This window comes from Salmo salar, chromosome 01, assembly GCF_965601325.2.
Source record: "Salmo salar chromosome 01, fSalSal1, whole genome shotgun sequence".
Classification (NCBI taxonomy): Eukaryota; Metazoa; Chordata; class Actinopteri; order Salmoniformes; family Salmonidae; genus Salmo; species Salmo salar.
In genome coordinates, this window is record NC_138291.1 from 25,162,693 (window position 1) to 25,298,196 (window position 135,504).

Below are 135,504 nucleotides of genomic sequence, written 5' to 3' on the forward strand. Positions count from 1 at the left end.
AACATATTTTTGTATTCCTTTCAAGGTTGTGCCTGTGATTATTTTATAGTTGAACTCTTGAGTTAACCGTGCTATCTGGTGTCCCCATGATATGTTTTCCACTAGAGGGCTCTATACAGTACCACTCTACAACTCTCTACTTCTTTTCACCAACAGATGTCAATATAATTCTTTTCTCAATATAGATATGCAGCATTTCAATATATTCAAAGAGTGAATAATTAACAAAGTGTCAGTATATATAGCTAGGCTGTGTTTATTTTTATTTTTTTATGTGCCTATTCGCAGAAGACATGGCTCCCTGAAGCTGCTAATAACTTAAGAAGCGAACAATTCAAACATTTTACAATTTCTTCAGGGGCCTCAACTCTACTACAGGCTGGTGCCATTTTTCTGAAGAGAGTTTTGGTATTTTTCCAAGGGTATCTTGCAAAATAATCTTCAGTTCACCCCTTTTTCTTGGCAAGCAGGTCTACCTGACTGAGCCACATTGAATGCACTTGAGCATCCTCCAACAACCGTCCCATGGAACCTCAATTACCTGGCTTGCACTCTCCATCCAGGGCTTGACCACTCAGACTTGTGAGACCCTTAGAATAATATGACAATGGGTGGATGTGATTATGCTGATCCGCAGGGCACCAGTCTATGGCCCACGACATGAACAGGCAAAAGTGGTGAGGGAGAAGCACCTTTCTCAAACCCAACAGTAATATGCGTTGCCGGCCATGTCAACAAGGCATCATGTTACATTGTCCAGAAATATTCAATATCTCTTTTCCATAAAATATGTTTTTACATTTTCAAATTAGTGTTTATTAGGAAGCCAGATAAAGCGTTTTTTATCAAAAGCAATCAGTTTTGAATGTGAAAACACAGAATCCTACTCATTAGCCCATGTGCTTAATTACGTCACTTTTGTTTTGAGACAACTTCACCATGGGCTTTGAAAGGGGCATCTGGCTCATGCCGGGAGGCAGCCTGGTTCCAAATGCAATCAACTTTCAACCGTTGCAAAACACGCCTACCTGGGCAGCCGGATCAAAACAAACAGAATCCCCTCAATTATAGTGTATGTTCCCGCTCATTGGATCCCATTCCAATTGGCACTTTGACTTCCCTGTGGCTCAGTTGGTAGAGCATGGTGTTTGCAATGCCAGCATGGTGTGTGCAACGCCAGGATTGTGGGTTCGATTCCCACAGGGGGCCAGTACAAAAAAAAAAAAAAATGAAATTTATGTATTCACTACTGTAAGTCGCTCTGGATAAGAGCATCTGCTAAATGACAAAAATGTAAAATGGTAAAAGCTGCATTAAGTGTCTTTTTGGGTGACCCCACCAAATTCACATAAAAATGTGTATTATAAATATATTATCATTGAAAACGAGTCTAAGAAGCGGTAGATCTATCCTATGTGTACTATTTCTATGCTTCCCGTCTGTTACTTTTAGTTTTGTACGTCAGCTGCAAACAGATGAAAATACACAATTTTTGATTATTGAACATATATTTCACCTTGGTTTAGATGGTACAATGATTCTCTACACTTGTTGCTTGTTTTGTCACATAACCTGATATTAGGCGAACTATTAGAATTTCTGTATATTCTACCAGGAAATGGTAGAATGATTTCTGTATATATCTAGACAGCTGTGAAATATATTTTTTAATAACCAAAAATATTGTATTATCAGCTGTTTGACGCTGGTGTACAAAATTGAAAGTAAACTAAACTTATGCACGGGAAGCATAGACATAGCACAAATAGAACAGTTCTACTGCTTCTTAGTCTTGCATTCAATGAGAATGGCAGATCTATAAATAATTTTTTGGTCGGGTCGCCCAAAAAGTTACATATTGCAACTTTAAATGCAAGATAAAGATGGCTCAGTGCGCTCCAAGTACCCTGCTTGGGATACTATACTGAACAAAAATAAAATCGCAACATGTGATGTGTTGGTCCCATGTTTCATGAGCTGAAATAAAAGATCCCAGAAATGTTCCATACTGTCATAAAAATAGTTGTACTCATCCTTAAAAATGTCGTACTGGAGAGAAGAGGACCAAAACGCAGCAGGTATGTGCAGGCTCATCTTGACTTTTATTAACTATCAAAATGAATGCCAAAATAACAAACCATGAGAACGAACCAACAACCAACAACCAACAACCAACAACCAACAACCAACAACCAACAACCAACAACCAACAACCAACAACCAACAACCAACAACCAACAACCAACAACCAACAACCAACAACCAACAACCAGTCTGGCAAAGCATAGGCTCAACACAGAACAATTCCCCCACAAACCCCAGTGACAAACAACTCCTACATATGTGACTCCCAATCAGGAACAACGATTCCCAGCTGTTCCTGATCAGGAGTCACAAGACACACACCAGACTGCCACGTCCTGACCCCCAAACTACTACACCAGCTCCATCTGCTGGTCAGGACGTGACACATACGTACCAATTGCTTATTTCTCTCAAATTGTATGCTCAAATTAGTTTACATCCCTCTTAGTGAGCATTTCTCCTTTGCCAAGACAATCCATCCATCTGACAGGTGTGGCATATCAAGAAGCTGATTAAACAGCATGATCATTACACAGGTGCACCTTGTGCTGGGGACAATAAAAGACCACAAAAAATGTTGCAGTTTTGTCAGAACACAATGCAACAGTTGTCTCAGGTTTTGAGGGAGTGTGCAATTGGCATGCTGACTGAAGAATTGTCCACCAGAGTTGTTGCCAGAAAATTGAATGTTAATTTCTCTACCATAAGCCATCTCCAATGTCGTTTTAGAGAATTTGACAGGATGTCCAACCAGCCACACAACCGCAGACCTCGTGTAACCACGCCAGCCCAGGACCTCCACATTCGGCTTCTTCACCTGCGGGATCGTCTGTGACCGACCACCCGGACAGCAGAAATGTATATGAACTGTAACTCAGTACAGTCGTTGAAATTGTTGAATGTTGCGTTTATATTTGTGTTCAGTATATTTAAGGTGTTCTATGGGGCTCTTGTACACAAGTCTACTGTCGTTTTTTCCAAATTAGACACCCTCAACCTCAATGAGAAACATTTTATTGGGAAAACTGACGAGGCGTTCATTAAACAGATTATTTCGTGCGTTATACATTCGGTAAGTGATCCATTGTCTTCCAATAGACGCATTCATTTGTTCATGTCATTGACATGGTATACTGCAAATGCGCCATTGAGATTTATATTTATTAATATTATGCACTTCTTTTTCTTACTTCTAGTTTACAATATTGCGAGTGAATTAATGTATTTTACAGCGTGGTGGTGAAATATAAAATGAATGAACCATTGTAATACAAAAAACAAATATAATAGTGTCTAGTATCTGGGCTAGAGTAGACTATAATAAAACGAAGAACGGTGCGAATCAACGTCCTAGAATAAACACGTCAAGTAATTGGACATCCACATTGGTGTCTGATCCAATCCACTGTCATTATATCTGACCACACTTACCCACGCAGCCATCTGTCAGAAAGTGTTAGCCATTTTAATAAATGTAAAGCAATGTGTTCGTGGGATCGCTGCACAGATCTATATACAGTGGGGGGAAAAAGTATTTGATCCCCTGCTGATTTTGTACGTTTGCCCACTGACAAAGAAATGATCAGTCTATAATTTTAATGGTAGGTTTATTTGAACAGTGAGAGACAGAATAACAACAAAAATATCCAGAAAAACGCATGTCAAAAATGTTAGAAATTGATTTGCATTTTAATGAGGGAAATAAGTATTTGACCCCCTCTCAATCAGAAAGATTTCTGGCTCACAGGTGTCTTTTATACAGGTAACGAGCTGAGATTAGGAGCACACTCTTAAAGGGAGTGCTCCTAACCTCAGCTTGTTACTTGTAAAAAAGACACCTGTCCACAGAAGCAATCAATCAATCAGATTCCAAACTCTCCACCATGGCCAAGACCAAAGAGCTCTCCAAGGATGTCAGGGACAAGATTGTAGACCTACACAAGGCTGGAATGGGCTACAAGACCATCGCCAAGCAGCTTGGTGAGAAGGTGACAATATTTGGTGCGATTATTCGCAAATGGAAGAAACACAAAAGAACTGTCAATCTCCCTCGGCCTGGGGCTCCATGCAAGATCTCACCTCGTGGGGTTGCAATGATCATGAGAACGGTGAGGAATCAGCCCAGAACTACACGGGAGGATCTTGTCAATGATCTCAAGGCAGCTGGGACCATAGTCACCAAGAAAACAATTGGTAACACACTACGCCGTGGAGGACTGAAATCCTACAGCGCCCGCAAGGTCCCCCTGCTCAAGAATTCATATACATGCCCGTCTGAATGATTCAAAGGACAACTGGTGAAAGTGTGATCAGATGAGACCAAAATGGAGCTCTTTGGCATCAACTCAACTTGCTGTGTTTGGAGGAGGAGGAGGAATGCTGCCTATGAACCCAAGAACACCATCTCCACCGTCAAACATGGAGGTGGAAACATTATGCTTTGGGGGTGTTTTTCTGCTAAGGGGACAGGACAACTTCACCGCATCAAAGGGACGATGGACGGGGCCATGTACCGTCAAATCTTGGGTGAGAACATCCTTCCCTCAGCCAGGGCATTGAAAATGGGTCGTGGATGGGTATTCCAGCATGACAATGACCCAAAACACAAGGCCAAGGCAACAAAGGAGTGGCTCAAGAAGAAGCACATTAAGGTCCTGGAGTGGCCTAGCCAGTCTCCAGACCTTAATCCCATAGAAAATCTGTGGAGGGAGCTGAAGGTTCGAGTTGCCAAACGTCAGCCTCGAAACCTTAATGACTTGGAGAAGATCTGCAAAGAGGAGTGGGACAAAATCCCTCCTGAGATGTGTGGTGGCCAACTACAAGAAACGTCTGACCTCTGTGATTGCGAACAAGGGATTTGCAACCAAGTACTGTCATGTTTTGCAGAGGGGTCAAATACTTATTTGTCACGGGTGTCGTAAGGAGAGGACCAAAACGCAGCGGGAATACGTACACTCATCTTCTTTATTACGGACAAAGAAGGAAAAACCCAAAACAAACACGTATACAAAACACAACGACGAATAACAGGCCGGTAAGGCACAAAGCTATACACAGCACAATCTCCCACAAAGAAAACCCATGAAAACAAACTCCTAATTATAGGACCCTCAATCAGAGGCAACAATAACCAGCTGCCTCCAATTGAAGGTCCAACCCCAATTAACTAAACAAAGAACTACAATAGACTAGATAGAACATAGAAAAATACTAACATAGAACATAGACTAACAAACCCCGGACCACATAAACCAAACACCCCTCTACCCAAATACATAGCCCAAACCACATGAAACAAACACCCCCTGCCACGTCCCGACCAAACTATAATAACAAATAACCCCTATTACTGGTCAGGACGTGACATTATTTCCCTCATTAAAATGCAAATCATTTTATAACATTTTTTCTGGATTTCTTTGTTGTTATTCTGTCTCTCACTGTTCAAATAAACCTACCATTAAAATTATAGACTGATCATTTCTTTGTAAGTGGGCAAACGTACAAAATCAGCAGGGGATCAAATACTTTTTCCCCCACTGTATATTTGAGTTCTTGAAATTATAAAGAACCTTGGTAACAGTGAAATGTAGGCCTACAATATGTCACACATCACTTACAGGTAATATAAACTATTCAGACCCCTTGATTTTTACCACATTATGTCATGTTACAGCCATATTCAAAAATGTATTAAATTCAATCAACACACAATACCCCGTAATGACAAAGTGAAAACAGGTTTTTAGAAATGTTAGCAAATGTATTAAAAAAACTAAACAGAAATATCTTGTTTACATAAGTATTCAGCATTGAAGGTCTCCAAGAACACAGTGGCCTCATTCATTTTTAAATGTAAGAAGTTTGGAACCACCAAGACTCTTCCTAGAGTTGGCTGCCCGGCCAAACAGAGCAATCGGGGTAGAAAGGAATTGATCAGGGAGGTCACCAAGAACCTGATGGTTACTCTGACGATCTCTCCAGCACTCCACCAATCAGGTCTCTATGGTAGAGTGCCCAGACAGAAGCCACTTCTCAGTGAAAGGCACAAGACAGCTCTCTTGGAGTTTGCCAAAGGCACCTAAAGGAATCTCAGACCATGATAAACAAGATTATCTGGTCTGATGAAACCAAGATTGAACTCTTTGGCCTGAATGCCAAGCATCACGTCTGGCTGAAATCTGGCACCATCCCTACAGTGAAGCATGGTGGTGGTGGCATCATGTTGTGGGGATGTTTTTCAGTGGCAGGGACTGGGAGACTAGTCAGGATTGAGGGAAAGATGAACGGAGCAAAGTACAGAGATATCCTTGATGAAAACCTGCTCCAGAGCGCTCAGGACTTCAGACTGGGGAGAAGATTCACTTTCCAACAGGACAACGACCATAAGCACACAGCCAAGATAACGCAGGAGTGGCTTCGGGACAAGTCTCTGAATGTCCTTGAGTGGCCCAGTCAGAGCCCGGACTTGAACAAAATCTCTAGAGACCTGAAAATAGCTGTGCAGCGACGCTCCCCATCCAACCTGACAGAGCTTGAGGATCTATAAAGAAGAATGGGATAAACTCCCCAAATACAGGTGTGCCAAGCTTGTAGTGTCATACCCAAGAATATTGTAATTGCTGCTTCAACAAAGACTGAGTAAAGAGTCTGAATACTTACTTAAATGTGATATTTCTGTTTTTTTTATTTTGTTTAAATGAGCAAAAATTTATAAAAACCTGTTTTTGCATTGTCATAATGGGGTATTGTGTAGATTGATGGGGGAAAAAACGGTTTAATCAAATTTAGAGTAAGGCTGTAAAGTAACAAAATGTGGAAAAAGTCAAGGGGTCTGAATACTTTCTGAATGCACTGTATGTAAAATCATTACACCTGCATGATTGTCCACAGGTTTTCAGCTACAGAAGTTGAAAGACTTGTTTGCAATGTGTTGTCAGACCAATTACAAGGAAATTATGCATTCTAAAAATACCTCTCAGTGGAATTGTTTCGCACTAGCCTGTTGTACAGGGACAGGCATTCTAAAATGAATCCTCCCCTTTGGACGTTTTCCACACAAGCCTATATTATTACCTGGATGCGTGAGCTTGTTCACCTTGAAAATATACAAAGCTAGTCAAAATCGGAATATTTGAGAATATAGCTAAAGCTCAGGTGGGGGTATTAGGTCATGTACTTTCACCCTGGCAGCCATCCAGCCATGAACCTCCTGCAGTTAACCCCTTTGTTGTTTTCCAGAGGATTATGTGTCAGTGATACAAGAGGCTACTTTAATGTAGCAGCCTACATTGACTGGCAGAATTCAAGATACAGCAAGTATTACCTTTTAAAATGAGATAATTACATCGATTTGACATTCAGCAGGTCTACCAAGTAAAATGTCTGTTGGCTGGTGGTTCACTCATTACTTTTGGCCTCTTAGGCCTGATTTTCCATTTTCCTAGCCTACAATCCATAAAGAAACTGTTATGATTGTACTTTACATGCATTTCCTTAGCTCACACCATGTTCATCCTCCAATCCCTCTCCAGTCCTGTCAGGGATGGGAAGCACTAGATCCTGACTTCCTACCTTTGTTGTTGTTACAGGACGTCCTGAAGCTTAGGCAGGGTCCACTCATCTTACCCAGAGGGCTTCACACTGACAAGCCACGGAGGACAATCGCAACAAGTGGAGCCCCAAAGTGTTTCTCCCCCAGCCCCCTCCTCCCCCGGTCAACCTCCCGCAAGCTCTGTCCTCCCCTCTAGCCACATTTTCCCTTAGCCTCCCAACCCCCTCTCCCCCAAAAAACAGAGGCAAGCTCAAGAGGTCCATCGGAGTAGCTGGACTGTCAAATATCTGGTCATAGCAGCTACACCAAAGACAACAAGGTTTGGAACAGTCACAATGTCTAATTTTACAGGTCAGTGAAATGGAGGTTGTATAAATGTTGTATTAGAGTACAGGTTTGACCAGCTTAATGTTTGCTATACTCCTGTTTTCTGTTGATTCCAGTTGTCTGGCTTCTTTTCTCCAGGCCCAATAAGGAGAAGGCCATGGCTCCCCAGACAGCAGGGCCCAGTAAGTTGGCCCAGTACTGTACACTGCAGCACTCCTTCCTTATGGACGTCTCTGATGTGAGAGAGATGGAGGGAGGCCTCCTCAACCGGCTCAATGACTTCCACTCCATAAAATTGCAGGCTTTTGGTAAGATGACCATGGACAACCCTGTGAATACTGAGACCCAGTTACTCAGTGAAAATGTGGCCATTTGTTTTACATTATACCATAGTGCAATGGTTACATAGGAAGTTCTGTATTTTATACAGGTATGTAAAGGTGTGAATAACCTTTGCTGTGTCCTCTCAGGGAAGGTGTGCTCCTTTGAGCAACTGGAGCACATGCGTGAGATGCAAGAGAAGCTTGCACGGCTACATTTCAGTCTGGACAGCCATGTGGAGGAGATTTTAGAGGACCAGCGGAAGTGTGCCTCCGACCACAACCTGGAGCACCTGCTCTGCAACATAAGCGCCACTGTAGTACACAGCTCACCACATTTCTGTCCTTACCCAGATCATAGTCATGTTGAACCACACTGTAGTCAAGGGGACTGCTAAAAGAGAGAGAGAGAGAGCGAATAGACACAGAGAGCATGGACTCCTGAGTTCTTCTGCAAAAATATAGAATTAGAGTTGAGTAAATGTAGATAAACTAGATTTTTTTTTGCAAGGACTTATACAGGAAACTAACCTCAATATCAAAACCTTCATTCTAATTCACAATTCCATATCTAAAACCTTGATTGTGGACAAAATTACCTGAATGGATTATTACTACCAAGAACTATCAAGAAAAAAAACTTCTAACAAGCCAAGATTTGCAGAAACACAGCGGAACCTGGAAATACCATCCAACACAAAATTGAGTGAGTAACGTTCAGTCTGAACCTACTTACTGAAGCCAAAATGAAAAATACAATAATCTCTATAATTTTGTTATATAAAGCTTAATAAATAATGCTACTAAGCTACCAAGCTGCTAGGAAAGAATCTGACTGAAATTAGCACTGAAGTGTGAAGTGAGAGGTGTGAAAACTCTTGAGCCTAACAATGGCAGGAGAGTTTCACAGCCTCCTCCATCTGTGCAGAGAATATATCCTCCACAGAATCCCCAAAATACAACAGCCACAGGACAACTTTGTTTGGATGTCGTAAAGGACCATTTGCCGATACTGAAAAGATATAGCTAGCTAACGACCTCCCTTTCCATGTGGAAAAGACAGACAGAGACTTGCTAGCTACGTTAGCTAGCTAACTGGAATTTTCTACAAGGAATCTGCCTCCTGAAAAAAGCTTCTCCAAAGTGGGTGTGACACCAACACCCGTTGCCTGCTGCACTGCTGCTTGGATTCCACCTGACGATCTGTTCACCATCTGCCCTGGTCTGTCTCCCCTGTCTGTTATAGGTACCCCCGTCACTCTCCCCCATCTCTTCCGAGCTTTCGCTCGCCTCCAGCACACACACACTGTTGAGGCGAGTGACTCTGAACTTACAACGGCTAGCCCCGAGTTGTTATATTTTTCGCTTGTGCTTTATGCTATTTGCCTCATGACTCATGCGTGCTTTGTTGACTATGAACTTGCTTGTTTACCCAACCGTGGGACAGTGTATGTTTGTTCCCACACTCGGGACTCTGACTCTCTATTGGTTACACAGACTCTTGGCCTCCCATCCTATTCTAACCACCTCTCGCCGGCTTTGTATTCATGTTACCTGATGAAATTGCTGTACAATATGATCTTGTTGCCATCTAATGCACATTCAAATGTTATAAATCAACACTGCAGAACTCTCCCTGTCCTCTGTCGTGCCCTAATTGTATTACTGCTGATTATATCTGGAAATGTGCATATACACCCTGGCCCATCTACTGTTGCTAGCCCCAATTCTGATTTGTGCTCTGATATCTGCTTCACTGACTTCTGCTCTCGTAAAAAGCCTGGGTTTTCTGCACGTTAACACTAGAAGCTTATTACCTAAAATGGATCAATGGAAAGTGTGGATTCACAGCTCCAATCCAGATATGTTGGTCATTACTGAGATGTGGTTAAGAAAGAGTGTTTTGAACACTGATGTTAACCTTTCTGGTTATAACCTTTTTCGGCAAGACAGATCTTCCAAAGGTGGTGGAGTGGCAATCTTTACCAAGGAACACCTTCAGTGCTCGGTTATCTCCACCAAGTCTGTCCCCAAACAATTTGATTTGCTGGTTTTACGCATTAAACTTTCAAATTGCTCTTTGTTGACTGTTGCTGGGTGTTATCGGCCACCATCAGCACCGGCCTGTATCCTAATTACCCTAAGCTCTCTCCTGGCCTCTTACACTAAGTCTGAATTTGTCCTGCTAGGTGACCTAAACTGGGACATGCTTAAATCACCTGACCAAGTCCTAAAGCAATCCCTAAATATTTCTCAGATTATTACCAATCCCGCAAGGTATGACTCCAAACACCCAGAAAAGGCTACTCTCCTTGATGTTATCCTTACAAATAATCCTGATAGGTATCAGTCTGGTGTTTTCTGTGATGACCTTAGTGATCACTGTTTTACAGCCTGTGTTCGTAATGGCTGCTCAGTGAAACGACCTGTCCTGACTTGTCATAGACGCTTGCTAAAAAACGTTAATGAGCAAGCCTTCCTTCATGATCTGGCCTCTGTAAATGGGTATTGAATCAGCTTGATCCCCTCTGTTGCTTGGACCTTCTTTTTTGATATTTTCAGTGGTATTGTTAACATGCCCCCATGAAGAAAATTAGAATTAAAAACCGGTTCAGCACCTGGTTCGACCGTGAACTGGCAGAGTTACTCCACCTCAAGAATTCCATTTGGCAAATCGCTCGGCACACGCATACTCAGGCTGGCTGGCTCTCGTTCAGGCAAATTAGAAATAAGTGCACTCAGGCTATCTGGAAGGCCAAAGTTACTTTAAGGAGCAGTTCTCTCTCTGTGGGTCTAACCCCAAGAAGTTCTGGATAACGGTTAAAGACCTGGAGAATAAACCCTCCTCCTCACAGCTGCCCATGTCCCTTAATGTTGATGATGAGGTTGTTACTGACAAGGAGCACATGGCTGAGCTCTTTAATCACCACTTCATTAAGTCAGGATTCCTATTTGACTCTGACATGCCTCCTTGTCAGTCCAACATTTCCTCATCTCCCACCCCTTCTAATGCGACTAGCCCCGATGCTCCTCCCTCTTTTTCCCCTGCCTCGCTACAAAGTTTTTCCCTGCAGAGTCCGAGGTGCTAAAGGAGCTCCTTAAACTTGACCCCCAAATATTATCTGGTTCAGATGGTTAAGACCCTTTCTTCTTTAAGATTGCTGCCCCTATCATCGCCAAGCCTATCTCTAACCTTTTTAACCTGTCTCTCCTCTCTGGGGAGGTTCCCATTACTTGGAAGGCAACCACGGTGTGTCCTTTATTTAAAAGGGGATATCAAGCTGATCCTAACTGTTATAGGCCTATTTCTATGTTGCCCTGTTTATCAAAAGTGTTGAAAAAACGTGGCTTTCTTGATGTCTATAGTATTCTCTCGGGTATGCAATCTGGTTTCCGCTCAGGTTATGGATGTGTCACTGCAACCTTAAAGGTCCTAAATGATGTCACCATTGCCCTTGATTCTAAGCAATATTGTGCTGCTATTTTTATTGACTTGGCCAAAGCTTTTGATACAGTAGACCATTCTATTCTTGTGGGCCAGCTAAGGAGTATTGGTGTCTCTGAGGAGTCTGTGGCCTGGTTTGCTAACTACCTCTCTCAGTGTATAAAGTCAGAACATCTGCTGTCTCAGCCACTGCTTGTCACCAAGGGAGTACCCCAAGGTTCGATCCTAGGCCCCACGCTCTTCTCAATTTACATCAACATCATAGCTGTGTAACGGGCGTCGTAAGGATTAGACCAAGGTGCAGCGGGGACGTGTATACTCATCCTCTTTATTAAATGAAAAGAAGGAAAAACAAACAAATCACGTATACAAAACAAGGAACAACACTAAACAGTCCTGTCAGGTGCACAGACACAAAACAGGAAACAACTACCCACAAATCCCATAGAAAAAAACACCCCTCTTAAATAAGACCTTCAATTAGAAGCAACTAGGAGCAGCTGCTTCCAATTGAAGGTCAACCCCATTAACTAAACATAGAAATAGAAAGACTAGAACTAACATAGAAATAAACTAACAAGAACATAGCCCAACAAACCCCGAAACACTCTAAACAAACACCCCTCTTACATAGGAACATAGCTCAACAAACCCCGAACCACATAAAACAAACACCCCCTGCCACGTCCTGACCAAACTGCAATAACAAATAACCCCTTATACTGGTCAGAACGCGACAAGCTGAAAGCAGTAGGAAGCTCTCTCATCCATTTGTATGCAGATGATACAGTCTTGTACTTAGCTGGCGCCTCTCCAGATTTTGTGTTAAACGCTCTACAACTAAGCTTTCTTAGTGTCCAACAAGCTTTCTCTGCCCTTAACCTTGTTCTGAACAGCTTCAAAACAAAGGTCATGTGGTTTGGTAAGAAGAATGCCCCTCTCCCCACCGGTGTGATTACTACCTCTGAGGGTTTAGAGCTTGAGGTAGTCACCTCATACAAGTACTTGGGAGTATGGTTAGATGTATGGTACACTGTCCTTCTCTCAGCACATATCAAAGCTGCAGGCTAAGGTTAAATCTAGACTTGGTTTCCTCTATCACAGTGGTTCCCAAACTTTTTATAGTCCCGTACCCCTTCAAACATTCAACCTCCAGCTGCATACCCCCTCTAGCACCAGGGTCAGCGCACTCTCAAATGTTGTTTTTTGCCATCATTGTAAGCCTGCCACACACACACACTATACGATACATTTATTAAACATAAGAATGAGTGGGAGTTTTTGTCACAACCCGGGTCATGGGAAGTGACAAAGAGCTCTGATAGGACCAGGGCACAAATAATTATATAATAATAATCAATCATTTTGCTCTTTATTTAACCATCTTACATATTAAACCTTATTTGTTCATCGAAAATTGTAAATAACTCACCACAGGTTAATAAGAAGGGTATGCTTGAAGGGATGCGCATAACTCTGCAATGTTGGGTTGTGTTGGAGAGAGTCTCAGTCTTAAATAATTTTCCACACAGTCTGTGCCTTTATTTAGGTTTCATGCACGCGAGGGCCGAGAATCCACTCTCACATAGGTACGTGGTTGCAAAGGGCATCAGTGTCCTAACAGCATGATTTGCCAAGGCAGGATACTCTGACCGCAGCCCAATCCAGAAATCTGGCAGTGGCTTCTGATTAAATTACATTTTCACAGAACCGCTTGTTGCAATTTCGATGAGGCTCTCTTGTTCAGATATCGGTAAGTGTACTGGAGGCAGGGCATGAAAGGGATAATGAATCCAGTTGTTTGTGTCTCCGTTTCGGGAAAGTACCTGCGTAATTGCGCACCCAACTCACTCAGGTGCTTCACTATATCACATTTGACATTGTCCGTACGCTTGAGTTCATTTGCACACAAAAAATCATACAATGATGGAAAGACCTGTGTGTTGTCCTTGTTAATGCAGACAGAAAAGAGTTCCAACTTCTTAAGCATAGCCTCAATTTTGTCCTGCACATTGAATATAGTCCCTGTAATCCTAAATTCAAAAACATCACCTAGATAGGCCAGTCGTGTGAGAAACTCATCATCATGCAAGCGGTCAGACAAGTGAAAATTATGTTCAGTAAAGAAAACTTTAAGCTCGTCTCTCAATTCATTAAAACGTGTCAGTACTTTGCCCCTTGATAACCAGCGCACTTTTATATGTTGTAAAAGCGTTACATGGTCGCTGCTCATATCATTGCATAGTGCAGAAAATACACGAGAGTTCAGGGGCCTTGCTTTAACAAAGTTAACCATTTTCACTGTAGTGTCCAAAACGTCTTTCAAGCTGTCAGGCATTCCCTTGGCAGCAAGAGCCTCTCGGTGGATGCTGCAGTGTACCCAAGTGACGTCGGGAGCAACTGCTTGCATGCGCGGTACCACTCCACTATGTCTCCCTGTCATGGCTTTTGCACCATCAGTACAGATACTAACATGAGCAGCAGCTACGTTTTGCTACATTAGTGGAATTAGTGGAATTCCCGCGAGAAAGTAACGGTTAATGTGATTGGATGTTAATTGTTTGACTAGGCTACTGTATTTGACATTGTGTTGTTATTTCACTGAACACTAGATGGTTTAATTTTATTTTTGGCTGTGAAATGAGCCTACTCAGGAAAGAAAAAAATCTCACATAAATGTATAGACCAGTTGGAAAATATAAATGGACTGTTTGAAAATGTGAAAAAAGAAAATATATGTACAGTATATATATATAAAATAAATGTGAATCACATTTTGTAACGGCTGTCGTCGGGAATGGAGGACCAAAACGCAGCGGGGTTAAGTGTACTCATCTTCTTTATTAAAAAGAAGGAAAACTGAAAACAACAAACACGTACACTGAAAACACAACGACAAAATAACAGTCTTGCAAGGCACACGGCTAAACACAGAACAATCTCCCACAAACACTAAACCAAACACATACCCATATATAGGACTCCCAATCAGAGGCAACGAGAAAACACCTGCCTCCAATTGAGAGTCCAACCCCAATAAACAAGACATAGAAATACAAAAGACCAGAGACCACATAGAAATACAAACATAGAACATTACCCAAAAACCCAGAAATAATAAATCAAACGCCCTACTAAATAAACCACCACCCCGAACCACATAAAACAAATACCCTCTGCCACATCCTGACCAAACTACAATAACAAATAACCCTTATACTGGTCAGGACGTGACACATTTTTATTTGTCGTACCCCCGTACCCCAGTTTGGGAATACCTGCTCTATCGTAATCGCTCCTCTTTCACCCCAGCTGCAAAACTAACCCTGATTCAGTTGACCATTTTACCCATGCTAGATTACGGAGACGTAATTTATAGATCGGCAGGTAAGGGTGCTCTCGAGCGGCTAGATGTTCTTTACCATTCGGCCATCAGATTTGCCACCAATGCTCCTTATAGGACACATCACTGTACTCTATACTCCTCTGTAAACTGGTCATCTCTGTATACCTGTAATCCCACTGGTTGATGCTTATTTATAAAACCCTCTTAGGCCTCACTCCCCCCTATCTGAGATACCTACTGCAGCCCTCATCCTCCACATACAACACTCGTTCTGCCAGTCACATTCTGTTAAAGGTTCCCAAAGCACACACATCCCTGGGTCGCTCCTCTTTTCAGTTCGCTGCAGCTAGCGACCGGAACGAGCTGCAAAAAACACTCAAACTAGACAGTTTTATCTCCATCTTTTCATTCAAAGATTCAATCATGGACACTCTTACTGACAGTTTTGGCTGCTTCGCGCCTTTTGACTTCTGGTAGGTCATCATTGTAATTAAGAATTTGTTCTTAACTGACTTGCCTAGTTAAATAAAGGTTAAATAAAAAATATTTAAAAAAGGGCAATGGTTATTTACATGCTGTCTGTAAATAAGCAGAATGTGGTTGTTCCCACACATTCATGTTTACATCCTTAGCAGATGCTCTTGAATAAAAAAAAGATCTATCACACTGATGTCTTTTGGACAACATCCAGTCCAAAAATGTGATAATGCATGCTTTTCACATCCTATCCAGGCACGCAGTAGTTGGCTGTGGAGAGGCAGCATACACTGACAGACCAGACAGTTTGACCTCAGGCCCAAAATGTGAAATGTGTCCATTGTTAGTTTGATTTGTAGCATCCACTGCTGTGGTGTGGTATGTGTGAGTGTACAGTACGTGTGAGTGTGAGTGTGGTGCGAAAGCCCTTCAGCTCATTAGAGATATGGGTGCCAAGAATACTCTGTAGCCATAGCAACAAGCAATAATGTAGCAAAATGAATTTTCTGCTGTGTATATTAGCTAGTAGAATTTACTTATTTGAGCTGATGTAGGGCTTACTAACAGTGATACAATGATTGATGTGGTGAGATGACGTGTAATGATCTAGCATTCTGTAGGCTATTGTTCTGTAAGCCTATACTATATACTTGTAAGACTATCTAATTAAGTTTTACTCTGATTACCCCAACATGGGACTATAAAAATGAAAATGTTGCAACAAGTTCGTAATAACACCTATATAAAGGCAATACAAAAGTATTGAACACGTAACAAAGCCCTGGGACTACATAATCTTAATTTCCCCCTCAGATGAAACAACTCAGCAGCTCAATGTATTCTTTTCTAAATGTTGTCTCGCAATCTCTGGGATTCACCCGATTTACCAGGGAAAACACTGGCTTTGAATCATCTATGTTTAGCTTGAATCCTTAACAGTTCTGTGTTGGATCCTTAATGTATTTGTGTCCAGACAAAAAATACACCTGGCTGAAAACCAGGACCTGCCCAAGACGTCTGGACATTGACGAGGAAGATTAGGATGGCAGATCGCTCATCATCCCACAACGACGAGGACAGGTTTCCATGATATTGATCCAACTGGGCCACATAGAGCTCCTGGTTAGATAAGGATTTGTATATGATTGATCGATTGATTCAAACAGGTGTCAAACACATCATCTGTGATCTAGAGACAAATACTCCACATTCATAGCACAAGTTCTGCTTATTGTAGATATTGTATGGTAGCCCATATCTTTTGTGAAGGAATATTGAGTCCACCACAGGCAGAACTTTTCAAAACATTTACATTTACATTTTAGTCATTTAGCAGACGCTCTTATCCAGAGCGACTTACAGTAGTGAATGCATACATTTCATACAGTTTTTTCTCCGTAATGGTCCCCCGTGGGAATCGAACCCACAACCCTGGCGTTGCAAACACCATGCTCTACCAACTGAGCCACACGAGACCCAAAACTAATGACACATTCATTAGTATATTATATGGAACTGGAACAAATTAATGACTGGAACGAATTGCAAAAATCGCTGAAGTTGGAGACTTATACCTCCCTCACTACCTTTAAGCATCAGCTATCTGAGCAGCTTACCGATCGCTGCAGCTGTACATAGCCCATCTGTAAATAGCCCACCCAACTACCTACCTCATCCGCATATTGTTTTTATTTACTTTTTTGCTCTTTTGCACAACAGTATTTCTACTTGCACATCATCATCTGCTCATCTATCACTTCAGTGTTAATTTGCTAAATTGTAATTACTTCGCTACTATGGCCTATTTAGTGCATTACTTCCTTACTCCATTTGCACGCACTGTTTATAGATTTTTCTATTGTGTTATTGACTGTATGTTTGTTTATCCCATTTGTAACTCTGTGGTGTTGTATGTGTCGAACTGCTTCGCTTTATCTTGGCCAGGTCGCAGTTGTAAATGAGAACTTGTTCTCAACTGGCCTACCTGGTTAAATAAAGGTTAAATATATATTTTTTTAAAGATATACAAATGTATAAGATAATTAATGTGTTATTAGTTTTGAAAAGTTATGCATGTGGTGTGTGAGACCAGAGACAAATTCTCTTTGGTTCATCAAAAAGTCTAAGATAAGACACCTTTGTTTTACTTCAACTTGCCAAGCCTAGCTCTTTTTCCAATGGACCTGAGTCCCATAAGAAGACCTGTTAAATACATTCTACTAGGTACACCCATCTCGTACCTGGATGGACCCCCTGTAGCCATGAAGGGCTGCGCCTGGTCAGTAACAATGTTCAGATACACTGTTTAATGTTGCTCAATTAGTATCAAGGACCTAATGTGTGCCAGGGAAACATTCCCCAAACCATTACACCACCGCCACCAGCCTGTACCGTTGACACCAGGCAGGATGGGGCCATGGACTCATGTTGCTTACGCCAAATCCTGATTCTGCCATCAGCATGACGCAAAAGGAACCAGGACTTGTCGGACCAAGCAATGTTTTTCCACTCCTCTGATCGTGTGTCCAATGGAGTCGGCTCTTCTTGTTTTTAGCTGACAGGAGTAGAACCCGGTGTTGTCGTCTGCTGCAATAGCCCATCAGTGACAAGAACCGACGAGTTGTGCATTCAGAGATAAGGCTCTGCACACCACTGTTGTACTGCACCGTTATTTGCCTGTTTGTGGTCCGCCTGTTATTTTGCACGATTCTTGCCATTCTCCTTCGACCTCTCTCATCAACTAGCTGTTTTCGCCTACAGGACTGCTGCTGATTGGATGTTTTTTGTTTGTCGCACCATTGATGGTAAACCCTAGACCAGTGGTTACCAACCTTTTCTGAGTCAAGATCACCTTCTGAGTCCAAAAGCAAGCCGAGATCTACCTCACAGATTTGTTTTCAAAAGACTTAAAAAACCTATGCAAAATTAGCGTATTAAAAACAGTTCTGTAGCAATGAGGTTTGTACAGTAGGCTATAGGCCCAATACATTATCACTGCATATTGGCAATGCTTGAATTGCCCTGACAATGTTGTTCTTCTCAGACCATTACACTGGTAATATATATTTTGTTGTGAGGCACAGCTGAGTGAGCATAATCATTAGCTTTTTTTTTACTGAACTGATGGCTTGCATCTGATGTTCAGACAGGGGATGGTGGGAGGGTGACAGCACTGCTGAGGCTGCTTCTCACCCAACTCACCTTCCCTCCTCTCTCCCTCCCTCCCTCCCTCCCTCCCTCCGCTGAGAAAAGAGGACACAATCTTCCAGCTGATGGCGATTCATGTTATCACTCCGATGACCGATCAGAGACAGTGAAATATTCCTCGATATTAAAAAGGACAAGCCGCTAATAATAACAATGCAAGCTTTGGAAACACTTGGCTGTACTCATTCATTACAGCTGCAGTGCTGGTTGTAGTGTTAGTGGCATTAGTGGGAAATCGGGAACACGCATTTTATGGCTTATAGGCCTAAAAGTGTTGAACAAAATGTTGACAGTGCTGAATAAGAACTTAAACATGAATGTACTTATTAAAATAGCAGCTCTTTGCTGTGTTCATTGAGTCTCAAGTCATCATCTTTGCTGTGCGCTCGAGGCTTCTTTTTCCAGCCTATGGCTTGAGGAAACTGTGCAGACACAGTGATCTAAGCATTATGATTGGCCAGCGGTAGGCCTATAGGTGTACTTGATTTGCTGTCTGGGCCTGCCGGGTACACAAAGTTTTACCTTCAGACACATTAAATAGTTCAAAATGCTCACAATTTGCCTTCCCGGTGCTAGGGCTGCTGAATCAAGTGCACCTAACGCCAACAGCACAAAACACAAGGCTTTATCGTTGTTTTTTACAGAAATGTTTGGTGATCAACTACAAATGCCTTGGTGATCACCTCCCTAGACACTGTCGTGCGTGACAAGCCCAGGAGGCTGGCTATTACCGGCGCATACTGGAACCTGCGCACCTGACGCACTGTCTGTAGAAGTGAACCATTTTTTGTGAATTGGGTAGTGTACCTAATAAACTGGCCCCTGGGGGGATACAGTACCAGTCAAAAGTTTGGACACATCTACTCATTCAAGGGTTTTTCTTTCGTGAAGACATCAAAACTATAAAATAACACATATGGAATCATGTAGTAAACAAAAATGTGTTAAACAAATCAAAATACACGACCGGTCAAAGGTTTTAGAACACCTCATTCAAGAGTTTTTCTTTATTTTACTATTTTCTACATTGTAGAATAATAGTGAAGACATCAAACCTTTGAAAAAAACACATATGGAATCATATAGTAACCAAAAAAGTGTTAAACAAATTGGGTTGATGTCGGGTAATTGTGGAGGCCAGGTCATCTGATGCAGCACTCCATCACTCTTCTTCCTGGTCAAATAGCCCTTACACAGCCTGGAGGTGGGTTGGGTCATTGTCCTGTTGAAAAACAAATGATAGTCCCACTAAGCGCAAACCAGATGGGAGAGCGTATTGCTGCAGAATGCTGTGGTAGCCATGCTGGTTAAGTGTGCCTTGAATTCTAAATAAATCACATAGTGTCACCAGCAAAGCACCCCCACACCATCACACCTCCTCCTCCATACTTCACGGTGGGAACTACACATGCAGAGATCCTCCGTTCACCTACTCTGCGTCTCACAAAGACACGGAGGTTGGAACCAAAAATCTTGAATTTGGACTCATCAGACCAAAGGGTAGATTTCCACCGGTCAAATGTCCATTGCTCGTGTTTCTTGGCACAAGCAAGTCTCTTCTTGTTGGTGTACTTTAGTAGTGGTTTCTTTGCAGCAATTGAAACATGACGGCCTGATTCACAGTCTCCTCTGAACAGTTGATGTTGAGATGTGTCTGCTACTTTAACTCTGTGAAGCAATTATTTGGGCTGCAATTTCTGAGGCTAGTAACTCTAATGAACTAATCCTCTGCAGCAGAGGTAACTCTGGGTCTTCCTTTCTTGTGGCGGTCCTCATGAGAGCCCGTTACATCATAGCGCTTGATGGTTTTTGCGACTGCACTTGAAGAAACCATCAAAGTTCTTGATATTTTCTGGGTTGACTGACCTTCATGTCTTAAAGTAATGATGGGCTGTTGTTTCTCTTTGCTTATTTGAGCTGTTCTTGTCATAATATGGACTTGGTCTTTTACTAAATAGGGCTATCTTCTGTATACCACCCTCACCCCTAACTGATTGGCTCAAATGCATTAAGACGGAAAGAAATTCCACAAACTAACCTCTAACAAGGCACACCTTTAATTGAAATGTATTCCAGGAGACAACTTCATGAAGCTGGTTGAGAGAATGCAAGTGTGCAGCGCTGTCATCAAGGCAAAGTGTGGCTACTTTGAAGAATCTCAAATATAAAACATATTTTGATTTGTTTAACACTTTTTTGGTTTCCAAATGATTCCATATGTGTTATTTCAGTTTTGATGTCTTCACAAAATAGTAACATTTATGAAAAACCCTGGAATGAGTAGGTGTCCAAACATTTGACTGGTACTGTATGTCAATGAGAACTATCTTCTCAAGGAACTTGACATTTTCTACAATCTTTTGCTTTGCTATCATTTGTCATGTAACCCTGCAAAACAAATTTGTGTATTTATTTACATGTAAATAAAAGTAAATCATGTAAATCAGTGACAGTGGTCTTGTTTTAATAACCGACTCAGATGCTCAATCTTGCATGTCTAATCCCACTAATTGGAAATAGATCCTTACCTTACAGCCCCCTCTTCCTCAAGACTGTTAAAGACCAGGAACACACATATCCTCTTTTCCCCCTTTGGGCGACACAAGGCCAACCACACTGAGCTGAGGCATTACAATGATACTATAGGAAAGTTTCTTTACAATAAAGATGTGAAGGAATAAAGTAAATAAATTAAAAAACAAAGCATATGGTTTATAGAAATAAACACTTTAAATATCAGTCGGTCTTTCATCTTGTTAACAAACAAGTTCAATATAATTTAAACATAGAATAGTGAAAGGCTACGTTAAGACTGGCACTATACTGAAACAGAATCACAGACCTGGGCTTCACCGTCTCTATATCAGTCGTTAGTTTAAAGATAAATGCTTTCAATGTTACACTCAGCCAGTATAATTGGTTTACACCCAAAGTTGAGTTAGGCATCAGTGTACACACACATATATATATATATCTCCTTAACAAAAATATAAATATATTTTTTGATCACATCAGTACATTTTGGTCATGCAAAAAGTAAAATGCTAAGACATGCCAGAACACCACTTCATCAACAAATTGTTACAATAAGATTTACAAACCATATACAATAGATACATTATATACGGCAACATCGTACAGCATACAGATTAGGCTAATACTGTGCAATCACACATTTGAGCTATACAAATAATTTGTAATCATTAATCTTTACTCTGACAAATCTTTAAAACAACTGTATAAGACATCTTAGAAATTTCACATCAAATGAATCACCTAAAATATACATCTTTCAGGTCCCGTTTCCTTTTTGTGCATTTCAAATCTATATTCTTCATAACGTTGTCTCTGATTTGCGTACAATAAGATTCATAAAAAACTACAGCAACAATCATATGACGATACATACCAAGCCATACTCATGACGACAACTATCATGATAGTGAGCGACTTCTTCAAAGTGCAAAGAGAGCAGGTTGTTGAGAGTGTAAGACCTGATGCCAACAGCTGAAGTCTCCGTCTGTCTGTCTGTCTGTCTGTCTGTCTGTCTGTCTGTCTGTCTGTCTGTCTGTCTGTCTGCCTGCCTGCCTGCCTGCCTGCCTGCCTGCCTGTCTGTCTGTCTGTCTGTCTGTCTGTCTGTCTGTCTGTCTGTCTGTCTGTCTGTCTGTCTGTCTGTCTGTCTGTCTGTCTGTCTGTCTGTCTGTCTGTCTGTCTGTCTGTCTGTCTGTCTGTCTGTCTGTCTGTCTGTCTGTGCTCCTTTATTAAAGGACACCATAGCTCGCTGAGAAGAGGGTTGATTTAAGGGCTCTCATCTTAAGGACTTTCTATACTCTGTAACGTTAAAAAAGTGCAGGCACTCTCAGAAATGTAGAACATCTCTGTCTTTAAGGAAGGTCGGTGTTTCTGTTCTTCTGTCTGGGGGGGGTTTGATTGTGTTTTGAAGGTTGTGTTTTCTGAGGGGCCCTCAGGGGTAGGAGAGGGTCCTCATGAGCTCATTGAGGCTCTTGTGGACGTTGGCAGGCTGGGAAGCGGCGAACTCTGCCAGCCCAGGCCCCATGTGGGTGTAGAGGGCTTGGCACAGGTTGGAGGTGGCCCCCCGCACGCTGCCACCCCGGCCGTGGACAGTGCCGCTGTGGCTGGATGTGCCCAGGAGGTGCCACAGCAGGGGTAACGCCTTCTGTTCCACCACCTGGGGCTTACGGGGATATAATCCTGTCACCAGATCTGAAAGACAGACCAGAGGAGGAGAGGAGGGAGGGAGGTGGGAGGATGAGGAGTCAAACACGTTGTAACAAGGAACTTATGAAATGCTGAGAGCACATGGGCCTGACATCTGTTTCTCCCTCCTTTTAAGAGGCTAAAGACTCTTTGGGTGACAGGCAGAAAGACAGTTGCCAGTGCACTGTTGCTTAGCAGCTTTTGTCAACTCAGATCCTAATCAAAATGTTAAAAGCCAAATGAAGTTTACCAAGTGTCATCTACGTAACTTAGGTACTGAAGGGAATATCTCAAGCAAACTATTTCAGTGAACATACCTGCAACCTTCTCTATGAGATCCACCTTAGCCTTACCACTCAGGAACTGGGCCTTGGTGCAGAAGGGCTGGAGGAGGAGAGCGTTATCTGTGAACAAAGTCAAGCACAAAGTCAAGCTACGTTCAAGCCTCAAACCAGATGATGTGATGGGAAACATCATCAGACACCCACCCAGGTTTTGGATGAGTGTGTGGATGGCTCCAATAGCAGCAGTGTAGATAGCGTTGTTCTTGGAGTTGAGGTGATTGTCCACGATGGCTGGGACCAGGATGTAGATTACCTGGGCAAGGTTATCCTTCATCACAGTGACAATCTTCTGCAGAGACTCTAGAGCGTACAGGTTGACCTTACTGTTGGACTCTTGCAGTCTGGCCTTAAAGGCATCAAACACCTGCGAGAGAAGGACAGAGGGATGAGAGAAGCATTACTACAGATTCAACTATGACCTGCTTACACAGGCCCTTTTATCTATGGAACTTTGCATGGTTGATTTCGTCAATAAAATGTATAGCTAGTATTTTTTGTGATAGTCAGAGGATTTCGGCCTTTAGCAGCTTAGGGTATATGAGGCAAAAAAATATCCAGTTTTGTTCAGCTGACATCAGTTACCGGAAAGATACTGCAGATGACCATGTTGGGGTTGTGCTCGCAGTCCACCATTAGCTGGTCGATGCCCTTGATGCGCTCTCTAAAGTCCTTTGAACCCAGCAGGGCTGTGAGCTGCTTGATGTACTCGATCTTGTCTGCAATGCTGTGAGCTTGAGGTCTTCCGTTGTACTGCCCAGACTCCCTGCAGATACACAAACAGTAGGTAAAACATGGAGACGGAGTTCATACTGATGGATACACACATGAACAAACTCTACATTCATTGACACAAACTGTGCTAATGCATAGACAAACAGCAAGGCTAGCCATGACACCAATCATAACAGTTCAGTATATAAGGGATGTTGACTTGATGAGAGACTAAATTCAGGGATAGTATGGATAGTGCTACATGTCTCAGTTGGTGTTGCGTTTTCCCACCTGTTTACCACTTTGTGTGGTTCCCTGTTGAGAGACGAGGCCCTCACTGTCCCACTGCCAGGGTGGGAACGCCGGCCCCTGGCTGACGGGGTGTCCTGGGGCATCTCTCCCAGGCCCTGCAGAACACATTAACACACGTAACTCATAGATCACACAAATGTACAGTACCAGTCAAAGGTTTGGACACCTACTCATTCAATGTATTTAAAAATATATATTTTCTACATTGTAGAATAATAGTGAAGACATCAAAACTATGAAATAACACATATGGAATCTTGTACTAACCAAAAAAGTGTTAAACAAATCAAAATATATTTTCTATTTTAGATTCTTCAAAGTAGCCACCATTTGCTTTGATGACAGCTTTGCACACTCTTGTCATTCTCTCAACCAGCTTCACCTGGAATGCTTTTCCAACAGTCTTGAAGGAGTTCCCACAACAGTCTTGAAGGAGTTCCCACTTCACTCTGCGGTCCAAATCATCCCAAACCATCTCAATTGGGTTGAGGTTGGGTGATTGTGGAGGCTAGGTCATCTGATGCAGCACTCCATCACCCTTCTTCTTGGTCAAATAGCCCTTACACAGCCTGGAGGTGTGTTGGGTCATTGTCCTGTTGAAAAACAAATGATCGTTCCACTAAGCGCAAACCAGATGGGATGGCGTATCGCTGCAGAATGCGGTGGTAGCCATGCTGGTTAAGTGTGCCTTGAATTTAAAATAAATCACATACAGTGTCAGCTGCAAAGCACCCCCACACCATCACACCTCCTCCTCCATGCATCACGGTGGGAACCACACATGCGGAGATCATCCATTCACCTACTCTGCGTCTCACAAAGACAAAGACAGATTTCCACTGGTCTAATGTCCATTGCTCGTGTTTCTTGGCCCAAGCAAGTCTCTTCTTCTTATTGGTGTCCTTTAGTAGTGGTTTCTTAGCAGCAATTCGACCATGAAGGCCTGATTCACACAGTCTCCTCTGAACAGTTGATGTTGAGATGTGTCTGTTACTTTAACTCTGTAAAGCATTTATTTGGGCTGTAATCTGAAGCTGGTAACTCTAATGAACTTATCCTCTGCATGTAACTCTGGGTCTTCCTTTCCTGTGGCGGTCCTCATGAGAGACAGTTTCATTATAGCGCTTGATGTTTTTTTGCGACTGCACTTTAAATGTTCTGCATTGACTGACCTTAATGTTTTAAAGTAATAATGGACTGTCATTTCTCTTTGCTTATTTGAGCTGTTCTTGCCATAATATGGACTTGGTCTTTTACCAAATAGGGCTATCTTCTGTATACCACCCCTACCTTGTCACAACACAACTGATTGGCTCAAATACATTAACAAGAAATTCCACAAATTAACTTTTAACAAGGCACACCTGTTAATTGAAATGCATTCCAGCTCTTGAAGCAGGTCGACAAAATGCCAAGAGTGTGCATTTTGTTTCTTTCGTATCATCATTGGCTCATTGGTGAAATTAGCATTATGACAATATATTTAATTAAATCATTCAAAACCCTTTATTAATGCAATTGCAGACAGAAGTGGACAATCAGGAACATAGCACGCATGTTTCTGAGTAAGTTCTGCATCAAACAAAAGGTCTCAAGTTGTTTTATTAAATCGAAGTCCCGCCTTAGTGATGTCACTGACTACGTCATTACCTTTTTACTCCTGAGACCAAAACCCTGCATCCACAGCTATACAAACATAGAGTTTCAGTGTTTATCTAAAAGCTAGGCAATAAATGTCCCCTCCCCAAAGTTGATTTATTGTGGAATGTCTAACTAGTCTCTTATCTCCCACACTCCCCTGCAGAGTTCTGTCTCAGTCACACATTATATGAGGAGAGAGAGAGAGAGAGAGAGAGAGAGAGAGAGAGAGAGAGAGAGAGAGAGAGAGAGAGAACAACTGTGGAACAATTCTAAAACTATATCATGAATATATATGTTGTTAATCTATAGTCTAGGACCCTATAAATGTAAGGAGGGAGGGGTCTTATAACCCCTCCCCTTCTATTAATATAACATAAGCATAATCAATTATTCTAATACATCAAACATCTGTACAGCCCCAAATCATGACCGCTTGGTGAATCCTGACACCATCCCTAACTATAACATTTTCCAACAAGATAGAGCTGCCAAAGGGGGCGGAGTTGCAATCTACTGCAGAGATAGCCTGCAGAGTTCTGTCATACTATCCAGGTCTGTGCCCAAACAATTCGAGCTTCTACTTTTAAAAATCCACCTTTCCAGAAACAAGTCTCTCACCATTGCCGCTTGTTATAGACCCCCTTCAGCCCCCACCTGTGCCCTGGACACCATATGTGAATTGATTGCCCCCCATCTATCTTCAGAGTTCGTACTGTTAGGTGACCTAAACTGGGACATGCTTAACCCCCCGGCTGTCCTACAATCTAAGCTAGATGCCCTCAATCTCACACAAATTATCAAGGAACCTACCAGGTACAACACTAAATCCGTAACCATGGGCACCCTCTTAAATATCATCCTGACCAACTTGCCCTCTAAATACACCTCTGCTGTCTTCAACCAGGATCTCACCGATCATTGCCTCATTGCCTGGGTGCGTAATGGGTCCGCGGTCAAACGACCACCCGTCATCACTGTTAAACGCTCCCTAAATCACTTTACATTTACATTACATTTACATGTTAGTCATTTAGCAGATGCTCTTATCCAGAGCAACTTACAGTAGTGAATGCATACATTTCATACATTTTTTCTCCGTACTGGTACCCCGTGGGAATTGAACCCACAACCCTGGCGTTGCAAACACCATGCTCTACCAACTGAGCGCGAGCAGGACTTTTTGATCGACCTGGCCCGGGTATCCTGGAAGGATATTGACCTCATCCTGTCAGTAGAGGATGCCTGGTTGCTCTTTAAAAGTGCCTTCCTCACCATCTTAAATAAGCATGCCCCATTCAAAAAAATGTAGAACCAGGAACAGATATATGCCATGGTTCACCCCAGACTTGACTGGCCTTGACCAGCACAAAAACATCCTGTGGCGTTCTGCATTAGCATTGAATAGCCCCCGTGATATGCAACTTTTCAGGGAAGTCAGGAACCAATATACACAGGCAGATAGGAAAGCTAAGGCTAGCTTTTTCAAACAGATATTTGCATCCTGTAGCACTAATTCCCTACCCCGGCCAACATCTCAGTACCCCCTGCAGCAACTTGCAGCTCACTGGTCATCATAGCAACATCCACCCATAGCACGCGCTCCAGCAGGTATATTTCACTGGTCACCCCCAAAGCCAACACTTCTTTGGCCGCCTTTCCTTACAGTTCTCTGCTGCCAATGACTGGAAATAATTGCAGAAATCACTGAAGCTGGAGACGTATATCTCCCTCTGTAACTTTAAGCATCAGCTGTCAGATCAGCTTACCGATCACTGTACCTGTACACAGCCCATCTGTAAATGCCACACCCAACTACCTCATCCGCATATTGTTATTTATCCTCTTGCTCTTTTGCACCCCAGTATCTCTACTTGCACATCATCATCTGCACATCTATCACTCCAGTGTTAATGCTAAATTGTAATTATTTCGCCTCCATGGCCTATTTATTGCCTTACCTGCCTACTCTTCTACATTTGCACACACTGTACATTTTTCTATTGTGTTATTGACTGTACGTTTTGTTTATCCCATGTGTAACTCTGTGTTGTTGTTTTTGTCACACTGCTTTATTTTATCTTGGTCAGGTCGCAGTTGTAAATGAGAACTTGTTCTCAACTGGCCTACCTGGTTAAATAAAGGTGAAAAAAAAAAGTATAAATAAAAAGGCATAAGGTGGCTTCTTTAAAGAATCTCAAATATTAAATATATTTTGATTTGTTTAACACTTTTTGGTTACTACATGATTCCATATGTGTCATTTCATAGTTTTGATGTCTTCTCTATTATTGTACAATGTAGAAAATAGTACAAATAAAGGAAAACCCTGGAATGAGTAGGTGTGTCCAAACTTTTGACCGGTACTGTAAATGAAGTGCAGCAGGTTCATACAGGAAACCTGACTGATAGCATCAGCTGATATTGCAGCAATTAGATTCATCATGCTACCTTAATATGGCGGTTTATTTAGTCGACCGGGTTCTGCACACACATTCTGATGGCTGCCGCCCAATGCCATGTGCTGGTGTTCTTGGTGACATGCCAATGTTGTAACACGTTACTCGCCATTCATTTCTGTTTTCTGCTTTCCCACCACTCTCCCCAGCCTCCACTTGTTTGGGCTCTGCTTTTGTCAGAGGCATTGGTATAGCTACCCCGATGGAGCAGAGCCTAACGCAAAGACTAATGAACTGCATTTATTGTCGTCTTTTCTAATAAATGGTTAAAACGAATGTGGCGTTTCCTGTCTAAACTGCCGCTTTCTTACAGTAACAGTGTCTTGTCTCAAAACGCAAGTCCCCAGCAAGGGGAGACTAAAATAGACAGGAATGACTCATAACAGTCCCACACACCTTCTCAGTTAGACAGTGTTCTGTACCTTAGTGTTCAGTGTGGAGACAGTGTTCTGTACCTTAGTGTTCAGTGTGGAGACAGTGTGCTGTACCTTAGTGTTCAGTGTGGAGACAGTGTGCTGTACCTTAGTGTTCAGTGTGGAGACAGTGTTCTGTACCTTAGTGTTCAGTGTGGAGACAGTGTGCTGTACCTTAGTGTTCAGTGTGGAGACAGTGTGCTGTACCTTAGTGTTCAGTGTGGAGACAGTGTTCTGTACCTTAGTGTTCAGTGTGGAGACAGTGTTCTGTACCTTAGTGTTCAGACAGTGTGCTGTACCTTAGTGTTCAGTGTGGAGACAGTGTGCTGTACCTTAGTGTTCAGTGTGGAGACAGTGTGCTGTACCTTAGTGTTCAGTGTGGAGACAGTGTGCTGTACCTTAGTGTTCAGTGTGGAGACAGTGTGCTGTACCTTAGTGTTCAGTGTGGAGACAGTGTGCTGTACCTTAGTGTTCAGTGTGGAGACAGTGTTCTGTACCTTAGTGTTCAGTGTGGAGACAGTGTTCTGTACCTTAGTGTTCAGTGTGGAGACAGTGTGCTGTACCTTAGTGTTCAGTGTGGAGACAGTGTGCTGTACCTTAGTGTTCAGTGTGGAGACAGTGTGCTGTACATTAGTGTTCAGTGTGGAGACAGTGTTCTGTACCTTAGTGTTCAGTGTGGAGACAGTGTGCTGTACCTTAGTGTTCAGTGTGGAGACAGTGTGCTGTACATTAGTGTTCAGTGTGGAGACAGTGTTCTGTACCTTAGTGTTCAGTGTGGAGACAGTGTTCTGTACCTTAGTGTTCAGACAGTGTGCTGTACCTTAGTGTTCAGTGTGGAGACAGTGTGCTGTACCTTAGTGTTCAGTGTGGAGACAGTGTGCTGTACCTTAGTGTTCAGTGTGGAGACAGTGTGCTGTACCTTAGTGTTCAGTGTGGAGACAGTGTGCTGTACCTTAGTGTTCAGTGTGGAGACAGTGTTCTGTACCTTAATGTTCAGTGTGGAGACAGTGTTCTGTACCTTAGTCTTCAGTGTGAAGACAGTGTCTCTGATGGGAGCCAGGTCTTTGGCAGGGATATATTTCTCCAACATCTTATCGAAATCACGGTGCAGTGACAGAAATAACAGCATCCGGCGCCCCTGGTACCTGAGGAGCAGAACAGCCTCAGAGTCAAACAATGTCACTATTGATAACAGACACACCTGCTACTATTAAAACAGACACTCATTGGTATTGAACAGAATTCCCTCCCTACCTAGCTTCCTGGGAGGAGTCTTGTGCCAGCTTGGTGACAGCAGGTAGGATTCGGTCGGTGAGGTCTTTCCCTCCAGACAGCAGGCGGGCAGCACCAATGTTCTCCATCAGGTTGGCCATGTGATGACCCGCGCACTTCCTCACCACAGCGTTCAGGTGACTGTTCACAAGAGACAGCGCCACATAGAAAATAAAGCCTAATGGCCTATTTTAATGATAAGATACAAGCATGATAAAAATGTAATATCTACACGCAAAGCATGTAGTCCTAATTCAGGTAAAGAACTGCTAAAAGTGCTATCTTGTGACAGTGAGTGTGTCTGACCTGAGGCCGCCGGTGAGCAGAGCGTTCAGGCTGCGTGTCGGGGTGCAGTGTCGCACCATGCTGTCCAACGCTGCATCCACATCCTGTCTGATGAAGGCGTTGGATTCCCCAGCTTTCTGCAGCAGAGCCTTGGCCGTGCCCTCCAGCTCCTGGTCCATGCCCTTCTGCAGCGCAGTGTACAGCTCACCCATTGCCCCAACCGCAACACGGGACACACCCGAACGAAGGTTCCTCACCTGAGGAGCAATACACTCAGATGATGATATCGTTAAATCAGTTAGATAAAAAAATATATAATCAGACATCTGAGTAAGGGCTTGAATGGTCAAATGTCCTCATCAGGACATAGGAAAATCAATCATTGAGGGCTAAAGTCTACAAGGACCACCCTGTACTGAATTGATTGAGGCTGAGATTATGATTAGAAGGGGATTGGATGAAGGTCCCCAGGACAATGGAGTGCCGTTTCACATGAACATTTATAGAATACTAAAAGAATGAGGAGTCGTGGTCGTACCTCTTGGATGAGTGCGAGACAGACGTCATGCAGCCTGTTCAGCAGTATGTCCGAATGGTACTGCGTCAGACCACGGAGAACGGTCAGGCCCTCAATCTTCTTCTCCCTTCAATCAAAAATAGAGAAATATACATTTTGTAAATCCAATCCGTTGCTTATATGCATAGAACAATCATACATTGACTTTTGACATAGGGTCTTCCTAGACAATGTTGAAGTATAGCATCTGGTTAAAGTAACTGTCCAGTGAAAAAATGAAAAGTCCAGTGAAAAGTTAATATTATGTTAACTCATACCCAAATAATGTTGTTGACTCGTCCTATACTCATATTTCTGGCCAAAGCATAATTTGGAGAGAAAACGCTTAAAAACTGAAACTCAAACTGCAGAGATTTGAACAAACATTTAAAAAAATATTATGAAGGCTACAACCTTCTGTCTGCTGTAACAGATATTGCTGTAGCACAAGCAAGACGCAGTCAACACATTGCATTGGGGCAAATCTATCAGCGTTTTGTGTGATGACGCAATCTTTATAGTTATGCTGCCATATGACCAGAGTTGCTGAATAAAGAACACTACGACATTGACTGCCTGTCTGCCTCCCAATAGCCAATGTTTGCACAATAAATCGATGTTGACTGCCTGTCTGTGTCTTGCTTGTTTGATATGCTGAATACATATAGCTTGCCTAAATAGCTGCATATAGGCTAACTCACCTGAAAAAAGAACGTGAAATCGCTACACTGCCTGTTATGTTGTGCTTATGTTTGCAATAGATTACTGTTACAACAAAGAACTACGTGTGTTCAAACTGTGTTTCGTGTATAAGCAGCAGCGGAGCACTGAGCAGCAGCTGAAAGGAGGAGGAAGCGGTAGCGGATCCTGCAGGGTCCTCGGGATCATCCCGAGTGGCGCAGAGGTCTAAGGCACTGTATCTCTTGCAAGAGGCATCACTACATTCCCTGGTTCGAATCCAGGCTGTATCACATCCGGCCTTGATTGGGAGTCCCATAGGGCAGCGCACAACTGGCCCAGCGTCGTCCAGGTTTGGCCGTCATTGTAAATAAGAATTTGTTCTTAACTGACTTGCCAGGTTAAATAAAGGTTACATAAGAAATGTACATTTAAAAAATGCGCAGAAATCCCTATATACACTATATAGAAAAGTAAGTGGACACCCCTTCAAATTAGTGGATCCGGCTAATTTCTGCCCTGCTAGACCTTCCCCGGTCAACTGTAAGTGCTGTTATTGTGAAGTGGAAATGTCTAGGAGCAACAACGGCTCAGCAGCGAAGTGGTAGGCCACACAAGTTTACAGAATGGGACCGCTGAAGAGCGTGGTGCGTAAAAATTGTATGTCCTCGGTTGCAACACTTACTAACGAGTTCCAAACGCCTCTAGAAGCAACGTCAGCACAATAATTGTTAGTCGGGAGCTTCATGAAACGGGTTTCCATGGCCGAGCAGCCACAAACAAGCCTTAGTTTACAAACGTGCAATTGCCAAGCGTTGGCAAAAGGGGTGTAAAGCTCGCCGCCATTGGACTGGAGTAGTGGAAAGACATTCTCTGGAGTGATGAATCACCCTTCACCATCTGGCAGTCCAACGGACAATTCTGGGTTTGGCGGATACCAGGAGAATGCTACCTGCCCCAATGCATAGTGCCAACTGTAAAGTTTGGTGGAGGAGGAATAATGGTATGGGCCTGTTTTTCATGGTTCGGGCTAGGCCCTTTAGTTCCAGTGAAGGGAAATCTTAACGCTACAGCATACAATGCCATTCTAGACGATTCTGTGCTTCCAACTTTGTGGCAACAGTTTGGGGAAGTCCCTTTCCTGTTTCAGCATGACAATGCCCCTGTGCACAAAGTGAGGTCCATATAGAAATGGTTTGTTGAGATCAGTGTGGAAGAACTTGACTGGCCTGCACAGAGCCCTGACCTCAACCCAATCGAACACGTTTGGGATGAATTGGACCGCCGACTACGAGCCAGGTCTAATCGCCCAACATCATTGCCCGACCTCACGAATGCTCTTGTGCCTGAATGGAAGCAAGTCCCCGCAGCAATGTTCCAACATCTAGTGGAAAGCCTTCCAGAATAGTGGAGGTTGTTATAGCAGCAAAGGGGGGACCAACTCCATATTAATGCCCCTGATTTTGGAATGAGATGTTCAACGAGCAGGTGTCCATATACTTTTGGTCACGTAGTGTATTTAGTTCCAAAAAATTGGGTTCCAGAAAATTCGGAATTGCAGCCACGCCGTTCTGTTGTTGGGGTTTGCCTATACCATTCCAACACAGAAAAGCTGTTTTTTTAAACACCCTTAATTACAATTTTTGGGAAGAAAAATTATTTGACTCATTGTAATTAATTATAAGCCATATTTCATAGACATCTGGAAACACTGGACCGTTACTTTAAATGCGGGAGGTGGGGTTCAGTTGGACCCCAGGAAGATTTGCAGTTGATAAGGCGTCAGCTAATAGGGATCCAAATGAAGAATAAAGCTCACCAGTCGTCTGAGTTGAGGAGTTTGAAGCTCTGTGTCAGTGCTAGCTCAGGTTTGGAGAAGGGCCGTAGTTCAGGCTGCTCTGTCAGGTCTCTCTTCTGGCTGGGAATGCCTGGGGACATCTCATCTGGAGGACAACCATATCATTAAATACAACACTATAATAATGTATCTCTATGGCCACAACAACACACATCAGAGTGTTACATTTCACCTCTATTGTTACATTACAGTTGTATCAGTCACTGGCTAAATGAAGCAGCGTGCGTGGGAGGAGATGTATTAATAGAATGTGTGAAAACAAAGCATTGCACTCCATTATCTACATCTCATTTACCGTTGCTAAGCTCTGCTACTGTTGGGAGGCTCTGAGGGGCTAATTAGTAGTGCACTAAAACACTTTAGAGTCAGGCTATACCTTCATGCCTGAGTGAGATATGTGTTGACTTATTAATCTATTCACCATGTTAAAAAAACATCATTAAGTTGCTCAAATTAATGAGAGAAGTCACAGAACGAACAGTTCTGTATTGAACGCTATAATGAAATGTGTAGCGCTTTAGCTGCTATAACCCTATAACTGCAAAGATGCAAAGAGATTACATGATGACTGCCAGACTGTTACACTGACCTGAGCTGTGTGAGAGAGACAGCCGTGTCCTGCTGAGACTGGGAGCCCTCCTCAGGCGGGGCAGGGTGCTCCTGGGGTTGGGAGGGACCGTGGGGGGGCTGGGCTGGTGGGGGGGACTGAAACATTTAATGGGGCTCTGGGATCCCTGGGGGCTGGTGGGAGACTCGTCTTGGAGAGAGTCAGCCTTGGTGGACGTCACCATGCTACCATTCAAATGAAAGTCTGTTAGGGGAAGAAAAAACATTATCGAGATGAGCCACAAGCCCACGCAGGAAGACATCCTACTGTCAGAGTAAAATGACCCAAATTATTGCAACATAACAAAAGCCAGTTTATTTAAATTCTAGTGCATGAAGTGAAATCTTGTACTAGGGTAAAGGATAGTCTTGGAGGGTTAAGGAAGAAATATTGCACCGTTGGAAATGGCTGCTGTATCCTCTGTAGCCACGTCATTTTGCACCTGTCTGAGGCGCAGACGCATCCTGTCAGCTCTCTGGCGATCCCCCAGGGCAGGCTGGCCCTCCGGCTGCTCCAATCGGTGCTGCCGCATCTTGTCCCGAGCAAACCTTGTCATTCTCACCTTCTCCTTATCCTGCACACAAACACACAACCCCCAGTTACGCACATTCCACAGACTGATAGCAGTGGGCAATTTTTTTCAAGCTGCAAAGCCCGATGGGAAATGTAGTATCAAAGAGGTTGTTGGTGGGCTATGTACAGTATGGTGGACCTGCTCACCCTGGCCACCTCTGCGGCTGGGATGTCGTCGGAGTCCAGATGGTTGCCGGGGACTGCGTGGCCATAGATGCCAGCTGGGGGGTCACTGGGCAGCCTGGTCATACAGTCGCCCTGCTCCATCGACATGGCAACGCCTGGACGGCTGGACAGAACCACCGAGCCAAACACTCCTGCAGAGGGGGGAGGAGAGGAAAATTCAAGAGTGCTTAAGATCATTTTCATTGACACCATTATTCAGCAAAGCTGAAACTTTAAGCAGCACAGTGTATTCACATAGCTAGAAAATACTGTAAGCAGTGATGACTTCCAAAATATGGCATGCTCTGTCCTCTGCATGTCTTAGCATCTGTTTATCTGCCAACAGTAAGTATATTGCCAACTACAAGAGTTATTCCAAACAATTCTTTAAACTTGGCCCTGATACTGTGTGGCCCCAGGCAGGGCCTTGTGTACTGTGAGACTTGGCGATCTGTTGTTCAACACAGCCCTGAGCCAGAACATCACGACCTCAGAACACAATATTGGATATCTGAACAATGGCACAGAGTGGTAAATAAGAGGGATGTGGCCTGACCTCTACCAACCACACCTTCAGGCATGCCAGTGGCTGGTGAGTTCCTGTTGCTGTAGCTCTGGGAACCTGAGGAACAGAGAATGGAGAAACACATATACTGAACAAAAATATAAACTCAACATGCAACAATTTCAAATGTTTTACTGAGTTACAGTTCATATAAGGAAATTAGTCAGTTGAGATAAATTCAGTAGCCCCTAATTTATGGATTTCACATGACTGGGAATACAGATATGTATTGGTTGGTCACAGATAACTTAAAGAATGTAGGGGCGTGGATCAGAAAACAAGTCAGTATCTGATGTGACCACCATTTGCCTTATGCAGCACGACATATCTCCTTCGCATAGAGTTGATCAGGCTGTTGATTGTGGCCTGTGGAATGTTTAGGGTTGCACATTTTGGGGAATATTCAGAGGTGGAAACTTTCCGTGGGAATTAACGGGAATATATGGGAATTAACGGAAATATATGCAAATTAATATTAATACCATTTAAATGTAGATGTTTTTTTTTGCGTTGGATAGATTTACCATATCATATGGAAACAGAAACAAATATTTGACCTTATCATAAGTAAACATAATTGCAAATGACTAAATCCTTCCAATAGAAATGTAAAAAAAATATTTGGGTTACGAATTGAACTTTAATTAAATGAGTTGACACTTCACATGGGATGATTTCACTGAACAACAAAATAAAGGGAATATTGAATGATCCCCAATGATCCATCACATCTCCCAAAAACGTTTTCAACATACATAGTCTAGAAACTAAAGCTTTGGTTGTCTTCCTCTCAGGCTTCCATGTCTTCTCCCTGGACCTCCTCAATGTCCACCTCTTGAACATCAGACTCTGAGGCCTCATCTTCACGGTCACTTTCCAACCTTGTTGAGGATGGCTCGTTTTCAGGCTCAAAAAGCCAAAAATTTGCCCAGATGGCCACCAATGTTTCAACCCTTGTATTGGTCAGTCTGTAGCATGCTTTGGTGTGTGTTCCCAAACAAGGACCAGTTGCGCTCTGAGGCGACTGATGTTGGTGGGATTTGGAGGATGATGGAGGCAACAGGGGAAAGAGCCTCAGATCCACAAAGTCCCTTCCACCAAGTGGCTGATTAGATATGTTGGCACGACTGCCATATTGCATCTCCATCCCAAAGCCCTTGTTTGGAAGTGTACTTTGCCAGACTGCCAAGAACCTTTCTCTCATCCAGGCCAAAGTGGCGAGGCATGGTAGTGATGGCACCATAGGCCTTGTTGATCTCTGCACCAGACAGGATGCTCTTTCCAGCATACTTGGGGTCCAACATGTACGCTGTGGCGTGCATGGGCTTCAGGCAGAAGTCTTCACGCTTTTTGATGTATTTCAGAACTGCAGTTTCCTCTGCTTGAAGCAACAGTGAAGTGGGCAGGGCAGTACGGATTTCTTCTCTTGCATCTGCAAGCAAAGTCTGAATATCAGACAGGATGGCATTGTCTCCCTCAATCCGTGCAATGGCTACTGCTATAGGTTTCAGGAGTTTCAGGCTGCTTACCACTCTCTCCCTAAATACATCATCCAAGAGGATCCTCTTGATGGGGCTGGCCATATCGGCAGACTGTGACATGGCCATTTCTTGGAGACTCCTTCCCCTCCAGGAGACTGTCAAACATGATGACAACACCACCCAAACGGATGAAGCTTCAATGTGGTGCTCTTATTCTTCTAACTTTTCTTGGTGAGGTAGATTGCTGCTATAACTTGATGACCCTTCACATACCTAACCATTTCCTTGCCTCTCTTGTACAGTCGTGGCCAAAAGTTTTGACAATGACACAAATATTAATTTTCACAGTTTGTATGATGGCAATTTGTATATACTCCAGAATGTTATGAAGAGTGATCAGATGAATTGCAATTAATTGCAAAGTCCCTCTTTGCCATGCAAATTAACTGAATCCCCCAAAAACATTTCCACTGCATTTCTGCAGAAGGCTTCAGGGCGCCGAAGAAAGTCCAGCAAGCGCCAGGACCATCTCCTAAAGTTGATTCAGCTGCAGGATCGGGGCACCACCAGTACAGAGCTTGCTCAGGAATGGCAGCAGGCAGGTATGAGTGCATCTGCACGCACAGTGCGGCGAAGACTTTTGGAGGATGGCCTGGTGTCAAGAAGGGCAGCAAAGAAGCCACTTCTCTCCAGGAAAAACATCAGGGACAGACTGATATTATGCAAAATGTACAGGGATTGGACTGCTGAGGACTGGGGTAAAGTAATTTTCTTTGATGAATCCCCTTTCTGATTGTTTGGGGCATCCGGAAAAAAGCTTGTCCGGAGAAGACAAGGTGAGCGCTACCATCAGTCCTGTGTCATGCCAACAGTAAAGCATCCTGAGACCATTCATGTGTGGGGTTGCTTCTCAGCCAAGGGAGTGTGCTCACTCACAATTTTGCCTGAGAACACAGCCATGAATAAAGAATGGTACCAACACATCCTCCGAGAGCAACTTCTCCCAACCATCCAGGAACAGTTTGGTGACGGACAATGCCCTTTCCAACACGTTGGAGCACCTTGCCATAAGGCAAAAGTGATAACTAAGTGGCTCGGGGAACAAAACATTGATATTTTGGGTCCATGGCCAGGAAACTCCCCAGACCTTAATCCCAGTGCAAGCATTGATTATGCAAGAATGGGCTGCCATCAGTCAGGATGTGGCCCAGAAGTTAATTGACAGCATGCCAGGGCAGATTGCAGAGGTCTTGAAAAAGATGGGTCAATACTGCAAATATTGACTCTTTGCATTAACTTCATGTAATTGTCAATAAAAGCCTTTGACACTTATGAAATGCTTGTAATTATACTTCAGTATTCCATAGTAACATCTGACAAAAATATCTAAAGACACTAAAGCAGCAAACTTTGTGGAAATTAATATTTGTGTCATTCTCAAAACTTCTGGCCACGAATGTAGTGTATCCATTATTTTTAGTGCCATGATGTCCTTGAGGAGCAGATTCAATGCATGAGCAGCACAGCCAATGGATGTGATGTGAGGGTAGGTAGGACTCCTCCACTTTAGACCAAGCAGCCTTCCTGTTCACAGCATTGTCTGTCACCAGTGCAAATACCTTCTGTGGTCCAAGGTCATTGATGACTGCCTTCAGCTCATCTGCAATGTAGAGACTGGTGTGTCTGTTGTCCCTTGTGTCTGTGCTCTTGTAGAATACTGGTTGAGGGGTGGAGATGATGTAGTTAATTATTCCTTGCCCACAAACATTCGACCACCCATCAGAGATGATTGCAATACAGTCTGCTTTCTCTATGATTTGCCTGACCTTCACTTGAACTCTGTTGAACTCTGCATTCAGCAAATGAGTAGATAAAGCATGTCTGGTTGGAGGGGTGTATGCTGGGGGAAGAACATTCAGAAATCTCTTCCAATACATATTGCCTGTGAGCATCAGAGGTGAACCAGTTGCATACACAGCTCAAGCAAGACATTCATCAGTATTTCTCTGACTACGTTCCTCCATTGAGTCAAAAATACTTCTGATTCCAGGAGGACCATGAGCTGTTGCTATCGATAAGGTGTCTGATTCATAATTTTCACCTTGAATAGAAGTACTTTTGACTTTTGTCAGAGGTTGCTTGTTGTGAGCACTGAGGGAACTTTATGCACTTGGCCAGATGATTCTGCATCTTTGTTGCATTCTTCACATATGATTTGGCACAGTATCTGCAAATGTACACAGCTTTTTCTTCTACATTAGCTGCAGTGAAATGTCTCCACACATCAGATAGTGCCCGTGGCATTTTCCTCTAAAGATCAGAAAAAAATGAGTACAAAAAATCCAAATACAATTCCATGGACAGATAAATAGTTAACCAGTTAGATTAAACAACTCCTTTGTAAAATAAATGTTATAAAATGAAACATGTACGGAAACAGGTGAATTAACACACCTCAGTTAGCGGGCTCAAGCAAGCTAGAACCAACATGGTAGCAAAAACTAACTAGCAGAAATTGTTAACAAGTTAGAAATGATTTAAACACACTTTGCTGTAGGCTACTATTTACTAGTTAACAACAAATAATTTATGTCATATAATATATTCACCCCACCCAGTATTATAATCAAAACTTACCAGAAAGCATGTAGTCCTTGGCTCAGACAGTGTAGTAGTGTGGGCTCAATAGCATCTCATTAGTGTGCAAGATCTTGAGAATCAGCTGTACATGTGATGGAAGAATGCACTGTGCATGCAGAGGGTTGCAATTCCATTGAATTGGGGATAGTTTAACCAAAATATGCCACAAGACCTAGAATTGCCTTATGTGTATCGCACAAAAAAAATTCACTGTTATAAGGTAACTTTTCTGATGAATTTAAGAAAAATTCCCCAAATTCCGGGGCTTAACTTCCCATGGAAAATTCTGGAAATTTACCGGAAAGTTTCCGACCCTTTGCAACGCTAGGAATGTTGTCCCACTCCTCTTCACTGGCTGCGCGAAGTTGATATTGGAGGGAACTGGAACACGCTGTCGCACACGTCAATCCAGAGCATCCCAAACTGCTTAATGGGTGATATGTCTGGTGAGTATGCAGGCCATGGAAGAACTGGGACATTTTCAGCTTCCAGGAATTGTGTACAGATCCTTGCGACATGGGGCCATGCATTATCATGCTGAAACATGAGGTGATGGCGGCGGATGAATGGCACGACAATGGGCCTCTGGATCTCGTCACGGTATCTCTGTGCATTCAAATTGCCATCAATAAAATGCAGTTGTGTTCATTGTCCGTAGCTTATGCTTGCCTATACAAAAACCCCTCCGCCACCATGGCCACTCTGTTCACAACGTTGACATCAGCAAACCGCTCGCCCACACGACGCCATACATGCTGTCTGCCATCTGACGTGTACAGATGAAACTGGGATTCATCTCTGAAGAACACTTCTCCGGCGTGATTTTCCCACTGAAGTTGGGTACAACCGGAAACTGCAGTCAGGTCAAGACCCTGGTGAGGACGGTGAGCACCCAGATAAGCGTCCTTGAGACGGTTACTGACAGTTTGTGCAGAAATTCTTCAGTTGTGCAAACCCACAGTTTCATCAGCTGTCCTGGTGGCTGGTCTCAGACGATCCCGCAGGTGAAGAAGCCTGATGTGGAGGTCCTGCGCTGGCGTGGTTACATGTGGTCTGCAGTTGGGAGGCCGGTTGGACGTAGTGCAGAATTCTCTAAAACGACGTTGGAGGTGGCTTGTGGTAGAGATAATAACATTACTTTCTCTGGCAACAGCTCTGGTGGACATTCCTGCAGTCTGCATGCTAATTGCACGCTCGCTCAAAACTTGAGACGTCTATGGCATTGTATTGTGTGACAAAACTGCACATTTTAGAGTGGCCTTTTATTGTCCCCAGCACAAGGTGCACCTGTGTAATGATCGTGCTGTTTAATCAGCTTCTAGATATGCCACACCTCTCAGGTTGATGGATTATCTTGGCAAAGCAGAAATGCTCACTAACAGGGATATAAACAAATGTATGCACAAAATGTTAGAGAAATAAGCTTTTTGTGCGTATGGAAACTTTCTGGGATCTTTTATTTCAGCTCATGAAACATGGAACCAACACATTACATGTTCTGTTTATATTTTTGTTCAGTGTAGTACTGGACAAACAACATATTTCAAACATAATGAAAATACACCGTTTTTAGACAGCGATATGCCTCAATGGGGCAGACCTCCTCGCAGTGACTGACCTTTGGCAGGCCTCAGGGCTCTGACTGGCTCGCGGCAGGCTAGTCTACTTGGGGGTGGAGAGTATTCTGTAGTCCTGTCCTCTTCCTCAGGTTCCATTGGTTCGTTCGAGTAGGTGACTCTTTGACCAACCACACTCACTTCAGGTATGATTTTATCTCTGAGTGGAAAGCCTGGTGGAGAAAACACAGAAACACCATTAGAGCTAAATAGAAACAACGACTCAGACAGTAATAAGAGAGATCCTTTTACATGTTAAATCCTCACTGTACCTTGAAGGGCACTGAAGTCCATGGAGACGGAAGATCTCAGCTTAGCAGAAGGCACTCTAGCAATGTGAGGCTTTGTTGAAGAGGAGGCAGAATTCCCAGGGCTTTTGAAAGAGGTCAGAGATGAGTCATCAGAAGGGATATCAGATCCATCATACCTCGGGTGTGTGTACTTGAAAGTGTCACCATCTTTGCATGGCCTCTTTGCCCGCCATAATTCTTGAAACAGGATCTCATTTGGTTCAACTTAGTCTACTGGTTGTCTACTTAGGTCTAAGAATCTTGTGGAATGTACCTGGTTTTGGTGCCATTGAGGGTGGTGTTTGGGGGTGAGTAGAGGCTGGAGAGGCCGCTCTCGCTGGCTGGGCTGGTGACGATGGGGGAGTTGTGAGAGGGGGAGTCCAGAGCCAGCTCCAGTTTCATGGCTGAGTCTGGGCTATCTGGGTCAGGGTCTGAGCCACTCAGACTCACCTTGGCCTTCTTCTTAGCTGCGCTGCAGCGCAGAGAGCGCAGGGAGTTCAACATCTATAAACAACAACACATTAGCTCATCAGTACCCTGAGAGCAAGGCAAGAGGGTGCTGTGCATACAGATAATATTTGATGCATGGTTGTTATATCCATGACAATTTAGATGTCAAGTACTATTCCCCCAGCACTAACATTACATCAAGGATACTTAGTCCCAAATATGACCCATTTCACCACCACTGCAGTAATGAAGGGGAAACATTATCCACATTCCATATTCCTGCACTGAGTTATCCTGATTACAGATATGAATAAAACCCTGATGGCAAGATGGTAGCTTTAAGACAGTGTCCTAGCTAAATCCATCTGGAGACTTCACTAAGCAGAGCCTTGTATGTAAAACATTGATCCTGACCTCCTGCCGTTCCAAGGGGTCCTCTTCCTGGTCTTGGTCCTGCAGGCTGAGGTGATCCAGGTCTAGGTGAAGGTCCCTCTCAGACAGGTGGTCCTGCAGGCTGGATGGAGATGGAGCTAGAGGACTAGACCACTGGCCATTCTGAGACAAGCCCCGCTCTGGCAGGAGAAGGCCTGGGGATGGGGAGATAGGCACCCCGGTCCGCGTCCTGCTCAGAGCCTGTCGGAAAGACGAGGCAGATGAGGAGCTCACCAGAGAAGCACGGTGAGGCCGTGGAGAACACCTGCTGGATGAGAAGTCACCTGTGGGGACAAAGAAAGCCCTCAACAACATGCCTCAAATAAATTACATGACTATCAAGATCTACCCAATATGCAGTAGACACCAGACCCATACTTGATATGTCTTTCCAGGGGCTGGGGTCTCGTCTTTGGGGGCTGCTCTCTCTCTTGTTGGGCCAAGTGTTGGACATTGACAGTGAGGAGTCAGTGCGGCGGTGGGACAGTGTTGGGGTCAGCAGGCTCCCGGGGAGTGTAGCCAGAGGGTAGGAGGGCAGTAGAAAGGTGCCCTGGGCCGAGGGGTTGGATAAGGTGCGCTCAAAGCCAGAGGTCCCAGAGAGGAGACGGGCCTTGTGTACCACTGCAACACAAAGATCCTTCAGTTACCTTTCAATGACCCTTTCAATTAAACTGTTCTGTAGAAGGCACAGACTGAGCAGAGTAAAGACTTTCTCACCTCCCTCTGGGTCAAAGAAGTTGGTAGATTTAAAGATGTCAGGGTCTAAGTCAAGGCTCCCACTCCTTCTCAAGCGTCCCGGGGATTCCCTCCTAGAGGACAGGGTTTTATGGGGCTCTGCAGAACCTAGAGGACAACGAATCAGCTATTACTGTAGAGTACCTCATAACCATCATATATTATCTACCAATACAATATGATGACTGGTTGCTGGTTGCTTCAGCAACTCATGTTAAGTTTCAAAGTGATATGGTCAATGGAGTCCTCTTCATTGAGGCCAAGCTAAAGCTGGGGTCAGGCTGGCTTGTGAGCCCAGTTCCTGGCATGGGGAATGTAATCTGATCCTAGTTTGTTTCACTTGATAAATTATTCTGTCTAGGTTTAATACCTTTGGCTAAGCCAAAGCTTAGTTAAAACATCCATTGACAAACCCATTCGTTCAGTAATGTTTGAAATCAGATTTTATGAGAGAGCAGCGAAGGGGGACATTTGTTCGGACACTATTTGTTTATACTGTGCAGTAAAAGTTGTTGGCGAGTTCTGTAGCCTGCTTTACAAATAGCCAAGTCCAGTCTTGCCTGCAAGCACAGGCTTATCTTGTAGACAGTGGCTACGTAAAGGGTCACAAACACTCCCGACCCCGAAACACTTATAACTAACTCACACAAGTTTTACTTTTGTATTTCACTGCATGCTTTACTAGCGAAAAACATACAGCAGAAATATTGTATTATCATTTTACATTATTTGTTGGCTACTTTAGCAAAGTCTTATACAATATTTTGGACTCATTTCAAATTCCCAATGCACCTGATTCAATAGTGTTCACTTAGAGTACCACATTCAGCATTGTGTTAGATTACATAGGTATACAGTACGGATGGGCAATACAGTACCAGTCAAAAGTTTGGACACACCTACTCATTCCAGGGTCTTTCTTTATTTTTACTATTTTCTACATTGTAGAACAATAGTGAAGACATCAACACTAAACTCAGCAAAAAAAGAAACGTCCTCTCACTGTCAACTGCGTTTTTTCAGCAAACTTAACATGTGTAAATATTTGTATGAACATAACAAGATTCAACAACTGAGGCATAAACTGAACATGTTCCACAGACATGTGACTAACAGAAATGGAATAATGTGTCCCTGAATAAAGGGGGGGTCAAAATCAGAAGTAACAGTCAGTATCTGGTGTGACCACCAGTTGCATTAAGTACTGCAGTGCATCTCCTCCTCATGGACTGCACCAGATTTGCTAGTTCTTGCTGTGAGATGTTACCCTACTCTTCCACCAAGGCACCTGCAAGTTCCCGGACATTTCTGGGGGAAATGGCCCTACCCTCTGATCCAACAGGTCCCACACGTGCTCAATGGGATTGAGATACGGGCTCTTCGCTGGCCATGGCAGAACACTGACATTCATGTCTTGCAGGAAATCATGCACAGAACGAGCAGTATGGCTGGTGGCATTGTCATGCTGGAGGGTCATGTCAGGATGAGCCTGCAGGAAGGGTACCACATGAGGGAGGAGGATGTCTTCCCTGTAACGCACAGCATTGAGATTGCCTGCAATGACAACAAGCTCAGTCCAATGATGCTGTGACACACCGCCCCAGACCATGACGGACCCTCCACCTCCAAATCGATCCCGCTCCAGAGTACAGGCCTTGGTGTAACGCTTATTCCTTCAACGATAAACGCAAATCTGACCATCACCCCTGGTGAGACAAAACCGCGACTCGTCAGTGAAGAGGACTTTTTGCCAGTCCTGTCTGGTCCAGCAACGATGGGTTTGTTCCCATAGGCAATGTTGTTGCCGGTGATGTCTGGTGAGGACCTGCCTTACAACAGGCCTACAAGCCCTCAGTCCAGCCTCTCTCAGCCTATTGCAGACAGTCTGAGCACTGATGGAGGGATTGTGCGTTCCTGGTGTAACTCGGGCAGTTGTTGTTGCCATCCTGTACTTGTCCTGCACGTGTGATGTTCGGATGTACCGATCCTGTGCAGGTGTTGTTACACGTGGTCTGCCACTGCGAGGACGATCAGCTGTCCGTCCTGTCTCCCTGTAGCGCTGTCTTAGGCGTCTCACAGTACGGACATTGCAATTTATTGCCCTGGTCACATCTGCAGTCCTCATGCCTCCTTGCAGCATGCCTAAGACACATTCACGCAGATGAGCAGGGACCCTGGACATCTTTCTTTTGGTGTTTTTCAGTCAGTAGAAATACCTCGTTAGTGTCCTAAGTTTTCATAACTGTGACCTTAATTGCCTACCGTCTGTAAGCTGTTAGTGTCTTAACGACCGTTCCACAGGTGCATGTTCATTAATTGTTTATGGTTCATTGAACAAGCATGGGAAACAGTGTTTAAACCCTTTACAATGAAGATCTGTGAAGTTATTTAGATTTTTACGAATTATCTTTGAAAGACAGGGTCCTGAAAAAGGGACGTTTCTTTTTTTGCTGAGTTTATGAAATAACACATATGGAATCATGTAGTAACCAAACATGTGTAAACAAATCAAAATATATTTTATATTTGAGATTCTTCAAAGTAGCCACCCTTTGCCTTGATGACAGCTTTGCACACTAATTTCATTTGAGGTTTGGTCCAACAGAATCGGTAATTTTGACACCAAAAGACATTGAGACATTCTTTTACTGTGATAGAAGAGTAGTTAACCTTTCCAACGATACCCTTTTTATGTATCAACTCCTCAAAGTGAGTGCAGAGTAGACGCTACAAAAACAGGAGTATCAGTGAACATTGATTCTGGAAAATGAATGCTCAGTTTGTCACGCACGGCATTAAGCCAGCATTTTTGCCAGACTGTTATACTAGCTGTCTAGTCTGTTTATAAATGTGCAATAAGTAAAAAATTATAATTATACACTGAGTGTACAAAACATTAAGAACACCTTCCTAATATTGAGTTGCGCAGGGATGCTGGCCCATGTTGACTCCAATGCTTCCCACATTTGTGCCAAGTTGGCTGAATATCCTTTGAGTGGTGGACCATTCTTGACACATACGGGAAACTGTTGACCATGAAAAACACAGCAGCGTTGCTAAGGGTTAGGGCAAACATACACAATCCATGTCTCAATTGTCTCAAAGCTTAAAAATTATTCTTTAACCTGTCCCCTCCCCTTCATCTACACTAATTGGAGTGGATTTAACAAGTGACATCAATAAGGGATCCTAGCTTTCACCTGGTCAGTCTGTCACTGAAAGAGCAGGAGTTCATAATGTTTTGTACACTCAGTGTATAAGGAATTGGCAATTCGTTCTCATTCTGAGAAATAAGTAAGGTCACTTGATTTCAACATCTGAACAAAGTGGACAGACTAGCACGCTGTTCAAATGGAGTGTGCAAAGCTGTCATCAAGGCAAAGGGTGGCTACTTTAAAGAATCTCAAATATAAAATATATTTTGATTTGTTTAACACTTTTTTGGGTTACTACTTGATTCCATATGTGTTATTTCATAGTTTTGATGTATTCACTATTATTCTACAATGTGGAAAATAGTAAAAATAAAGAAAAACCCTTGAATGAGTAGGCGTGTCCAAACTTTTGTCTGGTACTGTATATCGTGATTCGTCCATAAGCAAATAAATTATCATTGAGATGATTTTTAGGGCATATCGCCCAGCTCTAATATACCAGCAGGTACTAAAAGTAGTGGAGGTACTAGTTTCTAAGTCCAATAACAGAACAATACTTATTATGTCCAAATCAACCAACCAACCAAACAAACCACATCAGGGGTGTGGCATGCATCTTATTCTCCTGTCACTACTGGGCTGCTTCACTGTAAGGCATCTTGACGAGAGGTCAAGTTGCAAAAAAATACCCTGGCAATTGAAGTACTATCGCTAGCATTCCCGCTTGAGATGATACCAAGTTTATGACACAGTATCTGCTGTATAATCTCTATTGGCTTCCCCACCTAGTCTGGTTCTTTCCTTCCTTTGAGAGCTTTTCTCCTGCCCACTCTGCCTCTGGCTGTCTGACTGGGTCTTTTCAGAGTGAGCCAAGTCAACCGTGGGCTAGTTGACTGCAATGGGAAGGAAGCCTCTCACAGGGTGGTGGCCGTGATCACAAACCAACTGTGACTGCAAAGTGGAGGAACTCTGATAAATCACTGAAGCTAACTATTGCTTTCATCAACTTTGGTAATTACTGGCCTTCCTACCTAAAAATCAATACCTCATATATTCTCCTTTGTCAACAGAGAACACAAAATGAATGTATTTGATCACACTGTTTTCATAGTGAGAACCAGATCAAGGTTTAGTACAAACTGAATGCATTCTCAAAAACTCATTCTCAATGCCAGCCTCCATGCCTCATATTAAGTGTCTATTTATTGAACGCCTACGAACGGCATTGGCGCTAAACAGCAGGAACATGAAGAGGAGTGACTGACTGACTCCCACTGACACATCAACCGTGTTTAGAGAAAGCACCACCCCCTCACCTCAAGGACACCTCCATATATTGTCACAATACATTACACAACTCTCCATCTACCTATGCATTCTTGTAGAGACATTTTTACACCGGTTCAAGATGGAGAGCACAACAGTGGTTAGGATTTCAAGGGTGAAGCATGCTAATGTCCATACTGGCCTTGCCTGGTACTTGTCTTGTGTACACAATGTCTTCCCAACAATGGCAGAAAAATATAGGCAATTACACCATGGCATTGTTAAATACTAGTTTCTGAGTGGCTTAAAAGGCGTTCTAGTGTGCATTATTTCCCTATAATGTACAGCAATAACCCACGGCTATGAATTTGTTTAATCCTTGTTGCGCGAGACCTGCATGGCACTCTTCTTTCTACTCAGTCATGTCAGTGCTCTGAATGGCGTGCAATGGTGTGGATCCCTTGACTCTGTGTGACAATCCTATTCAAAACTGGTTTAATTTATAGCCTGGCTAACTTCGGCACTGACAGCAACTGAACTGCACCTCGTCAGCTTGTGCGGTAGCTCTTGATGCATGCAAGAGACAGAAGTGGGCACTTACCGAAACTGGGGACATATGTCTCTGGACTCAGCTTCCGGGAATGGGACAGGCAGTCTTCACTGATGACCTGAGGAGATCAAATCAAGGGGTAACAATGGTGACAATTATACATCACTAAGAGCTACAATACTGGGTCAAGTTCAGGTCAAACATAAACGATTATTTGAAAACAGAGAGAGCCTACCATGGATCAACTGTAATTTCATCCATTGGTCTCAACAAAGCAATGTTTAGCTCAAAGTAACTGTGTGCTCCGGGACTGTCAGTGTATAGATGTGAGCTTCAAATTGCCGTCTGTCTACGTCAATGACATGTACCACTCTTAATAAACTATTAAAGGTGTTGCCATGGCACATTTGTAAGCGTCACAGTAAAATAGATCTCTGAGGTAAGGAGAGTGATGAGCAGTTTTCACCTCAAACACCAAAGCTTCCCTCAGACAGGGTGTTGAGATCCATCTCACGGCTATCTGATTAAAAGCAACTCACATTGCCTTCAGACGAACCCACTGGGATCTTAATCAACATTAGGGACGTAACTGGTTGATGTTCCACAGTTGCATCACGCCCTATGATCTTCACATGCATTGCGAATTAAGTTTCAAACCCTCTCTGAATACAAGTGTGTTGTGTGGCAAAGATGTTGCTGGGAGATGGGGATTACTGTAAACATAAGGTTTCACTGGAAGGCTCCAAAATGACTTTGGGGCACAGAGCAAACAAAACGCCTCTGAACAAGTAGCTCTAGTTTTCAACAATTGTGATCAATGAAGGTCATTCTTGCAAATTGCAATGCTTTGCCGTTGAGAGTACCTGAATGCTCACTGAAACTTGTTGCACAGTGTATTCTTTCCAAGACATTTTGGTGGCAAACTGCTCCAAGGGAAGGAGATCACTTGTGAGAGGGGTTTCACTTTCAAAACCATAGAAATTAATAGGTTTAAAAACATCATTCAATCGAGTTGTTTTTTAACTTCAAGTTCACGTTTCGTTACAACATCAAGACTGCTGAGACAGACATCAGCGATTGTTTCTGCAATCCACATGACATAGTCCCGTGAATGAAGAGATTAATAAAACATGCCAGCCAGCCCCTCCCACCTAGTCTACAGTCAGCGTCGTGTGTGGGGTGAAACCAGACCTTTAGTCTGTTATCCCCACCAGGCTCTGTGACAGGGTGCCACTGCTGGGATTTCTCCCCCGCAGATCTTCATCTGAGCACATTGCCTATACTTTTGTTGCATCTTTGCGACTACAGTTCAGTAGTCTAAGTAGGCTACTCTCTATTATGCGAAACAGGGAAGATGGCCATTGTTTCCCCACTACGAACCTATGCCACTGTCTGACACTGACAGCTGGGTGTTTCAGTATCTGAGAGAATGAAACATGCAGATTAGCAAATTGACTTCCCTGATGAGATGATTTTGGAGTAAACCCATTGTAGCCTGGGGTTCCCCCCAGCTACATAGATAAAGCTCTTTGGATGATCACTCATCGAGGAACAGGTGCCCTGTAATATTAGGTACTTGTCTCCCCCAAGAAGTCAAATCTGTAGTCTCACCTTTTCTGTCTAATGTGGATCATGCAATAGATATGTATCCAAACCCTGTATCGACGTACAGTAGGCCTACATTATTATCCTATGTATTCTTCAGATATACTACATATTCTATCCATGTCTATATATCCCATCACTCACACACACATATATATTTTTACAACGGACTCCGACAATGCTCGTCCTAATATTTCGGGCTCATGGGTGGCGCAGTGGTCTAAGGCACTGCACCTCGGTGCTAGTATGCAAAACTGTGCAAGAGATTTTCCTGTAGGCAAAGCGCATTGGAGTAGGATTCTATTGCATTGACAGTCAAGACTCAGGCTCATACTCTACACAGACCTGTGCGTCATTAACCAATCAGAGCTGCAGTAGGCCCATATACAAATAGTAATTGCCATATATGGATCTGTGCTATTCACTTTCAACTGGACTGTGTTCATAGCATGAGCGGTCGCAAGTAGATGCGCTTGTTTTGATATCAAAGCAAGTGCTGCATGTAGCCACCTGTGCACATTTGTTCATATTCTTTGCTAGTTAATAAGTTACTAGCCCAGTTATCGCTCATTTCTAGTCAACAATGGGTGAGTGGTTGCTTCCTATAAGAGCACAAAATGTGTGCATTTCTAGCCATCTTTGAAAAGAAAGCCAGGTAGTTTTTTTATGTCTTAAAGGAGCAGTGTTGTATTTGAGCAGTGTTGTATTTGAGACGGTTTTGAATAAGCTAAGTAGCCAATAGGCAGAGGGTAGCATAATTTGTCTGTTTCTCTAATAATGGTATGGGAATAATAATACATTTTATTTTGTAAAGTGGTTTTCTTACATCAAACAACATTTTCAGTCATGTACTTGTATGAAGGACAAGTGGATACATAGGTTAATGTCAAGCCCTGTATGTTTTTTCAAAAGTCTCATGGAATGTAGGCCTACATTGAACACCACACATTTGCTGCTACTGACAGAACAGCTATTTCCATTTTAAAATGTTATGGGATGCATTTTTCTCCATTGTTTTTGATGGTAGGCCACTCTGGTAGGCCTACATTATGATCAAATAGCCACAGCAGCCTACTTGGCCACTGTTAAAACTGTAACTTAAAGTGGGTACAGCCTCAGTGTTCACAGTGAACGCGCCCTGGTAGTTGCACAGAATTTTCACAATGTTCTAGTTTGTGCTCAGCCGACCTGAAATTTGCTCAGTGCTGGATTTTTTTTGGAGGGAACATTGTTTGCAATAACATCTGCTAAATATGTGTATACGATCAATAAAATTATTTGATTTTCCCTGACTGACCACAACTTGAAATGCCTGAGAATGCATCTCTGAAATGGCAAACACATGAATAGCCTTATGTTCAATGTCACATCAGGCATCAAACAAATAGTTTGCTTGCCTTCACAATATGGTAGAGTCCCCCCTTTTCTTATCTCAAATTTAGACTAAGTTGATTGATAAACACTGACATGGTAGTTGTCATCTCTCTCCTCCTAATAGGCCACAAGGCAACTGGCTGCTCACCAAATTGTTGTCATGGCAACAAAACAAAAACAACTAGCAGCCCTTGCAGACAGGTGACAGTCCTTTTCAGGCCCTTTGCAATCAGTGCACTAGGACTTTGATTGTGGAGACAAACAAATCAACTAAAACACAGCCCCCGAGGTGGACGGTGAAGTCAATAGGAAAGATGCTACTCCAAGAGCACAGTCAATCAGTGACTGATTGAAAGGCAACTTATTACATTGGATCTGCATTAATATTTTTAGAATCCCTTTACACCATTAAACATGTGAACTTTGATTGCTGAGTCAATAATTCCTCTATTAAAGTCCAATCAATGTCAACTAAAGGGAAACATTTGCATCATCTCTGCATACATAACTACACTGAACAAAAACATAAACACAACATGTAAAGTGCTGGTCCCATGTTTCATGAGCTGAAATAAAAGATCTCAGAAATGTTCGTTATGCACACAAATAATATTTCTCTCAAATTTTGGCCACAAATTTGTTTACATCCCTGTTTGTGAGAATTGTATCCTTTTTCAAGATAATCCATCCACCTGACAGGTGTGGCATATCAAGAAGCTGTTTAAATAGCATGATCATTACACAGGTGCACCTTGTGCTGGGGACAATAAAAGGCCACTAAAATGTGCAGTTTTGTCACACAACACAATTTTTGCACCCTCCCTCATTGGCATGCTGACTGCAGGAATGTCCACCAGAGTTGTTGCCAGAGAATTGAACATTGCTCTACCATAAGCCGCCTCCAATGTCATTTTAGAGAATTTGGCAGTATGTCCAACCAGCCTCACAACTGCAGACCACGTGTATGGCATCATGTGGGCGAGCGGATTGCTGATGTCAACATTGTGAACAGAGTGCCTCTGTGGCGGTGCAGTTATGGTATGGGCTTAAGCTACAGACAATGAAAACAATTACATTTTCAATGGCAATTTGAATGTACAGGACTACCGTGACAAGATCCTGAGGCCCATTGCGATGCCTATTTTTTTTTTTTTTAAGGTAGCTGTGTCTAACAGATGCATGTCTGTATATCCAATCATGTGAAATCCATAGATTAAGGCCTAATGAATTTATTTCAATTGACTGATTCTCAAATTAATTGTAACTCAGTAAAATCTTTGAAATTATTGCATGTTGCGTTTATATTTTTGTCCAGTGTTATTGATTCAGTGTAGACATGCTTGGGGTCGTTTTCATCAGGTTCCTGCAAACTAATATTTGATAGATTTGTACTTTAGGTGGTAGCAAACCTCATTCTATTTGCACCATATTCAATAGAATTATGGTGCTTCTACAGAAATAAGATTCTTATACCTATATAGCCTAGAGAGTATGTCTTGATATTTCTTTCTCTAATGAGACTTTGGTAAATCAAAACAGCTAAATGATAGACCAGTGTCGTCATCAGACTTTTGCTTGATGTAACCTTGCCGTCATCGATGACCAACCTGATCAGAGGATTTCCCCTTAGGGGCACTGCGTGGCTGGGTGTTCACTGTGGAAGGGAGGCTTGACCTCTCCCAGGGCAGCTTGTTCTTCCCTTTGCCTGCACTGAATATTCTCCTCTGCAATGGAAGGTCATCAACGAGGGAGCCCAAGCTTCCATAACCATGATACAGCCTGTCAGAGTCTGGTTCTGTCCTGATGCTCCTGATCCGCCCACCATTGAGCACCCACTCCAGGTCAGCTCCCGACCCAAACTGCGGTGAGCATCGTTGTCCTGGTTTAGGGATTACAAGGGCGTACTCCACCATTCCATCTGAGGACAGTCTGGGAAGTATGTGCCTGGCTCTTCTTGCTTGCACAGCTGCCATAAGACCCTCCACATCCCCATTGAGCTCAACTCTGTCTACAGCCTTCATAAGGGGCTGTTTTTTCCCTGTGTCAAGGCAATGGTCAAAAACGGCAAATAGTTCTAGGGCTGCATGGCGGACCTTCTTCTTGCTGTCTGCCAGGTATGGTGCAACTTCAAAGCAGAGGCTGGGGATGTTGAAGTCCTTCCTGGGGTGGGTGAGCATAGCTGCTGTGATGATGTTGATGACATCCTCTCTGACCCGGGAGTTCTTGTGTCTCAGGTGTCCAATGACAAGGTCCAACACTTTCTGTGGCCCTACAATTCTAGTCAATTGCCTGAACACATTCATATACTCATTCCTGGTGACAGCGCGGGTGTCCCCAAGGGTTTTCAGAGCCACACACACTAATTGTTTGAAATATTTGTCTACATTGTAATCCAATTTCTGGATGAGTAGGTTTATCACCTGTAAAGTGCCATACAAGACTTTGAAGTTGCTGTCATCTAGAAGTCTGCGGAGAAAATTGATAAACTCCACAATACTGTCTGAGGGGACTGGCTTCAAGTCCAATCCAAAGAGGATATTTTTCAGCTGTTCCACACCATTTGTTCGATTTTGGTAGTTTTTGAGGTCTAGGAGCTTTTCGTGTAACTCTTGGGGTATCAATCCAAAAATCATCATTGATGGTCCTTTGGATGTGGTCAAAGGGGAAAATCTAATGAAGCATTCACATTTCTGTGAGGACAGCAATATTGTTCTTTACTTTGAATCGTCATCTTGGTGGGTAGATTTAGCCTCTTCGATGCTGTATTTCACAGTGGCAATACTGTGGTTGCCGTCCAGTACAATTGCACTCAGATATGTCTTTATATGGTAATAGTCAGTTCAACAATAAGTTTTACACCTGTAGGCAGCTGTCCAAGCATAATCAATGCATTACATTAAAATACTTCATATTTGCAGCTTCTTATGAATAAATGTTCTTTGTTTTGTTCTACGAGACAACTGGAACGTGAACAGTGAAAGCAACGTTGAGTTGGAATGTTATATTTTAAAGCCCCTGTTCTATTTCAGCTAACTGCATTGGTAACTAGGTAGCCCACTAGATGTTTCCGTTGCTTCTAACATCATTCCTTGTTCAGAAATGGAGTGTCAGGGCGACGTCGCTGCCAGTACCTCTTCTGATTGATGTTTTCCATATAATTCATTATCATAGATAGCTTTTGGCTACGTCTTCAAGGCTTGCGGTTGAGCAGCAACCTGGTGGTGGCTAGCTTGGGTAACTACTTAACGTTAACTGGCGAAGTTAGAAAACAGACTAATTCGGACTTCGCATTCCCATTAGTCGTTCAAATTTGACGTCCGGGGTACGAAAACGTTTTCCAAATCTTCATGACCTCCTCGGTTAAATGTCCGATTAATAATACTCATAGAAATCCCCTTATAACTGTATGAGATTCTATGTTGAATGTTTGTAGCTAATCTAGCTAGCTGCGCTGTAGTAGAGACATTCATCGCCGTAGCCCACGCCATGAAGCATCAAAATGGCGAATACAACATGACACAACGGACCGCTTCCATGGTGACGCGAGTGGTAGGTTGAGAATCAGATGGAATTTGATGTATACCATTCCAGGGTTTCTTTATTTTGACTATTTTCTACATTGTAGAATAATAGTGAAGACATCGAAACTAGTACCTCCACTACTTTTAGTACCTGCTGGTATACTAGAGCTGGCCGATATGCCGTAAAAATCACCTCAATTATAATTATTTTGATTATGGGTGAATCACGATATACAGTACCAGTCAAAAGTTTGAACACACCTACTCATTTAATGTTTTTTCTTTATTTGTACTATTTTCTACGTTGTAGAATAATAGTGAAGACATCAAAACTATGAAATAACACATATGGAATCATGTAGTAACCAAAAAAAGTGTTAAACAAATCATATATTTTATATTTTAGATCCTTCAAAGTAGCCACCCTTTGCCTTGATGACAGCTTTGCACACTCTTGGCATTCTCTCAACCAGCTTCACCTGGAATGCTTTTCCAACACTCTTGAAGGAGTTCCCACATATGCTGAGCACTTGTTGGCTGCTTTTCCTTCCCTCTGCGGTCCAACTCATCCCAAACCATCTCAATTGGGTTGAGGTCGGGTGATTGTGGAGGCTAGGTCATCTGATGCAGCACTCCATCACTCTTCTTCTTGGTCCCTTACACAGCCCTTACACAGCCTGGAGGTGTGTTGGGTCATTGTCCTGTTGAAAAACAAATGATAGTCCAAATAAGCGCAAACCATATGGGATGGTGTATCGCTGCAGAATGCTGTGGTAGCCATGCTGGTTAAGTATGCCTTGAATTCTAAATAAATCACTGACAGTGTCACCAGCAGAGCACCATCACACCTCCTCCTCCATGCTTCACAGTGGGAACCACACATGCAGAGATCATTCGTTCACCTACTCTGCGTCTCACAAAGGCACTGCAGTTGGAACCAAAAATCTTACATTGGGACTCATCAGACCAAAGGACAGATTTCCACCGGTCTAATGTCCATTGCACTTGTTTCTTGGCCCAAGCAAGTCTCTTCTTATTATTGGTGTACTTTAGTAGTGGTTTATTTGCAGCAATTCGACCATGACGGCCTGATTCACGCAGTCTCCTCTGAATAGTTGATGTTGAGTTGTGTCTGTTACTTGAATTTCTGAGGCTGGTAACTCTAAAGAACTTATTCTCTGTAGCAGAGGTAACTCTGGGTCTTCTTTTCCTGTGGCACTCCTCACGAGAGCCAGTTTAATCGTAGTGCTTGATGGTTTTTGCGACTGCACTTGAAGAAACTTTCAAAGTTCTTGAAATGTTTCGCATTGACTGACCTTCATGTCTTAAAATAATGATGGACTGTCATTTCTCTTTGCTTATTTGAGCTGTTCTTGCCATAATATGGACTTGGTCTTTTACCAAATAGGGCTATCTTCTGTATACCGTCATTGTAGGCCGTCATTATTAATAAGAATTTGTTCTTAACTGACTTGCCTAGTTAAATAAAGGTTAAATAAAAATAAAATAAAAATATACCACCCCTACCTCGTCACAACACTGATTGGCTCAAACGCATTAAGAAGGAATGAAATTCCACAAATTAACTTTTAAGAAGGCACACCTGTTAATTTAAATTAATTCCAGGTGACTACCTTATGAAGCTGGTTGAGAGAATGCCAAGCGTGTGCAAATATGTCATCAAGGCAAAGGGTGGCTACTTTGAAGAAGAAGTATAAAATATTTGTTTAACACTTTTTTGGTTACTACATGATTTAATATGTGTTATTTCATAGTTTTGATGTCTTCACTATTATTCTACAATGTATAAAATAGTACAAATAAAGAAACACCTGGAATGAGTAGGTGTGTCCAAACTTTTGACTGGCACTGTATTGCCCATCAGTACACGGTATACCAGTAAAAACAGATTCATAGATTGATATGGTGGGCACCTCTGCATGGCACCAGAGGAGAGTGCAACTTCTTGAGAAGCTGATGACGCTGTCATCTCCCTGTATCTGCAAATTCATGTCAATTATATACATCAAACACTTAATATCAATGATAGGATTTTTTTTATGCTGATCATTTTATTTTCATGACACCTTGTTGGGTATTGCCTTCTTTCCCTTCTATCTCTCCCCTAACTTGTATATTGTATTATGGTTGTGCACAAAAAAGACGATACATTTAAAATCTATACAAAATAGCTACAAAATTACCATTCCCTCTGAAGTCGCCCGCGCGCTCCCGGAAGTTACGCCGCATAAAGTGTTTGGCGTTTGTTTCCTGACAGACGCTGGGGTTCCTGCCGCTACTGCGATAAAAACAGCTATTGTCGGGACATCTGACGCTCAACACAGGTTTGTCTCCGTTGCATATGCTTGTAAATGTTTGGACATATGTAGTAGCTATCAAACTTCACAACTGATTACCGCTCAACTAGATGGAGATCAATGTATAGCTTGTTTAGTACTGTGTTTATTTTTAGCATCAAATTTGCACTGGCGTGCTCTGCAGTGCCAATGCATTGGACATAACATGCCCTTGTTATTGTAATTTCTCACAAGAGGCCGCAGACCCCTCGTACATCCGATAGCCTGGCTATTCCACCCTACGCCAATATTACAATGTTGTAAAATTAATATAATAAAATTAATATAATATTCATCAGCGGATCTGAAACATTTGAACAGTACTTGTGGCTTGCAAGGCTGATGCTAAGAAAGTGGACCGACGACGCCAAGGCAGCAAACGTTAGCTCGCTAACGAACGTTACTGGACAGATTATATTTCAAGGTAGCTGTCTAAACTAGTCAACGGATATTACCCTTCGCTTGAGAAATGTCATGTTTATTTTTTACGTTTCTATTCTACAAGCCGTCGAGGAGTTTTGAAAGAATTTGATCACCGAGATTTGGCAAATAGATTGTTGCGCTAGCTGGCTACTAGCAAGGTTAGCGTGTTTGCTCGCTCAGCTGAGCTATAGCTACAGTATCTAGCTAAGCAATTGTAGACTAGTTTGCTAACAACGTTTGACAGCTAGTTGATCTTGGCGATTTTGAGGCGTCACTCAAGCTTTGTCCATTGCTGCGAAGATGCTAAATACTAATGGCATAGCTAGTTACATGTTACTATTATTTAGCAACCGGGGTTATTAGCTCACTAGATGAGCCAAACAGTAGAGTGAAATAAGTATTTTAATCGTGAGGATTATTAGAAGTTTAAACTGATTTCTTATATTTTCACCGTGAACAAAATAATTAAAAATCGGTTTGTTTCATCTTCCGTCAGGACAGTTTTGCAATGCCAGCCTATGTGATGAAACTTGGCCATGTTCAGGGTTACACATGTCATCACACATTCTGATAATATCTGGTATGCAGTGCACTGCCACTGCATACAGTATGTTGTACTTGATTCAGTTAACTTATTGGCATGACTTAGGTGGCTCACATTGCCAGATAATTTCCTTGCAAATTGCTTCTAAGTCATTCCCTTAGATTTCACCTGGAGAGGAAAATGTGGTCTTGAGTGTCTTCAACTTGTCCATAGTTCTGTGCTTTTTCTCCCTTGTCTTTGACAGGATGTTAATGATGTGCATTTTTTCCCCCCCCATAAGATGGACCAGCAGGCCCAGTCCTACATGCTTGCCAGTCTGACGCGGCCCCACTCTGAGCAGCTGCTGCAAGGCCTCCAGCTGTTGCGGCAGGACCATGAGCTGTGCGACATTGTGCTGCGAGTGGGGGATGCTAAGATTCATGCCCACAAAGTGGTGCTGGCGAGCATCAGCCCTTACTTCAAGGCCATGTTCACGGGAAATCTGTCAGAGAAGGAGACCTCTGAGGTGGAGTTCCAGTGTGTTGATGAAGCTGCGCTACAAGTAAGGCTCAATTAAACAAATCAAATGTTATTTGTCACAAGCACAGAATACAACGGGTGTAGACCTTACCGTGAAATTCTTACTTACAAGCCCTTAACCAACAATGCAGTTCAAGAAAGAGTTAAGAAAATATTTACAAAATAAACTATTAACAATAACTAGGCTTTATACAGCGGGTACCTGTACAGTGTCAATGTGCGGGGATACAGGTTAGAGGTAATTTGTACATGTGGGTAGGGGTGAAGTGACTATGCATAAATAATAAACAGCGAGTGGCAGTGTAAATAGACCGGGTGGCCATTTGATTAATTGCTCAGCAGTCTTATGGCTTGGGCGTGTAGAAGCTGTTAAGGAGCCTTTTGGTCCTAGACTTGGCACTCTGGTACCACTTGCCGTGCGGTAGCAGAGAGAAGTCAATGACTTGGGTGATTGGAGTCTTTGAAGAAAAAAAAAAAGGGCCTTCCTTTGACACTGCCTAGTTTATAGGTCCTGGATGGCAGGAAGCCTGGCCCCAGTGATGTACTGGGCCATACGCACTACCCTCTGTAGTGCCTTTCGGTCAGATGCAGTTGCCAAAGCAGGCGGTGATGCAACCGGTCAGGATGCTCTCGATGGTGCAGCTGTAGAATTATTTTGAGGGTCTAGGGACCCATGCCAAATCTTTTCAGTCTCCTAAGGGGGAAAAGGTGTTGTCGTTGTCTCTTCACAACTGTCTTGGTGTGCTTGGACCATGAGTTCGTTGGTCATGTGGACACCAAGGAACTTGAAACTCTCGCCCCGTGTCACTTCTGAACCGTCAGTCTACGATCGGCTCCTTTTTCTTGCTCACATTGAGGGAGAGGTTGTCCTGGCACCACACTGCCAGGTCTCTGACCTCCCTATAGGCTGTCTCATCGTTGTCGGTGATCAGGCCTACCACTGTTGTCGTCTGCAAACGTAATAATGGTGTTGGAGTCATGCTTGGCCACGCAGTCGTGGGTGAACAGGGAGTTCGGGGGGGGGGGGGGGGACTAAGCACGCACCCCTGAAGGGCCTCAGTGTTGAGGATCAGCGTGGCAGATGTGTTGTTGTCTACCCTTACCACCTGGGAGCGGTCCGTCAGGAAGTCCAGGATCCAGTTGCAGAGGGAGGTGTTTAGTCCCAGGATCCTTAGCTTAGTGATGAGCTTTGTGTGCACTAGGGTTGTTGAATGCTATGCTGTAGTCCATGAACAGCATTCTCACATGGGTGTTCCTTTTGTCCATGTGGGAAAGGGCAGTGTGGAGTGCGATTGAGATTGTGTAATCTGTGGATCGGTTGGGGCGCTATGCGAATTGGAGTGGGTGTAGGGTTTCTGGTCTGATGGCGTTGATGTGAGCCATGACTAGCCTTTCATAGCACTTCATGGCTACCAACGTGAGTGCTACGGGGCAGTAATCATTGCACTTATTGATGAAGCTGGTGACTGAGTTGGTATACTCCTCAATGCCATTGGATGCATCCTGGAACATATTCCAGTCTGTGCTAGCAAAACAGTCCTGTAGTGTAGCATCCGTGTCATCTGACCACTTCCGTATTGAGCGAGTCACTGGTACTACTTGCGTTAGCATTTTTAAGATTTCACTGTGTTTACTAAAACAAGCCTTTTCCGGCTTTTTCCATATCATGATTGTTTCATTTTCCCTCCTGTAGGCCATCGTTGAGTATGCCTACACTGGCACAGTATTCATCTCACAGGAAACGGTGGAGTCCCTACTGCCAGCTGCTAACCTGCTCCAGGTCAAGCTGGTGTTGAAGGAGTGTTGCTCTTTCCTAGAGAGCCAGCTAGATGCTGGGAACTGTATAGGCATCTCTCGCTTCGCTGAGACCTATGGCTGCCATGATCTCTGCCTGGCTGCCACTAAATTCATCTGCCAGAATTTTGAAGAGGTGTGCCAGACAGAGGAGTTTTTTGAGCTGACACGGGCGGAGCTGGATGAAATAGTGTCAAATGATTGTCTGAAGGTAGTAACAGAAGAGACTGTGTTCTATGCCCTTGAGTCGTGGATCAAGTATGATGTCACTGAGCGGCAGCAGCACCTGGCTCAGCTACTGCACTGCGTCCGCCTGCCTCTCCTCAGTGTTAAGTTCCTTACCCGCCTCTACGAGGCAAACCACCTTATACGAGATGACCACGCCTGCAAGCACCTGCTCAACGAGGCTCTCAAATACCATTTCATGCCTGAGCATCGGCTCTCCTACCAGACGGTGTTGTCTACACGGCCACGCTGTGCTCCCAAGGTGCTCCTTGCTGTTGGAGGCAAGGCTGGACTCTTCGCCACCCTCGAGAGGTAATGCTGAACCCCAAACAGTAGTTCAAAATGTTTTTTAGCAAATATTTCATATGAATTGGAAATACATTTGTTAAATGCAACTAATGTTCTCATTTCTTTCTCTTGTAGCATGGAGATGTATTTCCCTCAGACGGACTCATGGATTGGGCTTGCCCCTCTCAGTGTGCCCCGCTATGAGTTTGGAGTGGCATTGTTGGACCAGAAGGTGTATGTGGTGGGTGGCATCGCCACACACATGCGACAGGGCATTAGCTACCGGAGACATGAGAGTACAGTGGAGAGATGGGACCCTGACAGCAACACCTGGTCCACAGTGGAGCGCATGGCAGAATGTCGCAGCACCCTGGGGGTAGTGGTCTTGGCTGGGGAGCTCTATGCCCTGGGGGGCTACGACGGCCAGTACTATCTACAGTCTGTGGAAAAATATGTCCCCAAGGTGAAGGAGTGGCAGCCTGTGGCACCCATGACCAAATCACGCAGCTGTTTTGCCACCGCTGTGCTGGACGGCATGGTCTATGCCATTGGAGGCTATGGCCCCGCCCACATGAACAGGTACGTTTTAATATGTCAATCTGCGGTGGAATTCATTGATTTTAACAGGTGGTTTTGCTCATGCTTTTGAAATACTATGCCTACTTCAACTTGCCGTCAACCTCCATTTGTTCCTACACATGGTAATGCTCACATCAGGAAGGTTATTTATGTAGACCCCACAAGACCTTTTGAGGTCTGATCCATCCATGGAAAGAGTTTCAGCCAACCTTTCAATCATGCTCTGTTACTAGCCTGCAATGCAATGCATATTCTGTAGGATCAAGAGTTGTCTTCTTTTCAGACAGACATAGTTGCTTTTGTGGAACAAGAGCTCTCTTGCTGGTTAGACCCCTGTTGTTGTCTTTGCTCACTAGAGAGAGAGGTGTTGTAGTTACCAGTCTCCTTGACTCCCCAAACCCCTCAGGAGAATGTGTTTGGACAGGGAAGCTGTGGGGACAGTCTCCCATCCCCCCCAACAATGTTGTTGTGGGTTTCATTACTTGATATTTACAGCAAAATATAGAACTGGAATAGATGGCCTCATTAAATTGAGCTGTGATGACAATGGCACAGCTATATAGTATCTAAAGGCAAACAGGACCAATGGTGAATTGTATTGGCTTAGATTCAGAAAACGTTAGTCAGTCATATTCTTTTATATGATGGACTATTGGTATTAGGCTTGCTACTGTACTAACCTGTTAAAAGAACAACTGCAGTGATATTGTCAATGCAGTGTAAATGTGTCCTTTTATTGACCAAGTTTTATTTCTTGAACTCATTTTACTGCAGTGTGGAGCGGTATGACCCCAGCAAGGATGCCTGGGAAATGGTAGCCCCCATGGCAGACAAACGGATCAACTTTGGTGTTGGAGTCATGCTAGGGTTCATATTTGTGGTTGGGGGACACAATGGGGTATCACATCTGTCCAGCATTGAGAGGTATGACCCACACCAGAACCAGTGGACAGCCTGTCGGCCCATGAATGAGCCACGCACAGGTGAGTTGGGAAATGACTCAAACAAGGTTTATTATTTTGATGCAGAGAAGTTGACCTTTCAGATTGCATGGCCAGAAATAACCATTTTATAAAATCCATATTTTCCCAGGGGTTGGCTCAGCGATTGTGGACAACTACCTCTATGTGGTGGGGGGTCACTCGGGGTCATCCTACCTGAACACTGTCCAGCGGTACAACCCCATCACAGACAGCTGGCTGGACTCTAGTGGCATGATGTACTGCCGCTGTAACTTTGGGCTGACTGCTCTTTGACCCATGATACCCCTGGGTAGGACTCCTTAAGAGAAGAGTTGGACGAAAGGCTTTTCTTTTCTTTTTTCCCCCCCCGTTCATCTCCGGCAGGCTGAGGGCGGTGCCACACTGCCGTGAATCCCGGCGAGCGAGCTTGCTGCTGGATGAATGTGCCCGGCTGGCGACAGGGGACCACAGAGATGGCCAGAGTGAGAAGGGTCTGGTTTGGGTGGAGGAAGGAGCGGGGCAGATCACCATGGATCTTGTCACAGAGATGACCACTACTGCTGCTGGACCACAACGAGGACTCTGCCATTTTACAGAGGGCTGTGGGAGAAAACTAAGTTTAAAAAATAAAAGTGTAGACTTCTGTTTGCCATTATTTCTGTTAAACACTCCAGACTCTTTTTCTTCTTCCTGCTATGAGCAGAACATGTGTTCCAATTTTCTGGATCCTTAAAGTTTGTGTGTGCGTGTGGCACAGAATGTCTGTATGCTTGTGAGTAGATGCATGTCAGATTAAATGATTGTTATTTTGTCTCTGTGTGCTGGACTAAAGCTCAGGCAAGGTGATTGGCTCACACTGAGTTTGAAATGTCTGCATCTAAATCAGTGCTTCACAAAGAGAAATTGGAATCTTTATATATTCACTTAAAAGGGCTGCCTTTTTTTCTCTGTAAAGAAATAGATATGAATATATCCTCTAGTGCATTGCCTGTAAATGTTTTTTGCACTGGGTTACTAGTGTGTGTGTGTGTGTGTGTGTGTTTGAATCAAGGGTTGAAGGAGAGGTTAGGAAGGATAAGCAAACCCCAATGAATTCTCCTGAGAGTACTTTCCACCTGTCTGTTTCATCCTTGGAGAAATTCTGAGACCCCCCCCCCCCCCATGTTACAGCTTCTATTACATCATCCTGTGGTAGGGTCACACTTCATCTTTCTTCATAAGCATTCAAAAGTGACCCTGTCCCTCTTCACTGCTGGGTTTGTACGCTGCTAACTGGTGCTATATTCAAGATTCTCTTATTTTTATTTTATTTGTTCCTCTGTTACTGTTGTAGATGTTGGTTGTATACTAATGTATATGCCCCAATTTGACAAGCTCCCATGCAATAGACAGTGTCTTTACTTTGAGCCCCATGTTAAATTGAACTCTTTAGGCAGTCTATCGATACATTACTGATCTGATGCTTTCAGTCTTTAGCCCCAGGGATGCCATCCGTTAAGCTATGGTTTGCCTGAAACATTGTCCCTGCATTTAAAAAGTAGTGGATCTGGCTGCCCACTTTCACTGCCAGTTTCCTTACAAAGAAAGTCTGAGATTGCTGTGCTTTAATGGGTTAGGAACAAGCCTCTTGTTTAGCATGTGAATGATCCCTACACCCTCTCTGCTTGCTTGCCACCTCTCTGCTGAAGCATGTGTGAGGAGCTGCATGTGGCCAAGGCCTTCCTGACGAGCTCAGGGAAGAGTGCATATACACAGCCTCATGAGACGTGCCAAAATATGCTTTCACAAGTCTGGTGTAACTTTGCCACCTACAGACAGAGCTACAAATAGCCTTCCTCTGTGTGCCAGAATCAAAAGGGTTATTTTCATTGCTAATGTATGGTACGCGTGACATACCGCCCTGCTGTCATATGGAGGGGTGGATGCAGTGTTGTCTCTGTCAAGGGAAATTCTCACTGTCAAAAAGTCTTTGACAGACCAAGGGCATGGGGACAGAGCTCAAAGTGCCCCCCCCCCCCCACACACCAGTCTGGGTGTTGTAGTTTTGGGTCACTCTAAAGGGCAGGTAACATGAGGCAATAGAGAGCTGATGTGTAAACCTCAAGAGTCCCTGTTGGTCAGAATGAGAGTTGTTTCCTTGTATCGTACATTATAGATGTTTGCACATGTGGAAAACTTAAATGGAGCTCTGCATTGCACTTACCAAACTATTTGATACGTAGTGTAATTTCTATTTGTACATAGGTCTCGATTTAGGTTAATGGCATTTAGACAATGCAATATTGTTTTCAGTGGATACAATTTTTGCTTTGAATTTGGCTTCCTCAAAGTCAAGGTGTCTCATTGCTGTGATGTTATTACGTGGCATGTCTGTCTGTTCACATGTTTATACTGTCTGATGAAAGACCACTGTTATTCAAACCTTTGTTTTCCTCATCCCACTTGTCTTTGGGAACATTTCCAATGTGTGCCTGTCAGTTCACATGTACTAGGAAAAGTTTGCAGACAAATGCATTGTGTACTCCAGTAAAAATACCAGTTATTGTTTTGCATTTTTCACAAGTAATGTAAGATTGGCACAAAACTTTGACTGTGTATGGGTCTTGCTCTAAGCCATCTTATCTTGTCGGTCTCACCAGAGAGCAGCCTTGCAGTTACAGTACTGCAGTTTTGTGTGTTCTTCCATTTAACACACTTGTCAGTTGTGGTTACAAATGACAGTACACTTTAGCTCTTACCCTCTAACTTTACCTTGGACTATTTAGTCTTGCTCTAGCAATAAGAGGCCGAGTACGAGCTTGTCCAAACAAGCATGTGAGTTCTTCACTTGATGAGGACTCTTTTTCAAAATACTTCATTTATTTTTGGTTGAGTCTTAGGGGTAGTTAAATTGGATTTAAAGGTGCCATGGTTAGATGGCTGCTGCTGCTGGTTTTTTTTTCTCATCCTGGAATAGTGGGCTTTATCATTTCACACTGGAAACATCTCCAGCAATCCTGTCATTTTCTTTCTCTATGTTTTTTAAAGTTGTCACGGGATGCAAGTAAATGGTGAGCCATTTTAACCTGCGTGACTGTACAGCTCCTATTCTAAATGCATACTATTTATCTGCATAACTATGAAATGATTCTGTCATTTCTTCAGATTTTATTCATTTGGAATAATGTGAATGCAAATCCAACATTACAAACAAGCAATTGGGGAAATTTTACATCCTTGGGAGATCCTAAGATAGACGAACAGTGAATTTCTTGGGGGTGAATAAATGGCCATTTCATATAGTTCAAAAGGATCTAATACTTTTTATTTTAAACATTTGCCATTTATTGAATATTTCTTCCATTTAGATTGTGTACTTTTTAACTCTTGATGTTAGGTAAATGAGTCATTTGTCTATCCACAACAGGCTGGTAGAATGAGCCTGAACATCAGAACAGTGAAAATCACGCAGGCGTGATTGTCTGCAGCTACCATCTATTGTCAAGCAGTTGTTACACTAGCATGTAGAGAGAGGTTATCCTTGTGGGGATATTGAAAACCACAATGTTAGGGATGTATTTATACTGACTTATTTACTGCGTTGGAGGGAAAACTCATGGTCATACGTGGAATCTGAAAACGTCAAACTGCAAAATGAAGGGATATATAAATTTGTGTGAAGTTCATTTACTTATTTATCATGGCCTAACCATGTCTTGTTTTGCCACCTCTCACCAAAGTGCTTGTTTTAAAGAATGCAGAGGGAGTACTAATATCAAGTCTGGAAAAGACGCACTGCTGTCTCGTGTCTAAAAAAATAATAATAATTGAAACCGATGTCAATGTTAGCCAAATGAACACTGCTTCATTTACATTTCCCATGAGTGTGTCTGAAGGTGATATTTTTGAATTGTATATCCTGTGGATTATTACTGGAACTACAAGAACCTTGCTGTATTTTCCCCACATTTTATCATGCTTTGAACATTTTAGCCAGTTTATTTATTTGGTGCAGTTGTACCCTGTTAAAATGAATAAATGCCTGCTTTAAAGGTACGCTTTGTCCTTGTCTCTAGTTTCTTAGTTTTATGTACAACAAACCAACATACAAATGCTAGAATATAAAAATATTTGTATTGCTTTTTAAGACTTCAATGACTGCATAGAAAGAAAAAAAAACACCATTCAATACATGAACAAGGATTGTTGCTCAAAGACAGTTTCATTATTTAGTTCTGACAAAGATGAAATTGGCAGAGGTCAATGCTTAACATTACATTGTGCATATGAAGCCTGTGATGAGCAGTAATGTTATTTCCAAATGATCAAATGCATCACATTTGTATGCTAATATTTACTAATGCTTTGACATCTTGTTTAGATTGGAATGTAACAATTTACCTTATTGAATTGTGCAGAATAATTTGAATTCAGGGTATAATATGCTACTGTGAAAGGCAAGCACTCAAGAAGCACTTCTGTAACATCACTATGCTGGGGTACTTGTAAGTACTAGTAATTACTTACATTTAAGACAGAACTGATTTTATCCAATGATACATTGTCACACAATTTATACAAATATTTGAGCAGGTATTCATTTTAATACAAGTTAACGCTGTGTGACTCACTTCCAAGTTGAAGCCCAATGGACAGCTTAAAACAAGCAAGTAAATCAAGGATAATGATTGAATTTCCACAAAATGCAAATACTGTTTCAAATGTTTTTAAACAGGGGAAATAGTACAAAAAAAGCACCAGTTTGATCTGAGGTCAGGACTAGTATGCACAAATGGATTGTAGTAGATGAGTCCCGTACAATCTCAGATGCTTCACTAGTCTAGCCTACACCCTGTTGACAATTCTAAATCAAAGTTTAATTAGCTGAATTTGCTTCTCTGAAAAGTGCAACCACTTCCCCCAAGACAACCAAACACGCTGCAAGCAAACTCTTAATTTTTTTTAGCAGTAAAGCTATTTAAGGTTGAGTTGATTCTTCAATATGCATACCTCCCCAGAACTATTATAGTCCATGCATATATTCTTGGATTCCAAGCATGCCCAAAGAGAAGATGCACTTATCATTTTGCACAGTGAGTGTTTGAGGCAACAGTCAGGCAAAATGGAGCACATAATTCCAAAAAGTAATCTCAAAGTATAAAAACAAAACAAGGAAGTTGTTGACATGATCTCCTAAAAAGTTTGGAAATGTGGTATAAGCCTTTTCAAACTAGATAAAAATGTCATTAAATATGATTAGGTGATAAAAGTATCTGGTAAGAGCTCAATGAGTAATGGAAGACAAAACCATCGTGAGCTAAATGTAAGGTAACTTGGATACTACTTCTGTGAATGAAGGGCAATAAACAGGAAGGTGTTAGTGTGCAATTTTCAAAAGATGCCTTCCTATGAGTGTCTAGTATCTACCTCCTTCCTTCTGTGTCCTTACTGGACCATGGTGACACAATTGGGGTCAATTCCTTTTCAATTCAAGTAAATTTAGGAGAATTTATTTTCATCCTGAAATGATGGAATGAAAAATGGAATTGACCCCATCCCTGCTTGGTTACATTAGTGCATCTCATTTGTCTGAGGCGCGGATGTAGACAAGGGAAGAGAGAAGGAGGAGTTCAGGGGGCTTGTTTAACAGGATCAGGTTGTCGCTCCTCAGCCCGTCATAGTGCATCCAGTAGCCATCTATCTGGAAGGCTGCAGAGTAGTGATGCTCCTCCTTGTTGAAGAGTGTGGCGCCCTCCAGTGAGTACCTATGGAAAAGCAGAGAGTTGCAATTGGATTTTTCTGCATGTTGAAGACCATTCTCGCATACCAGAAATAGCTTCAAGAAATCGGTGCAAATAGCAAAGTACATGCAAGTAGGTGCTGTTTAAACAAAATAAAAACAGATAGCTAATCAATTACATTTAACATCCAGGGAGAAAAATAAACAGCACCTAAGACAATGAGGCTGGGATATGAGTCCTGCTCTACAAGATTTCTTTACCTGTGTTGGGATAGGGCTAGATGGTAGGGAACATAGGACAGCTCCTCAGACTTCCAAAGCTGCATGTTGAGAATGACAAAAGGAGGTGGTCCATGGCAAAAGACCCTCTGAGAGAACTCCCTCAACCCATTACACCTGAAGAACAGACAGTTAGTCAGAATCATAGAAAGAACATAAGAAAAGATGGTGATTCAACATTAAGTCTCTGAGGTGATTTGGAAAGCCACAGACAATCAACAATATAATAAAACTATTGGATTAAAAGCTAATGATCTGTAATAGGAACAAAAACAACATATATACATTCGGAAAGTATTGAGACCCCTTCCCTTTATGCACATTTTGTTACATTACAGCCTTATTCTAAAATTGATAAATAATTCCCCCCCCCCCAATCTAAACACAATACCCCATAATGACAAAGTGAAAACAGGTTTTAGACATTTTTGCAAAAAAACAGAAATACCTTATTTACACAAGTATTCAGACCCTTTGCTATTAGACTCAAAATTGAGTTCAGGTTTCATCCTGTTTCCATTGATCATCCTTGAGATGCTTCTACAACTTGATTGGAGTCCACCTGTGGTAAATTAAATTGATTGGACAGGATTTGGAAAAGCACACACTTATCTATATAAGGTCCCACAGCTGACAGTGCATGTCAGAGTAAAACCAAGCCGAAGGAACTGTCCGTAGAGAACCAAGAACCGATGGTCACTCTGACAGAGCTCCAGGGTTCCTCTGTGATGATGGGAGAACCTTCCAGAAGGACAACCATCTCTGTAGCTCTCCACCAATCAGGCCTTTATGGTAGAGTGGCCAGACGGAAGCCATTCCTCGGTAAAAGGCACATGACAGCCCGCTTGGAGTTTGCCAAAAATGCACCTAAAGGACTCTGATGAAACCGAGATTGAACTCTTTGGCCTGAATGCCAAGTGTCACGTCTGGAGGAAACCTGGCACCATCCCTACGGTGAAGCAAGGTGGTGGCAGCATCATGCTGTGGGGATGTTTTTCAGCGGCAGGGACTGGGCGATTAGTCAGGATCGAGGGAAAGATGAACAGAGCAAAGTACAGAGATCCTTAATGAAAACCTGCTCCAGAGCGCTCAGGACCTCGGAAGGTGACAGCACAACGACCCTAACAGGACAACGAACCTAATCACACAACCAAGACAACGCAGGCGTGAGTTCGGGACAAGTCTCTGAATGTCCTTGAGCGGCCCAGCCATAGCCTGGACATGAACCCGATCGAACATCTCTGGAGACCTGAAAATAGCTGTGCAGAAACGCTCCCCATCAAACCTGACAGAGCTTGAGAGGATCTACAGAGAAGAATGGGAGAAACTCCCCAAATACAAGTGTGCTAAGCTTGTAGCATTATACCCAAGAAGAAGCAAGGCTGTAATTGCTGCCAAAAGGTGGTTCAACAAAGTATTGAGTAAAGGGTCTGAATACTTATGTAAATGTGATATTTTAGTTTAAAAATTGTATAAATTAAGAAACATTTCTAAAAACCTGATTATGCTTTGTCATTATGGGGTATTGTGTGTAGATGAGGGGGAAAAAATTATTTAATAAATTTGAATAAGGCTGTTTACGTAACAAAATGTGGAAAAAGTGAAGGGGTCTGAATATTTACGAATGCACTGCACTAATGTATACCGTACATGTCGGAGTATCTTTTAATGTGTATATCAAACTATATTTTTGTCATGTAATACTGTATAAATACTGTATAAAAGTACCATGCATGTAAAAATGTATGAATAATGTATATGTAACAAAATGGCGATTAAAAACTAAAATGTAAAACCAATTTACTTTTGTCCTCCGGAGAGGGGGTGTGGTGGATAGGCCAATATATCTATATATATTTTAAACATTATGTCTCTCACCCCAGTTCTTTGCAGAGAATGATCTTGGGACAGAAGAACTCATCCACAGCTGACTGAATGGGATCTCTAGGGGGCAGCTCATGAGGAGGACTGGGATGGAAGAAAAAGGGTAAGAAGTCTAACTCTGAACACCATGTAGTGAAACCAGGTAAAAGCAATGATCCTTTGATGTCACTTGTTAAATCCACTTCAAAATCAGTGTAGATGAAGGGAAGGAGACATGTTAAATAATTATTTTAAGCCTCGAGACAATTGAGACAGATTGTGTATGTGAGCCATTCAGAGGGTGAATGGGCAAGACAAAATATTTAAGTGCCTTTGAACGGGATATATATATTTAACTAGTAGGCGTGTGCACCAGTTTGCCAAGAACTGAAACGCTGCTGGGTATTTCAAGCTCAACAGTTTCCCATGTGTATCAAGAATAATCCACCACCCAAAGGACATCCAGACAATTTGACAACTGTGGGAAGCATTGTAGTCAACATGGGTCAGCATTTCTGTGGATGCTGTCGACACCTTGTAGAGTCCATGCCTCAACAAATTGAGGCTGTTCTGAGGGAAAAGGCAGGGGAGGTTCATGCAACTCAATATTAGGACGGTGTTCTTAATGTTTTGTACACTGCGTATTTATAATTATCTCAAGGTAGTTCATCTGTGTCGTTTTCAATGGGAGCAAATAAAGCATAGTGGGTAGAACAAGCAAGGAGGGGGGCTGAGCAAGCACGCGCTAGTGAGATCCTATTGTCGCGTTCTAGCATGCATTTCAATATTTCTGTTAGAAAAATGTCTTCTCTGTGAAGTGCGCGTGTGCAATAACTAAATTCGCCCTTGCACTCCTTGTAAATCTACCTCATCCCCATAGTATTACTTACCCTCTTGCTCTTCTGCACCCCAGTATCTCTACTTGCACATCATCATCTGCACATCTATCACTCCAGTATTAATGCTAAATCGTAATTATTTCACCTCTATGGCCTATTTATTGCCAACCTCCCTAGATTTGCACATAGATTTTTCTATTTTTATTTTCTATTGTGTTACTGACTGTACGTTTGTTTATGTGTAACTCTGTGTTGTTTTTGTCGCACTGCTTTGCTTTATCTTGGTCAGGTCGCAGTTGTAAATGAGAACTTGTTCTCAACTGGCCTACCTGGTTAAATAAAATAAAAGGTGAAAAAAAATAAACGCAATGTTTTGTAACTTTGGCAGAGTGCACTAAGTTATGTAGACGTGCCTATGTTCTTAACAGATTGGAGTTTTGGGTACAGAAAACTGTATTGAGATTGGACTTTTTTTTTTTTTTTTCGATTAGAAAAATGGGCAGAATGTCGGCCCAATTCCATAGATGGGTTAGCTGACAACGTCATGAGAACGAAGCACACGCTACAAATGGGGCAGAAGTCCATGTGTTGTGATTCTGGATGGCCTGATAGTTAGTTTCTTGTTATGGTTGCTGTCACGTGGGGAGTCATAAATTGCTCGTTTGTTGGTTTCATCATGTTCTTGATACCACGTCTTGTTATGAGGTGATTTCATGACAATGCTAATATGGCAAAAATTTGCTAGCTATCTAACCAACAACTGTCGCGATGTATTTGTGAGACAAGTGCTCATTGTGCAAATTTATTTGTTTTCAATAAACATTGAAGACAAAATATATTGTTTACAAGTTGTCAACAATCTAAGCCAATCCTGTCTGTTTTGCCCAATAGCTGCGCAAGCGTCGGTTTTGTTGCAAAAAAAAAAAAACCCGTCTGTACTCTCCCACTGCTGGCCACACTGGGCGTCCTATCCTCACCATATTTGGTGGGGAGTGGAAATTCCAACCAGATGCTTCAGATTTATACATCCAGTGAAACTCTATCCACCACCGGTATCAGACTACATACATGTACTGTATTTACACTAACCTAATCCACGTAATCTCCAACCTGACAGAAATGTACCAATAACTAAAACTTAAAATAGCGGTTGGGATTTGGTAATGGGTACAGTATAATCCACTGTCGACATGCAGCCCACCGTGGGTAAACATGACTTTATAAGGCTCTGGCAGAGACTGGACCAGAGCTGTTTAGAAACCAACCACACTTCATCATTTCATACTATGATCATTAGAAAGCTGAACCTTATTTTAGTCAAGCAGCGTGTCAAGGGGGCGAAATAAAAGCCTCTTGAAGACAGAAGTGTAGACCAGCTGTCCAGAAGAATTAGCATTGCAAGCAATAGAGACATGGAAGGTCCTCCCATTTGAACTCATAGCTTTTTGGCTACCTTATTTATAGTGAATCGCTATTGGGTTTCATACAAATTAAGGATTACTGGTCTCTGATCAGAAGCTGAACAAGCTCTGGGAGATATAGTGTAAAGCAAATCCTCCCACACTGACCAGAAGTCAGATTTTGGCTTACAGCTTTTGCCTCTCTTACTTGATGTTGATGGTTTTCTGTATGAACTCCTGGAAACGAGCAGGACAGCTCCAGTTGGTGCACAGACTCTCCTGCATGGTAGACATCATTGTCTCCAAGTTCTTGGTGAAGTTCTCATGTTCGTTACCAAACAGGTCGATCTCCAACGCTGCATGGTGGATCACTGAGCGGTACTGCCTCTTGGACATCCTGTCCCAGATCCACAGCATCTTAACGGTGGTGTAGTCATACGAGTCCATCAGGTAGAGGAAATGCTCCACAAACTGCCTGCCCAGGAATATGCCCACCTCCCGGGGAAAGCTCTGGTTGTCTCTCAAAATGACATAAAGAATCATGAGGAACCCATCGATGGTGCAGGTGTTCTTTAGGCTTATCTTAACATACAGAGGGGTGCATGAGATGGCCTTCCTCCCTGCCCTGATGGTGTAGACGCCCCCCCATGGGAGCACAGGCCTCCAAAAGGAACGGTCCTCTTCATCATTGTTGTTGATGGATGCACGGATCTCCTCAAACAATGTCTTGGTCCTAGGGAAACAACATGAAGGTACGTTATCATTCGCTCTGGGTTGAAGTTACCCTTAAAAAAATTACTTATCCTTTACAACCAAATCAAAAAAATGTAAATGGAATGTTATAGAAGGGTCCAGACACTTTTTTTTCTTCACATTTTAGAGAAACTTACCCCTAACAGCATTCCCTCATTCTTGTTGTGTTGTATGGGGGCCTGAAAAAATATGAACAAAATCTCCCAAAACGTCCTTTTAGAGACGGCAAAGCTGTCAGTATTGTGATGCATGTCTTTTGATGTCGTTCCATTTTTCGTGTATCCTGCTGCTACAGGTAACTAGCAAAATAAAGGAAACACCAACATAGTGTATTAATAGGGCGTTGGGCCACCACAAGCTGCCAGAACAGCTTCACTGTGCCTCGGCACAGATTCAACAAGTGTCTGGAACTTCCTGTGTGGAAGCACCCCATGCTTTCAATATACACTACATGTCCAAAAGTAGGTGGACACCTCCTCGTCAAACATCTCATTTCAAAATCAGGGGCATTAATATGGAGTTGGTCCCCCCTTTGCTGCTATAACAGCCTCCACTCTTCTGGGAAGGTTTTCCACTAGATGTTGCAACATCGCTGCGGGGACTTGCTTCCATTCACAAGAGCATTACTGAGGTCGGGCGATTAGGCCTGGCTCACAGTCGGCGTTCCAATTCATCCAAAAGGTGTTTGATGGGGTTGAGGTGGGGGTTCTGTGCAGGCCAGTTAAGTTCTTCCACACCGATCTCAACAAACCCTTTCTGTATGGACCTTGCTTTGTGCACAGGGGCATTGTTATGCTGAAACAGGAAAGAGCCTTCCCCAAACTGTTGCCACAAAGTTGGAAACAGAATCGTCTAGAATGTCATTGTATGCTGTAGTGTTAAGATTTCCCTTCACTGGAACTAAGGGGCCTAGCCCAAACCATGAAAAACAGGCCCAGACCATCATTCCTCCTCCACTTCACAATAACAGCACTTACAGATGACCGGGGCAGCTCTAGCAGGGCAGAAATATTATGAATTGACTTATTGGACTTATTTACATCAGATGACCGGGGCAGCTCTATCAGGGCAGAAATATTATGAATTGACTTATTGGACTTATTTACATCAGATGACCGGGGCAGCTCTATCAGGGCAGAAATATTATGAATTGACTTATTGGACTTATTTACATCAGATGACCGGGGCAGCTCTATCAGGGCAGAAATATTATGAATTGACTTATTGGACTTATTTACATCAGATGACCGGGGCAGCTCTATCAGGGCAGAAATATTATGAATTGACTTATTGGACTCATTTACATCCTTATTGACTTATTACATCCTATGACGGTGCCATGTTGAAAGTCACTGAGCTCTTCAGTCTGGGCCATTCTACTGCCAATATCTGTTTATGGCAATTGCATGGTTGTATGCTCGGTTTTATACACCAGTCAGCAACGGGTGTGGCTGAAATAGCCGAATCTACAAATTTGAAGGGGTGTCCTCATACTTTTGGCCATGTAGTGTACTTTATATCCCTCATTTACTCAAGTGTTTCTTTTTTTTGAGCAGTGACCTGGAAAATGGACCGAGAGGTAGCGCTCGAGTCGCAACAAAATGGAATATAACGTTGCGGATAAAGTTTGGATTTACATAATTTCGTGTACAATAGCTAAAGAAATGCATCACTACACTGACAGCTTTGCCGTTTCTAAAAGGATGTATTTGGGTGTTTTTGGAGCCTTTGTTCATACTTTTCGGGGGCCCCCATACTACACAAGGATGAGGAAGTGATTTGCTGTTTGTGGTAAGTTAAAACATGTGAAATCACAAAAAAAGCTGTCTGGACCCTTATAACATACCATTTACATAAAAAGAAATAATAGAAATGTGGTTAAAAAAAAACTCCCAAAAAACACTTATCCTTTAAGCACAGTTCAATGATCAGCTTATACCCTCCTCAAATCCTTACCTTCATCTTCTTTATGATTAATAAGGGTTTACCTGCATGGGATTGGTTAAGGAAGGTATTCATAATTTACTAAACAATTAAAGTTACATGAGTGTGCATAGCAATACATCCCTCATGCCAGGGGTCATCCCATCTTGAAGCAAGCCAACAGTCAGATCTGAGGATGACATGCATAATTGCAATGCAAACCCTGGTAGCTAGTTACATAATGCATATTTAAAAAAAATATGATAAATGTTTAGTCAGCATAATTTAATAAATCGAATTGAAGACTAACATGGCAGCTAGCTATAATTAATGCTCTCCTGCATGTAACTTCGATACTTTTGACATTCAATTTGCAACACACACTGGGGTGTGATCAGTCCAAACAGTTAACAACAACTAAAACGAGAGTATCTATTGGACAAATGCAGGTAGGTCCCTCCCCGTTTCGTTCGCATCCGTTTAAGTAACGTTTTGCAACAGAATCAGGGTTTGACTAGTCTGCTGCATAAATTCTCCTGACCTGCAGCTTTTTTTCCAGATTTGACATTTACGCATCAGGTTAGGAGAATTATGTTAAGGTTAGGAAAATGTTTAGGGCTAGCTAAAATACAAAAAAAAAAACAATCAACTTTGACGTTAATTTGATAAAAGCAGTATCCCTTCTAGCCATTACCACATAACCAGCGTAATGAATACGCCCCTGGTATACACCAGCTGCTAGTAGACGTTAGCTTAGCAGACCATCTAACGTTACTAGCTAGTTTGCTAACTATCTCCATTGTAACTAGTACAGTCTTCACCCCCCCGTTTTAGTGCCTTTAAGTGTGGATGCAATATTGCCAAATGTTGATGTCGGATTATCAACCAATGTTTTCAAAGATGTATTGGTTGGTTAGTCTAGCGAGCTAGATCACATGCAAGTTAGCTTAGCAGCAGCTAACTAGCAAACGTTAGTAACGTTACCTTTCAATTTGCAGACTATCTTCGGTGCTCGAAATCAGGGTTTTGAGGTCTTCTGTTTCGGTCAAAATGCAGAATTTGCTCTCCATCGTTCTCTGTATTTCTTCATGTCTTAATTCAGGCCAACAGCCAGAAATCTCTCTCTATAACCCTCGCGAAAGCTTGGCACTCAGCAAGCTTCAAAACATCCAGAGCAATGTCAAGTTACGCCCATTGCTTCGTCGTGACCACGCCTATAAACAGTGGTTGGTTTACGCCCTTCATCATCAATTCTTTCAGCAATTCAATGCTGCCACCTGCTGTCTGAGACATTTTTGCTTTTCATTACATTTTCTTTCCAACGACATGCCTCCTTCTCTTGAGAGGGCGCGCAGGGGTGTAAAGCATATTACGTCTTCTTATTGGTTGTATTGGATTGGCATGATTTTAAGACTCGTGATTGGTCAATAATTCCTGCCCTCAACTCAGACTGTTCTCTGACGGGTTGATAGCCATATAGATTACTCCACCCAGTACTAGCTACGTGTGCTAATATAGTCAGAAGTTTTTATGGCCATATTGACGATTTTTTACAAGCCATATTGATTTGAGCTACTCTGGCACGGTATATAATTTACAACACTAGCTCTACCGCCACAAGTAATCAGAATCAACACTCAGAGGAAAGAAGATAACTAGCTAACTGTGTTTAGGGGACCAGCTGGTTTAGCCCAACGATGTCAGCGCAAATCATTAGTGGAAAAGAAGTTTCAGCGTAAGTGCACATTTTTTAACCAATCTGTTGGACGTTTTTGTAAATTTGCTCGCTAGCACACATTTATGGTACAGATATAACAAAGCACCATGTTGATTTTGTGTAAACTAACGTTATCTATAGGAACATTGCTTCAACGAAGCAGGCAGGTTTTGTCACATATCTAACCTTCTGTTGCAGTCCATAGAAATAGAATGTCTTTCAGACATTGGGTCAGTGTTTGAATCGTTAACAGCCACGTGCATCAAGCATGGTCTGGCAACCTCATTCTATTCTCAGGATGTTCTGCAGAATCTCATCCCAATATATTGCAAACATCAAACAATATTGGATCAGATTCTAAAAAAAACACAAGAACTCTCTCTCATTCTCATGAAGTTCTAAATACAACAGTATCCATTTTGGTGATGTCGACGTGAACGCCCCTCCAACTGGTAATTACTAGTTGGAAGTCGTCCTTTTATGCTGCGTTCATAACCAAGTGGAAAAGTGGAATGACCAGTTAGGATGTTGTAAATGCTAGTTGGATGCATTCACGTGCTTTGAACTAGTTGAAAAACGTTGATTGGCTAATGGCCAACAAGCTGTCAACCATAAACTTGAAGTACAGCCAGCATTCTTGTAAACCCCGTTATATTAGATTGTTTTTTATAAATAATGTTTTGTTCCATTTAACTGCTGAAAATTATGTTATCCATTTTTGATAGATTAGTTTCCCACTAGTAATTACCAGTTGGAGGGGTGTTCAAGTGGAATTTTCCAGTTCTATGTGGTAAATACCACCTTCTCACTTGGTTATGAATGCAGTGTAAGTCTCAGGTAAAGTAGATGGAAACAATATTGCAGTCATTTTTGCAGCTTCACTGGAATATTGTGAAAACATTCTGGGCAAAGTTGGTACCACGAACTAGAATGTTTCATTCTATTTTTATTAGGGGTGGGTGATATATGGCCAAAATATCATGTCACTATAAAAATAAAAAAAGATGGATGGTATTGTTGTTTTTGAATAATAAAAGTTCTACATTTGCTTTAACAGTAGTAGGTGACCTTAGGATGGCAACACACACATTCTGATGGATTTCAATGGGTGTTTTTCCATTCTGATTGTTTTTTACTGATCAATTCAAACAACTAAAAATAACTTTCAGCATTGTCATTGATTTCTACATTTCCTGCACTCTTTTGGGATCATTTGCACACTGCCACGTAGGGCTGCACAATATGAGCAAACAACCTAGGATTTATTTTTAAACAAATGTTGCAATTTGACTTGTGATTTAGGGCAAAACACTTGGGTGAACTGTTGGAATCATGGAAATTGAATGATTATTCTAAAGTAAGAATATAATACTGGGCACTTTGAATATGGCATTTGACATTACAATGAATGAAAATGCCAGGGAGTAGTTATTGTGACAGGGTAGGAACCAAAGGGTTGATAAGTGATTCCTAGGGGACCCTATAATCTTTGGCTACATTGAATGTTTTCTGTTAGCTACTTCATGTATAGTGAGAAGCAAAGTGAAAACAGCATTGTTGTCATCAACACAATTGTATGTGATGCATTGACCATACAGACTGAAAGCAGGTGTCTCTTGTGGTCGAGGAACGACTAATGCGCTCCTTGAGTGACAGGGGGCGGGGCTAGGTCTGTGGAAAGTGGCATGGCGAGAGAAAGAGAACGAAGAGCGACGACTAAAGTAGCGAATTAAACTATAAAAATTGACGTTACGCACAACGTATCACATTCAAATACTTTTATAGAAGTAAAAATCCAAACCATTCCGTGCATCAATACTGGTATGGTATACCTACCGCCTAGCCCTACATTTTATGGTTGCTACATTATTCCCAACCTTGATACATTATTATGTAATGGAATGTGGATGGATAGATTGAACAACAGTGATATGCTTTATTAAATTGTATGTAATCCAAGACTTACCTACATTTGATTTCAATTGATTCGTCTGGTAGATTAATTTGTAATGTCCAGAAAACATAGAACAAGTAACAGCAAAGTTTCTCATCTTTGCCATATTTGTTTCCCAGCAGTGTTTTGAACAGGGCCCGGTTTCCCAAAGGTATCGTAAGGCTAAATTCCCAAAGGTATTGTAAGGCTAAATTCCCAAAGGTATCGTAAGGCTAAATTCCCAAAGGTATCGTAAGGCTAAATTCCCAAAGGTATCGTAAGGCTAAATTCCCAAAGGTATCGTAAGGCTAAATTCCCAAAGGTATCGTAAGGCTAAATTCCCAAAGGTATCGTAAGGCTAAATTCCCAAAGGTATCGTAAGGCTAAATTCCCAAAGGTATCGTAAGGCTAAATTCATCATAAGATCCTATGGTTCTAACAAATTTAGCCTTAAAGATGCTTTTGGGAAACCGGACCCAGTTCAGTTTTGAACAGTTCTAAGTCCAGTTCCACTTGATACTCACCTGACTGACTATGTAGTTTTATCAAGAGTATTTTAGATGACAACCTGACTTTTGATATCTAAAGAGACTTTTATTCAGCATCTCATGCTTGTCACAAGGCTCGACTGCCAGTGCCCTCCTAACTGTGTAACTCATACTACCCATTAGTCAATTAGGTCTATTTCAAGCTGAATGACCAAAAACCACATATTCTTCAACTTACATCCTTTTCTTTAATCAGTTCAGTTGTGCTGTTCATTACCTAAATAATTTCAGAGGTAACATTAAAGCAGTACTGTTGTAATCTGTGGACTAGGCTGTTGCAGAGTAGCTGCAAAGGAACTACTACACTGTGGCCTTGATCAGAGTACAACACTTGTTTGATGGCCAGTGTTGACCAATAAAGGATTAGATAACTCCCTTGTACTGATACAATATAGACTAGTGTTGCCACCACTGTTATCTGCAACATTTCTAGAGAACCTGTAGTATTGTCTGGGTCTGAGACTTTAGGGTTGGTGACTGACTGCTTGAAATGTGTCTGTAGGGCCTACCTTGATTATTGGGCATTCTCAATTGTGTGCAGAATGTGCAAACAAAATCAATGATTTCTCAATAGTAGTTGAAGAAACAAACTTTCAACCTGTCTGCAAGCAAGTCAATCTTGCAATCATGAGTGAGTTTAAGCACTTTTGTTAGTCTTTTTGTATATTTTGTATTGCTCAGTCTCTGTCAATGAAATTACCTTCCAAGACATCATTATTTGATCTTGTTGAAGACCAGAGGGTGTTTTAAACACAGAAAAAATGTATGTATTACCTCACACCAATCTGTTGTGGACTATGATAGTCTTCCCTGTGGCTCAGTTGGTAGAGCATGGTGTTTGCAACGCCAGCATGGTGTGTGCAACGCCAGGGTTGTGGGTTCGAATCCCACGGGGGGACAGTTAATTTTTTTTTTTAAATGCATGAAATGAAATGTATGCATTCACTACTGTAAGTCGCTCTGGATAAGAGCGTCTGCTAAATGACTAAAATGTAAAATGAGAGGTTGAGTAAGTTTTACCCTTATCTCACACATTTTGCTTTGGTATCTGTTCATCCAACTCTGTGCACTGTGGTTTTCTGTTACATCTATGACTGAATCAAGAGGTCTTACTGTGGCATCCAGACCATGAGAAGTTGCTGATGACCCTAAAATCCCTCTTAACTCACTCATGTAACTGTTTAGTTGCAAGAAAATGCTTAAGATGCTGTGCTGCTGAGATGCCCCTTCCAGATGGCCTCATTTGGGTGGGCCGAAGGATTTCCATGGACATCACTTAGTGTAGGGCAATTCCATGGTAACGGAATTAGGCTGAGACTCCGATTTTTCACTTTAAATGTATACCAAACAAAAACCATTGATTTCAAAGTTTAACAAACCGTAGAACTCTATGCACAAGGACTACTTTGAACAATTTCCACAGAACATTGTACAAAAACACATTTACAGGAAGAACTGTGCAGATACAAAGTTTGGTAACAAAATAAAACTGAGGGAGATTTGACCTGAGTTCTGTTACCATACTGTACATCTGCACAGTTTTTCCAGTATTTCTTTACTGTGTAAATTGTTCAAAGTAGTCATTGTGAATATTTGTATGATTTGTTAAACTTTGATTTCAATCTTTTTTTGTTTGGCATATATTTTAAAGTGAAAATCAGTCTCAGCGTAGTTCTGTTACCTTGGAATTGCCCTGTAACAATCTAGCCCCCTAGCAAGGAGTTCTAAAGTTGTTGCGTAGTACATTGCGGTCTCCCACGCCAAAATGGCCAACTACACCCAAGATTGCCTGTGGTCTGTCCCTACGTGCCATTAGGGCTCCTTCCCAGCATTTCATTCCTGGGGTGCTCTCTTCCATACCCCTGTAGTTGTCTCTCAGCTGGTAGTCATGCTGCACCTCACCTCTTGGACGCTCCAAGGTGCCATGTGGACAGTTGAAGGGTGGAGGTCCATGGCTTCAGAGGTCTCTGGGCACACCACATCCCTGTAGGACAAACCAGGTTCTAACCCTGAATAACTGTCCCCCTGCTTTCTCTCTGTGAGATTGACCGCAGCTCCTTTTGTGTCCACAGGCAGGTAAGGGAGAGGCTGAAGAAGGATGTGGCGCAGATGAAGACGCAGGATCCTAATTTTCGACCAGGTCTGGTTGTGTTACAGGTAAGTGCAAGAGTATGCTGTAAGGGCTCTAGTTCAAATCTTGATTCTGATTCATCCCATGGAGAGTATTTTCCCCATGGCCTGTTTCCTTAAATGGTCAATGGGTAGGGTTTTGTATAATTTTGAGAGTCACTAATTTGTGCTCCATGCTAAAATGGATACAGAATATAGCCTTGGGTCATATCTTTCCTCAGTCAGATTCAGAACCACTAGCTCAGAGTGGAGGGGCTAATTCCATTCGTATACTTTGTCTGTTATATGGCGCTAGCTAAAATATGAAACATAATGTATTAACGGTCTAACATTGGTTATTGACGAGTTTGTAAAAGCATTATTGGAGCAAACAAAGACTACAGATTTACTCAATTTTGCTGTGCGCTTTTCAGGTGGGGGACAGAGATGATTCAAACCTCTACATCAGCATGAAGCTGAAGGCAGCAGCTGAGGTAAATAACAGAATGCCTGATGTGATCGTTCCTGTTTCATACATATTCCAAATTGTTCTCTGTTCAGTTCTTAAAGGGATACTTCAGGATTTTGGCAATGGCCCTTTATCTACTTTCCCAGATACCATTGACTTTGAGTCATTGAGCTTATGGTAGTTAGCATTGGCTCGTGAAACTACCTCTAACTTCCTTCGTACTGGATGCAGAGACATAAAAATGGTATCGACAAATTCATCTGACGCTGGGGAAGTAGATAGTATCCCTTTAAACTCTGTTTTTCTTGTGCCTACTGTAGATTGGAATTAATGCCACACACCTGAGGCTCCCCAAGACTGCCACAGAGGATGAGGTGAGGCGGGATCCTAAGGGAGTTAACTTCACAGCTTGCATAGCGTTTCTGCCTGGTGGTCTCTGCAGGCCTCTTTCTGGCACTCTGTCATTCTCTCTCTATAGCTTTCTTTCCCTTCCACTCTCTTTTACATACCCCAATCACTCTGTAGGTGCTGCACAGCATTATGGAGGTGAATGGGAACTCTGCTATCCATGGCCTCATCGTTCAGCTGCCTCTGGACTCCATCCACAAAATAGATACTGAGAAGGTGACCAACGTTGTGGCCCCAGAGAAGGATGTGGATGGGTGAGACCTGAGATGTGTTTTGTGTGACCAATTTACACATTTTCATGTGAATATTCTAAAATCTGCATAAAGTAAATATGCACGTTTTCCCACCGGTGGTGTTTCCACCAAACTGACTTGTTGCAGATACGAATCAGTGCAACTTAGTGTTTTGTACCGAATAAAAACCTAAAGTTCCTTGTGTTTCCATTGCTTTTTCAACTCTACCGATATAGTTTTGTCTGAAACTGTTGCGTTAAATAGCAAACGTACATACTCTGGTCTTGGAACATATGCTCTAGCCAACAATTTGCAGATACAGTGCAGGTAGCCTAGTCTACATAATGAGATTATTATGGATAAGAGCAGGAATATTTTTATTTGTGAAACGACAGTCAAGCATCGATCATCATTTAACCACAATCAGACCCTCGATATTTATTGGAAAGGAGCATCAAGATCACTGCACTTTCACCACCCTGTGAAGTTCATCAGAATTTATTTAATCTGTAGCCTAATGAACTGCATGGTTTCCCAAGTCGTAGTGGGAGGACCACACACCACACCGTCCCTTAACTATTAGTTTTCTGCGATATGATTGTTTTTATATCAATATTTGCGCATAATGGGATTTCCACTGCCATTTCTCGCATAATTATTTTTACAGACACAAAAAGATCCCACCATGTCGAACGAACAAATGAACTGTCTGCATTTATAAAATTGTAACGAAACTTCCTGTTTCCATCACAGCTGTTGTAATTCCTTTTTTCAAATTTGGTATGACATTACTCGCATAAACTGGATGGAAACGTGGTTAGTGAAACCATTTTGCCATTCTGGAAGTGTTCTATTTGTATAGTGTAAGCCATGATTATCTTGTGTTTATTGGACAGTGATGCGGATGCAGGCTGTGTGTTTGGAGGATGCAGGCCTTTTGTCTTGGTGTTTAGGAAGCTCCATTAATCTCTTGCTCCTCTAATTGACTCTATTGATTCAGATTGTTCTTTGGACTTACTGAGAGACCAGTAAAGGAGCTTCTCTACTGCGCTTAGATGGGCCTGTTAAAAAGACAGGGCCTGAATTATAACCAGTGTACTAATGATGAGGACATTGATCTATGTCATCATCTCAAAAGATTACAGATTTTTTCTGAGGGTTTTAATCATGCATAGCTTGTTAGGGAGACAATGTTGGAAAGGGGAAACGAAAGAAGGCATTCTAGGAAATACAATGTACCATCAGAAGGAGTTGTGTGTGTATATAGTACGTGAAAGTATGACTAACTCTTATTGGTTAGAAACCGGATGGCGGATGCTCATAATGAGTGTACTCTGTGTGTGTTCCTAGTCTGACCAGTATAAATGCTGGGAAGCTATCCCGGGGGGACTTGGGTGACTGTTTCATCCCCTGCACTCCTAACGGCTGCATGGAGCTCATCAGACAGACTGGTGGGTACAGCAGAGAAACTACTTATGAGCCAATGCTAATGAGCTGAATTACTTAATATGTAGAAGTGCTCAATTTAATGATTGACACTGCAGTGCTTCTGTGCAGGTGTTTCTGTGGCCGGTAAGAGAGCTGTGGTGATTGGCCGCAGTAAGATTGTGGGGGCGCCCATGCATGACCTACTGCTGTGGAACCACGCTACCGTGACAACCTGCCACTCAAAGACTGCTGACCTCGCTGCTGAGGTAACCCAAGCTCAGGACAAGTCACACGCTCACTCAGAACATGAAAACACTCTCAACCATATATACAGGCCGTTCCTATTCATATAAACATGTACTACAGGCAACTCGTCATGATGATGTATACAGGTAGATGACATGTCACATACAGATCACACATACCGGAGCACTACTGTTTATTAGATTGACAGACTTGTGCCACGAAACAAACTAGTATAGTGAGGAGATCCATCCAGTCCCGTCTCTTTCCAGGTGGGCAGAGCAGACATCTTGGTGGTTGGGATTGGGAAAGCAGAGATGGTTAAGGGGGATTGGGTGAAGAAGGGAGCGGTGGTCATCGACTGCGGCATTAATCACATCCCAGGTTAGTATGGACCCCTCCATTGGATTCCATTTTGACAAGTACTCTTTTTTTTATTTTTTTTGAGAATAAATGTCAGCTGAACATGGAGTGAATCATCGGTTCTCCATGGAGCTGGTACTTCTCTTTATGGGTAACATTTAGGGGCATTGTAGGTAACATTTAGGGGTGCTTGTGTTGACGGCATGGTTCCTCTCTGTGCTCCTCAGATGAGACGCGACCCAGTGGGAAGCGTGTGGTGGGGGATGTGCACTACTCCTCTGTTAAGGAGCAGGCTGGCTTCATCACTCCAGTACCGGGGGGAGTGGGGCCCATGACTGTGGCCATGCTCATGCAGGTAGTTGGGAACAACTGGGTGTTGAACACGGCGGTTGTCTGTATATCTTATAAGTTAGCCCACCAAGCTAAGGCTTAGGAAATCGAGTCCTCAGATCTTAGGCAAGGTTACTCATCACGTGAGTGTAGCTTACCGATCCACCACAAAGGCAGTGGCATCCCTACTAGTAATCACACAAACCACACCACCTCCACCACAAAGGCAGAGGCATCCCTACTAGTAATCACACAAACCACACCACCTCCACCACAAAGGCAGAGGCATCCCTACTAGTAATCACACAAACCACACCACCTCCACCACAAAGGCAGAGGCATCCCTACTAGTAATCACACAAACCACACCACCTCCGAAATTCACATTTCAGGGGAAAAGTGGTATTTATTTGTGATGGAGCCTGTCCTGTGACCTCATCAATGCCATTCACTCACCTGTTTACGCAGCATGACATCATGGCAAAGACAGACTACGTTAAACTGAATGTAGAGAATTTTGTAGTAGATAAGGTGTTATTTCAGACACTCATTTGTTTCTGTCTGGTAATCCTCTGAGGTAATGGAATTCTAACTACATAAATGAATGGAAAGCAATGTTTTATTCACTTCTATGGCACTGTGCAATCCACAGTTGCACAGAGCACATTCAGTGAGAATGAATGGCTTTTGTCTATAAGGCATAACCATAGAAGCGAATTGTCTTTTGAGTTCGGTACAAATCCCAATCTATACACACATGCGCACTATACTCACACGTACACATGGATTTGGTGTTGTAAGTGTGTGGCCTGAGGGCACACACTTAATGTGTTGTAAATTCTTCTGTGTAATGTATATAACTGTCTTATTTTCGCTGGACCCCAGGAAGAAGGCAGCAGCTAATTGGGATCCATAATAAATACAATCTAAATGTGTAAACTGAGCTTTTCATTGGCTGTGTGGTTTGTTGTTTCTCTTCATCTCCAGAACACAGTGCTAAGTGCCAAGCGCTTCCTGGAGTCTCACCAGCCAGGCAAGTGGAGCATCACCTACACCAAGCTCATCCTGCAGAAGCCTGTGCCAAGGTTTGTCCCCTCATCCTCTGCATACCTTTCCCTCTGATGTGGAATCACTTTACTTCCTAGTCGTTTAGTCATTTTTCGTACTTTTAATACTCCTCAGTAATGTTGCTGAATAATTCAACCTTCCACTAAAGTAGGGGCTCTAGTCTAATTTTGGTTCTTTACCTCATGTTTGAAAGCCCTAAATTTGGTCCTCTAGAGACTTGCATGACATTTCCTTTCTGCTGTTACTGCTGAATAAATGTGTGACCTGACTGTGGCCCTCAGTGACATTGTGATCTCGCGTTCCTGCGTGCCCAAGCCCATCGACCGACTGGCCACGGAGGTGGGGCTGCTGTCGGATGAGGTGGAGCTCTATGGGAAGACCAAGGCAAAGGTGCAGCTGGACATCATCAATCGCCTGCGGGCACAGCCTGATGGGAAATACGTAGTGGTCACTGGGTATGCTCTGTACAATAAACTTTTGTTCTTGTTGTGTTGTAGATGTAACATGGAAAATGTGCTCCTTTTCGCTACAGTGGCCTGGTACAGAACTCTTCATTTATCAAGATTATCTATAATGCTCTCAGAAATGTTTCACACCAGTGTTAATGTTGTGTGTACCTCTAGAATCACCCCCACCCCACTGGGAGAGGGAAAGAGCACCACCACTATAGGACTGGTCCAGGCTCTGGGGGCTCACATGAAGCTCAACGTCTTCGCCTGTGTCCGCCAGCCCTCCCAAGGCCCCACCTTCGGAATTAAAGGTGAGCACTGTTTGATGCTGCCTTTTACCGACTGGTTGGATGCCTTTTGTGTGAAAATGTAAGGCTTTACCAATGCTCAGTTGTTATCAATGCTAAATGCCTGGAATGTTCTATCTATAGGAGGTGCTGCTGGAGGTGGATATTCTCAAGTAATTCCCATGGAGGAGGTACAGCACTGAATGATTTCCATTCTGTTCCAGACATTGATCATTCAGGAAGTGGTTTCGGTATAAAGCTCTATTTCACCATATGGTTTAATTCTGATTTCAGTTCAACCTCCACCTCACTGGAGATATCCACGCCATCACAGCTGCCAACAACCTGGTGGCGGCCGCCATAGATGCCCGTCTGTTCCATGAAGCCACCCAAACAGACAAGGTGAACCCTCTCGGTTGCTGACATCTGTTCTTGAGAAAGATTGCACTGCACAAGGTGGTATTCCATGTTTGATTGTGTGTGTCGGTCCATTTCTTATCTTTCTTACTCATTCCCTCTCCCACAGGCTTTATATAACCGTCTGGTCCCTCTTAGTGGAGGTCAGAGGACATTCTCCCCCATCCAGATAAACAGACTAAAGGTACAAACTCAATTGTATCCGTGGATGACAATGCCATTATTATCTTGACTGTCTTAGGGAGGGAATTACTCTACTATTGTCTCTGTATGTGATCCCTGTAGAGACTGGGCATTGAGAAGACTGACCCCACCACTCTGACCGAGGAGGAGATAACCCGCTTTGCCCGACTAGACATGGACCCTGACTCCATCACCTGGCACAGAGGTACTGAAGACTGTACTGGATATGTACCCTGAGTGGCCTGACTGTTGTGTATAATGTATACTATACTACAGGGCTCTCCAACCCTGTTCCTGGAGAGCTACAGTCCTGTAGGTTTTCACTCCAACCCTAATCTAGCACACCTGATTGTAATGGTTAGCTGGTTGACAAGCTGAACCAGGTTAGTTACAACTGGGGTTGGAGTGAAAACATACAGGAGGGTAGCTCTCCAGAAACCGGGTTGGAGAGCCCTGCTACACTATGACATGTCAGTGTTGAGATGTAGAACAGTGTTTTAATGGGTCTTTGTGTCATTTCAGTGTTAGACACCAATGATCGTTTCCTGAGGAAGATCACCATTGGCCAATCGCCGACTGAGAAGGGACACACTAGGGAGGTATGTAAAAGTTCACAGTACACATGCTTTTCTTCCATTAGTTAGTCACCCACTGATACTGAGCTGTTGACTCTTGTTCTGTCCTCCTCCCCCAGGCTCAGTTCAGCATCACGGTGGCCAGTGAGATCATGGCCGTGCTGGCTCTCACCAGCAGCCTGAAGGACATGCGCCAGCGCCTGGCCAAGATGGTGGTGGCAACCAGCCGCAGTGGGCAACCCATCACCACAGAGGACCTGGTAAGTGGCCGTAGTCTCCCTCTCACACTGTCAACCAACACATAAACATTTGAGGTTTGTGATGAGTGCTTGTTGATTCTGGCCTTAAAAGATTCTCACCATTTCGTTGTTCCCTCTGTGCAGGGTGTGAGTGGAGCCCTGACTGTGCTGATGAGGGATGCCATCAAGCCCAACCTGATGCAGACTCTGGAGGTGGGCGGGATAGGGAAGGGAGGGAGTTCCTCAGGGTGGAACTGTACTGGCCTGGCAACTGGAGGAGAGGAGATGGAAGCAAAGCCATGTGGGAAAATGGGTTTCAGATTCTTTAATTGGTTAGGGTAGTATGGATGTGAAGCTTCCTATGTTCTCACGGAGCAGTGATGACACAGTCTGGAGAAGACAGACAGCGTGTGCTTGTGGCTGTTTTTAGTTTAGTTACTAATCCCCTGTTTCTCTTTGAGAAGTTCTGAGGCAGGATTGGGTACAAAGTAGCTAATCTATTTTTATCAAATCAACAGATATTCCAAAGCCTTGAACTTGCTTAGCTAAGTTTGATGACTGCAGATATATGATTCTGAGTCTATGGTGTTTGATGTGGTAGACTTGACTTCTGTGAGTCAGAGTGGTGACATTGCCACTGGCTGAGTGTGTGTTCTGCTGCTGGATAATTGAGAGGAGTTTCTCTACAGGGAACCCCCGTTTTCGTCCACGCCGGACCTTTCGCCAACATCGCCCACGGCAACTCCTCCATCCTGGCTGATAAGATAGCCCTGAAGCTGGTCGGCCCAGAGGGATTTGTGGGTAAGTGGAGCTGAAACACACAGCCTCTCCCTTGGCAAAAAACAAAACTATGAACACCTCTTGTAATGTGAGTGTTGGTTGTTTCTCTCGTGGGACAGTGACTGAGGCTGGGTTCGGCGCTGACATCGGCATGGAGAAATTCTTCAACATCAAATGCCGCTACTCCGGCCTGCGGCCTCACGTGGTGGTGCTGGTGGCCACCGTCCGAGCCCTGAAGATGCATGGAGGTGGGCCAACGGTGAGTGACTGCACAGTTTACTGGGGGTCTTTGAAATCTTTCTACCCTTGTTCCAATGGGCAGCTTTCAGAAAAAACTATTAAAGGGCAGGTTTTGCCCCCTCAAAAGAAGAGTAGCGGTTGCTCAGTGTCGTCAATTATAATCATCAGATCAACCTAGAGAATGTTCACATTAATGTCCTATATACCGTTCAAAAGTTTGGGGTCACTTAAATGTCCTTGTTTTTTTAAAGAAAAGCACACTTTTTCTTTTTAAATAACATCAAATTGATCAGAAATACAGTGTAGATGTTGTAAATTACTATTGTAGCTGGAAATATTCAATTTTGCATAGAAGTCCAGCATCCCGGAGTCGCCTCTTCACTGTTGACGTTGAGACTGGTGTTTTGCGGGTACTATTCAATGAAGCTGCCAGTTGAGGACTTGTGAGGCGTCCGTTTCTCAAACTAGACACTCTAATGTACTTGTCCTCTTGCTCAGTTGTGCACCGGGCCTCCCACTCCTCTTTCTATTCTGGTTAGAGCCAGTTTGCACTGTTCGGTGAAGGGAGTAGTACACCGTTGTATGAGATCTTCAGTTTCTTGACAATTTCTCGCATGGAATAGCCTTAATTTTTCAGAACAAAAATGGACTGACGAGTTTCAGAAGAAAGGTCCTTGTTTCTGGCCATTTTGAGCCTATAATCAAACCCACACATGCTGATGCTCCAGATACTCAACTAGTCTAAAGAAGGCCAGTTTTATTGCTTCTTTAATCAGAACAACAGTTTTCAGCTGTGCTAACATCATTGCAAAAGGTTTTTCTAATGATCAATTAGCCTTCTAAAATTATAAAACTTGGATTAGCTAACACAACGTGCCATTGGAACACAGGAGTGATGGTTGCTGATAATGGGCCTCTGTATGCCTATGTAGATATTCCATTAAAAATCTGCAATTTCCAGCTACAATAGTCATTTGCAACATTAACAATGTATACACTGTATTTCTGATCAATTTGATGTTATTTGCTTTTCTTTCAAAAACAAGGACATTTCTAAGTGACCCCAAACTTTTGAACGGTAGTGTATATATTCTCTCCTATAGAATGTCCTGTCCCGCTTCAATCAATGCAGGTGCACTGCTGAGAATGTAATTCCATTTCCTGCTTGGAGGTCACACAGGAAGACCTGTCATTCTGCTGCTTTAGCTCCATCCCCACAAACACTAGTATGTTTCATGTCCTTGGACAGGGAATAGGGATACAGCCCCTTATTGTTTGTTCTAGGTTAGTAATTTGATAGCTTTTTGACTGATCTTTCTCCTTTGATGCAGGTTACTGCTGGGATGGCCCTGCCCAAAGAATATGTGGAAGAGGTAAGACACTTCTCTGCGCCTCACCCCCACTCTCTCACTTCAGCCCCACCCCTTTTACATCGCATCACATCAGGGAAAGAGCAGCCATCCTAAATGTTCCACTTCCCTTTTATGATAATGTTCTGTTAATGGCATATTGCTCATCCTCTGCACAAGTTGGTTTTAAGTAGAGCTGTGGCGGTCATGAAATTGTCAGCCGGTCATAGTAATTGACCGTTAATTAACATAAACATCAAATATTTTCTCCGAACAATTTGAGGGAGAGCGCACATGCGGCAATTCTGTGTTGAGCGGTTAACAAAGAAACAGGTACTCCTATATGCTTAATTTAGAGTTATTTATGTAACTTTAGTTATGGGCTATATGTTTAGATTTTTAATTCATTCTTAGGCTGCATGATGCGACTAATGATTTGAAAAAAGTTGCATGAATGGCATGAGCTGTGCTTTGTTTTATTGCGCAGGCTGTTCACACTTCATCAGTCTCTCATTCACAATTTGACAAGCACTTGATTTTGACAAGCAATTTGACAAGCCTTGAATTTCCAGGCTGCATCCCTTTGTGTGGCCGTAATGCCCCCTAAAAAAATCTATGCCTTTTGTGGCCGTTGTGCGCTTGGGCTGAATATAATAATTCCCTTCTCCCAGCTGCATGCCGAAGCACCTCTCACTCACATGGCTCTGTCACATGATCAGGCCTTTCTCACAGGCTACAAGTGAAGACCGACACATCCGGGATGCAACTGCGCACGTCTTTATCCAATTCTGAGGTGCATATTGATGATATTTGAAGAACTGTCCACATGTACTTTTCGTCAGCCAACAAGATGAGTAGGCCTAAAGAACAGCAAAAGCACTAGCCGATGTCAATCTACTATCCCCCATAGTACAAACGTTGACTTATTCTGTGCGATAAATAAATATTCCAAACATATTCTAGGGCAGTTGTGGGATGTGAGATCCCAAATGAATACAACCACTAGCATCAAAAAACCTGTTTTTAAGCAATGAGCCTGACTCAATAGATGAGCAGGTTTAGCTTAAAATGTTGAACTATTTGGTTATTTCTTCACATAAGTGCAGCAATGCACATAGGCTATAAGCGGGAATGTTCCATTAGCAGGAAAACACCATTCTCCAAAGTGACCACAAATGTGATTATGCATGTAATGCTTTTATTATTAAGGTGCATTTTTATGGTGAAAATGAACTTCTCAAACTTCAAACTCACGCGCTGCGTATGTATGCCAGTTAGGCTCTACACCCGTTGTAAAGCGGATTAATGTGCTTCATTTTAAGAAGTTATTTGGTCACTTTAGTTGTGATACAAACCTTACCAAAACATAGGCCTATGGGCTAGGCTATATGAGGTGTGCGACCTATGATTTGAAAAAGTAGGAGGAGAAAAAAAGCATGTGCTGTTTTTTAAGATGGGCATCATTCACAAGTGATAGGCTAATATTTTCACCCATCACACTATTCTTGATTTAATCTTGTCTTTACATATATTATTTAGCTTGTGTGAAATTTGTTTTGATTTAGAATGGACCATTATCATGTGGCAGCAATACGGTCACCGTAAGCGCCCTAGTCGTAAGACTTCATTAGAAGGCATCAAGAGCATGTGTGTGGTATTTTCTTTGTGTCTTGTGACACAATTCTCATCTGATGCAATTAGTTGAGCTGAACTACACAGGCTCATCCATTATGCAGTGCAATTAGGTCCAGTTCACATGCTCCCTTGATTTTACATGGACCATTGCCCAATACCTACTGGCTACATGTGATCATTGATGTGAGTAGAAAATAGCTCCACTTAACTCCCTCTCGGGTGTCTCTACAAAGCCAGAGTGTATGCAGTATATTATACACTGCTCAAAAAAATAAAGGGAACACTTAAACAACACAATGTAACTCCAAGTCAATCACACTTCTGTGAAATCAAACTGTCCACTTAGGAAGCAACACTGATTGGCAATAAATTTCACATGCTGTTGTGCAAATGGAATAGACAACAGGTGGAAATTATAGGCAATTAGCAAGACACCCCCAATAAAGGAGTGGTTCTGCAGGTGGGGACCACAGACCACTTCTCAGTTCCTATGCTTCCTGGCTGATGTTTTGGTCACTTTTGAATGCTGGCGGTGCTTTCACTCTAGTGGTAGCATGAGACGGAGTCTACAACCCACACAAGTGGCTCAGGTAGTGCAGCTCATCCAGGATGGCACATCAATGCGAGCTGTGGCAAGAAGGTTTGCTGTGTCTGTCAGCGTAGTGTCCAGAGCATGGAGGCGCTACCAGGAGACAGGCCAGTACATCAGGAGACGTGGAGGAGGCCGTAGGAGGGCAACAACCCAGCAGCAGGACCGCTACCTCCGCCTTTGTGCAAGGAGGAGCAGGAGAAGCACTGCCAGAGCCCTGCAAAATGACCTCCAGCAGGCCACAAATGTGCATGTGTCTGCTCAAACGGTCAGAAACAGACTCCATGAGGGTGGTATGAGGGCCCGACGTCCACAGGTGGGGGTTGTGCTTACAGCCCAACACCGTGCAGGACGTTTGGCATTTGCCAGAGAACACCAAGATTGGCAAATTCGCCACTGGCGCCCCCTGTGCTCTTCACAGATGAAAGCAGGTTCACACTGAGCACGTGACAGACGTGACAGAGTCTGGAGACGCCGTGGAGAACGTTCTGCTGCCTGCAACATCCTCCAGCATGACCGGTTTGGCGGTGGGTCAGTCATGGTGTGGGGTGGCATTTCTTTGGGGGGCCGCACAGCCCTCCATGTGCTCGCCAGAGGTAGCCTTACTGCCATTAGGTACCGAGATGAGATCCTCAGACCCCTTGTGAGACCATATGCTGGTGCGGTTGGCCCTGGGTTCCTCCTAATGCAAGACAATGCTAGACCTCATGTGGCTGGAGTGTGTCAGCAGTTCCTGCAAGAGGAAGGCATTGATGCTATGGACTGGCCCGCCCGTTCCCCAGACCTGAATCCAATTGAGCACATCTGGGACATCATGTCTCGCTCCATCCACCAACGCCACGTTGCACCACAGACTGTCCAGGAGTTGGCGAATGCTTTAGTCCAGGTCTGGGAGGAGATCCCTCAGGAGACCATCCGCCACCTCATCAGGAGCATGCCCAGACGTTGTAGGGAGGTCATACAAGCACGTGGAGGCCACACACACTACTGAGCCTCATTTTGACTTGTTTTAAGGACATTACATCAAAGTTGGATCAGCCTGTAGTGTGGTTTTCCACTTTAATTTTGAGTGTGACTCCAAATCCAGACCTCCATGGGTTGATAAATTGGATTTCCATTGATTATTTTTGTGTGATTTTGTTGTCAGCACATTCAACTATGTAAAGAAAAAAGTATTTAATAAGATTATTTATTTCATTCAGATCTAGGATGTGTTGTTTAAGTGTCCCTTTTATTTTTTTTAGCAGTATATAATAGCTGTATAAACAAATAAAAAAACACTTTTGTGTGTTTCTGTGTAGAACCTTGAGCTGCTGGAGAAGGGCTGCAGTAACATGAGGAAACAAGTGGAGAATGCCAGGCACTTTGGAGTGCCAGTGGTGGTGGCCGTCAATGCTTTCAAGTAAGTCCTAGTCATGGTGGTGAGCATCTGAAACTATTTTACCCCTCTTGTCCTGTGTTTTGACCTCTGACCTGTGTCTCCCTGACTGCAGGACGGACACTGAATCAGAGCTGGACCTGATCTGCACCCTGGCCAAGGAAGTGGGGGCCTTTGATGCGGTGCGCTGCTCTCACTGGGCTGAAGGGGGTGCTGGTGCCGTGGCACTGGGACAGGCTGTGCGGAGGGCTTCTGAGGCCCCCAGTGACTTCAAGTTCCTCTATGATGTGGAGGTAAAGCGAGCGTCGGCCTCAGTCAAAGACCTTGTTTTTCACTATATGACATGGATGCATTGATTTCATCCTGCTCAGGAAATCAATTGATGAAATCAATTATTTTTCTTCCATTCATCTCATCAGTCTTGTCATATCTGTAGATGACATAAATCACTGATTCACTTCTGAGACCTAGATGACTGTTTTATCATAGTATTTATACATCAAGTGTTTTCCCAGAATAGTATAACTTAATCTTTCTCCTCATGTACTGTTGCAAATGCGTGCATTACATTTAAACATGTTGGAGGATCAGTGTAGATGAACTGAACCAGTTCTATGGTACTCATATGTTGTACGTATGTGTATTTTTGTCTGTCTGAATCGCCTGTAGCTGCCCATTGCGGATAAGATCCGGATCATTGCTCAGAAGATCTATGGGGCTGATGACATAGAGCTGCTGCCAGATGCCCAGCACAAGGTGGCGCTCTACACCAAACAGGTACAATAGCTATGAGACCAAGGCGTTTAATGGAGACGGTTCTTTGTTTACATGCTTTGTATAGAACCTATTTGTTTGTAGCACACTACTCATTGATTTCTGGAGCACATTTTCAACCTTTACCTTGACGGTTCAAGAAAACAGTCTGGAGGGTTCACATTTCTATTTGAGGTTTTACTCTCCTTTCAATGAACGCCATATTTGTTTTGTTCAGGGCTTTGGGAATCTGCCCATCTGCATGGCAAAGACCCACCTGTCCCTGTCCCACGAGGCGGATAAGAAGGGCGTGCCCACAGGTTTCGTCCTGCCCATCAGAGACATCCGTGCCAGTGTGGGTGCTGGGTTCCTCTACCCTCTGGTTGGCACGGTAAGAAAGCACTGGCCTGGAGAATAACTGTATTTAAAATATCCATGATCTCAGCAGAAAATCAACTGAATCAATGAAGAGTCAAATCAATCTCTTGATCAGAGGACACAAAGTACTAGTACAGTTTATTCATTTTTTGGCCCCATCTTAGATGCCCACAATTCCAGGGCTGCCCACAAGGCCCTGTTTCTATGACATTGACCTAGACCCTGAGACTGAGCAGGTCAACGGACTCTTCTAAGAGGGGCTCCACCCTGTTTAACGGTAAGGAATCCTCTACATTACAGCTATACAAATGATGCAACAACCCATACAAGCATACAGATATGGTTGATGTCTAATGATTCTTGTTATTTTTCTCTTTTGCTCTATCTTTCCATTAACAGAGGTGGTCTGCAGCCCCCAAAACAAGGCCTAATGAAATGTGATGGAGTAGTAACTGGAAGCACTTACCTCCCTTGTCAATAATGTCCTGTATTTTTCACTGTCGTTGACGTCTGTCAATAATACATTTTCTCTGCCCATGGTCACTGAAGGGTAAATTAAAGAAACTTAATTAAGAAACGGTTTGTCCTCTGATATTATTCTGTATTTAATTCAAGATGGGGGGAAATTGCCTGTTTACATTAATTTAAAAACATTCTCTGGTACCTTTTTGTATACTTTTTTGCCAGTAGCTCTGAAAGTAGCACTCACGAGACAGAAGTGGTCCCTGAAAAATGTGTACTATCACTTATGTGCACCACGTCATTGCTCTCTCTCGTGTCCACTGAGCCATTGGGCCCACCCTGCAAACTCATCTGATAATGCTGGGCAGGCCTCTTGCTAGCTGTTGCTCAAATGTGAGGGGCTGAAGCTAATTGGCTAGAACTCGAATTGCTAGGGTGCTGGCCCACGTGTAGGGAAAATGGCACGGCACAGCTTCCAGAAAAGTTTCTTTCAAACTAGGGATTTCGTGGCTAATTGAGTTAAAAGATTAATTTTGCTCTTAGATCATTCATCTATGAACTACACCTTGAGACATACAGCCCAAAGAGGGAGGTTAAAAAAAACGTAATCACCAAAGTACCGGAGCATGTTTTTAATAATCACCTCTGAACATAAACAACCAGGCGAGGCAATCATTTGAGAAACCAAGGCTGTTGAGTCTGCCAATAAGAATGTTGTGATTGACAGTCGAAAGCCTTAGCCAGGTCGATGAATACGGCTGCACAGTAATGTCTCTTATCGATGGCGGTTATGATTTCATTTAGGACCTTGAGCGTGGCTGAGGTGCACCCATGACCAGCTCTGAAACCAGATTGCATAGCGGAGAATGTACGGTGGGATTCGAAATGGTCGGTAATCTGTTTGTTAACTTGGCTTTCAAAGACTTTAGAAAGGCAGGGTAGAATAGATATAGGTCTGTAGCAGTTTGGGTCTAGAATGTCTCCCCCTTTGAAGAGGGGGATGACCGCGGCAGCTTTCCAATCTATGGGAATCTCAGACGATACAAAAGAGAGGTTGAACAGGCAAGTAATAGGGGTTGCAACAATTTCGGCAGATAATTTGAGAAAGAGGATCCAGATTGTCTAGCCCGGCTGATTTGTAGGGGTCCAGATTTTGCAGCTCTTTCAGAACATCAGCTATCTGGATTTGGGTGAAGGAGAAGTGGGGGAGGCTTGGGCGAGTTGCTGTGGGGGGTGGAGGTAAGCCAGGTGGAAGGCATAGCCAGCCGTAGAAAAATTCTTATTGAAATTCTCAATTATAGTGTATTTATCGGTGGTGACAGTGTTTCCTAGCCTCAGTGCAGTGGGCATCTGGGAGGAGGTGCTCTTATTCTCCATGGACTTTACAGTGTCCCAGAACTTTTTTGAGTTTGTGCTACAGGATGCAAATTTCTGCTTGAAAAAGCTTGCCTTAGCTTTCCTAACTTCCCTGAAAAGTTGCATATCACGGGGGCTATTCGATGCTAATGCAGAACGCCATAGGATGTTTTTGTGCTGGTCAAGGGCAGTCAGGTCTGGAGAGAACCAAGCATATCTGTTCCTGGTTCTACATTTTTTGAATGGGGCATGCTTATTTAAGATGGTGAGGAAGGCACTTTTAAAGAATAACCAAGCATCCTCTACTGACGTGATGAGGTCAATATCCTTCCAGGATACCCGGGCCACGTCGATTAGAAAGGCCTTCCTCGCTGAAGTGTTTTAGGGAGCGTTTGACAGTGATGAGGGGTGGTCATTTGACCGGAGACCCGTTATTGATGCAGGCAATGAGGCAGTGATCGCTGAGATCTTGGTTGAAAACAGCAGAGGTGTATTTGGAGGGCAAGTTGGTTAGGATGATATCTATGAAGGTGCCCGTGTTTACCGATTTGGGGTTGTACCTGGTGGGTTCATTGATAATTTGTGTGAGATTGAAGGCATCAAGCTTAGATTGTAGGATGGCCGGGGTGTTAAGCATGTCACAGTTTAGGTCACCTAGCGGAAAGGTGTGCCAAGCTTGTAGCGTCATACTCAAGACTGTAAACGCTGCCAAAGGTGCTTCAACAAAGTACTGAGTAAAGAGTCTGAATATTTATGTAAATGTGATCTTTCCGTTTTTTGCTTTGTCATTATGGTGTATTGTGTGTAGATTGTCGCCCCCCCATCAATGTAATACATTTTCGATAAGGCTGTAACGTAGCAAAATGTGGAAAAAGTCAAGGGGTCTGAATACTTTCCAAATGCTATGTGTGGGTGGGTGGGTTTGAGGTTCCAGTCTGCATTAGTTCTGTGACTGGCAATCAGAGAAGCTCCATTCATTAGAGATTAATATGAGGCTGACATGGACCACCTGCTGGGGCTGCCGTCTGCCTAGCAGCACAACTACATGCAGAATCAAAGCCAGGGAGCATGGCTGTTTCATTATGCTACTCGCAGGAAAAACGAACACCACTATAGTCTTAACTCACAACGCTACGACCTCTATTTCACTGCTATTGAGTTCATTATAAACACAGGGATTCATAAACTACCATACACTGACTGACTGAAATCAATCAGAGCTCAAAGGGAGGGTCTTGGTGCATCATTTATGTTCTGGGGACAATTTGTGATAACTTTAAACCCGAAATACACCACAACTATGTTGTAGTGATAGTGGGCAGGGCAACAATATCACTGCTACATGTCAATTAATGCGTCACTTTGGAAACGGGGTAGGATGCTGCTCCATTTGCCGAGGTATGAGAGGGCTCCTTGGACACTTATGCATGGACTGTGAGTTGGAAATAAGTATGCGCTGTCAAGACATCTTCGGGTATTGTGCCACCATGTATCTCATGGCATTGAGGAATTCAAAAATATTGAGCTATAGAGTTTTACAAACAGTAAGTAAAACATGCATTTTTGAATTGCTTTACTCTAATTTCCATGGTTCAATTTAATTGCAATTCATTAGGATATGCAACTTGGCTTTACCTGATTGTTACCTTCTTTAGTTTCTTCATTATTAGCCTAATAAATGTAAACTAATAACAGCCTCAAATTTCATTGAGTCGTGGATGAGTTATGGGGTAAAAATGGACAACTAATGTTGGGTAAAAAATGATCTAATTGGCATAATTAGTCTCAAAATTGTGACCCGTTCATGCCAGCTGTCAGTTGAGACAAGAAATACCTTGAAAGTCAGGAACTGTAATATTGATGGATATTGTGGTTCTGCAGATAAGAGGAATCTCAAAGCCATTTGTTTCACTTGAGAATCGTATGTGTCCTTTCAACTACTGTATCTGATTTGTATGTCTCAAAATACACTTACTACTGTTGCACCAGCAAAATTATATTGATTGCACAATTCTTCACACTTTCTAATAATTTCTCAATGTGTGTGTTATATTCTGGCAGGATATCAGCCCTATGAAGGTCATAAAGGATTTTGTCCTCCGGTGTCACGGCTGAGGAATGTTTTGACACATCCAGCTTCCTCTGGAAGATAAATAAATAACTGAAGAGCTGGTCTGATAATATATCAACCTTGTCTGTCAAAGAGGCTTCGATTGGACACGCTCAGGGAAAAGTTGGTCAGAGTAGAAAGTTGACAGGTCCTCGACGACGACTCTTGGTAAATCAAAGACTAGCAGTGACATGAAAAGGAAGGGAAGGGCTTGGGGACAGAAGTGATCAGGGGACAGCAATGGCACCAAGGAAGACTATGCCTGGCTGCCAGGACACAGTCATTGAAGAGGTTCCACTGGAATTTACCACCGAGGACCCTCAGAAACCTGATTCCAAAGACGGTAACACTAGAAAACCCTAGGAGAACCACAAAGACACCGCCCCCCCATACAAAGTGATGTAAAAGCTGATTTATGTAGACCAAAAGAGCCAGAAACAAGACTTAAGGAAGCGTTGAAGGTGATGTTTCTCTCATCTGCATTAGGTGGAGGAAGAGAGCTGATAAGGTCATGATATCACATTTTTCAACAAGCAAACCAGAGACTGACTTTGCTGTTCAACCAATTGCAGTTTACAGTGTAACTTGCGAAAAGCAAGTTAATAATCGCTCCAACCTTGACGCTCCTGCGATCGAAGGGAAGGAGGAAAAGTTCAATGTTAAAACCTGGAGAATCTTCAAAAGACTCAAAGCAAGAACCGATGTATCTACAAGTTCATTCTCCTTGTTTAATTCCCTTCAAGAAAAAGACAGGGAATCTCTGGAGGCACAGAACCAAAAAGCCCTCTCCTTTCTTCCATGAGCGTATTGGAGGCACACAGGAATATATTGAGGAGGAGACTATAGTCCTGACTAACAGACATGCCGACTATATTATGTTGTCAGGGAGGTCAAGGGACATTGCTCTGAGACGTTAACAGTGAGTGTGGATGTGACTGAGAGCCATGAAGTCAGAGAACAGTGAGGTCGTCGGAGATACCATAGAAACAAGTAAAGAAACCAAGGCTTACGAAAACCCTGCCCCTATAACTGATAAAATGGAACCAAAGAAATCTCCTTAACATTGACTGAAGCAGGTGGATAAGATGCTGGTAAACCAATATCCCATAGAGACCCTATAGTGGTCCCAGGAATGGTGGGTGAATCCTTTCTCAGAGGAAGAGGAGGTACGGAAACATTCAGGTGAATGTGTTGCCTCAACCATGGATCCCCCAGGGGATCTTTAGTGCAGGATATCGTATTAAAGGTTATTGTCAAACACATTGACTCAAATGCAATTTGCGAGTGAACTAAGTTACTACACTGAACCAAGAAAGAGTGTGCTGAATATTCAGGTGCAAAGTCCAAGATCCAACAACTCTCATTCAGAAGTACCATGACCTTTGCAAATAGTCTGGGTAGCCATTAGATTAGATGTTCAGGAGTCTTATGGCTTGGGGGTAGAAGCTGTTTAGAAGCCTCTTGGACCTACAATTGGCGCTCCTGTACCGCTTGCCGTGCGGAAGCAGAGAGAACAGTCTATGACTAGGGTGGCTGGAATCTTTGACAATTTTTAGGGCCTTCCTCTGACACCGCCTGGTATAGAGGTCCTGGATGGCAGGAAGCTTGGCCCCAGTGATGTACTGGGCCATACGCACTCCCCTTTGTAGTGCCATGTGGTCAGAAGCGAGCAGTTGCCATACCAGGCAGTGATGCAACCAGTCAGGATGCTCTCGATGGTGCAGCTGTAAAACCTTTTGAGGATTTGAGGACCCATGCCAAATCTTTTCAGTCTCCTGAGGGGGAATAGGTTTTGTCATACCCTCTTCACAACGGTCTTGGTGTGCTTGGGCCATGTTGGTGATGTGTACACCAAGGAACTTGAAGCTCTCAACCTGCTCCACTACAGCCCCGTCGATGAGAATGGGGGTGTGCTCGGTCCTCCTTTTCCTGTAGTCCACAATCATGTCCTTTGTCTTAATCACGTTGAGGGAGATGTTGGTGTCCTGGCACTACACGGCCAGGTCTCTGACCGCCTCCCTATAGGCTGTCTCGTCATTGTCGGTGATCAGGCCTACAACTGTTGTCATCTGCAAACTTACTGATGGTGTTGGAGTCTTATCTGGCAATGCAGTCATGAGTGAACAGGGAGTACAGGAGGGGCCCCTGTGTTGAGGATCAGCGTGGCAGATGTGTTGTTACCTACCTTTACCACCTGGGGGCAGCCCGTCAGGAAGTCCAGGATCCAGTTGCAGAGGGAGGTGTTTTGTCCCAGGGTCCTTAGCTTAGTGATGAGCTTTGATATTTGTGAATGTTTTATAAATATTATGATATCATGGATGGATAATATTTGATGAGCTTTTTTTTTCTTTTTTTCTGTCATATTGTTTGTGTGAAGCAACATCCCAGATTGTGGAAGACTTGTTTCCATAGCAATGAGACACTTGAAAATGTGATTCAGGTTATTATATTGTACGTTTACATAGACATGTGCAAGACCCTTTTGTCATGTTTTGTTCAACTGAATTAAAATATATAAATGTTATCTGTGTACAAACATTCCATTGCTGTATACATAACTGCATTTTACATATCTGTAGCACAGACCTCTAATGTATTATATTTTGAACACATTTTAGATGTGTATCCCACTGGTGGCAAGAGTCAACTGCAAGTACCATTAAATGAGAGGAAATTGGCCCTTTTACTGTGGCTGCGTTCCTACGCTTAGACGTTGTACCTGACAAATCTTACAAAACGTGGATAGGTATTTTAAGTATCGGCTAACCACATACGTTATAGCAATTTGTCAATCGATGACAAAGTCGAAGACGGAGCACGCAATTATTATTGCCTTGCCTTATGGTGGTTTCGCGACAACTGGGAACTCGGAAATCCTCGACTTCAGTGCTTTTAACTGGGAGCTCAACAACACGAAAACAAGCGCTGACTGGGAAAAATCGGTTTGAACGGTAATCCAACTCGGGAACTCGGGCCTTTTTCTAGAGATCTGACTTTCCGACCTGAAACTCACTGACGTCATGACACTATGGTTGGAAGTCTGAGATTTCCGAGTTCCCAGTTGTTTTGAACGCAGCATTAGCTGTTGAACACGACCATCATTTATCGATTCAGGCTGAAATTGTCGCCTATTTTGTGGGCTTTATGTTGAAAACTAGTTATGTTTCTATCCAATTGGCGACAGATTTTTATGCGAATATTTTAAAATCCGTTTACATAAAATATACGTATTTTCCCACTACAGATCTGTTTCCATCAAATTGATTTTCTGCTGATAAAAGTCTGCGTGATGACGTGGTGCACAAAAAATATATTTTGCAGTCAAATACAAGTAAATTGTTTCCATCGCATTTTCAACTCAGATTTTTTGTGCGTTATATAGCGAATGTGCTCACTGTGGTATTGGCACGTGCTGTCTAGCCAACAGTTTGCAGATACATAATACATAATGAAATTATTATGAACAAAAGAGCGAGATCATTTTAATTTGTCAAACGGCAGCCAAAAATCGATCATCATGTCACCAGAATAATACCCTTGATATTTATTGGAAAGGAGCATCAAGATCATCACCTTTCACCACCCTGTGAAGTACATATGTTTAATTTGTGGTAGCCTAATAAAATGTCTGTCTTCTTGAGTTGTAGTGGGAGGATCACGCAACATGTCATGTCGTGACTTGATATGATGGTTATTATATCAATATTTGCGCATTAAAGCGTTTTTTTTTTTTGTTCCGGGTTTATTACTACCCCTTTGGTTAATGTTCTGTATGTGAGTAAAATGATAAAAATGGCGTTGAGTGTTTGATATGTTGGTCTGGTATGGGCTACACAGGAATGGTGTAGTATGATAGTATCTCGACGCCTCTGACATATGGTGACTTGTTTAGATGGCAAAAAATGACACATTTTGGTGTAATATTTGTGTTTCTATTTTGTAAAATGTTCATTGTACTGCATGATTACTATGCATTAAGAAGTTATACAAACATATAGTTCTGTTTTATAAGTAGGTTTTATTAGAGATTTGTAAACTTTAAGAAATCGCCCAACATGTTTTTTCCGTAATTACCGTGATTAAACAGATGCAAATGGTGCATGATTAAATCTTTAATGTCCTCCACGACCTCCTTTTCCTCCGTGGTCGCCTCCTTTTCCTTTATGGTCGCCACCATGATCTCCTCCATGCTCGCCTCCTTTTCCTTTATGCTCGCCTCCTTTTCCTTTATGCTCGCCTTCTTTTCCTTTATGGTCATCTCCACGCTCGCAGGCTTTTCCATGCCCATGGCCGTGTCCTCCTTTTCCACCTTTTCCCTTCTTCCCCTGGAAATGACAAAAATAACATTACTAGACTCATCTATTAGTTTCGGAAAAGCTTTCCTATATGAATGGAAATGTTTTCCCTTCAATTGTCTCAACGATTACACCCATTACCCTGACATGTGAAAATCTAAATTCCATTTTTTGGGGGGTTTCCAAAACAATATTAATGTTATTACGTTAATGTGTTTAACTATTATTTTTTAAGCCTCCTAACTCCTTTGCTCTCTCCTCCGGAGCCCTGTGAAACAGACAGTATTCTGTTTACATCCACCAGGACAACACTGGGTTCTAAGATATAGCAAGCTAGAAAATAGTTTTGTTCTTTACTTTGCTTGATTTGAAAAGTTTTTTAAGACTGAGTTGACTGAAGTAAAGAAGCAGAGATAGACAAATAATGCAGATATCTTACGTCATCAGTCCCAGGTGTGGGCTCCTCCTGGAACAACAACAAATTATGTCTCACACATAGCACACAAGTCTGAAGGCATTTTTTGTATTTGAAAAGTAAGTTAGCTGACTTACCGGTTTCTTTGCTGTGGATAAAAAGTAAGGAATATTTTGAAGTTATTCAAATAATAGAGAAATGCATTGTCATTGTTTCCCAGTAAGCATCGAGAAAGCATGTATAGGCCATACTAGTCGACTCACTCCTTGAAATCGTAAATGCAATGTCAATGCAATATATTCTCAACTTCAGGGTTGAGTTGTGAAACTACATAACTACATAGTAATTTAAAACCTCAGTGCACATAACAGTAAATGAAGTGAACAACTTCCAACACTTACCTGGATCATTCATTTTCTCAGACAAGAGTTGGCACTGAAATCACACTGTTGGACAAATCAATAGTATATTTCCAAAATAATCAGTATATCAAATTAAAATCCGGTATTTTCTTATCCTTGTAAATATCAAAGTTACTTTTGTCATATAAACAAGAATTGCATAAGAACCCATACATGTACACATTAAAGCAAGCCTCACCTGGTACTGGAGGTTGAAGGACTGACAATAAACTGTATTTTCAGTCTGTATTTATAAGAGAGTGTAGAATATGTAAAAACCACACCCAGTCCTTTTAATTACAGGTGGTAAGGTGTTTGTAGTCGGACAGAAAAAGCAGGGCGGAGAAATGAGGTGATAGGTGACCCAAAATATTGGCATGATAATGATACTGACAGTAAAAAACGAGGCGGTTAAAAACAAAGACAAAACAAGGACATCATAATTATGTCAAACCTGAAGATTGATGATGAAAGCAGCAATCTACCAAGCTTTGTTTCATAGAGCTTGGTGAGTGTGTGGTTTTCCTATGATTATTTTCCATACAACCTTCCCACAATCTTCTGGGAATGGTGCAGGATAGCTGTTTGTTTTTATGTCATTCTTAGAACATTTAAGGAACTTGACAAAAAATTTTTTTTTCTTGATACACTACATGGCCAAAAGTATGTGGACACGCCTTCAAATGAGTGGATTCTGCTATTTCAGCCACGCCCGTTGCTGACAGGTGTATAAAATCGAGCACACAGCAATGCAAACTCCATAGACATTGGCAGTAGAATGGCCTGTACTGAAGAGCTCAGTGACTTTCAACATGGCACCGTCACCTTTCCAACTAGTCAGTTCGTCCCTGCTAGAGCTGCCCAGGTCAACTGTAAGTGCTGTTATTGTGAAGTGGAAAAGTCTTGGAGCAACAACGGCTCAGCCACAAAGTGGTAGGCCACACAAGTTTACAGAACGGGACCGCAGAGTGCTGAAGCGTGTAGCCTGTAAAAATCGTCTGTCCTCGATTGCAACACTCACTACTGCCTTTGGAAGCAACATCAACATAAGAACTGTTTGTCGAGAGCTTCATGAAATTAGTTTTCTATGGCTGAGCAGCCACACACAAGCCTAAGATCACCGTGCGCAATGCCAAGTGTCGGCTGGAGTGGTGTGAGACTCGCCACCATTGGACTCTGGAGCAGTGGAAACGTGTTCTCTGCAGTAATGAATCACGCTTCACTATCTGGCAGTCTGACGGACGAATCTGGGTTTGGCGGATGCCAGGAGAACGCTACCTGCCCCAATGCGCATAGTGCCAACTGTAAAGTTTGGTGGAGGAGGAATAATGGTCTAGGGCTGTTTTTCATGGTTCAGGCTCCTTAGTTCCAGTGAAGGGAAATCTTAACTCTAAGTGTACAATGACATTCTAGATGATTCTGTGCTTCCATCTTTGTGGCAACAGTTTGGGGAAGGCCCTTTCCTGTTTCAGCATGACAATGCCCCTATACACAAAGCGAGGTCCATACAGAAATGGTTTGTCGAGATCGGTGTGCAAGAACTTGACTGGCCTGCACAGAGCCCTGACCTCAACCCCACTGAACACCTTTGGGATGAATAGGAACGCTGGCTGCGAGCCAGGACTAACCGCCCAACATCATGCCCGACTTCAGTAATGCTTTTCTGGCTGAATGGAAGCAAGTCCCCGCAGCAATGTTCCAACATCTCGTGGAAAGCCTTCCCAGAAGAGTGGGGGCTGTTATAGGAGCAAAGGGGGGACCGACTCCATATTAATGCCCATAATTTTGGAATGAGATATTCGATGAACAGGTGTCCATATACATTTGGTCATGTGTATTTTCAAGCAGCTTTAAGTCAAAACAGTAACTAGGCCACTCAGAAACATTCACTCTCCTTGGTAAGCAACTGCAGTGTATATTTGGCCTTGTGTTTTTGGTTATTGTCCTGCTGAAAGGTTAATTTGTCTCCCAGTGTCTGGTTGAAAGCAGATTGCTCCAGGTTTTCCTCTAGGATTTTGTCTGTGGTTAGCTCCATTCTGTTTTTTTTTGTATCCTGAAAACTCCCTAGTCTTTGCCAATGCCAAGTATACCCATAACATGATGCAGCCACGACCATGCTTAAAAATATGGAGAGTAGTACTCAGTGATGTGTTGCGTTGGATTTGCCCCAAACATAACACTTTCTATTCAGGACAAAAACTTAATTCCTTTAGCACATTTCTGCAGCATTACATGTTTACTGCCTTGTTGCAAACAGGATGCATGTTTTTGGAATATTTTTGTATTCTGTACAGGCTTCCTTTTCATTTAGGTTAGTATTGTGGAGTAACTAAAATGTTTTTGATCCGTCCTCAGTTTTCTACAATCACAGCCGTTAAACTCTGTTACTGCTTTAAAATCACCTTTTGCCTCAAATCCCTGAGTGGTTTCCTTCCTCTGCTGGCAAATCAGTTAGGAAGGACAACTGTATCTTTGCAGTGACTGGGTGTATTGATACACAATCTAAAGTCTAATTAATAACTTTGAATATCCCTTTGAGCATGATAGTGTCTGCCTATTTTTTTTTTACCCATCTACCAATAGGTGCCCTTCTTTGCACAGCATTGGAAAAGCCATACATTATTCAACTGAGGGACCTTGCAGATAATTGTGTGGGGTACAGATATGGGGTAGTCATTAAAAAACAAGGGTGAGTCCATGCAACTTATATGATTTCTTAAGCACTATTTCACTCCTGAGCTTATTTAGGCTAGCCATAACAAAGGTGGTAACCAAGACATTTTAGTAGTTTATTTTGTATTCATTTGTTTAAAAAAAATATATTTTCTTTTCACTTTGACATGAGGTGTTTTGTGTGGATCAGTGACAACATTTTAAAATTGTATCCATTTAAATCTCACTTTGACTCAACAAAATGTGAAAAGTTCAAGGGGGGTGAATACTTATGATATGCACTGTATATGCAGAAACTAACTTTGATATTCACAAGGATAAGAAGGTACCAATGACCCAAGCCCGTCTCAGTTAATCCCTACCATTGTGTTACTGAGTCATCATAATGCTTTAGCAAATGTACATTATACCAGGGGCATTGGTAGACACAATGTAAGTAACCTATTTTATGTCCCTCTAATTGCCTTGAATGCCTCTGCTGATCCTACAGCTATTGTATGCAGCAGTCATGTGTCTATGAACCAGATTTATGCTGTTAGCACTGAGGCAGTGTGCCCTAGTAGGAAGTCCAACTAACATAAATAACAGATATACTAGAATATATACTTCTGCTAAGCTTCCCAGTAAAGCAACGAAAACAAGCAAGCATCACAGAAAATCGCTAAAAATAGCCCACGTTAACATATGTAGCTTAAGAAACAAGGTCCATGAAATTAATAACTTGCTCGTTAGAGATGACATTCAACAGAATTGCCCTGATAGGCTCCTTACTTTTTTCAATCTTTATTAACAACATGCTACAGGCTTTGAGTAAAGCCAGTGTGTCTATGTATGCGGATGACTCAACATTATACACATCAGCTACTACAGCAACTGAAATGACTGCAACACTTAACAAAGAGCTGCAGTTAGTTTCAGAATGGGTGGCAAGGAATAAGTTAGTCCTAAATATTTCTAAAACTAAAAGCATTGTATTTGGGACAAATCATTCACTAAACACTAAATCTTGTAATAAATAACGTGGAAATTGAGCAAGGTGAGGTGACTAAACTGCTTGGAGTAACCATGGATTGTAAACTGTCATGTTCAAAACATATTGCTGTAACAGCAGCTATGATGGTGAGAAGTCTGTCCATAATAAATCGCTTCTCTTCCTTCTTAACAGCACTATCAAAAAAGCAGGTCCTACAGGCCCTTGTTTTGTTGCACATGGACTACTGTTCAGTCATGTGGTCAGGTGACACAAAAAGGGACTTAAGAAAATTGCAATTGGCAGCACAGCTGGCCCTTGGATGTACACAGAGAGCAAACATTAATAATACGCACGTCAATCTCTCCTGGCTCAAAGTGGAGGAGCGATTGACTTCATCACTACTTGTATTTGTGAGAGGTATTGACATGTTGAAAGCACCGAGCTGTCTGTTTAAACAACTAGCACACAGCTTGGACACCCATGCATACCCCACAAGACATGCCACCAGAGGTCTCTTCAAAGTCCCCAAGGCCAGAACAGACTATGGGAGGTGAACAGTACTACATAGAGCCATGACTACATGGAACTCTATTCCACATCAGGTAAATGGTGCAAGCAGTAGAATCAGATATATATATATATATAAAACAACGGATAAAAATACACCTCTGGAAAAGCAGGGACTGTGAAGCAACACAAACATAGGCACAGCCACATGCATACACACGCATGAAAACATGTACACATGGATTTTGTGTTGCAGATATGTGGTGGTGGAGTATGCGCCTGAGGGCACACACTGAGTGTTGTGAATTCTGTAATGAATGTATTGTAATGTTTTTAAAATTGTATAACTGCTTTAATTTTGTCGTATCCCAGGAAGAGTAGCTGCTGCCCAGATAAATACCAGATTTTGATTTGATATACAGAATATTTGGAGTATAGGCCTATACTATCAATTTAAGGAGGACTTGGAGTTTGGTATCAGCCAGGCAATGTTCTCTTGAGATGAGAAGGGCGTGATTACGCGCCAAAGAAGCAGTGAAGGAGAGAGAGAAATTATTTACATTTCTCAGTGGTGAGGTGGATAGAGTTATGGGTGAGACGCCCTGTCCTTAGGCAATTTGCAACCTGAGAGCAAACATCAAACCTCGTTCCAACAGAAAAAACCTTTACAACTCTTAAAAAAATGAAATGTCTTTTGAGGTGTGAAACTCTTGCATTGGAGTAGGTTGATTTAATAGAAATGGAAAGAGTAACTGATGTTTCACCAATTTTGTGAATCCATGATCTACAACTTCCTCATAAAAAATCTGTGTATTTTTATACTTACATTTTTTTACCTTTATTTAACTAGTGTGTGAATTGACAACTGCCAATCATGTTGTCAAAGAGTAAAGAGTTTACCCAGCTAGCACATAACCTTCTGAGAATCGTGTGTCTTAGAACGTGGTGAGAGGGTATGTATGTGAAACATCACAGCACAGCTGAAAAATATATGGCACATGAAAATCCTAAGAGGGCAGTTTACAGAGATACTGTAGGTGGGATGGACTGAGAGTAGCTGAGGGGTGGGCTTAAAAGCTCATGTTCTATAATAGTTATGATTGAAAACAATGTATAATGTATAAGTACTATATATCTAGATGTAATGGATATCAAATCAATGAATTCTTGTTATGTAATAAAAAAACAAACGTACATGCAACAACAAGAAAAAGCTGGTCCTCCGAAGAGGTTGGGGTGGTGGATGGGCCCCCAAAGAATATATAAATAAATGTTCTTCTGTGGGAATTTCAGTACTTCAGCATAACGTTTTCTGCAGGTTTCCTCATGGTTCTATGAAAAGTAATGTTCTCAGAACAATAAGAAATAAAAACCATAAGAAAAATATTAGTAACGTTCTATAGAAAGATGAGACTCTCACGATGGTGTTCTCCGTTTTGCTCTACGACCCCTACAAGCCCCACAGGACTTGTCTGAAGTCGGTACCATCGATGTGCGAACCGTTTGGGCTACAAACTAATATGACCCCACTATGGAAAGGGGACACTCCCACGATGGTGTTCTCCATTTTGCTCTACGACCCACATGATTCTCACAGGACTTATCTGAAGGTAACCTGGTATCAGCTTTAAAAAAATTATGGAAGTAAGGAAGAAGAATTGTGCCGCCCCCCAAAAAAGGGGTTAAATACCTGTCCCAAAAAATACATATATAGTTCTTGAGCTTTTTTATATCCTAGTTATAGGACAGACACTTCAAAACCTTGTTCTTTATGGTACATTTTTTAAAAGTTTTTTTTGTTTGTTTTGCCATTTATGAATGTGTTATTCAATGCATGTCTATGGGTTAAAGGACAAATTCTATATTTTATCAAATAATTGTTAAATCTTTTTTGGTATACCTACAGAGGTCCAAAATCTCAAAATCAAATAGCTAAATGATCTATGGTATGACCAATAAGACAATGAATGTTCTTTAGGGGCCTCGGTACAGTTTGGACTTGAATCTGCTTGAAAATATATGTCGAGACTTGAAAATGTCTGTCTAGCAATGATCAACAACCAACATGACAGAGCTTGAAGAATATTGCACAATACAGGTTTGCAAAGCTCTAGAGACCCAGCTAGCACATAACGTTCTGAGAACCATATGTTTATTAGAACTTAGTGAGAGAGTGGTTGTCCTAAGGTTATTTTGCATACAACCTTCCACAATGTTCTGGGAATGGAGCAGGATTCCCAGCTAGCACATAACGTTCTGAGAGCCATATGTTTCTTAGGTTGGAATTTCAGTACTTCAGCATAATGTTTCCTACAAGTTTCCTCATGGTTCTATTTAATGTAATGTTCTCAAATTGTTCCTAGACCATTAAGAAACTACCTTCTTCTGTGAGAATTTCAGTACTTCAGCATAACATTTTCTACTGGCTTCCTCATGGTTCTATTTAAGGTCATGTTCTCAAATTGTTCAGAGAACGTTAAGAATCAACATTTCTCAAAAATTAACCCTTCAAATAGCACTGTCAATCAATCAACAATATAATACTTTTAAGTAAAAATATTTATTTAATTTACAATCTGTAGACACTATGCGATTAGACAGGTTCAGAATTTACGGTGCATTCGGAAAGTATTCAGACCCGTTGACTTTTTCCACATGTTACTTTACAGCCTTATTCTAAAATGAATTAAATATATAAAAATCCTCATCAATCTACACACAATAACCCATAATGACAAGGAGAAAAAGGTTTTTAGAATTTTTTGGAAATGTATTCAAAATAAATAAAATAAATACCTAATTTACATAAGTATTCAGACCCTTTGCTATAAGGCTTGAAATTGAGCTCAGGTGCATCGTGTTTCCATTGATCATCCTTGAGATGTTTATACAACTTGATTGGAGTCCACTTGTGGTAAATTCAATTGATTGGACATCATTTGGAAAGGCACACACCTGTCTATATAAGGTCCCACAGTTGACAGCGCATGTCAGAGTAAAAACCAAGCCATGAGGTTGAAGGAATTGTCCATAGATCTCCGAGGCACAGCTCTGGGGAAGGGTACCAAAACATTTCTGCCACATTGAAGGTCCCCAAGAACACAGTGGCCTCCTCCATTCTTAAATGGAAGAGTTTGGAACCACCAAGACTCTTCCTAGAGCTGGCCACCCGGCCAAACTGAGCAATCGGGGAGAATGGGCTTGGCCAGGGAGGTGACAAAGAACCCAATGGTCACTCTGACAGAGCTCCAGAGTTCCTCTGTGGGGACGGGAGAAACTTCCAGAAGGACAACCATCTGTGCAGCAGTCCACCAATCAGGCCTTTAGGGTAGCAGCCAGACGGATGCCACTTCTCAGTAAAAGGCACATGACAGCCCACTTGGAGTTTGCCAAAAGGTGCCGAAAGGACTCTCAGACCATGAGAAACAAGATTCTCTGGTCTGATGAAAACACGATTGAACTCGTTGGCCTGAAATATTGTTTTATTTTTTATTTCACCTTTATTTCACCAGGTAGGCCAGTTGAGAACAAGTTCTCATTTACAACTGTGACCTGGTCAAGATAAAGCAAAGCAGTAAGACAAAAACAACAACACAGTTACATATAAACAAACGTACAGTACAGTCAATAACACAATAGAAAAATCTATGTAAAGTGTATGCAAATGTAGAAGATTAGGGAGGTAAGGCAATAAATAGGCCATAGAGGCGAAATAATGACAATTTAGCATTAACATTGGAGTGATAGATGTGCAGATGATGATGAGTAAGTAGAGATACTGGGGTGCAAAAGAGCAAGTGGATAAATAACAATATGGGGATGAGGTAGTTGGGTGTGCTATTTACAGATTAGCTGTGTACAGGTACAGTGATCGGTAAGCTGCTCTGACAGCTGATAATTAAAGTTAGAGAGGGAGATGTAAGTCTCCAGCTTCAGCGATTTTTGCAGTTCGTTCCAGTCATTGGCAGCAGAGAACTGGAAGGAAAGGCGGCCAAAGGAAGTGTTGGCTTTGGGGATGACCAGTGAAATATACCTGCTGGAGCGCGTGCTACAGGTGGGTGTTGCTATGGTGACCAGTGAGCTGAGATAAGGCGGGGCTTTACCTAGCAAAGACTTATAGATGACCTGGAGCGATTAGGTTTGGCGATGAATATGTAGCGAGGGCCAGCCAATGAGAGCATACAGGTCGCAGTGGTGGGTAGTATATGGGCATTGGTGACAAAACGGGTGGCACTGTGATAGACTACATCCAGTTTCCTGAGTAGAGTGCTGGAGACTATTTTGTAAATGAAATCGCCGAAGTCAAGGATTAGTAGGATAGTCAGTTTTATGTTTGGCAGCATGAGTGAAGGAGGCTTTGTTGCAAAATAGGAAGCCAATTCTAGATTTAATTTTGGATTGGATGGAAGGGGAGTTTACAGTCTAACCAGACACCTAGGTATTTGTAGTTGTCCACATATTCTAAGTCAGAAACGTCCAGAGTAGCGATGCTAGTTGGGCGGGCGGGTGCGGGCAGCAATTGGTTGAAGAGCATGCATTTCGTTTTACTAGCATTTAAAAGCAGTTGGAGGCCATGGAAGGAGTGTTGTATGGCATTGAAACTCGTTTGGAGGTTTGTTAACACAGCTTCCAAAGAAGGGCCAGATGTATACAGAATGGTGTCGTCTGCGTAGAGGTGGACCAGTGAGTCACCAGTAGCAAGTGCGACATCATTGATATATACAGAGTAAAGAGTCGGCCCGAGAATTGAACCCTGTGGCACCCCTATAGAGACTGCCAAAGGTCTGGACAACAGGCCCTCCGATTTGACACACTGAACTCTATCTGAGAAGTAGTTGGTGAACCAGGCGAGGCAGTCATTTGAGAAACCAAGGCTATTGAGTCTGCCGATAAGAATACGGTGATTGACAGAGGCGAAAGCCTTGGCCAGGTCGATGAAGACGGCTGCACAGTACTGTCTTTTATCGATGGCGGTTATGATATCGTTTTGGACCTTGAGCGTGGCTGAGGTGCACCCATGACCAGCTCTGAAACCAGATTGTATAGCGGAGAAGATACGGTGGGATTCGAAATGGTCGGTGATCTGTTTGTTAAAACCTGTTGGGGATAGGGGGCAGTATTTGCACGGCCGGATAAAAAACGTACCCGATTTAATCTGGTTACTACTCCTGCCCAGTAACTAGAATATGCATATAATTGTTTGATTTGGATAGAAAACACCCTAAAGTTTCTAAAACTGTTTGAATGGTGTCTGTGAGTATAACAGAACTCATATGGCAGTCAAAACCCTGAGACAAATCCTGAAAGGAAACTGAAATCTGATGTGTGGATATCACTTCAAACATTTGCCATTGAAACACACAGGGGGTTGTGAATCATTTAGCACTTCCTATGGGTTCCACTAGATGTCCCCAGTCTTTACAAAGTGGTTTGAGTCTTCTATGGTAGTAACTGACCCAAAGAGAGGCTGTGGAACTTGGTCACAGGGGATGGGCCATTACCATTGTGACGTCGGCGCCCATGGGTACTCTCCCTTTTCGAAACATTTTGAAAAACAATGCAACCGTCCCAATGGAATATTATTGAAGCCCTGGTTGAAAAAGCCCCTAAAGATTTATGTTATACAACGTTTGACATGTTTGAACGAACTTAAATATATATTTTTTGCTCATTCCTGACGACAAGTCAGACGCACACGGTACATTTTCACTAGCCTTCGGAGCGCGCTAACACTATTGGGACATAAATTATAAACTTTTTTGAACAAAACTACATTTGTTATGGACCTGGGATTCCTAGAAGTGCCTTCTGATAAAGATAATCAAAGGTAAGGGATTATTTACAATAGTATTTTTGATGGTTGATCGTTCCAAGATGGCTCCAACATTTATAGCCTAGACTTTTTTTCTGGGCATACCACGTCGTTTATTGCAAAGTGTGATTTCCCAGTAAAGTTATTTTTAAATCTGGCAAAGCGATGGCATTCAAGACATGTTAATCTATAAGTCTTTGAATGACAATATTACATTTTAACAATGTTTTAGAATAGTAATTTTGTAAATTGTAGCGCTAATTCACCGGAAGCATTTGAGGGAAAAGATTTTCTGAACGTCATGCGCCGATGTAAAATGCTGTTTTTATATATAAATATGAACTTTATCGAACAAAAAATGCATGTGTTGTGTAACATGATGTCCTAGGAGTGTCATCTGATGAAGGTTGTCAAAGGTTAGTGCTGCATTTAGCTGTGTTTTGGGTATTTGTGATGCATGCTAGTTGCTTTGAAAATGGCTGTGTGATTATTTCTGGCTGGGTACTCTGCTGACATAATCTAATGTTTTGCTTTTGCTGTAAAGCCTTTTTGAAATCGGACAACGTGGTTCGATTCAGGAGAGGCGTATCTATAAAACGGTGTAAAATAGTCATATGTCTGAGAAATTGAAGTTATAGCATTTATGAGGTTTTGCATTTAGCGCAACGCGATTCCACTGGCTGTTGATTAGGGTGGCCCAGACAGGTTAACTTGGCTTTCGAAGATTTTAGAAAGGCAGGGCAGGATGGATATAGGTCTATAACAGTTTGGGTCTAGAGTGTCTCCCCCTTTGAAGAGGGGGATGACCGCAGCAGGTTTCCAATCTTTGGCGATCTCAGACAATACGAAAGAGAGGTTGAACAGGCTAGTAATAGGGGTTGCAACAATTTTCACGGATAATTTTAGAAAGAGAGGGTCCAGATTGTCTAGCCCAGCTGATTTGTAGGGATCCAGATTTTGCATTTCTTTCAGGACGTCAGCTTTCTGAATTTGGGTGCAGAGCTGTTGGCCGGGGTAGAGTAACCAGGTGGAAAGCATGACCAGCCATTGAAAAATGCTTATTGAAATTATCGATTATCGTAGATTTATCGGTGGTGACAGTGTTTCCTAGCCTTAGTGTAGTGGGCAGCTGGGAGGAGATGCTCTTATTCTCCATGGACTTTACAGTATCCCAAAACGTTTTGTAATTAGTGCTACAGGATGCACATTTCTGTTTTAAACAGCTATCCTTAGCTTTCTTAACTGACTGTGTATTGGTTCCTGACATCCCTGATAAGTTGCATATCGTGGGGTTTATTCGATGCTAATGCAGAACGCCACAGGATGTTTTTGTGCTGGTCAAGGGCAGTCAAGTCTGGAGTGAACCAAGGGAAATATCTGTTCTTAGTTCTACATTTTTTGACTGGGGCATGCCTATTTAAGATGGTGAGAAAGCACTTTAAAAATAGCAATCAGGCATCCTCTACTGACGGGATGAGGTCAATATCCTTCCAGGATACGCGGGCCAGGGTGAGCATCACCAGGTCGATGCCAAGCATCACGCCTGGAGGAAACCTGGCACCATCCCTACTATGAAGCATGGTTGTCACGACTTCCGCCGAAGTCGGTCCCTCTCCTTGTTCAGGCGGCGTTCGGCGGTCGACGTCACCGGTCTTCTAGCCATCGCTGTTCCATTTTCCATTGGTTTTGTCTTTGTTTTCTACACACCTGCTTTTCATTCCCCAATTACATGTTCATGTATTTAACCCTCTGTTTCCCCCATGTTTTTTGTGCGTGATTGTTTATATGTTCATTTCGGTTCATGATGGCTGGTATTTCGACGGGTGCTGTTTTCACCCGTGCGTAATATATTTACTGTTTGTATTTTGGTCAGGTGTATTTGTTACCTTATGTCTTTATTTTTGAGTAAAGTACGCTGCTCACTCATTTTGCTCTCCTGCGCCTGACTTCATGCACCAGCTACACTCACCTTCTGACAGAATCACGCACCTCACCATATGGAGTCAGCAGGAGCAGACACCCACGGATTAGGGGTCGAGGATCGCGTCCAGCAGCATGCGGCCATAATACAACATCTCGGCATCGCCATGGATCGCGTCCTGCAGAAAATGGATTGCTGGGAGAGAAGAGGAGTTCCTCCAGCACCTCCACCAGCACCACCAAGGGCACCACTACTCCCCCCTCCTTCACCCGGTCCCAGTGGGATTCAGCTCGATCTTCTGAGGGAGTATAATGGGACGGCTGCGGGATGTCAGGGGTTCCTACTCCAGTTTTCGACCACCCGCCTGAGGGAAGTTACTCTACCTATCAACCGTGCACCCGGCTCCTTCGGGCCGTGAGAGCATGTCCGCCCTCGTCTCCTCTCTCTCAGGGAAAGCCCTGGAGTGGGCCAACGCCGTATGGGAGGAAGGAGAAGCGGTGTTGGACTAATTCGAGGATTTGGGCAGTTTTCGACCACCCACCTGAGGGTAGAGCGGCGGGTGAACGTCTCGTCCATCTTAGGCAGGGGACGAGGAGCGCACAGGAGTTCTCTCTGGACTTTCGGACCCTGGCCGCCAGCGCGGGATGGAACGACAGGGCCCTGATCGATCACTACCGTTGTAGTTTGAGCGAGGACGTCCGTTGGGAGTTGGCCTGCAGGGACACCACTCTTACCTTTGACCAGCTGGTGGACCTGTCCATCCGGTTGGATAACCTGCTGGCTACCCGCGAACGTCCAGATCAGGGTCTGTCACCACAGCTCCTACGCCCATGGAGCTGGGAGGTGCTGCACGTAGGGCGACCGGAGGAGGGGCCGGTCCATGCACCATCTGTGGCCGCAGAGGGCACACTGCCGGTCGGTGCTGGAGAGGTTCCTCTGGGAGTCGAGGCAGCAGGCAGGGCACTCTTGTGTCACCCCAGGTAAGTCGGCACCAGGCTCACCCAGAGCCCTTTGTTGCACACATGTTTGTGTATATTCATTTTCCTGAGTTTTCCCAGCATAAGGCGCTCGTAGATTCAGGCGCAGTTGGGAACTTTATTGACAGATCATTTGCCCATAGTTTAGGGATTCCTATTGTTCCAGTGGATATGCCCTTCCCAGTTCACGCCCGAGATAGTCGACCATTAGGGTCAGGGCTAATTAGGGAGGCCACCGCTCCACTGGGCATGGTGACGCGGGAGGATCACAGGGAGAAAATTGGTTTTTTCCTTATTGATCCTCCTGCATTTCCCGTGGTGCTGGGCATACCCTGGTTGGTCTGTCATGACCCCACTATTTTGTGGCAACAGAGGGCTCTCACGGGGTGGTCACGAGAGTTCTCGGGGAGGTGTTTAGGGGTTTCCGTTGGTGCGACTACGGTGGAAAGTCCAGACCAGGTCTCCACCGTGCGCATCCCCTCTGAATATATCGATTTGGCTCTCGCTTTCTGTAAGAAGAAGGCGACTCAATTACCACCCCATCGACAGGGGGATTGTGCGATAAATCTCCTGGTAGACGCAGCACTTCCCAGGAGTCACGTGTATCTCCTGTCACAGGAGGAGACGGCGGCTATGGAAACATATGTCTCCGAATCCCTGGGGCAGGGGTACATTCGGCCCTCCACTTCACCTTCCTCCTCGAGTTTATTTTTTGTGAAGAAGAAGGATGGAGGTCTGCGCCTGTGTATTGACTATTGAGGTATCAACCAGATCACTGTTAGGTACAGTTACTCGCTACCTCTCATAGCTAGTGCGATTGAGTCAATGCACGGGGCGTGCTCCTTCACCAAATTGGATCTCAGGAGCGCTTACAACCTGGTGCGTATCCGGGAGGGAGACGAGTGGAAGACAGCTTTCAGTCCCACCTCAGGGCACTATGAGTACCTCGTCATGCCGTACGGGTTGATGAATGCTCCATCAGTCTTCCACGCCTTTGTAGATGAGATTTTCAGGGACCTGCACGGGCAGGGTGTAGTGGTGTATATTGATGACATCCTGATATACTCCGCTGCACGCGCCGAGCATGTGTCCCTGGTGCACAAAGTGCTAGGTCGACTGTTGGAGCATGACCTGTACGTCAAGGCTGAGAAATGTCTGTTTTTCCAAGTGTCCGTCTCCTTCCTAGGGTACCACATTTCCACTTCAGGGGTGGAGATGGAGAGTGACCGCATTTCAGTCGTGCGTAATTGGCCGACTCCCACCACGGTAAAGGAAGTGCAGCGGTTTCTAGGGTTTGCCAACTACTACCGGAGGTTTATCCGGGGCTTTGGTCAGGTAGCGGCTCCCATTACCTCACTGCTGAAGGGGGGACTGGTGCGTTTGCAGTGGTCAGCTGAGGCGGACAGGGCTTTTGGTCAGCTGAGGGCTCTGTTTACCTCGGCTCCCGTGCTGGCTCATCCGGATCCCTCTTTGGCGTTCATAGTGGAGGTGGACGCATTCAAGGCTGGGATAGGAGCTGTGCTCTCTCAGCGCTCGGGTACCCCACCAAAGCTCCACCCCTGTGCCTTCTTTTCAAAGAAACTATGACGGAGCGAAACTATGACGTGGGGGACCGGGAGTTGTTGGCTGTAGTCAAGGCTTTGAAGGCATGGAGACATTGGCTTGAGGGGGCTAAACACCCTTTTCTCATCTGGACTGACCACCGCAATCTGGAGTACATCCGGGCGACGAGGAGACTGAATCCTAGCCAGGCAAGGTGGGCCATGTTTTTACCCATTTTATTTTCACCCTATACTACAGACCAGGTTCCCAGAACGCAAAGGCAGACGCACTGTCCCGGATGTATGACACAGAGGAGCGGGCCATGGATCACACTCCCATACTCCCGGCCTCTTACCTGGTGGCACCAGTAGTGTGGGAGCTGGATGCGGACATCGAGCAGGCATTACGTACAGAGCCCACTCTCCTCCAATGTCCAGCTGGGCATCTGTTCGTTCCGTCTGCTGTCCGTGACCGTTTGATCTATTGGGCCCACACGTCACCCTCCTCTGGTCATCCGGGCATCGGTCGGACAGTGCGCTGTCTTTGTGGGAAGTACTGGTGGTCCACTTTGGCTAAGGACGTGAGTTTTATGTCTCCTCCTGCTCGGTGTGCGCCCAGTGCAAGGCACCTAGGCACTTGCCCAGAGGGAAGTTACAACCCTTACCCATTCCTCAATGGCCGTGGTCGCACCTGTCGGTTGATTTCCTAACGGATCTTCCTCCATCACAGGGTAACACCACAATCCTGGTCGTTGTGGATTGGTTTTCTAAGTCCTGTCGTCTCTTCCCTTTGCCCGGTCTCCCTACGGCCCTACAGACTGCGGAGGCCCTGTTTACACACGTCTTCCGGCACTATGGGGTGCCTGAGGACATAGTATCTGATCGAGGTCCCCAGTTCACGTCAAGGGTCTGGAGGGCGTTCATGGAACGTCTGGGGGTCTCGGTCAGCCTTACCTCGGGTTTTCACCCCGAGAGTAACGGGCAGGTGGAGAGAGTGAACCAGGATGTAGGTAGATTTCTGTGGTCCTATTGCCAGGACTGGCCGGGGGAGGAGGCGGCGTTTGTGCCCTGGGCAGAGATGGCCCAGAACTCGCTCTGCCACTCCTCCACTAACCTCTCCCCTTCTACTGTGTACTGGGGTACCAGCTGGTTCTGGCGCCTTGGCATCAGAGCCAGATTGAGGCTCCTGTGGTGGATGACTGGTTTAGGCGCGCTGAGGAGACATGGGACGCCACTCGTGCACCTTCAGCGGACCGTGAGGCGCCAGAAAACCTGCGCAGATCGCCATTGCAGTGAGGCCCCGGTGTTCGCACCGGGGGACCGGGTCTGGCTCTCGACCCGAAACCTGCCCCTCCGCCTGCCCTGCTGGAAGCTAGGCCCGCGGTTTGTGAGGCCATTCAAAGTCCTGAGGAGACTGAACGAGGTATGTTATATGTTACAGCTTCCCCCCTATTATCGTGTTAACCCCTCGTTCCATGTGTCTCTCCTCAGGCCGGTGGTGGCTGGTCCACTCCAGGAGTCTGAGGTGCGGGAGGTTCCTCCGCCCCCTCTGGACATCGAGGGGGCCCCGGCGTATGCAGTTCGATCCATACTGGATTCGAGGCGTCGGGCGAGGGGCCTTCAGTACCTCGTGGAGTAGGAGGGGTACGGTCCAGAGGAGAGATGCTGGGTGCCGGTGGAGGACATGTTAGACCCATAGATGCTGCGGGAGTTCTACCGTCTCCATCCGGATCGCCCTGCGCCTCGCCCTCCGGATCATCCCCGAGGCCGGTGTCGGCGCGCTGCTGGAGCCATGCGTCAAGGGGGGGGATACTGTCATGACTTCCGCCGAAGTCGGTCCCTCTCCTTGTTCGGGTGGCGTTCGGCGGTCGATGTCACCGGTCTAGCCATCGCTGTTCCACCTTTCATTTTCCATTGGTTTTGTCTTTGTTTTCTACACACCTGGTTTTCATTCCCCAATTACATGGTCATGTATTTAACCCTCTGTTTCCCCCATGCTTTTTGTGCGTGATTGTTTATATGTTCATTTCGGTTCATGATGGCTGGTATTTCAACGGGTGCTGTTTTCACCCGTGCGTAATTTATTCACCGTTTGTATTTTGGTTAAGTGTATTTGTTACCTTGTGCCTTTATTTTTGAGTAAAGTACGTTGCTCACTCATTTTGCTCTCCTGCGCCTGACTTCATGCACCAGCTACACTCACCTTCTGACAATGGTGCTGGCAGAATCATGCTGTGGGGATGTTTTTCAGCGGCAGGGACTCGGAGACTTGTCAGGATAGAGGGAAAGATGAACGGAGCAAAGTGCAGAGAGATCCTTGATGTAAACCTGCTCCAGAGTGCTCAGGACCTCAGACTGGGGCGAAGGTTCACCTTCCAACAGGACAACGACCCTAAGCACACAGCCAAGATAACGCAGGGGTGGCTTTGGGACAAGTATCTGAATATCATTGAGTGGCCCATCCAGAGCCCAGACTTGAACCCGATCGAACATCTCTGGAGAGACTTGAAAATAGCTGTGCAGCAATCTAACCTGACAGAGCATGAGAGGATCTGCAGAGAGGAATGAGAGAAACTTCCCAAATACAGGTGTGCCAAGCTTGTAGCGTAATACCCAAGAAGACTCGAGGCTGTAATTGCTGCCAAAGGTGCTTCAACAAAATACTAAGTAAAGGGTCTGAATAATTATGTAAATGTGATTTCCTTTAAAAAAAAATGATATACATTTTCAAAAATGTCTTAACATGTTTATGCTTGTCATTATGGGGTATTGTGTGTAGATTGATGAGGATTTTTTTTAATCCATTTTGGAATAAGGCTGTAACATAACAAAATGTGGAAAAAGACAAGAGCTGTGTTCGAATCGTCATACTAACCGCACTAACTGTCTATTTGTGACGTGAATTGAGTATATAGTATGCTTATTGGTCATAGTACGGATATAGTTAGTATGCCAAAAGTTCCCGGATGTTGTACTAAATTCGCCAAAATATGAAGTATACATGCAGAGGACACTATTTCCTTACTTTAGGGCCCATAATGCAATTCTTCAGGAAATGGGCGTGGCTTCACATCATTTGAAGAAAATGGAGGAAAATATGCAGTCGAAGTACAACGATAGCGGATACATATTCATTGCTTTAACTAATTACGACAAATGTTAAGAAAATGTTGAGCAATGTAATAGCAATGTAATGGCTTTTCAAATAAGTTACCTTACACGTTATATTGGCTGACAATTTGTTAGCTACGCTGTCCTTACGAACCACGTAGCATATCATTACAGCAGTATGTACCGGTATGTTGTTAGCAAGCTACCTAATGTTAGTTGGCTACTTATACAGTGCCTTGCAAAAGTATTCATCCCTCTTGGCGTTTTTCCTATTTTGTGGCATAACAACCTGTAATTTAAATTGATTTTTATTTGGATTTCTTGTAATGGACATACACAAAATATTCCAAATTGGTGAAGTGAAATGAAAAAATGAACTTGTTTACAATTTTTTCTTTTTTTTAATTACGGAAAAGTGTTGCGTGCATATGTATTCACCACCTTTGCTATGACGCCCCTAAATAAGATCTGGTGCAACCAATTACCTTCAGAAGTCACATAATTAGTTAAATAAAGTCTACCTGTGTGCAATCTAAGTGTCACATGATCTGTCACATGATCTCAGTATATATATATACACCTGTTCAAAAAGGCCCCAGAGTCTGCAACACCACTAAGCAAGGGGCACCACCAAGGAAGTGGCACCATGAAGACCAAGGAACGCTCCAAAGAGGTCAGGGACAAAGTTGTGGAGAAGTACAGATCAGGGTTGGGTTATAAAAAAATATCCGAAACTTTGAACATCCCACGGTGCACCATTTAAATCCATTATTAAAAAATTGAAAGAATATGGGACCACAACAAACCTGCCAAGAGAGGGCCGCCCAACAAAACTCACTGACCAGGCAAGGAGGGCATTAATCAGAGAGGCAACAAAGAGACCAATGATAACCCTGAAGGAGCTGCAAAGATCCACAGCGGGATTGGAGTATCTGTCCATAGGCCCACTTTAAACCGTACACTCCACAGAGCTGGGCTTTATGGAAGAGTGGCCAGAAAAAGCTATTGCTTAAAGAAATAAATAAGCAAACAAGTTGGTGTTCACCAAAGGGCATGTGTGAGACTCACTCACCAAACATATGGAAGAAGGTACATTGGTCAGATGAGACTAAAGTTTAGCTTTATGTCCATCAAGGAAAACGCTATGTCTGGCGCAAACCCAACACCTCTCATCACCCCAAGAACACAGTGAAGCATGGTGGTGGCAGCATCATGCTGTGGGGATGTTTTTCATCGGTAGGGACTGGGAAACTGGTCAGAATTGAAGGAATGATGGATGGCGTTAAATACAGGGAAATTCTTGAGGGAAACCTGTTTCAGTCTTCCAGAGATTTGAGACTGGGACGGAGGTTCACCTTCCAGCAGGACAATGACCCTAAGCATACTGTTAAAGTAACACTCGAGTGGTTTAAGGGGAAACATTTAAATGTCTTGGAATGGCCTAGTCAAAGCCCTGACCTCAATCCAATTGAGAATCTGTGGTATGACTTAAAGATTGCTGTACACCAGCGGAACCCATCCAACTTGAAGGAGCTGGAGCAGTTTTGCCTTGAAGAATGGGCAAAAATCCCAGCGGCTAGATGTGCCTAGCTCATAGAGACATACCCCAATATATAAAGTATTGACTTTGGGGGGTGAATAGTTATGCACGCTCAAGTTTTCTGTTTTTTTAATCTTATTTCTTGTTTGTTTTTTGTTTTTTCATCTTCAAAGTGGTAGGCATGTTGTGTAAATACAATGACACAAACCCCCCAAAAATCAATATTAAGTCCAGGTTGTAAGGCAACAAAATAGGAAAAATGCCAAGGCGGTGAATACTTTCGCAAGCCACTGTACATCAAACTTGCCAGTATATTAACTATAGGCTATTTAACTAACTACCCAACATTTATTGACTTGATTATTCCTGTCATTCTTATCTTAGCTAAGTGGTATAGTCGCTGTGCGTTCTCAATGGACATTGATTTTGTAAATTCGCTCTGGCTATCTACTCCGATTTCAGAGCACTCTCGTCTGAGTGTACCAGGGCGTAGAACAATGAATTTATGAGCGCTGAACACCTGTTGAATATTTGTATTTATTATGGATCCCCATTAGCTGCTGAATATGGCCGGTGTCAGTAAACGTCGGCAAAAAAGCGTAATTAAATTGTTGCCAGCAGCACAGCCAATGTCACCAACGCTCTGGATAACATGAAAACTGCCTAACCAGCTTTGCTAGAGTGAATAGAATGGTCAGAGTGGTCTCATTTTGTGTCTGGAAGTAGCTAGCAAGCTGGCCAATGTTAGCTTGGGTGCTTGACTGCTGTTGTAAGGTCAGAACGCTCAAATCAACCCTACACCTCGGCCCGAACATCCAGTGTGCGCTCCGAGAGTGAAATGCTCTGAATTTACAAAGGGACAATCTGATAACGCTCTGAATTTACGAGCGCACTCTGGCAATCCAGATTGAATTTAAGAACACGCCCGAAGTCGTAAAATGTCAATTTATGCTAACTAGCTAGCAAGAGGTTGCATAGCAACGGCATCAACTTCCGGTAGAGAGGCGAAGAGCAAATACGCTCAACTGAAAGCTACTGTTCGCTTATAGTATACTTAAATGAACTTATAGTATGTAGTATATACTCATTAAGTATGTAGTATACAGTATGTTAGTATGGGTATTCGAACACAGGTAAGGTGTCTGAAAACCTTCTGAATGCACTGTATGTGAAACATCACAGCACAATTGAAAAATATATGGCACATTGAAGTCATAAGAGGGTGGTTTACAAAGATACTGTAGGTTGGACTGAGAGTAGCTGAGGGGTGGGTTTAAAAGCTCATGTTCTATAATTACTTTATTCTTGTTATGTAATTACAAAAAAAAACATGTAGGTAAAATGTGTGTAGAATGTACACTACCGTTCAAAAGTTTGGGGTCACTTAGAAATGTCCTTGTTTTTGAAATAAAAACACATTTTTTGTTCATTAAAATAACATCAAATTGATCAGAAATACAGTGTAGACATTGTTAATGTTGTAAATGACTATTGTAGCTGGAAAAAGCTGATTTCTAATGGAATATCTACATAGGCGTACAGAGGCCCATTATCAGCAACTATCACTCCTGTGTTCCAATGGCACATTGTGTTAGCTAATCCAAGTTTATCATTTTAAAAGGCTAATTGATCATTAGAAAACTATTTTGCAATTATGTTAGCACAACTGAAACCTGTTGTTCTGATTAAAAAAGTAATAAAACTGGCCTTCTTTAGACTAGTTGATTATCTGTGGCATCAGCATTTGTGGGATTGATTATAGGCTCAAAATGGCCAGAAACAAGGACATTTCTTCTGAAACTCGTCAGTCTGTTCTTGTTCTGTGAAATGAAGGCTATTCCTTGCGAGAAATTGCCAAGAAACTGAAGATCTCATACAACGCTGTGTACTACTCCCTTCACAGAACAGCGCAAACTGGCTCTAACCAGAATAGAAAGAGGAGTGGGAGGCCCGGTGCACAACTGAGCAAGAGGACAAGTACATTAGAGTGTCTAATTTGAGACGTTGAGATTGGTGTTTTGTAGGTACTATTTAATGAAGCTGCCAATTGAGGACTTGTGAGGCGTCTGTTTTTCAAACTGGAGTGATGGTTGCAGGAGTGATGGTTGCAGGAATGGGCCTCTGTACACCTATGTACAGTTGAAGTCGGAGGTTTACATACACCTTCACCAAGTACATTTACACTCAGTTTTTCACAATTCCTGACATTTAATCCTAGTAAAAATTCCCTGTCTTAGGTCAGTTAGGATCACCACTTTATTTTAAGAATGTGAAATGTCAGAATAATAGTGGAGAGAATGATTTATTTCAGCTTTTATTTCTTTCATCACATTCCCAGTGGGTCAGAAATGTACATACACTCAATTAGTATTTGGTAGCATTGCCTTTAAATTGTTTAACTTGGGTCAAATGTTTCGGGTAGCCTTACACAAGCTTCCCACAATAAGTTCGGTGAATTTTGGCCCATTCCTCCTGACAGAGCTGGTGTAACAGTCAGGTTTGTAGGCCTCCTTACTCGCACATGCTTTTTCAGTTCTGCCCACACATTTTCTATGGGGTTGAGGTCAGGGCTTTGTGATGGCCACTCCAATATCTTGACTTTGTTGTCCTTAGGCCATTTTGCCACAACTTTGGAAGTATGCTTGGGGTCATTGTCCATTTGGAAGACACATTTGCGACCAAGCTTTAACTTCCTGACTGATGTCTTGAGATGTTGCTTCAATATATCCACATAATGTTCCTGCCTCATGATGCCATTTATTTTGTGAAGTCCCTCCTGCAGCAAAGCACCCCACAACATGATGCTGCCACCCTCGTGCTTCACGGTTGGGATGGTGTTCTTCAGCTTGCAAGCCTCCCCCTTTTTCCTCCAAACCTAATGATGGTCATTATGGCCAAACAGTTCTATTTTTGTTTCATAAGACCAGAGGACATTTCTCCAAAAAGTAGGATCTTTGTCCCCATGTGCAGTTGCAAACCGTAGTCTGGCTTTTTTATGGTGGTTTTGGAGCAGTGGCTTCTTCCTTGCTGAGCGGCCTTTCAGGTTATGTCAATATAGGACTCGTTTTACTGTGGATATAGATACTTTTGTACCTGTTTCCTCCAGCATCTTCACAAGGTCCTTTGCTGTTGTTCTGAGATTGATTTGCACTTTTCACACCAAAGTACGTTCATCTCTAGGAGACAGAACGCGTCTCCTTCCTGAGCGGTATGACGGCTGCGTGGTCCCATGGTGTTTATACTTGCGTACTATTGTTTGTACAGATGAACGTGGTACCTTCAGGCGTTTGGAAAAGTCTTCGTCTCACTGTGCGTGCAGATGCACTCACACCTGCCTGCTGCCATTCCTGAGCAAGCTCTGTACTGGTGGTGACCCGATCCCGCAGCTGAATCAACTTTAGGAGATGGTCCTGGTGCTTGCTGGACTTTCTTGGGCACCCTGAAGCCTTCTTCATAACAATTGAACTGCTCTCCTTGAAGTTCTTGATGATCCGATAAATGGTTGCTTTAGGTGCAATCTTACTGCCAGCAATATCCTTGCCTGTATGGCTGGTGGCATTGTCATGCTGGAGGGTCATGTCAGGATGAGCCTGCAGGAAGGGTACCACATGAGGGAGGAGGATGTCTTCCCTGTAACGCACAGTGTTGAGATAGCCTGCAGTGACAACTTGCTCAGTCCGATGATTCTGTGACACACCGCCCCAGACCATGAAGGACCCTCCACCTCCAAATCAATCCCGCTCCAGAGTTCAGGCCTCAGTGTAGTGCTCATTCCTTCGACGATAAACACGAATCCGACCATCACCCCTGGTGAGACAAAACCACAACTTGTCAGTGAAGAGCACTTTTTGCCAGTCCTGTCTCGTCCAGCGATGGTGGGTTTGTGCCCATAGACAACGTTGCTGCCGGTGATATCTGGTGAGGACCTGCCTTACAACAGGCCTACAAGTCCTCAGTCCAGCCTCTCTCAGCCTATTGCGGACAGTCTGAGCACTGATGGAGGGATTGTGCGTTCCTGGTGTAAATCGGGCAGTTGTTGTTGCCATCCTGTACCTGTCCCGCAGGTGTGATGTTTGGATGTACCGATCCTGTGCAGGTGTTGTTACACGTGGTCTGCCACTGCGAGGACGATCAGCTGTCCATCCTGTCTCCCTGTAGCACTGTCTTAGGCGTCTCACAGTACGGACATTGCAATTTATTTCCCTGGCCACATCTGCAGTCCTCATGCCTCCTTGCAGCATGCCTAAGGCACGTTCATGCAAATGAGCAGGGACCCTGGGCATGTTTCTTTTGGTGTTTTTCAGAGTCAGTAGAAAGGCCTCTTTAGTGTCCTAAGTTTTCATAACTGGGACCTTAATTGCCTACCGTCTGAAAGCTGTTTGTGTCTTAATGACCGTTTCACAGGTGTATGTTTATCCCGAGCAGCACCCACTCGTAGCACACGCTCCAGCAGGTATATCTCACTGGTCATCCCCAAAGCCAATTCCTCCTTTGGTTGCCTTTCCTTCCAGTTTTCTGCTGCCAATGACTGGAACGAACTGCAAAAATCACTGAAGCTGGAGACTCATATCTCCCTCACTAGCTTTAAGCACCAGCTGTCAGAGCAGCTCACAGATCACTGCACCTGTACATAGCCCATCTGTAAACAGCCCATCTAGCTACCTCTTCCACATGCTGTATTTATTTATTTATCTTGCTCCTTTGCACCCCAGTATCTCTACTTGCACATTCATCTTCTGCACATCTACCATTCCAGTGTTTAATTGCTACATTGTAATTACTTTGCCACCATGGCCTATTTACTGCCTTACCTCCCTTAACTTACCTAATTTGCACTCACTGTATATAGACTTTTTTGTTTTATTTTTTGTACTGTATTATTGACTGTATGTTTGTTTATTCCATGTGTAACTCTGTGTTGTTGTATGTGTTGAATTTCTATGCTTTATCTTAGCCAGGTCGCAGTTGCAAATGAGAACTTGTTCTCAACTAGCCTACCTGGTTAAATAAAGGTGAAATAAAAAAATGTTTATGGGTCATTGAACAAGCATGGGAAACAGTGTTTAAACCCTTTACAATGAAGATCTGTGAAGTTATTTGGATTTTTGAAAGACAGAGTCCTGGAAAAGGGACGTTTCTTTGTTTGCTGAGTTTATATATAATTTTTTTCAGGGGGTGATACAGCACCCTCACCACCCCTAATTCTCGCAGCAAAGTTTTCACCTCCAAAGAGATTTCTCTTTTCAAAAGAGAGTTTGAAATGTATTTCTGTTTGAATGAGGATTGACGTTTGCTCTCAGGTTGCAAGTTGCCTAAGGCCAGGGAGTCTCAGCCATACCTCTGCCCAGCTAGCATATTTGGTTCCTTGGAAGTTGTGGGAACGTATGTTTTTTGTTTCACATTCGTTGTGGGAATGAAGACGTACGTTTCCTGACCAGTAAAGCTAAATCTTTTTTTTAACATTCTGAGAACAGAAGGGAGAATGTAGCCTGTTCTGGGAATGTTTATTTTTTGATTGCAGGGAGGTTCTGAGAACATTTTACTCTGCTTCTTTGAGGTTTTAGAGAGAGGTTTTATTAATGCTCTCAGAACAGAAATGCTAGGTTATTTGGAGGTTTTTGAATAACTTCCTTAAAACTTTCCCTGAATGTTTTAATCAGGTTTTTAATAACACTGCTAGCTTATTTGGGGTTAACTTTTTTTTTACTCCAAGCACAGATGGGACACATGAAAATTAATTTCCTTAGGCATTATTCAAGGTAAACATTTATTTTTTATTGGGACATGGCTTCAGTGAGATTTAAACCTATAATCTTCTGTTCTCTATCCATGGAATTAGTCCCTGCACCACCAGGATGGAGCTACTGTAGTATGCCATGTTTTTACGAATACAAAGCTGTTCATTTTAGTCTATTCAATAGACCCCATTCCAAAGGAAACAAGTACTCATTAAGATCAGGTGTGGCCAATTAGTGGGCCAGGCCAACACACCTGAACACACTTAACAACCTCGAGGATAGATTTTTGTTGATGCTGAGAAGTGAATGCATGTATTTTTAAATAACATTCTTATAATGCTATTTAAGTTTGCTTGTGGTTTGTATGGAATGTTTTCTTAACGCTCTCGGAACATTTTGAGAACCATGAGGAAACCTGTCGGAAACGTTATGCTAAAGTGCAGAAATTGCCACAGAAGAACGTTGTTTCTTAACGTTCTTTGAACTATTTGAGAACACTTCCAATGTCAAAACATTTGGAGAACGTTCCTAGAACATTACCATAATTGAAATGAATCCATGTTTGAACTTTTAGGAAACGTTCTGTTAAAGTCAGTAGTGTAATGTACTTAAGTAAAACTACTTTGAACCCACTACTTAAGTAGTTTTATGGGGTATCTGCACTTTACTATTTATATTTTGAGCAACTTTTACTTTTACTTCACTACATTCCTAAAGAAAATAAAGTACTTTTTACTCCAAACATTTTCCCTGACACCCAAAAGTATTTTGACAGGAAAATGGTCCAATTCACACACTTATCAAGAGAACATCCCTGGTCATCCCTACTGCCTCTGATCTGGCAGACTCACTAAAAACAAATGCTTAGTTTGTAAATGATGTCTGAGTGTTGGAGTGTGCCCCTGGCTAACCGTCAATAAAAAAAGCAAGAAAATTGTGTTGTCTGTTTTGCTTAATATCCTCTATGGGCTAGGTGGGACGCTTGCGTCCCACCTACGTAACAGCCACTTGCAGCCTGTGGCGCGATTTTCAAAACCTTAAAAATCCTATTACTTCAATTTCTCAAACATATGACTATTTTACAGCTATTTAAAGACAAGACTCTCGTTAATCTAACCACACTGTCCGATTTCAAAAAGGCTTTACAACGAAAACAAAACATTAGATTATGTCAGCAGAGTACCAAGCCAGAAATAATCAGACACCCATTTTTCAAGCCAGCATATAATGTCACCAAAACCCAGAAGACAGCTAAATGCAGCACTCACCTTTGATGATCTTCATCAGATGACAACCCTAGGACATTATGTTATACAATACATGCATGTTTTGTTCAATCAAGTTCATATTTATATCAAAAACCAGCTTTTTACATTAGCATGTGACGTTCAGAACTAGCATACCCCCCGCAAACTTCCAGGGAATTCGCTAACATTTTACTAAATTACTCACGATAAACGTTCACAAAAAGCATAACAATTATTTTAAGAATTATAGATACAGACCTCCTCTATGCACTCAATATGTCCGATTTTAAAATAGCTTTTTGGTGAAAGCACATTTTGCTATATTCTAAGTACATAGCCCAGGCATCACGGGCTCGCTATTTAGACACCCGGCAAGTTTAGCACTCACCATAATCATATTTACTATTATAAAAGTTTGATTACCTTTTGTTGTCTTCGTCAGAATGCACACCCAGGACTGCTACTTCAATAACAAATGTTGGTTTGGTCCAAAATAATCCATCGTTATATCCGAATAGCGGTGTTTTGTTCGTGCGTTCCAGACACTATCCGAAATGTTAAAGAAGTGTCGCGCGCATGGCGCAATTCGTGACAATAAAATTCTAAATATTCCATTACCGTACTTCGAAGCATGTCAACCGCTGTTTAAAATCAATTTTTACACCATTTTTCTCGTAGAAAAGCGATAATATTCCGACAGGGAATCTCCTTTTCGGCAAACAGAGGAAAAAATCACAAAGGCGGGGGCGGTCGGGTCACGCGCATAAGCCCAGAGTCCCTTGATCGGCCACTTGAGAAAGGCGATAATGTGTTTCAGCCTGGGGCTGGAATGACGACATTCTGTTTTTTCCCGGGCTCTGAGCGCCTATGGACGACGTGGGAAGTGTCACGTTAGAGCAGAGATCCTTAGTAAAAGATAGAAATGGAAAAGAAGTTCAAGAAATGGTCAGACAGGCCACTTCCTGTAAAGGAATCTCTCAGGTTTTGACCTGCCATTTGAGTTCTGTTATACTCACAGACACCATTCAAACAGTTTTAGAAACTTTAGGGTGTTTTCTATCCATATGTAATAAGTATATGCATATTCTAGTTACTGGGTAGGAGTGGTAACCAGATTAAATCGGGTATGTTTTTTATCCACCCGTGTCAATACTGCCCCCTAGCCCTAACAGGATATAAGGAATTTGAAATTATTTATACTTTTACAATTGATACTTAAGTACATTTGAACAATTCCATTTACTTTTGATACTTAAGTATATTTAAAACCAAATACTTTTAGACTTTTACTCAAGTAGTATTTTACTGGGTGACTTTCACTTTTATTTGAATCATTTTCTATTAAGGTATCTTTACTTTTACTCAAGTATGACAATTGAGTACTTTTTCCACCACTGCATCATTCTCAGAAAGTTGTGGGAAGGTTGTATCCAAAATAACCATAGGACAACCATGCTCTCGCCAAGCTCTAAGAAACATATGGTTCTCAGAATGTTATGTGCTAGCTGGGTATCCACCTCACCACATAGAAATGTACAGAAAATGTCTCTCCCTGTCACATCATGCCACTGCTTCTATGGGAAGTAATTATTGCCTTCTCATCTCAAGAAAACATTGCCTGGCTGATACCAAACTCCAAGTCCTCCTTACTTCAGCTTGGCTACACCCATCAGTGATGCAAACAAATGAGACATACAGTTTTACTGATAAATCCTTGTCTTATTGGGTCTATTCTATAAAATATTTTTGTATGTGACAGAGAACTGGCTCATTTAGCACTTTACCAAATTTGCCATACTGAACCACTGAACCAGACTGAACCACTAATCCATGGCCCTATATAACACCAGTGACAATGGTCTCATTGGGGCTATCTAACCCTATAGTCTAGTTGTGCCTTAAATTAATAGTATATATTGAAAATAATCTGTATATCAAATCAAAATCTGGTATTATCCTTGTAAATATCAAAGTTATTTTCTGCATATAAACAAGAATTGCATAAGAACACAACCATTCTCACATTAAAGTGAAAGCCTTACCTGGTGCAGAATGTTGACAGACTGTACATAAGATGTATATTCAGTTTGTATTTATAAGATAGAGCATTTTTGATACATCGGTAGAGTATAAAATAACCACACCCAGTCCTAATTTGATTACAGGTGGATGGGTGTTTGTGCGTTGGCCAGGTAAAGTAGGGCGGAGAAATGAGACAATGAGTGATAATAAGTGAATGACTGAGAGTAACACCCTAAATGTTGTCATGATGATGATATTGACAGTTGAAAACGAGGTGGTTGAAAACAAAGACGAATTAGGACATCATAATTATGTCAAACCTAAAGATCCAGGAGATGCACATTTCAAAAAGAAGATAAGATGAAAGAAGTCATCTGAGGACAGCTTGACTTGGCCCACCCATCTTAATACTGTACATTTAAAAGGAAGAGCATAAGCTAATTGTAGCTAAAGATGATCAACAACTCCCTTAACTCAAGAGAGAACACTAAAACCAACCATAATCTCTTTAGTCTTTGACAGCATGATTGGCAGTTGACAATTCATGCAAATTGCTGAAACATCAGCGGCTCTTTCCATTTATGTGAAATCTACTATTAGTTTAGTCAATATTTTAGTATGTGACAGAGAGCTGGTTTATTTAGCACTTTACCAGACCTAACTCAGCTAACCCATGGTCCCATATGAGATCTGTGACAATGGTCTCATTGGGGCTCTCTAACCCCATAACCTAGTTGTGTCTTTCAGTTGAATATCTAAAGGTTTATCATAGGCAATAAATATTATATATAATATATAAAATGTTTTTTCCTTCATCAACAATGACATGACAACATAGACTTATGCATGAAAACATGCAAACAAAGGCTGATTGATGCAAGCCTGTGAATACCTGCAGTATGGCAAGTGAGGCGTTTACACTACCAACCAGAAGGATAAAGCAAGTACTCCACCTAGAGGTTAAAATGCGTCCTTACTTGCCATATTTCCACACAAATTACATGGCTCGTCATCTGCAATTTGCACAGATGCTGAACAATTTTGATTTGAATGAAGGGTGCACACTTTGCCATGATGATATGTTAAAGTTTTGATAGCCATATATGTCAAAGAGTTGAGATAAGTTTACAATAATACACACTGCAGTCACCATCTATCCTATAGCAGATACAGTTACCAAAGTGTTTTACTGGCCAATCTTCCACCGTGGCTTGCAACATCTCAGGTATAGATAGCTAGCAATATTTTGCTCTCTTGTCTTTCAAATAATTTGACTTGCTAAATTGCAATCCGTTGAGGACAGTTAAATTGATTTGTATATTTAGCTAGTTCAATTCATCATGCATGCAGGTTATGCATGACAATTTATAATTGAGTGTCATTGCAAATCTTTTAATGTGCTGTTTAATGCAGTTATTATTGTAAGTATGCAACCATCTTTTTAGCAAATCAACTTTCAACAGTTGGGCAAGTGGGTATGGAATACCTGCACGATGAGATTGGCTATGTGGAAGAGGGCCTAGCCCCGTAGTGACCATGCTGTGAACCAGGGCGTGAATGTTTTTTCATCTTCACTTCACCTGCTGGAACTCAGTGAGCCTATGCAGCCTGTGACAAGGCCGGCGACATTCCCAAGGTCTTTTTAAACATGGGAATTATTTTTTAAGAGGTCATAGTTTATATAACAAGACTAGCCTACTGTTCTCACCTGTCCTGACATTTGAAAGGTTTCCACTAGTTACCACAGCCACAAAGTAAAAATTGTCTATATCGTAAAAATGTATGAAAACAAAAATGCCCTTTTTGGTCTTAATTTAAGGTTAGGGTTAGGCATAAGATTAGCAGTTGGTTATGGTTAGGTTTAAAGTTACATTTTAAGAAGATAAATTGTGGAAATAGGTGACCAATTTGAAACTTGCATGTTCTGATCTAGGCCAATGTTTGATTACTCTTAATCGGCTATTCCCAAACAGGGGTACGTGCAATGCCGTCGGGGGTACGCCAAATAAAAATCTGATTCACATTTTCAAACAGTCCATTTAGATTTTCCAACGGGGCTGTACATTTTAGTGATGTTTTTTTCTTGCCTAAGTATTTTTTTATTTTACCTTTATTTAACTAGGCATGTCAGTTAAGAACAAATTGTTATTTACAATGACAGCCTACCCCAGCCAAACCTGGATGACGCTGAGCCAATTGTGCACCGCCCTGTGGGACTCCCAATCATGGCCAGATGTGAAACAGCCTGGATTCAAACCAGGGACTGTAGTGACACCTCTTGCACTGAAATGCAGTGCCTTAGACTGCTGCACCACTCGGGAGCGCCACTCGCTGCGCCACTGAGTAGCCTCGTTTCACTGCCAAAAATAAGATTAAACCATCTAGTGTTCAGCAAAATAACAACACAATGTCAAATACAGGTAGCCTAGTCAAATAATTAACATCCAATCACATTAACCATTACTCTCTCACGGGAAACCTCCACTCTTGCGCGGACATTTAGAAATGAAACATGGATATTTGAAAAATAAGCTATGGGAGTTTTTTGAGCGTGAATTAAGACTACTTTCATGTAGTAAGACATGTATAAAAGCAACAGATACCGTTAATAAGAAGGGGCTAGAAACGTCTTACATGTATATGGTGAGCTACCGATAGGCTAGGACCGATAGTCTAGGACCGATAGGCAAGCCCCGTATTATTGTGGAAGACTTAATTCTTCCTGCTGCCGTGGATATGGCTGGGACAATGCTGGGGTAAAAGGCCCAAAAAACTATACAGACAATACCTTCATCAAACACTGTTTCACGACACATCAGTGACATGACAGGAGATGTTTTGAAACAATTACTGCTTTGCATACAAGCCAGTGAATTCTATGCATTACAACTGGAGTCAGACATGGCGGGCCTGGCACAGCTCCTGGTATATGTCCGTTACGTTTATGGGGGGTCTATTAAGGAAGACATCCTCTTCTGCAAACCACTGGAAACCAGGACAACATGAGAGGATATTTTTAAAGTACTGGACAGCTTTGTGACATCAAATGGACTTTGGTGGTCAAGATGTGTTGGTATCTGTACTGATGGCGCAAAAGCCATGACAGGGAGACATAGTGGAGTGGTAACGCGCGTGCAAGCAGTTGCTCCCGACGCCACTTGGGTACACTGCAGCATCCACCGAGAGGCTTTTGCTGCCAAGGGAATGCTTGAAAGACGTTTTGGACGCTACAGTGAAAATGGTTAACTTTATTAAAGCAAGGCCCCTGAACTCTCGTGTATTTACTGCATTATGCAATGATATGG

General features: G+C 42.9%; 7 protein-coding genes across 8 annotated transcripts in view; 4 read left to right on the forward strand and 3 right to left on the reverse strand.

Moving 5' to 3' along the window:
• The window catches only part of tmem39b (transmembrane protein 39B), a 5,285-nt gene extending 5,264 nt beyond the window's left edge, over positions 1-21 (forward strand). Inside the window, exon 9 of the mRNA NM_001140485.1 lies at positions 1-21. This exon is cut by the window's left edge and continues 357 nt beyond it. The gene's annotated coding sequence lies outside the window, so the exon portion shown is untranslated.
• Positions 22-7,974: 7,953 nt separating this feature from the next.
• On the forward strand, positions 7,975-16,582 carry LOC106577446 (coiled-coil domain-containing protein 28A-like). Its single transcript, XM_045694438.1, has 5 exons — positions 7,975-7,990; positions 8,083-8,274; positions 8,437-8,603; positions 16,368-16,390; positions 16,528-16,582. The coding sequence occupies exons 1-5, from the start codon at positions 7,975-7,977 to the stop codon at positions 16,580-16,582; spliced, it is 453 nt and encodes a 150-aa protein (XP_045550394.1).
• Positions 16,583-20,802: 4,220 nt separating this feature from the next.
• On the reverse strand, positions 20,803-54,579 carry LOC106581430 (TOG array regulator of axonemal microtubules protein 1). Its single transcript, XM_014163521.3, has 22 exons — positions 52,617-54,579; positions 48,082-48,148; positions 43,042-43,167; positions 42,703-42,945; positions 42,307-42,608; positions 41,717-41,946; positions 41,425-41,525; positions 41,155-41,325; positions 35,407-35,472; positions 34,833-35,002; positions 34,509-34,686; positions 34,095-34,316; positions 33,467-33,590; positions 30,952-31,057; positions 30,435-30,670; positions 30,111-30,269; positions 29,875-30,001; positions 24,326-24,441; positions 23,906-24,086; positions 23,468-23,687; positions 23,297-23,383; positions 20,803-22,985 (listed from the first exon to the last, which is right to left on the reverse strand). The coding sequence occupies exons 1-22, from the start codon at positions 53,643-53,645 to the stop codon at positions 22,726-22,728; spliced, it is 4,521 nt and encodes a 1,506-aa protein (XP_014018996.3). The 5' UTR covers positions 53,646-54,579; the 3' UTR covers positions 20,803-22,725.
• Positions 54,580-56,785: 2,206 nt separating this feature from the next.
• Positions 56,786-62,762, forward strand: LOC106581578 (kelch-like protein 28). The gene is made up of 6 exons (XM_014163735.3): positions 56,786-56,875; positions 58,135-58,395; positions 60,067-60,704; positions 60,816-61,259; positions 62,034-62,242; positions 62,352-62,762. The coding sequence occupies exons 2-6, from the start codon at positions 58,135-58,137 to the stop codon at positions 62,513-62,515; spliced, it is 1,716 nt and encodes a 571-aa protein (XP_014019210.1). The 5' UTR covers positions 56,786-56,875; the 3' UTR covers positions 62,516-62,762.
• Positions 62,763-67,541: 4,779 nt separating this feature from the next.
• LOC106581668 (dopamine receptor-interacting protein 1) lies at positions 67,542-76,184 on the reverse strand. Its single transcript, XM_014163915.3, has 5 exons — positions 75,982-76,184; positions 72,530-73,054; positions 70,098-70,187; positions 68,202-68,336; positions 67,542-67,965 (listed from the first exon to the last, which is right to left on the reverse strand). Exons 1-5 carry the CDS (start codon positions 76,065-76,067, stop codon positions 67,782-67,784), a joined length of 1,020 nt encoding a protein of 339 aa, XP_014019390.1. The 5' UTR covers positions 76,068-76,184; the 3' UTR covers positions 67,542-67,781.
• Positions 76,185-76,493: 309 nt separating this feature from the next.
• mthfd1b (methylenetetrahydrofolate dehydrogenase (NADP+ dependent) 1b) lies at positions 76,494-95,675 on the forward strand. Its single transcript, XM_014163635.3, has 28 exons — positions 76,494-76,732; positions 81,268-81,352; positions 81,739-81,798; positions 82,094-82,147; positions 82,299-82,435; positions 83,765-83,865; positions 83,972-84,108; positions 84,358-84,469; positions 84,676-84,803; positions 85,766-85,863; positions 86,128-86,301; positions 86,470-86,606; positions 86,727-86,773; positions 86,877-86,984; positions 87,109-87,183; positions 87,285-87,387; positions 87,705-87,781; positions 87,877-88,017; positions 88,141-88,209; positions 88,686-88,797; positions 88,896-89,035; positions 90,348-90,389; positions 93,891-93,991; positions 94,083-94,260; positions 94,637-94,744; positions 94,959-95,111; positions 95,263-95,375; positions 95,498-95,675. Exons 1-27 carry the CDS (start codon positions 76,695-76,697, stop codon positions 95,350-95,352), a joined length of 2,805 nt encoding a protein of 934 aa, XP_014019110.1. The 5' UTR covers positions 76,494-76,694; the 3' UTR covers positions 95,353-95,375; positions 95,498-95,675.
• Positions 95,676-103,024: 7,349 nt separating this feature from the next.
• Positions 103,025-104,360, reverse strand: si:dkey-248g15.3 (uncharacterized). 2 transcript variants are annotated; one of them, XM_014164079.3, is made up of 5 exons: positions 104,337-104,360; positions 104,138-104,182; positions 103,874-103,884; positions 103,761-103,787; positions 103,025-103,351 (listed from the first exon to the last, which is right to left on the reverse strand). In XM_014164079.3, exons 2-5 carry the CDS (start codon positions 104,148-104,150, stop codon positions 103,139-103,141), a joined length of 264 nt encoding a protein of 87 aa, XP_014019554.1. In that variant the 5' UTR covers positions 104,151-104,182; positions 104,337-104,360; the 3' UTR covers positions 103,025-103,138. The 2 variants fall into 2 exon arrangements, with proteins under 2 accessions (XP_014019554.1, XP_082828837.1); XM_082972711.1 differs by lacking the exon at positions 104,337-104,360 and having other exon boundaries at positions 104,138-104,161.
• Between the last annotated feature and the right edge of the window lie 31,144 nt (positions 104,361-135,504).

What these genes read in the sequence shown, in the direction of transcription:
- si:dkey-248g15.3 (XM_082972711.1), bottom strand. An exon ending in CCACACCTGGGACTGATGAC is followed by an intron (nt 103,352 to 103,760) that starts GTAAGATATCTG and finishes TGTCATTTCCAG; the next exon opens with GGGAAGAAGGGAAAAGGTGG.
- LOC106581578 (XM_014163735.3), top strand. Translation starts at nt 58,135, where the DNA reads ATGGACCAGCAGGCCCAGTCCTACATGCTTGCCAGTCTGACGCGGCCC. An exon ending in CTCTTCGCCACCCTCGAGAG is followed by an intron (nt 60,705 to 60,815) that starts GTAATGCTGAAC and finishes TTTCTCTTGTAG; the next exon opens with CATGGAGATGTATTTCCCTC. An exon ending in GGCCCCGCCCACATGAACAG is followed by an intron (nt 61,260 to 62,033) that starts GTACGTTTTAAT and finishes ATTTTACTGCAG; the next exon opens with TGTGGAGCGGTATGACCCCA.
- mthfd1b (XM_014163635.3), top strand. Translation starts at nt 76,695, where the DNA reads ATGTCAGCGCAAATCATTAGTGGAAAAGAAGTTTCAGC. An exon ending in AGAAGGGACACACTAGGGAG is followed by an intron (nt 87,782 to 87,876) that starts GTATGTAAAAGT and finishes CTCCTCCCCCAG; the next exon opens with GCTCAGTTCAGCATCACGGT. An exon ending in TGCATGGAGGTGGGCCAACG is followed by an intron (nt 89,036 to 90,347) that starts GTGAGTGACTGC and finishes CCTTTGATGCAG; the next exon opens with GTTACTGCTGGGATGGCCCT.
- LOC106581430 (XM_014163521.3), bottom strand. Translation starts at nt 53,645, where the DNA reads ATGATGATTTTTGGATTGATACCCCAAGAGTTACACGAAAAGCTCCTA. An exon ending in CTGCTCACCGGCGGCCTCAG is followed by an intron (nt 30,270 to 30,434) that starts GTCAGACACACT and finishes TCTTGTGAACAG; the next exon opens with TCACCTGAACGCTGTGGTGA. An exon ending in TCATCTGCAGTATCTTTCCG is followed by an intron (nt 23,688 to 23,905) that starts GTAACTGATGTC and finishes CTTCTCTCGCAG; the next exon opens with GTGTTTGATGCCTTTAAGGC.
- LOC106581668 (XM_014163915.3), bottom strand. Translation starts at nt 76,067, where the DNA reads ATGGAGAGCAAATTCTGCATTTTGACCGAAACAGAAGACCTCAAAACC. An exon ending in GATAGTCTGCAAATTGAAAG is followed by an intron (nt 73,055 to 75,981) that starts GTAACGTTACTA and finishes TTGTTTCCCTAG; the next exon opens with GACCAAGACATTGTTTGAGG. An exon ending in CTAGCCCTATCCCAACACAG is followed by an intron (nt 67,966 to 68,201) that starts GTAAAGAAATCT and finishes GCTTTTCCATAG; the next exon opens with GTACTCACTGGAGGGCGCCA.
- LOC106577446 (XM_045694438.1), top strand. An exon ending in CATAAAATTGCAGGCTTTTG is followed by an intron (nt 8,275 to 8,436) that starts GTAAGATGACCA and finishes GTGTCCTCTCAG; the next exon opens with GGAAGGTGTGCTCCTTTGAG. An exon ending in AAACAACTCAGCAGCTCAAT is followed by an intron (nt 16,391 to 16,527) that starts GTATTCTTTTCT and finishes ATTTGTGTCCAG; the next exon opens with ACAAAAAATACACCTGGCTG.